The 144,179-nt window shown below is 46.1% G+C and overlaps 2 protein-coding genes and 1 pseudogene across 3 annotated transcripts; 1 reads left to right on the forward strand and 2 right to left on the reverse strand.

The window, feature by feature from the left end:
* Window positions 1-23,134: 23,134 nt before the first annotated feature.
* srcin1a (SRC kinase signaling inhibitor 1a) lies at window positions 23,135-89,075 on the reverse strand (the record flags this gene model as incomplete). Its single annotated transcript, XM_080775135.1, has 21 exons — window positions 88,722-89,075; window positions 80,942-80,968; window positions 69,385-69,580; window positions 66,095-66,390; window positions 60,307-60,837; window positions 59,462-59,802; window positions 59,121-59,222; window positions 58,010-58,137; window positions 55,166-55,195; window positions 53,864-54,021; window positions 48,528-48,703; window positions 45,274-45,404; window positions 44,758-44,905; window positions 44,218-44,545; window positions 38,879-39,137; window positions 37,701-37,843; window positions 36,625-36,792; window positions 34,769-34,909; window positions 30,543-31,541; window positions 26,314-26,429; window positions 23,135-23,204 (listed from the first exon to the last, which is right to left on the reverse strand). Exons 1-21 carry the CDS (start codon window positions 89,067-89,069, stop codon window positions 23,135-23,137), a joined length of 4,836 nt encoding a protein of 1,611 aa, XP_080631261.1. The 5' UTR covers window positions 89,070-89,075.
* Window positions 64,551-65,683, reverse strand: LOC308323620 (flap endonuclease 1-like; annotated as a pseudogene). Its single transcript has one exon. The product of its transcript is annotated as a flap endonuclease 1-like (transcript).
* Window positions 89,076-96,106: 7,031 nt separating the features above from the next.
* LOC308323408 (kelch domain-containing protein 3-like) lies at window positions 96,107-97,168 on the forward strand (the record flags this gene model as incomplete). The annotated part of the gene is made up of 1 exon (XM_080775136.1): window positions 96,107-97,168. One exon carries the CDS (start codon window positions 96,107-96,109, stop codon window positions 97,166-97,168), a length of 1,062 nt encoding a protein of 353 aa, XP_080631262.1.
* Between the last annotated feature and the right edge of the window lie 47,011 nt (window positions 97,169-144,179).

Below are 144,179 nucleotides of genomic sequence, written 5' to 3' on the forward strand. Positions count from 1 at the left end.
CTTTTAGAATTTAGATGGACATTGAAAATGTTCTTCAGGGGACTTGAACCCTGAATGTCCTGTTTACAAACCCCCGGTTTATCACCTGCGCCACACTGGCATGTAAGGTTTAACCGGGAACTCATATTTAACAAGCCTTTTAGAATTTAGATGGACATTGAAAAGGTTCTTCAGGGGACTTGAACCCTGAATGTCCTGTTTACAAACCCCCGGTTTATCACCTGCTCCACACTGGCATGTAAGGAATTACCGGGAACTCATATTTAACCATCCTTTTAGAATTTAGATGGACATTGAAAATGTTCTTCAGGGGACTTGAACCCTGAATGTCCTGTTTACAAACCCCCGGTTTATCACCTGCGCCACACTGGCATGTAAGGAATTACCGGGAACTCATATTTAACCATCCTTTTAGAATTTAGATGGACATTGAAAATGTTCTTCAGGGGACTTGAACCCTGAATGTCCTGTTTACAAACCCCCGGTTTATCACCTGCGCCACACTGGCATGTAAGGTTTAACCGGGAACTCATATTTAACAAGCCTTTTAGAATTTAGATGGACATTGAAAAGGTTCTTCAGGGGACTTGAACCCTGAATGTCCTGTTTACAAACCCCCGGTTTATCACCAGCGCCACACTGGCATGTAAGGAATTACCGGGAACTCATATTTAACAAGCCTTTTAGAATTTAGATGGACATTGAAAAGGTTCTTCAGGGGACTTGAACCCTGAATGTCCTGTTTACAAACCCCCGGTTTATCACCTGCGCCACACTGGCATGTAAGGAATTACCGGGAACTCATATTTAACCAGCCTTTTAGAATTTAGATGGACATTGAAAATGTTCTTCAGGGGACTTGAAACCTGAATGTCCTGTTTACAAACCCCCGGTTTATCACCTGCGCCACACTGGCATGTAAGGTTTAACCGGGAATTCATATTTAACAAGCCTTTTAGAATTTAGATGGACATTGAAAATGTTCTTCAGGGGACTTGAACCCTGAATGTCCTGTTTACGACTCGCCGGTCCTCTCGAACGGAACAGTTTAACGTCATGCCCAGGACGAAAAGATATAGAGAACACCAACATGACAAATAACAGCAGGAAGGCATGGGCCACAATCCACCGTCTTGGCAAAGACCACACCACCCATAATTCACAACGGTCACAGCAAACTCTATTGCATCACAACTGGTGTAGGTATTGGATGGAGCCCGCACACCACCAAATCGTGAAAAACAACATACGGTATGCCCTCCGTGACCATGGACTTTAGCCTTTCGCTTTTCTGCGATTTAACCTTTTTTCAAATCCTCAACAATGATGAAGAATCGTGCACTATAGCGTGCCACTTAATTACCTTGACCAATATCAATGACCTTGAGCAGTATAAATGACCTTCAATAAGACTAGTAAATGACCTTGACCAGTATAAATGACCTTGACCAGTATAAATGACCTTGACCAGTATAAATGATCTTCACCAGTATAAATGACCGTGACCAGTATATGACTGTGACCAGTATAAATTACCTTCATGAGACTAGTAAATTACCTTGACCAGTATAAATGACCTTCATAAGACTAGTAAATGATCTTCACCAGTATAAATGACCTTGACCAGTATGCGGTCCGTGACCATGGACATGTGTACCATACCTAGAGAACAGGACACATATGTGTACCACTACCTAGAGAACAGGACATGTGTCCACAAGGGAAATTTGTCTTGGGCTTTCACCCCAGCTACAGCCCCTGCCACACATCAAAGCAAAACATCAATGACAACAAAAAATACATTACAGAGAAAGACACATTACACAAATTGCACACATGTGAATCATCTAGCCTCACACAGTTACTGCTGTTTCAGAGCCTCGTTTAACATCTTAGTTGATGCTGGTACAAACGATTTTTTAAATCTGATGTACTTCCACTTTGGTTCTTTGTATCTTCTCCCAGAGGGCAGAAGTACAAACTCGCCATTTAAAACATGGGTAACAAGGTTGGATGGTCCTTCCACATGGTTTTTTCTACACAATATTGTATTTCTAACACTTAAAATGAGTTTAATTACTCATAAAATATGTTTTCATTCATTCATGTTTTATTTCTCAAAATTTCACTGATTGGTTACCTGAATGATTATGTCCGCTTGTTTTTTGTGTGATTTTGATATGTAGAATATAGTTTTAACATATTTTAGAAAAGTCTCCTGTGGACAGGTGCTTACACTGTAAGCAAAACATCTCCAAATTGTGCAATGTGAGTGTGATACATTTGTTAGGTCTACATACTATCAGTCCGACAAGTATTAGCCCGACATGCATATACAGTACAGAGTACAGTATGGAGGCGTGGGACGGACGGACGGGAGATGCAGGTTTTCATAGTAAATGCGACCTATGGTAGCAACAATATCTCAAACTTATATAGCGCCCTTTCTGAAGCAACAAAAATAAAAACTTTATTATCCCATACCACCAAAACCTCAAATGTCCTTTTGACCATAGTCCAATACCCTCACACAATAGTCCACATTTCACATATAAAAACCTGTATTCCAATACCTCAAAATCTCTGCCTTGTATTTAAAGATCTCCATAAAGTTGTGTGAGATCGATGGTCACATATTTCAGCAGGTCACCAATATCACCGTAACACCACCATGCTGGACTGACCGAGTGTGAATGAGCAAGTGGCCGAGATTTGGGGTATTGGAATTTAGAAGAAACATCAAGCAGAACCCGACTATGTCGGGGGAGAGAAAAATAGAGAGACAGAAAATACAGGCAATAGTAGTAGCAATAGAAATAAACGTAATAGTGTAAGATAATATATAGTATAACAATGTCAGATAATACAGTATATAGTGGAATAAGAATGTTAAGATAAAATACAGTGTAGTGGTGTAATATAACATGGTAGCAGCGCATGGTTGTGATCTGTGAGGAGGCAGAGTCCATAGTCACATAGGCTCTGAAGAGTGTTACAGCAAAACATCAAATGGAGAGACAGTGATGGTTCTAATTTTACCATTATGATGAGAATGTTTTTATTTTATATTTATAAGTGAATAATGTAAGTCTGAACCAGGACCTTAAATTAAAATATGTCCAGACCACCATAAAAATGTAATGGAAAAACCCCAAATAAAGTATCCTAATATAGGAATATAGGACTGTCAGTTTAAGACAGTAAGAAACATTTTCAAAAACCTTAGGCCTAGTTGTCAAATATAGTGCGCTGTCAATTTAAGATAGCACAATGGATAAACCTTTGAGAGAACTTTGAATGGAACCAATTAATTATTAATTACCTTTTGCAAATGAGTGAAATACCCTTTGAATAAAATCCTTTAGTCACCTTAACCATTCCTAGAAAAACCCTTTGAACACAATCCAGGCAATGGATAAAACACCTTGTTAAAAGACCTTTAAAAAGTAATTGGAAGACGAAGGAATTCAGACCACACCGAATTATAAAGTTTAGGGGAATTTATATAAATTGATTCTCAGTGAAATGATGTTACAGATCCAGGCTTGACATAGCGTTATTCCATGACTGAATCACAACATTATTCCACAGTTTTACAACTTAATATAGTAGGGACAGAGACCAGGGGGTTAATCTGGCAACATAAATAAGTGATAGGCCCAGGATGGGGACAACACAAAAGTGGACTCAGATAAAGAAGCCCTTCTTTATCTGAGTCCACTTTTTGTGGCAGTTGAAGCAGAGAGAGGTACTCACCCATCTCTTCCAAAACAAGTCAACGAGATACTGCACTTTTTCACCCTTCAGCAAAGTCTTTACAAGTCTTTTGTGAACAGTTCAAGTGGCATGACTGAGGTACTGATGCATTTCCATTGCTGACACACGGCAATTGCCAGGTCTGGGTTGCTACCAGTGGGAGTGAGTGAATTCACATCATATATCTTCTGCAGATCAGCTTCCACCAATATGGAAGGAGGTGGTGTTAGGTGGTGTTAGGATGTGTTAGAAGGAGGTGGTGTTAGAAGTTGGTGGAAGCTGATCTGCTGATCTACTTGCACCTGCCATATACAGTATACAGGGGACTTCAATTCCCAACACAAGGTTTGGGGTTACAGTCAAACATCAAATGAAGATACACAGAGCTAATGGGCCTCTAACACACTACTGTTTGACCAAAAAGAGCCCCCAAGCTTCTTTCTCGTGGGTCAGCAATGGAAATATAATTATCAGCACCTCAGTCATGCCACTTGAGCTTGTTGACTTGTTTTGGAAGAAGCCTCTGCTTCAAGAGCCACAAAAATGCACTCGGATTAAGAAGAACATGGCAATGGCAGACGTTATGATTATAGACGATTCAGTGCCAGAGAGGTTGTGGGTGTGTCGGGAAGAGTCAAGCAGATGATACCTGATGCAAAGGGATGCATACCTAAGCCACTACAAGCAATAACATTCACCCACTTGTTCCCACATAATGCCTGCTACAAGCGACTGTCCTTTTTTTCACCCTTTTTGACATGATTTCTGACATCATTTTTGCCACAATGATGTCAGATCATATGAAGTATTACTTTTAAAATAAAATGCAGCGTTGTGATGTACTATGATATGGTAGCAGTCCATGGTCGTGCTCTGTGAGGAGGCCGGGTCCACAGTCACACTCTTCATAGGCTGAGTGAAGGCTCTGTGAAGAAGCCTGGTCCACAGTCACACTCTTGATAGGCAGCTGGGGGTCCATATTACAAGTCCATGGAACTGCAGAGTGTGAGACAAAAATAAACACCAGGGAGTTGCTCCCCGGATGATGAGTTAGTGGCAGGCCTTACTGGACAGTGAGTCTGTACAATGTTTATTTATTTATTTGACAGGGAAAATGCTCATTAATCAACATGTCAGTTTTCACATCCATGTAAATGGGCCAGAGTTATCCAAAAGCTAGTTTACATCTGTAGTCCCTAAGTAGGCTCTTAAAAACGATGATAAAACTATCCATACAAAAACACATACAATAAGTGTTAAACAAACAAGTGTTAACTGATTGGAAATGATCCCACACAACCAAGGGGTTAGGAGAGGAGAAAAGGGAAAAATATTTTTTTTACATGTACTGTACTGTATATAGAGCAGAGATACTACCCAGAGCAAGCAATTTTACAGGCAAATACATTACAATATAATTATATAATTGCGAATACAATTATATATTATCTGACCACATTGATATACCATAACAAGAGGTTGTCATGGTAAAGTTGATTTGAAACAATAAAAATTAAAATAATATGTTAATATGGTTAACGATGAACGTGTCTGCTTTACTACATATTTTCTAAATTTCACATGACTTCTGCAGATCAGCTTCCACCACATAATTCAAGGAGGTGGTGTTAGGTGGTGTTAGAAGGAGGTGGTGTTAGGAGTTGGTATTAGAAGGAAATAGTAGAGGAGGTGGTGGAAGCTGATCTGCAGAAGACAAGAAAACGTGAATTCACTCACTACCGCTTTTACCTGCACGTGCTATCTACAACACTCAAATATCATTCCCAACACAAGGATTAGCCGTTACAGCTAAACATCAAATAAATAAACTTTTTCATGAAAACATTAAATGTTAGTTTCCGTCTGACATGTGAGGCATAACTTGTCGACAGGTCTTTCCAGTGTGCTTGTCTTGGCCTGCACACAAATGACCAGCTCCTTTTAACGGTTAGGTTCTTCACTTACATATGATACTTGATGACTATTCCCAGGCAGGCAGACACTCTGTTGCTGGCTCCATGAAGAGGCCTGGTCCACGGTCACACTCTTGATAGGCAGCTGGGGGTCCATATTACAAGTCCATGGAACTGCAGAGTGTGAGACAAAAATAAACACCAGGGAGTGGCTCCCCGGATGATGAGTTAGTGGCAGGCCTTACTGGACAGTGAGTCTGTACAATGTTTATTTATTTATTTGACAGGGAAAATGCTCATTAATCAACATGTCAGTTTTCACATCCATGTAAATGGGCCAGAGTTATCCAAAAGCTAGTTTACATCTGTAGTCCCTGAGTAGGCTCTTAAAAATGATGATAAAACTATCCATACAAAAACACATACAATAAGTGTTAAACAAACAAGTGTTAATAACTGATTGGAAATGATCCCACACAACCAAGGGGTTAGGAGAGGAGAAAAGGGAAAAATATTTTTTTTACATACTGTATATAGAGCAGAGATACTACCCAGAGCAAGCAATTTTACAGGCAAATACATTACAATATAATGATATAATTGTGAATACAATTATATATTATCTGACCACATTGATAAACTTTACCATGACAACCTCTTGTTATGGTATATTTGTAACAATAAAAATGAAAATAATATGTTAATATGGTTAACGATGAACGTGTCTGCTTTACTACATATTTTCTAAATTTCACATGACTTCTGCAGATCAGCTTCCACCACATAATTCAAGGAGGTGGTGTTAGGTGGTGTTAGAAGGAGGTGGTGTTAGGAGTTGGTATTAGAAGGAAATAGTAGAGGAGGTGGTGGAAGCTGATCTGCAGAAGACAAGAAAACGTGAATTCACTCACTACCGCTTTTACCTGCACGTGCTATCTACAACACTCAAATATCATTCCCAACACAAGGATTAGCCGTTACAGCTAAACATCAAATGGAGAGACACTGATCCAATAAATAAACTTTTTCATGAAAACATTAAATGTTAGTTTCCGTCTGACATGTGAGGCATAACTTGTCCACAGGTCTTTCCAGTGTGCTTGTCTTGGCCTGCACACAAATGACCAGCTCCTTTTAACGGTTAGGTTCTTCACTTACATGATACTTGACTATTTCCAGGCAGGCAGACACTCTGTTGCTGGCTCCATGAAGAGGCCTGGTCCACGGTCACACTCTTGAGGCAGCTGGGGGTCCATAGTAGAAGTCCATCGACCTGCAGAGTGGGAGACGAAAAACTCCGGGGAGTGTCTCCCCGGACGATGAGTTAGTGGCAGGCCTTACTGGACCGTGAGTCTGTACAGTGTTAATAACAGCCACACTGATGGGCAACACAACCAGCATCATACCGATCAGTCCCAAAGACACTTATATGTAGCTAAATGGACCGACAGATACTAGCCAGAGCAAGCAATTTTACAGGCAAATACATTACAATATAATGATATAATTGTGAATACAAATATTATCTGACATCTATTATAACATTGCTTAAGTTGATCACGTGCCAAAAGCGGTGGACAGAAACTGGTGGACACAAACTGGTGGACATGTGCTGTTGCCCCAACAGGGGCAGAAACAGGGCCACAAGGCCTTTTAACCACGCTATTTACACACACTACAACTCGCTTACAATTCGCAAACCTGGCAACACTGCTCCGTCTTCTCATAGGCCCTCCAGGCCCGCCCCCACACTACTTTTCAGTCTCACAATCGGCCATCTTGCTTAATATTTAGATGGGCGAGTGGACATTTAATGCAAATAAATTAATTATAGGTCCAGCAAGCAAATCATGATGGTCTGTTTGTGCTCAATAGGTCACAATTACATTCCGATTTTAGGTGTTGTGCTTTGTATGACATTTTGGCCAGTAGTAGGCTTATATCTATCTCAGCTTTGGCCTGATAGCACACATGCTAACAGTGGTGAACACAACGTTAGCAGCATTTGATGACAGGTTTGGTCACAGTCGCGATACTTTTCAGTTGTGTGGTACTTTTATATTGATTTAACTGTAACAGAAAGTTCTATCCAGACTAGACAGTCCCATCTCTCACGGAGCTGGGACTGACAGTACAGAGACGAGTCGAGGAGCAGAGCAGGCGCAGCAGCACATATCCAGCTAGCGAGCTAGAAGCCACAGGTGTTGCCACTATAACTCTATGGTAGAAACAAGCCACCTAGGTCTATACAAAATAAGACAAAAAGAAGCAACACTGGTCGTTTCTGGCCAGTGTTGCCAAATAAGCGATTAGTAAGTAATTTAATTTAATTTAATTTATAAGCGATTTTGGGATTATTTTTGTAGATTGAAAAAATATTGGGGGTCCTCTTGGCATGAAAATGTTTGAGAACCACTGCTCTAAAACAATATTAGACAAAGTTTGAGCCACAAACACATTGCTCTCTCTCTCTTTTCTCCCTTTCTATAAATTAAATAGGCCTATTCATGATTCTGCTTATAGAGAAGTAGCCTATGTTAGTTTGTTTTATGGACTTGAGAGCTACTTTCAAATCCCTTTCTCACAATCTACAACAGAACGTTATCATTGTCATTGTGCTATAATAATAACTAATAACCCATCCGATGTGGAGTCAACTCCCGCAATTTCCTTCTTCACATAGTGCGTGGCGAAGTAACTCTGGGATTGAGTGGCCGCGAAGCGGCCACGAAATTCTAGTAATTTATATACGTAACGTTTATTTGACACTTATGTAGTAAAGCAGACACGTTCATAGTTAACCATACCCTGTACATGTCTTTTTCATTTTTATACATATTTTCTAAATTTCACATGTCTTCTGCAGATCAGCTACCACCACATAATGGAAGGAGGTGGTGTTAGGAGGTGATGTTAGAAGGAGGTGGTATTAGGAGGTGGTGTTAGGAGGTGGTGGTAGAAGGAAATGGTAGAGGAGGTGGTGGAATCTGATCCGCAGAAGACGGAAATGTGAATTGACTCACTACCGCTTTTACCTGCACATGCGATCTATACAAGGGACTATCATTCCCAACAGAAGGATTAGGGTTACAGCTAAACATCAAATGGAGACATTGAGCCAATAAATAAAATGTATCATGAAAACAATAAATGCAAGTGTCAGGTCTCACAGATGAGGCATAGCTTGTCCACAGGTGTTTCCAGTGTGTGCCCACGCGCCTACTGTGGCCTCTAAACTAACCGTACACAGCAGATTAAACATCAAAATAAGATAAATACACCATACCAAAAGCAAATAAAGTACATAGCAGCAACATCTAAACCACATCAATCAATATTAATAATGGCCCAGTATGCACCCATGTCCTCAGCCCAATCATTGCACATTAGGCCATGGGACAACGGCTTCTAAAAGCTTTAGATTTTGAGATAGTTTGCCCCCAGCCAGCACACAGCAAATAAAGAAATCAAAATAAGACAAATATGCCAAACCAAATTCACATAGTAAAGTAAATATATTGTAAATATATATTTTATAAATAAAACATTAGGGCAATAATCAGTGAGGCAAGATACTAAGATAATAAAGTGACAAGTTTATAATTAGCTCCCCTAGGGAACATTTGATTATTAAGGTCAAACAAGACAACATGGAAACAGACTAAAGTGCACAAATGAACAATATGGCCAACAGTGGCATGTGCTCAGCCAAACAAAAGCCATTAGCAACATTGGCTGCAACAAAGAAGGCCTACCATGTGCTTTCTCCTTCACCCTGCATGAGAGGGTACCCCATTTCCTGCAGCAGAGGCAAAATGGCTCTCAACTAGGAGGAACAAGACTTTTGTGCTTCCTGCTGGTCATGTGACTAGGTCAGGTGCAGTAGGTGCACCCATTCACCTGGATTCCCACATACAATTTGACCATATTTGAAAATAGCCGATCTACAAGCTCGCAATGCGGCGCATTGTTTGAGCTTGTACAGCTGCTATTTTCTAAAAGGTTTTTATACATTGGAAAACTTGAAATGGGACATTCTGCACAATGAGCATAGGCGGATCTAGAGATAAAGGGCCCCTGGGCCACCGACCCCCCGAACCCCGAATGTTTTTTTGATTGTTTTTTACACCGAGCACATGACATAGAAGTAGGCTATACAGCAAGCAATTGCAAAAAATAAATAAAATATAATTGGTCCTCACTAATTAATTTTCCTGATAAAATACAATAGCATTCTATATCATACGGCATACTATAGCACGCAGTTTTTTCATCATTTTTGAGGATTTGAAAAAATTGAAAAAATGAAAAGAAACGATGGGTTTTATAGCCCATGTTTTTGAAATTTTGAAAAAAAAAGTTGTCCTCGTTTCTCATCATTTTGGACCATGGGCTATAGCCCATATCGTACGGTATACTGTAGCACGCCGTTTTTCATCATTTTTGAGGATTTGAAAAAAATGAAAAAAACGATGGGTTATAGCCCATCGTTTTTTTTTTTTTTTTGAATCCTCGTTTTTCATCATTTTGGACCATGGGCTATAGCCCATATCGTACGGCATACTATAGCACGCCGTTTTTCATCATTTTTGAGGATTTGAAAAAAAATGAAACAAGGCAATTCTCCTGAATGCTGACTTTTGGTATGAACTATGAAGAAGGAAAAAGGGGGGCATTTTCATTTCTTTCACCATAGTAAATGCATTCATGGTCCCGAGAGGTCACTTTTTTACAGACGGGCTAAAGGGCATCGGCTCGAGACCCCTTTGATGTCTACTGTATGTGTGCATGTGTCTGGGCAACATGAAGCAGCATTCAGACTCCACCACTGTACAAGAGAGCTGCACTTTATTAGACACACCATCACAGCAAATTATGTACAAAAAAGAAGGCAGGTTCAACCGCCAAGTTTTCTCACAGGGAAAAAAAAAGAAAAACACACACATCTCACAGAATATCATGGCATCCACACTGATAAATTAGTATCTCCAGTATTGGTAGGCTTTTAAATTTAATATATCATTATATTATTATTATAGATCTATTTTCTGTATTATTTCTGTTCATATATCACACTACTCTACACATGGGAGAATCACTCTGAAAAGAGTACACACCGTTACTCTGGTGTGTGTGTGTGTGTGTGTTTTCTGGTTGGGGTGCAATCAAGCATTCTGAGACTCTCATCACTCCAATCCACTTTCTTCATTATCATTATCATCATCTTCGTCATCATCATCATCATCAACATCACATCACAGAACACAGTAAGACCGAACATGCCTGTGTCACAGTTACCAAAATAATATTTAATTCTCTACAGTTGTAAACCACTGATATATCTTTTCTCTCTTTCTCTCATTTGTGAGAAAACATGTAACTTTTTTTTTTCTTCAACTGCACCGTGCGATTGCTGGAAACTATACATGCATTGTTTTTTGTATATATCTTTGTACCCATCGTATTTTATTAATAAAACATATTGTTTTGGACATAACAATTTGTCGAAGTCGCTAGGAATGACTTATTTGTCTATTTACATGGATTTGTTTTGTATTCTTTTTGATGCCAAGATTTTTGAACATCCACACATTCGTGTAAAAATCTCATATACATACTACAGAATGCATGTTTATTTTATATGTATATATATTTATAAAAAAGGGAAAATGGCAAAAGAAGATAAAGAAGCTATACGTCCTATCATTCCCTTATTTTCTTAATTCTTATGTACGGTGCTTACATACAATTCCAAATCCACTCTGTGCAACAATGGAATAGAACATTTCCATTTATACAACAATAAAGAACCTCTCTATTCACTATATGCCATGAAAGCGTTGCCACTGTCCTGTCTCACAAGCAGCCATGACACCAAGGAGGAGAATTAAAGCCGAGTAGACCAGCGTCAGAGCAACTTGGCTCATTATGAAACAGGTGGGCTTCACCAACTCACCATTCACAGTAGTAGTTACCTCAAGTATCTGTATATCTGACTTTCTCCAAGATAACCGATATCAGCGGTATAGTATAGACTCCATGCGCACAGAATAACTTTTCTACTAACTCTTCAAGTCTTCTCTTACTTCGGGGCCTTCCCTTCACTATACTTCCTTCACACTTCACGCTGATGATACTAAATTAAGGCTCTGTTCCATTTTAGTGTATACAGTAGTTCTCAAAACGTTTAATTTCAAGGACCCCGCCATAACTCTGAGAGTATAGAAATGGATTCCATTTTGTACACTCAGAGTTACACACCTGTATGGGGCCATTTGGAAGCCACTCATGGACACTTTGAGACCCACATGGTGTTTCCACTGAGCCAACAATAGCAGCACACCGACTCTTTTTGAACTGAATGGAAACAGAGCCTTAGTTAGTATCACCGCTAACACCTGTGAAGGAAGTGGGGAAGGGGCCCGGAAGTAGGAAGAGTTATTCTGTGTGCATAGAGCCTACAGTATAATGTGGCGTATAATCAAAATAAGACGATAGAACAAAAAAAAAATGTCTAGGTCCAGTCTGCTACACTGGGAGTCTTCTGGACAATCATTTCCAGGGACGAGCTCTTCATGAGACGGTCAGCAACAGAATAAAGTTTAGAGTAAATCAACTTGACAGAGTGCAAATAAATCCCTAGAAATAAAAATCAACTCAAACACATATATTACAAACCTAGCTGTCATTTGTACAAATGGTCTGTTCAAATTAATGTTAAAAAACCAACAATGCAGCTTATGAATAAATAATCTGTTGATGTGAAATGCAATACTTCCTCTTAAAGAATTAAAAAAGGACAAATATGTACAAAACGGTCACTAATATATAAAGCTGTAGAGATGATGACATTTTACATTATATAATTCAATCTAGGCCTATATATATATATATCTCACACTTTTCTTCACAATTATATTAATATACACAAACATCTCACTGCAGTTATATTTATATATGTATATATTCTGTTTCATTTCAATTCAAGTTTGCATGACGAGTTTTTCTGATTGCCAAGGGCATCCACTGTGAGCATCTTCTCTAATACCCCATTTATACTTTGTTGCGTGGCCTCACACACTGAAAATAGCTCACAACGCGTCACAGTGTGACGCACTGTGAGCTTGCAGCTCTGCACTTTTCAGTGCGCGATACTGGCATGCAACTAAAAATAAATACGTATAAATCAGCCTTCAGCCATGTTCAAAGTCACAGTCCAACAACACTAGTCTTGAAAGTCATTCCAGAGAGCACTGGCATTTTCATCTTTCCACATCTCTCACGGTAAGCAGTGTAGAATGAAAATGTCCTGCTCACCAGACACCAATAAAGCTAATTTAACGCCGGGAGCCTCGATTTGAATGTGTGTGTAAGTGAATGTCTTCCTTTGGGCTCCGCTCACTATGAAACCCAGGGCTTGAACACAGCACAGTAACAGGGCATCCTGCGCGAGGCTTCATTTACAGTGTCGGGAGCTTTCTCATATAGTGTTAGAACACACAAAGGGTGCTTAGTGGAATACTCCACATTGCTACAACCTGACACCCTGCGTCTCACATTGTGTCTCCTTGTTTCTGCACCCAAAACAACCTCTGTCAGTCTCTTTCTTTGGGCAAAAGTATTATTCGGTGAAAGCGAAGCCAGTTGTTGAACAACTCCTCCTCCTTCATATCAGCAAATTAATTGCATGGACCAAGTCTTAGGCACTCGAGAGAAACCATGGTTACGGTCCTTGCAGACAAAGACGCAGAGTTATTTCAGAGGCTAAATGCACCGCCACAATGAAACTGCAGTGCTGGCAATTATATATTGCACATATTTTTCCAGAACAGAGGCCTGTCAAACTTTGTCCTGGCCTAACCTCATCTGAGACGTTTCTGATTCACACACACCAGCTTCAAATGACACAAAGACAAATGACGGGCCGGGGTGGAAGCAAATAAATGTCTGTGTCATACAGGCTGACAAAGACTTCCTCTCATCTCTCTAGGCCTTTTATATCACAAGCAATCTCAGTGGATGCAAGTCAACGTTTGTCTCATTAAAGTGGCCTTCAAACGTACATCCGCCAACTAATCTCTACTCCTCAAGCTTTCTGCTCTCGACACCAGATATTTTACAAAAGCTATTGTTTTATAATCTCAATGCCAAAAAGGGTAGATTTTGCACGGTTGTCAGGCAGATGACTGAAAAATGCACTTAATCTGTGACTGCCCCGGCCAACCCCACCAGCCCTACAGACAGAGGCATCCTTCCCACAGGACAAAGATTGAGTGAAAGGAGAAAAAATGTTTTCCTGATGCAGGATTTAGTCTTACAGTATATGAACTCTGACATGCCTTTGACGCCAGTGTACTTAAGATAGCCTATACACCATATGTATTCACTTAAGACATCGTCATGAAAGAACCACCATAGCCAAAACATTCATAAACCCTCCATTTTTACAACATATGCAGCCTCTAAACCTTTACTATCCCTGAAATGGATAAAAGCAAGTTTAATATTAGGCATCTATTTTAAATACATCTGGGATTTGACAGTGTTCTGAATTCATCTTTGGGGGCATTTGTGGCGGGAGCGTCGACGTGGAATCCTTTGTGCTCTTTGTAGTTGTGCAGATTAAAACCTCCTTTTCAAGGAAACGGTTCCACTCTTCTAAAACATGTCATAATTGCCAAAAGTAAGCAAGGCTTTTTCCTCAGAAACGCGTCTTCTGAAACGGTACTTTTATGCAGAACTGTGCTTCTTTCTATCTAGCGGGTATAGACTGTTAAGCTCCTATATTCGCCTACAGGAACGGAATGAAAGCCTTGAATGTGCGATCAGCTGCGAGACTTGTTTATCCTTCAAAAACTAACCTAACACCACACGATGCAGCGTGTAATTATTTCACTGAAGCGAGAGACACCGCTTGTTGTGGTGCTGTGTCACGATAATTCGAAGAAGGGTATAGCGTTCTACAAGATGGCCTGGAAAATGCTAAACTATAATGCCGAGGCAGCCGTTTCCTAACTGCCTTCCTTTTGAAACCAGGCAGCGTTCAAAGAGCCAAAGCTTCCACTTCCACTCAAACTGGAGTAATCTGAAGCAGTAGAATATCATTTAGTTGTTTGGATCTTGCAGTGCCAGAAATTGGCAGAAAAACAGATTATAGTGTTGTGGTCCACATGGCAAAATATACCACTGTACTCAATATCAGTGGCGGTGCTACAGATATGCCATGGAAACGCCCCCCCGCCCCAATTTTTTTTTAAATAAAAATAAAATTAGGGACTGTGCTTTTCCAGCTTGAGTGTGTGTCATGTAGTATAATTGTGCGTGTTTGTGTGCATGTGTGTGAGTGTGAGTGTGAGTGTGCATGTGTGTGAGTGTGTTTGTGTGCATGTGTGAGTGTGAGTGTGCGTGTGTGTGTGTGTGTGTGTGTGTGTGTGTGTGTGTGTGTGTGTGTGTGTGAGAGTGTGTGTGCGTGCGTGCAAGTCTTTGGGAAGGGTTCTGATCTGTGATGGAATATGCAGGCCCACATACGCTGCTACTGTTGTTACATCCTGATTGTCAAAGTACATGTGTACAACAACTCTACATTCCTTCGTGAACCCCTAATTTACAGTGTTTAAGTAACTTGTCTGTGTAACTGCAACCTCCTTCCTGGTCCCTTCAAAGTGTGTTTTTTTATAGAGATGTGCTATTATAATATCCCTATGATGTGCTTTAATGAATAACATTTTCAAAATTGAAAACATTTTCAAATTGGGCGCACGCAGTCTCTGAGTGTGTCTGAGAACTGGCCCTAATGTTTTGAGCCAACCATATATCATGTTGTAGGATACATGATCAACATGGATGCATGGAGAATAACTAGAGCAATTAGATCCATAATAAGAAGCCTCGACTCGTTCGACGACAGACTATCAAGACAGTGGAATGTACAGTTGCAACAAAGTGAAGGTCAGGGGTCAGGGGTCAGGGCAATGGGGACATTCATGTAAACTCTTCACAGACGTGTACAAACGGGGACAAAAGTATAGCACCAATTCAGAGTTCCACGTACAGTAGATGAAGCAAGGTAAGCATGACGCGCCCTTTTTGAACACCAAACAACTCGAGAACCACATCCGCCCGCCTTGATCCGACGACACCTTTGACTTCATCGATAATCGTGTCCCTTTATTCCGAGCGACCTCGGACCATCGGCCCAGGCGATGCATATAAAGAGTGACAGTGGATATTATTGTGAACACCACACATACAGACTACTGTACTCACTTGTTGATTATTATTGCAACTCTATTTCTCTATGGTATACAGTAAGTAAGTCACAGTCTAGATAGTACATCTACTCAACTAACGATCCACCGAGTGAGGTTTTGGCAAAGGAAATACGATGTGGTGGACGGATGGGAGAGCACGTCAGACAGCACCTCATCCTGCTGAGGTTAATGGAGTTGAATGAACACTGCGTGGGGGGGAAGAGTTTGAAGGGCGGACCAGATCACTGCGTGGGGGGAAGAGTTTGAAGGGCGGACCAGATCCCTGCGTGGGGGGAGGAGTTTGAAGGGCGGCCCGTATCGCGGACCATATCGCAAGAAATAAAAAAAAGTCCAAGGAGTCCATTAGCTCTAACGCAAATGTTCTGCTTAATGGAGTGAGACCAAAAGCGGGATGGCGGTGAACGAAAATGTTCACCGCAGTGAACCCCCCCCCCCCCCCCCTCGACTCCCACATTCTACTATTGGCTTGTGGTGGTGTGTGTGCTGCCTTGTAACCCACTCTGCTCACTGTGCACCGCCAGGTGGGAGGGCCATGTCCCCACTCTGCTCACTGTGCACCGCCAGGTGGGAGGGCCATGTCCCCGCTCTGCTCACTGTGCACCGCCAGGTGGGAGGGCCATGTCCCCGCTCTGCTCACTGTGCACCGCTAGGTGGGAGGGCCATGTTCCGGGAGAGCTTGGTGGCGGTCTTTCTGCTGGCGTCCTTCTTGCCGTAGCGGTTGTGGGCCACGTGGGCGGCCGGCTTCGGACCCGCCGGGGAGGAGACTGTGAGGGAGGAGCCGAGAGGGCCTCCGGGGGAGGAGGAGGAGGAGGGAGACAGGGAGGGGGGCGTGGACAAGGGGGAGGTGGAAGAGGAGGAAGAGGCTGTAGCCACGGCCGGGCAGCAGGAGGAGGAGGAGGAGGAGGAGCTTCCGTTGGCCAGAGGCAGGGAGGAGGAGGAGGAGGAGCTTCCATTGGCCAGAGGCAGGGAGGAGGAGGAGGAGGAGCTTCCATTGGCCAGAGGCAGGGAGGTGGAGGAGGAGGAGCTTCCATTGGCCAGAGGCAGGTAGGAGGAGGAGGAGGAGGAGCTTCCGTTGGCCAGAGGCAGGGAGGAGGAGGAGGAGGAGGAGCTTCCGTTGGCCAGAGGCAGGGAGGAGGAGGAGGAGGCGGCCTGCTGCTGCTGCTCCCGGAGGAGCAGGCGGTGGTGTCGGAGGGCGGAGCAGAGGAGCAGAGCATCGGCGCTCTGCAGGCTGGACGAGGCCGACAGGCTGGCCAGCAGCACCTCCTTGGCCTTACTGGAGGAGGACGACACCAGCGCCCCCTCCTGGGGATACTTCCTCAGGCCAGGGGCGTACACGCCCACGGGGGGAAGGTGACCTCCCGGGAGACCGCCGCCGCCAGCGGCCTTTTTGATGACGGCGGCGGAGGAGGAGGGCGGGAGCGGCTCCACGCCGGCGCTGTGGTTGATGGACGCCAAGGCCTTCTGGGTAAGCATCCCAGGACAGATGGAGGATGGGCGGGTGGGGAGGGGAGGGGGGGGGGGGGAGGGGGCAGGAGAGATGAGCAGTTTTCAAGGGAATGAAGGGGAAATGATAAGAGACAGTATACAGCCTTATAGTAGGTGGTGTTTTCCCCTGCAACACCTTCACATTCAGTCAGAGCATATGTACAAACACACACACACACACACACACACACACACACACACACACACACACACAGTTTGCAGTGTGAGTCATTTGGGAGATGCGGGGGGGGTGATTTCGAGCACAAGACCCTCAGGAGGGACAGGACAAGACGAAGGGCGGACTGATTAAGCAGAAGGGCAGACAAGGTGGGCGGCAGCTCTGAAGTCAGGGGGGGGGGGGGGGGTGAGGAGGTCAGAGGTCAGGCACGGTTCAGGTCGCTCACTGCCGGAGGGTCACAGGAGACGACGACGCAGGGTGGCATCACACGGGTGGCAGGGTGGCATCACACGGGTGGCAGGGTGGCATCACACGGGTGGCAGGGTGGCATCACACGGGTGGCAGGGTGGGTGAGGAGGTGGCATCACCGCAGGAACAGGTTTATAGGAGAAACAAAGGGCGCAGGAGTGAGGGAGGGAGGGGGGGAGGGAGTGAGGGAGGGGGGTGGAATGGGAACAAGAGACAAACACAGGAGAGCGTTATTTCAGGTTAGTAATCAGCCCGAGTGGAATAGTAAGAGAGTGGCGACACTAAAGCGTTGACTCCCATTTTAACAATGGAATGCGGAAGTGCTCATTCTATCTCAATGGGACAGTTCCAATGTTTGGAACTATTAGCCCACTATTAGGCACCCGCTTTGTTGGCGAGATCAAAGCGTGTCGCCACTCTCTTACTATTCCACTCGGGTATCAGCGAGTTATTTCAGGTTAGTATCAGCGCAGTGTGAAACGCTATAGCCACAGACAGCAGCAGTGGTTCTTTATACTTAGAAGTCCGGAATTCAAAATGCACATGAAGGTACAAAAAAGCATTGGCATCAAAATGTACTTCAAGTACCAAAAGTCAAAGTAGTCATTATGCAGATTGTCCCATTTCAAGTTTTCAAATGAAATTAAACTCTTTTGAAAGTAGCCAAACTACAAGCTTCATGACACACCTTTTAGTGAACTTGTAGATCTGCTGCTTTCAAATGTCTGAAATGTGTAGTATAGGGCGGCTATAGGGCTGAGTGTTTTGTAATAATAATCAAATTATCTTAGTGGTACAAATGCTTTGTACACTCCAAGAGTGTACAAATGCTTTGTACACTCCAAGAGTGTACAAATGCTTTGTACAAAGAGGTCGCTACGCGTGATGCCAGGGTGAGCCAGCAGAGGGCACTGTTCTAGCAGTGTGAAACATCTGGATCACACAGAGATGAGGTGTGTGTGTCTCTCTGGCACCAAGAGGGAATTTGAACCCATGGACCACCATTTGACGAGATTTAGACTTGCAGACCCAAAACTAAAGAATACAGTATTTTGATATCGCTGGATACGATTGTTTGTCCGCAATTCCATGCTATATTGATGTTGAGATAACAGGAAAATGTTGATCCAAATAACAATTCTTCTAATATTCTATAATTGTGTATAGACGTCTTGTCCACTACTACTAGTAGTGGGTGTTACGCCGTTACGGGGAGCAATTAGGGGTTTAAGAGTCTTGCTGGCCTTGAATTGAAGCCTCTGGCTCCCCATTAATAGGGCTTAAGTGGTTAAAAGAAGCAATAGGAGAAAAGTTTAGCCTGTTTGTAACTTTTTTTTTTTTTTTAATGGTGTGCATTTAAGTGGGGGATAAAAGAGAGCTAAGCTCTGCACGGCAGGAGATCAAGTAGACACTGGTTGCTGCTGGGAGGTTTTAACCTGCTCCGTTGAGGTTCCAGTGCTTGTGTCTGCCAGCCAGCCGTCTCCCCAGAGAGACCTGGCTGTTCCTTCTGCTTGAGGAAGCCCTCTCAAGCCTGGCCGACACATTTAGTCTGGCGGGCTGCTGCAGGAAAAGCAGTCTCTCTTGTCATCTCCTGGACCCTAGAACTGCTATAGGCTATATAGACACAGCCTCGTGGGATGTGGTCTTCAGAACCCCCCACATCCACCCACAGCTCGCGTCCAGCCCCTTTAACTAGCTTTGCCATTACAGCCAGAAGTAATACAAGGCCACACGGGGAAATGGAAGTATGCGTTTTGCGGCGTGAAAGAGATTCACATTGTCACGCCCCTTCTTGATCTGTGCCAAAGCCAACGGAAAGAAATTGTGGCTTTGAACGGTCTGTCCTTATCCAGCACATTTTGATTTGAAGGATTCCTCATGCCTGGAATCTTAGAGCGTCTGGGAAAAACTTAGCTAGCAGCTACGATATAGGCCAGAGCTGAGAGCATTGCAGAGCATCATCACAGAAAGTTAGGAAGAACAATGTTAAAAGGAAGTTCCATTTAGTATGGGATAATGGGACTACCGGTATTTATTTTTGTTTGTTGCATTGAGTTGAAATACATCGCAATTGACATAATCACTATTGATATAGTGCGTTCACATGGGCAGATGAAAGAAACAGTCTACCATTCATTTTCAATGGAAGCCACAATGCAAATCCCACATTTGTAGCTAAGCTACAAAAGATACAAAGATACAAATTGAAGCTGAGCTGCAGGTTCAACTTCCAGATGCAAAGATACAAAACTACAACTGTAGCTCCAATGAATCAGCGAAGCGCGATTATATATTATATCTTTTACATTATTCGTTTTGACTGCTTATTTTGTCTTTTCATTTCATTTTCATTTGCATTCTTTGTTTTTTGTATGTCATGTGTATGACAAAAGAAAAACAGAGACTGATAGCCTTATAACTGCCATCATAATAGCCTCACAGCTTTTGTGCAAACACCAGTAAAGTCAAAATGTGTTCAGTAGAGACAAAAGTAGGAGAGAGGGATCTTATTGCAAATTAAAGCGTGCGACAATATAGTATGGGTCAATATTTGGGGGGAAATAACTAGAGAAAAGACAACTTTACCTTCAGCTGTGAGCCCAGTGGAGAGTTCACCCACGATAAGCATGTCTGATTTAAAGAGGTGGGAGGCAGCAAATACGGTTAGAGGGATTGGGTTATGGGCATCACAGGGGATTACCGCTAGGAGGAGGTTATAACAGCTTTTAGAGGACCACACTGGAAATCAAAGTATTTCATTTCATTATACTTTGTGTTATCCTCTGTATGATTTACTGTGTGCATTTACTTACACATAATACGTACATTTTTTTTACCAAATAAACTCAATCAATCAACAGCATTATGGGTCAGGGGGTCAGGGGTTACAACATGAGGACACCAGCCAGTTCTAATGGGAGATCCTGGGAACAGAATACGCTGTCCTGCGGATGCAGGCTTAGCAGTCGACGCTGGCTTCATGGACGCAGTGTTAGAGCTCACATGTTTTGAGACTTCTAGCTGGTCGAGGGAGGCAGCAGCAGATTCATTCTTAGAAGTGGTTATACATAAGATGTCTTTTCATGAAATATTATGATCCCCCCCCCCCCCCCCCCCCGCCCCCCGTCAATGAAGAGCTAAAAAGACACGGCGGTGTTAGTCGAGAGTAAAAGCAAGGAAAGAAAACGTCCTCAAAGGCTGTATATGCAGATGAGTCAAGCACCATTATATACATAAGCAGTGTATATTTGAGAGCAGTATGGCCAGCTGTGCTCATTAGTGGCCTAAACAACATAGTGCAGAGTATGCACTCCCTCAGTCCTCACTGACCTAAAACATCTCTGCTTATTTTCACGTTTTGTTGTTTGGCATAAATTGCAATTCGGCCTTAGCCACTTTGGCCAAATGTGCCAAAATGTGATGACCTCATCACATTTGTGATGAGGGCTGTGGTCCTTTTTAGCCGAAGGAGTGTTTTCCGTGCAAAACTAATGAAAACCCCCTAGTTTGACACGTCACACACACACAATGGTGGCCATATTGATTTTGGCCACTGTGGTGACCCCGAAGGTCGCCGGCTCGGGCGCCCTAGCTAAATCGAAATGTCCCTCCACTGTATACTGTATCTAGTGCTGAAAAACCCTGAAGACCCTTGGCTTACACCAATATGTTTTGTCCACTGGGACACACTGCCCCCTGTACTGCAACAGAGGGGGGGGGGGGGGGGGGGGGGGGGGCGACGGCCCTTAAGTCAGACCTCCCCTTAGTCTGACCTGTGCTGCGGGTTACAAATCCCCCAGAGGACCCACACCCTGGCCCCTGTACTGCAACAGAGGACCCACACACACACACACACACACACACACACACACACACACACACACACACACACACACAGCCATGAAGGCATTGGAGGCGTTGCCGGCCGGACGCCAGGCCAAGGGAGAAAAGCCAGGTTTCTAGTGAGGCTGAGGCAGCAGGCCACCTGCCCCCGACCTCCCTGCATTCTGCTAGTGAGGCCGAGGCAGCAGGCCACCTGCCCCCGACCTCCCTGCATTCTGCTAGTGAGGCTGAGGCAGCAGGCCACCTGCCCCCGACCTCCCTGCATTCTGCTAGTGAGGCCGAGGCAGCAGGCCACCTGCCCCCGACCTCCCTGCATTCTGCTAGTGAGGCTGAGGCAGCAGGCCACCTGCCCCCGACCTCCCTGCATTCTGCTAGTGAGGCTGAGGCAGCAGGCCACCTGCCCCCGACCTCCCTGCATTCTGCTAGTGAGGCTGAGGCAGCAGGCCACCTGCCCCCGACCTCCCTGCATTCTGCTAGTGAGGCTGAGGCAGCAGGCCACCTGCCCCCGACCTCCCTGCATTCTGCTAGTGAGGCTGAGGCAGCAGGCCACCTGCCCCCGACCTCCCTGCATTCTGCTAGTGAGGCTGAGGCAGCAGGCCACCTGCCCCCGACCTCCCTGCATTCTGCTAGTGAGGCTGAGGCAGCAGGCCACCTGCCCCCGACCTCCCTGCATTCTGCTAGTGAGGCTGAGGCAGCAGGCCACCTGCCCCCGACCTCCCTGCATTCTGCTAGCCAAGGTATTGCTTCCAAGATCCTCGGACTTCCTACACCCACACTTTCTGAAATGAACAATAAGGCTGTATCACACGGCTAACACTTTGAATCTCAAATGACACTGATCATCCACTGTGTCGCCTCTTTTAGCCTCACGCCATCTGGACAAAGATACAGAACCGTGCCATGGAAGGCATTTAGACAAACCCCCGCCAATACGATGGTTCTGTATACTGAGGGGACCTCATGTTTTCATGTGTTTGTATTGTCTTGGCGTCGTGTGCTATGTGTTGTTTTTGACGTGGGTGTTTGAACAGACTGTGAAGACGAATATCCTTCGGGACAATAAAGATTATTATTATAGTAATTAGCAACGTACAATCCACCTGCCCCCCCGACGTCTCTGCATTCTGCTGGCCAACGTACAAGCTGTGCTGAGTTGAGTTGAGAACAAGGAATCTTGTTTCCGCAGCGGGAGACAAGGGATTGTAACATAATCTTCCCTGGTTGGCGATGCACCAAAACACAGCATCATACCCTCTGAGTTCTCTGTGTTATTTATTTTTGGCCGGAACTAAAATATGAACCCCCAGAGGCCATGTTCATCACGGTTGGGGAATCAATGTAAACACACGGGGACATAATAGTTTACTTGACCGCCACTACTCTCACTACTTCAGCAATGCCTCTAAATCCCTCCTCCAACTATTGTTCGGTAAATGGGATCACTCCTCCATCGTGAGGCTGAAGCAAGCAGCGCCGACCACCGGCGTGAGGGTACGATCCACTGCTGGTCTGACGAGTCGGACGCCGTATTACAGAACAGAGCTTTGATCACATGGACTGGGAGGAGTGGAGTATAGAGTATAGAGGATGTTATCCAGGTGTATCCAAACCTGAAACCATGGATCAACAGCAATCCCCCCATGATGAGCTGCCCTCATCGCACCAGACACCGCCTTTGCCCCCACAGCAGGCGTCATCACCATGCACGACTTGCGGCGGACATTTTTGTCAAAATTCCATTTTGTCAAAATTCCATTTTGTCAAAATTCCATTTCGTCAAAATTCCATTTCGTCAAAATTCCATTTCGTCAAAATTCCATTTTTCCCACGGACACAATACTAAATGACTGGTCCATTTGGTTCCATTTGTTTCTTGCGAATAACACATTTGGGAACCACTAGTACTAATGTGCCGTAGTAAATCAGTGTCGCATTATTATGAAGAAAGTCTGGAGACTTGACATTCAGTAAATGGGAACATTATAATCGTGTGACGACACGGTTGACACTTGTGGAGAAATCCACCTAGCGGTCCTACTATACTGAACGACTCGGTCATTGGATCGAAAACAAATCCACAATGTCTAAGACGCTGCAAATTCAATTGACAACTGTGATTGTTTATCGTCTATGAATATTTCACATACTGTACTGTAGTGTACAGCTCTAAAATCCCTTTTCCCACGTGCCACGCATTTGCGGCGCGGCGCTGTCCAATCTGGCCTCGTGCCGGACGCCAAGAGACAATTAGCTGTGAATGACTCCTGTCCCTCGGCGGGGATTGCATTCGCTCTCGCCCTTCTTTTTTTCAGGGAAATGTGTCTGCGACATTGTCCGCGGACAAAGCCGACATGCTGTGTCCGAGTCTGAGCGAGTGTCCCGCTGAAATAATGGGATTAATTTCGCTTTCACGCAGGCCGTCGTGTCCCGCAGTGTGCCGAGTGAGAGCGAGGGAGGAGGGTTGGAGAAAGAGAGAAAAGGGGGGAGAGAGAGAGAGAGATCAGATCTTGTAGATCGGCTATTAATTGGGAGTAAAGTACAAATATCCATGATTTCCATCAGTGGCGAGAGAGGGGGCAGAGAGAGAGAGAGAGAGAGAGAGAGAGACGGGGAGAGCTGAACTGTCCTCTTCATACTGAATAATCTGTGACAGCGAATGACTCAACTGGCCACTTATTAGAGATGCTTCCCCCCTGAGCTTCCCCCACACCAGGGTGACTTAAGCCTCATTACGTCTCCTCCTCCCAACCTCTCTCCACCTCCCCCGCCCTCACTCGCCCCTCTCTCTCTCTCTCTCTCTCTATCTGCAATCCCCCGTACAGACTACAGAACAAGATTCTGCCATCCTATTCCGCAAGCGTGTATAGAGGAGGTTTTAGATTCACTTCAGTGCTCTTTGCGTTTTTAGAATTACAATGAGATTACGCTACTTTTCTTTTATTGACACAACTCCTGTCATTGCCGGGGTCGGAGGGTTCTCTGTTGACAGTGACACGCTTCAACAGTTCCATTTCCTGGACTGCCATGGGCCATGCAGCGTCCCCAAGCCCTCCCCAGACTCCACAATGTGGCACTTCTACCGTCCACCATGTTTCTACTACAAAAGTAACATCATGCGGTTCAGAAAATCCTGCCTGTTAATTTCACTCATAAGAAATGGACTGCATTTTTGTACACTCTCAGAGTTAAATGAACAACATGACATGCCTCTCAGACAATACAATGTATATCCCTCCCCTCTGTGGCAGTGGGTCTCAACGTGAACTAAATGATTGATAGTCAGGAACCGAGTGAACCTTTATGATGCTGTAACTGTGTGTGACAGTGTGTGTCATGTGTGTGTACATAAATGGAACCAAATGGACTTATATTAACGGATCCATTTGTACACTCTCACAGTCTACGAGAAGACTTCCACACACCCGGTTTCTTTCCAAGCAGGTGTGTGTGTAGGCGACAAGGCAGTACAGACAGGAGGAGAGAATTGACCCGTACCCGGCCAACAGATCTCTCAAGCTTCAAGCCTTGAAGTTTCACTTCTCCTATACAACGTATACTGTATGATAGTGCAACGATATGGTCCTCTCTCCTACACTGTACAGCATCCTAGTGTAATGCTGCTCTGAACAGGAGGATGCTCTCATTAGTGTGTGGCGGGAAGGTTTGATTTATGCCTGGTTGTATGAGGGTGTTCCACGCCTAAAGGCCAAACCGCACCAATGCAACTATGCTCACAACTCCTTGCAACATTATGCAACTACTCACAACAACTATCCTCAGTGGCAGTTGCATTAGTGTGGACAGCCTTAAAACCGTTTTGTTGCAAGGTGTTGTGAGTATAGTTGCATTGGTTTGGCCTTTAAATAAACAGCCCATCTACAGTATAAGCTCACAACGTGTGATCCGCAATCCGACACGGTGTGAGCTTGTAGATCAGCTATTTCCAGCGTGCAACACAACCCAGTATATACACGTGCATCAGGCAGAGGGTGCTGCTGCTGCAGGACCATCCCTGATCTCACAGAAATACATACTGTACACAACTAGAAAACACCCAAAATCTGTACATACTGTATGACACTGTAATCCGACTGAATGGCTCAAGTTCCGACTCACACAGCCCGAACCAGCCACGGTGAAATAGCGTACTTCCGTACTATAGTGAAAGGCACACCTCCGTCGTGGTCAAAACAGTAGTAGTGTCATATGTGTACGGATTCTGTGGGTTTTCTAGTTGTGTATGACTATGTATACGGAATTGCAATCCCATACATATTTACGATTTACGTAGTTCTGTGAGATCAGGCTGGTGGGACGGAGGGTGGATGGTTGGGGTAAAGTCGGGTGCTGGTTGGGGTAAAGTCGGGTGCTGGTTGGGGTAAAGTAGGGTGCTGGTTGGGGCTGACGGGTGCTACTGTTGGGCCCAGGTTAGGTCACAGGGATTGACAGGTTAGGTTACTGGCAGGTACAGGGATTGACAGTGATGGTGATACAAAGTACAATTGTGTTCATTTAACTCTAAGGGCGTATACAAATGGACACACACACACATTCGGGGTCCACCTTATAACCCTCAGAGTTTAACCAACACTGAGGATAATGATATTGTTGACGGTACTTTACCTGCAGCTGGCCCTCCCTTTTCCCGCTCTTTGTCTTGTCTGTGCTGTTGTTCTGCTGCAAGTGCTTGAGTCTGGAGGCAGCCGAGGAGGAGTGCTGGACCCGGTTCCCTCCCTGGAGAGAGGAGACAGGTGGAGGAGAGACAGGTGGAGGAGAGACAGGTGGAGGAGAGACAGGTGGAGGAGAGACAGGTGGAGGAGAGACAGGTGGAGGAGAGACAGGTGGAGACAGGGGGAGGAGAGACAGGGGGAGGAGAGACAGGTGGAGGAGAGACAGGTGGAGGAGAGACAGGTGGAGACAGGGGGAGGAGAGACAGGTGGAGGAGAGACAGGTGGAGGAGAGACAGGTGGAGGAGAGACAGGGGGAGGAGAGACAAGGGGAGGAGAGACAGGGGGAGGAGAGACAGGTGGAGGAGAGACAGGTGGAGGAGAGACAGGGGGAGGAGAGACAGGTGGAGGAGAGACAGGTGGAGGAGAGACAGGGGGAGGAGAGACAGGTGGAGGAGAGACAGGGGGAGGAGAGACAGGGGGAGGAGAGACAGGGGGAGGAGAGACAGGTGGAGGAGAGACAGGTGGAGGAGAGACAGGGGGAGGAGAGACAGGGGGAGGAGAGACAGGGGGAGGAGAGACAGGGGGAGGAGAGACAGGTGGAGGAGAGACAGGTGGAGGAGAGACAGGTGGAGGAGAGACAGGTGGAGGAGAGACAGGGGGAGGAGAGACAGGGGGAGGAGAGTGGAGTGGAGGAGAGACAGGTGGAGGAGAGACAGGGGGAGGAGAGACAGGTGGAGGAGAGACAGGGGGAGGAGAGACAGGGGGAGGAGAGACAGGTGGAGGAGAGACAGGTGGAGGAGAGACAGGGGGAGGAGAGACAGGGGGAGGAGAGACAGGGGGAGGAGAGACAGGGGGAGGAGAGACAGGTGGAGGAGAGACAGGTGGAGGAGAGACAGGTGGAGGAGAGACAGGTGGAGGAGAGACAGGGGGAGGAGAGACAGGGGGAGGAGAGACAGGGGGAGGAGAGACAGGTGGAGGAGAGACAGGGGGAGGAGAGACAGGGGGAGGAGAGACAGGTGGAGGAGAGACAGGTGGAGGAGAGACAGGTGGAGGAGAGACAGGTGGAGGAGAGACAGGTGGAGGAGAGACAGGTGGAGGAGAGACAGGGGGAGGAGAGACAGGGGGAGGAGAGACAGGTGGAGGAGAGACAGGGGGAGGAGAGACAGGGGGAGGAGAGACAGGGGGAGGAGAGACAGGTGGAGGAGAGACAGGGGGAGGAGAGACAGGGGGAGGAGAGACAGGTGGAGGAGAGACAGGGGGAGGAGAGACAGGTGGAGGAGAGACAGGGGGAGGAGAGACAGGTGGAGGAGAGACAGGGGGAGGAGAGACAGGTGGAGGAGAGACAGGTGGAGGAGAGACAGGTGGAGGAGAGACAGGGGGAGGAGAGACAGGTGGAGGAGAGACAGGTGGAGGAGAGACAGGGGGAGGAGAGACAGGGGGAGGAGAGACAGGTGGAGGAGAGACAGGGGGAGGAGAGACAGGGGGAGAGTACGAGAGGCAGACAGACAGAGAAACGGGAGAGAGAGGTATGAGAAAGAATTCTATTAGCAAGTCTGTTGCCCGATCGAGGCCTGTAGGAGATCAGGGATAACAGCAAGAAACTAAAGTTGACCTTATAGTAACCCAAGTTCTTTAATCAACATGAGCAGAATGGTTCGCTTATATACGGGCAGAGCGGCATCTCCCGGCGCAGTCGCACCAGGAGATGCCGCTCCCTCCCTAAGCGACCCATTCAGTGAAAGGAAGATGAAAACAACTGCGGTCACTTTTCAATCATTATGTCCTTATATGCCGACGCAGCAGGACTATAGAGGCGCAATGGCAGACAGGGAAACACGGCAGCGCAGACATGAAAGTGGCGTTGCATGTAGCGCAGCGTAGCTACACACCAGAGGCTATGCCGTATGATGCAGTGTGCTTAATGGTCTTCCCTGTTCCCTGTTATCTGCCTCAGTTGGTGGTCTCTGTATTCTAACACACACACACACACACACACACACACACACACACACAAACACATCCTCACACAGTTCATCCTCTGCATAATAGAAACCTTCGCTGAGAAGAGAACTGGTTGGAACAACATGCTGCAGTATATAGCCTGTACGCCGACTCACACATAGCCAGTGTTTACGTTGCTGCATTGACACAATGCAAACATCTGCCTGAATTCCACCCCTGATGCAAAGAAAGATATTAACCCATTAAGACCCGAGGTAGATCATTCTACAAATGCCTTCTGAATCAGTGGTTCTCACACTTTCCCCGATTCAAAAATAGCAGAAGATGCGTGGCCACTGGCCAGACTATATCACTATATATATATATATATATATATATATATATGTATCACTATATATGAAGGCAATTATTTTTGCAGCGCTAGATTCGTGTCTGGCCATGCTAGGCTAGATATAAGAGATTGTATATCTACCATTTCTTTTAATAGCCAACGCAAAAATCTAAAATGACAGAGATACTTTCCCGGGTTTAATGAGTCAATCAAAACTGTAACCTGACTTCATGTTATGTTATTGTATCATTTTGACCAACATATAGTCTGTGAGCTATTCAAAGACACCCCGGAAATAGAAAGTTTGGAATTGCAATGGAACTAATAAGAAACCGTACAGTTGGGGTGATGAAATATAGTGTGAAGACTCTGAAATCCTCTGTCACATGATGCCAGTGGGAATGGCCTAGAAGAGCAGGAAAATGCCCCGTGACAATGTGAGAGCCATGCCCTGACTGTGAGGCTACACACGTTGTGAGCGCTGTTTCCTTCTCTCTCTCTCGTCCCCATTTTCTTTTTACTGCGACCTCTCAAGTGCACTTCGGTGAAATAGTTTATTTTAAATCACATAAGAATTCAACTAATTAGCACTAATCACTCCTCCATGCACAATGTATCAATGGTGTAGTACACACACTCATACGCGCACGCGCACACACACACACACACACACACACACACACACGCAGGCACGCACGCACGCACGCACTACTTAAGTGTTTGTAATTATAAAGGCATGCTGGATATAAAGCTTTGAATGTGAAAATGTTAATAAACCAAAGTGAAGTTACCTCCGTTTCACCTTTGGCTTATATTGTTTAACCAACATTAAGCTGATAATTACTTTGAACAGTTTTCAAAGAAAAAGCGATTTTTTGAAGATCATTGCAGAAGAACACAGAACAGAATAATTATGAAAGGCAAAGAAAGTGCAGGAAAAAAGAACAGAGGGAAAACATGAACAAAGACCTTTAATGTTTCTTTTCTTCAAAGTGTAACAAAGAATGAAATTGTCCCGGTTTACAGAGCAGGGAGCATATTAGAGATGCAAAGGACAGGTCGATGGAAAGACAATTAACAAGCCTCAGCCCAGCGGGATAGACAGCAGCCCAAGTACCAATCAGAAAGAGATACATACTGATTGCTGTCATGAGGGAGTGTGTTGGCTGTCCTTCTGCACACTGTGGAGAGTCTCGTCCTCAGTTGACACCGCTGATCAGGGAGTGTCCTTACAGGGAAGGCAGCCACAGTGAGGCTAGCCCATTCTGACCTGAGATCAGATTCTACAAATGTCGTTCTTTGATTTTTCAATAGCTAAAGCATAGCATAATGCCAACACCAAAATGGGCTAGAGTTCAGGACCACGGCCAGCACCACTCCCTGGGCCTGGATCACGACCCTATTATGTCCCTATTATGTCCCTCATTTCGTGTAAGCCATGTGCTACACCGTGAGCTAGAGTTCTGGGTTTAAAACGCCAAACTATTTGATTGCCAAGCCAGCGCAGCTGCCCTCAGCCTGACAGGCAGTGCACCGGGGTGGCAACGAATCAAACTGATTCAACATGAAATTAGGGACGTGCGGTACACCTGCCATCGTGAACCAGGTGCGGGGGACTGGCGCTGAACTCTAGCCTCACTGTGGCTGCCTGCCCTATGAGGACAGTCACCTGATCAGGGGTACTGAGGTCGAGACTCCACAACACCCTCAATTTGAAATGCAATTAGAGGCCAAATCACCCTGGAACAGATCAGAAGAGAGTCGACAGAAAATAAGCTTGGGAAGTTGAAATGCTGCCGTTCAATCATCCAGTGAAGACGTTAGAGAGTGCTACTGTATACAAACAGAAAGCCCAGTGAGGGCAGCGAGGGTTAAGTAATGAACCTGGATCAGTGCAGGGTTGAACGAGGAGGGCTTTGGAGGGACTGCGGGCTTCTTCTTGCTCTCAGGTGTGCTCGCGGAGGTTTTCTCAGCGTCGAGGCGCTCCGTGGCAGACTGGCACTGCCCACTGATCTCTATCAGCGTGTTCTCCAGCTCGCGGATGGTTTCCTCCAGGCTGTCCAGACGCTTGTAGGTGCTGCTGCGGATGTCCTCGCCCCTTCTCCAGGGGCTCTGGCCCGGCGCGTCTGCGCCGTCCGCGGGACTAGTTGACCCGTCCGGTTCGAGGTCGACGTCTGCTGTGCTCCGGCGCTCCTCTGGAGCGACGTGGGTTCCGGCGTTGCGCTCGAGGTTTAAGGTCCTGTCCCCGGTCACGACCCCTCTCCTCAGAGCCTCCACCAGAGAGCCCTGCAGGCCAGGGTGCAGGCCCATAGGGCCAGGGCTGCCGTGTGAGCACACAGCCCTCAGTGCCCTGGGTCTGGGTACTGGCTTGGGCTCCAGTAGCGAACACAGCAGCCGATAGGCTTCTCTGACGGTCACTTTGTCTCTAAAGAGCACCAGGAGAGGCGTGTCGTCTCTCAGGGGGATCTCAGAGGGTTCCTCGCCCTGCGGTGGGACGGTCAGCGTCAGCAGACCATCTCCCATGAGCTCCCTGACCTCCTGGGCCTCCATGAGAGCCAACACCCGCAACTCTGGCTCTATCAGCAACAGCGCCAGCTCCTCTTGGCATTCCGTGTCCTCCTCGAAAGACTCCCGGATCCTTAACTCATGGAGAGGAGTTTTCCGAGACGGTGTAACCGGATCCCTCACAGCCTCACAGACTTGAGAGGTGGCGGGGTGACGATGGCCGCTCCGCTCGCGAGTTGGGAGTTCTGCCAGCAGGTCCTGTTGTGTTAAATCTCTCACGTGGTTCTCTGAGGAGGAACGAGGGGGCGACACGGACTCGGTCAACACGATCTGGGGGATCAGAGAGAACGAGGCGCGGGGCCGGCCCGCACTCCCGACCTGTAAAACAAGGAGGCTCTGTGAGCTGTGAAATCACTTTTAATCAGCTACGGCAATTCACAACTAGCTTTGTGAGATTAAAAAGGATATTGCATGAAGAAATGCGTATTGAGTATGAAGGACACCACTGGAAACACGCCAATATACGTTCTTGGGTTTAAATCCTTTATAGCAGACCTTGTATTGAACTGTACTTTCCTGTGCTCTTTTTTGCAAACTGTTCAATAAAGTATTCAATCAATCAATCAATCAATCAAAAGTCATTGGGCCCAATTCACTAAGCTGTTGTTTACAAGGAGTTTCCCAAACTTCCCACATTAGTAGTCTAGAAATAGAATAAAGCATTCTAATTACATACAGCAAGCTTTGGTCCCATGTAAGTCTGTATCCAAGCAGAGTTGAGAAAGAGCGACCCTCCGCGAAATTCACCAACAAAAAAAGGCTACTGAATCAGACGACTAACTTGGGAAGTTTGGAAAATTACTTCACACCCAAAATATGGGTGTAAACAGCTTAGAGAATCGGGCCAAATGTGTTTCTAGTATCATAATGTATTATTGACTTACTGTACGGTATAGCAGCAGTAACAGTGCATTAGCATTGTGTCTGATGGAGTAACAGTGCATTAGCATTGTGTCTGATGGAGTAACAGTGCATTAGCATTGTGTCTGATGGAGTAACAGTGCATTACCATTGTGTCTGATGGAGTAACAGTGCATTAGCATTGTGTCTGATGGAGTAACAGTGCATTAGCATTGTGTCTGATGGAGTAACAGTGCATTACCATTGTGTCTGAAGCCAGAGCACTGCTGGCTGTGAGGTCTGATCTGTACCGCTGCTCCTGCAGTCCAGAACTGCCCAGTATTGCACATCTTGACAGCTGAATGACACATGTGTGACGATGATGAGTTTGACCACTAATCTAAATGGCACAATGTTAAAACTCGACACACCCATCACCCATGGCATGCAACAAAATAACACACGCAAAGGCACACGGCACCACCACCACCACCACGAACTGCAACAGCCACAGCACAAAGGATAGAACTACCGTATATCTGTTCTAGAGAGTACATGAATTTGTGGACACGTCTCATCGCACATCACAATGTCCCCAGTTCTGTTCTGGAGAGCTGTGCTACATTTCATCCGTGCTCTGCGCTCTTTGTTTCCTGTTCGTATAGATAGAGCGGATAGAGAGTTCATGAGTGCCCTACTTTATGTTCAGAGCCACATACTTTGCTGGGGGACCAGACGAGGCTTGTATTCCTAATAGAGATGTATTGTACGATATTGAAATTATGACCGATATCCGATTATTTGCTGGGTCGGCCGATACCGATATATTACATTATGTTATGCATTGAACTCATTGCTGATTATTATTTTTTGTTTTGCTGGTGAGCCCTCCTTCCCACTAACGGCTAAGACGCTCTTAAAGAGAACCGGCAGACTGGCTGCTCTGCGACTACAAAGCCATTGACGGTCACTTCATTATTGCGTCGTCAAATATCTGTGAAAGGAATTCTTTGCCATTTTTATGTCCGATATGACCGATTCTCTACCGATTATATCGTGCATCTCTAAGTTAGTAAGGGATACCAAACCAAAAGTATATTCGTCTGGAACAAACGGGTCACACCCATTCCGGGTGGGTGGGTGGGTTGGTGGGTGGGTGAGTGAGTGAGAGAGTGAGTGAGTGAGTGAGTGAGTGCACACACTGCACACATGCGCGTGCGCACTTGCTGCACACACGCACGCGTGCACATATACTGCACATACACTCAAATACACTCACACAGTATGTGTGTGGCTGTCGCAACAGTGATGATAATAATAGCCTAATTAAAAAGTGACAGTGTTTCTCGATCCCGTCGACTGCACGTGCTCTATGTCTGTGGCTGGCAGTCCTATAGGTCCTATAGGACACACACGCATCCTCCTCTAAGCACCAAGTGACCAATTACGAGTCCTCCAGTGACTCCATGGCTGCGGAGAGGAGACACCCTGTTGTTGTACCTTGGCTGAGCTGGAGGGAGGTTAGCAGTGACCCAACCTCAGAGTGAGGAGGAGGAGGAGGAGGGGGGCATGTGCAGTGGGGGGAAAAAAGTACTCCTTTTGTTTTACTTTAGTGCAATACTGTAGAAATACTCTGTCTGGAATTCAAAATGTACAAAAGTGTTGGTATCAAAATGAAGAAAGTACTCAGCAGATACAAGCCCACAAAGCGTCACATTGTGAGCTTGAAGATCGGCTATTTTCAATTGGCCGGGGGGCTGAAGTTGTAAATTCATGTTTTTTTATAATCAAAATCTACAAAGTAACAGTAGTGGACTAAAAGTGCAATATTTGCCATTGAGATGTTGCGGAGAAGAAGTAAAATAAATACTCCTAAAGTTACTTAAGTGCAACAGTACTTGGGCGTGTGTGAGGAGGATGTTGGAGGCAGAGGTGTGGTCAGTGGGGGTCAGAGAGAGGGCAGCAATCAACACACACTCAAAAGATCAAGGGCCAAAAGCAAAAAAGAAGTTTGGTGCCTGCACAGACTTGCTCTCATGTGGGTTTTATTGGAACCGCATGATCTTTCACCTCCGCTGTGTGTGATCCTCCTCCTGACAGAGGCCAAATGCCAACGCATGTTTGTAGGCAATCATGCAGCGCTCCAATGAAACCTGCGTGAGAGTCATTATGCTTCGTCGTACGATGGTGAGGCTCTATGCACAGTTGCACACAAGAATAACTCTTCCCTACTACCTTCACAGGTGTTACCGATGATACAAATTAAGACTCTGTTCCATTTAGTGTACAGTGATTATCAAACCTTTTTTATTTCAGGGACCCCCGCAACTCTGAGAGTGTGCAAAAGGAACCGAAGGGACCTGTAAGGGTCCATATGGTTACGGGGCCACGGGGCATACGGGCCATTTTGGAACCCAGTCAAGTTCACTTTGAGACCCACTGGTGTAGCAGAGTGTTTCCAGTTATATTAGCCAACACACACAATAGCAGCTGGACCAGAATGGAACATTATCAGTATCATCAGTAACACCTGTCGCGGAAGTAGGAAGTAGGACAAGTTATTCTGTGTGCATAGAGCCTATTGCGGATAATGACAGCTCAGAAGATGTGTTTGTGAGATAATAGATTGGCTATTTCACGCTACATGACACCATCGTGTGACAAAGTATAATGTAAGTTTAATGCTTTTGGATCCAGCGTGTTACCTGGGAGCCTGGGGCCGCAGTGGGCCACAGGTCTAGGTGGCGGGGGGGGACGCTGGTGGGCCTGCTGCTGCTCGGGGCGCTACGAGGCAGGGAGGAGGAGGGGAGGGGCAGAGAGAGCCTGAGGTGGACTCTCTCGAACAGCTGGGAAGGGACGAAGGGGAGGATGGAGAAATGCCATGATGGGTCGGACACAGCTGGGGGTCATTGCCATTGCTGGCTTGTGGTGGACATCTTTCTCAAAATAGAACATTTGACCATGGACATAATGACAGAATGACCGGAGAATGATATCATAAATCATCTCATGAATAACTGAATTTATGTGATTGGTTGGTTAAATTTATGTCATATTTGGCGGACATAATTTTGACCAAATTTCTATTTTCTCCTTTCATTGCCAATGGCAAATAATGAGTGTGGGGACAAAAGCTGTTTCTAAAACGGTTAGTCCCAATACTTGATTCTGATTGGCTGGTTATCGTCACGTGACGGCGATTTCACCGACGGCGATAACCCACACTTTATATCATTCCCAGCTGATTCCGCATGTAGCTGTACTGGGGAAGGGGAGTGCTTGATTGCCTTACAAACCGCCCAGGCTCATATGACTGTGAATGTGTGGCTCCAGGCGGCCCAGTAAAGACATCAAGCGCTATTCTCCCGTCACATAGGCTACTTGCCGAGCAAAACAAGGAAGTGATGTGGCTCGCTCTGGTGGCGCAAAGCGTAGCTACTTTTGTGAATGTAATAGTTTTATCCGGTTAATATTGCTATATGTTTGTAACCATTTTAGAAAAGCAATAAGCCACTCGAGGCCCCAGCTTACCAGGTATTTTACAATGGCTGGGAGGGTAGCCATCGTAACCTGAGACCTCTCGTGGCTTATTGCTTAAATATAGCCCCTCGAAAAACAAAATCAAAGATTTGCCACGGACGGACAAGACCAAGGTTTTGCCAGGGACACGTTTGTCTGTGTACAGACGTGTTGATGGTCGGAACATCATTTTAGGATCGCATCATCATCGTCATCAGAATCTGCCTTCGCCGATCTGGACAGCCGTGTTTGCCGTCAAATTGCCAGCCGGGTCGTGCCAAAGTAGCCATCAGGCCCCATCTGTGTGTGTGTAATCTGTGCACCCTGGGTGACGATGTGTGTGACTGAGCTGTGTGACTGAGCTGTGTGTGTGTGTGTGTGTGTGTGTGTGTGTGTGTGCGCGACACTGTGCGTGCGTGCGATCTCTGGGTTTCTCTCAGTACCGGAGGAACAGCAACATATGGCACCTGCCGCTTCAACATGTGGTAACGAGGCCTAGCGTGTGTGTGTGTGTGTGTGTGTGTGTGTGTGTGTGTGTGTGTGTGTGTGTGTGTGTGTGTGTAGCCTGGCATTAGCCAGAATGATAGCGTATATTCACGGATAAATGGCTGTCTTATGACGAAAAGGATTTTGGGGACATACTGTAGACTTGCAATTTAGGAAGGAAAATATTTGCGTTGGGTAAATTAGGCATTTACAGGTTAGGTTTTCTATAGGGGATATATACAGTAGGGATAGAGTATAATTATGCCTGACTTATACTTTTGCACACAAGCTGTCACAGCATGGTAATACATGCTGTGACACGTGCGTGTGTGTGCAATTATTACAGTACAGTACAGTATGTGCACTATATGTCCATGTGGCAGGTTACAGAGATGCTGTGTTTAATGAGAGCTGCAGCTACAGGGTTTCCCATTCCCTATATAGAACCCCACTGGACAAACCGAATCCAAAACGAGACAGTATACTGTACATGTACAGTACATGCTGCTCGCTCGTGGGTGCTCTCCCAGTGTGACAGACAGACCCAATGCAGTACCTCCAGTTCGGCGGCCATGTTGTCCTGCTCTCTGTCTCTGTCCTCCCGCATGCAGTCTCCAGAGGTCAGGGTGGGCGGTGTGGAGGCAGGGCGGGTGGGGTTGTCGGACACCGTCCTCCTCAGCTTTATGTGTGGCTTCTGGCCTTCCGTCTCGTCAGACTCAGACTTCTACCGTGACGGTCGCACAGGATCGGGTTACAGTTACACACAGTGCAGGTGGAAAGAAACGTTCTCACAATGCAATTGCGTCGCAATGCATTATATAATGAAGGAGAAAATTCACGGCACCATCTTTAAATCATGTCATATGGCAGCCAAGTCAATGGACTTTTTGAGTGTTTGCTTAGAGCACTTTAAACTAACAGAGTACAGCCGAGTCTATGGGTTTTGTAATGTTTGTTTAGAGTACTTTAAACTAACAGAGTACAGCCAAGTCTATGGATTTAGACATGTTTGTTTACTTTAAACAAACTTTAACAGGCGCCCCTCATTTCACACAAGTGTGATTTGCATTTGTATTCAATTCATGTACCGTGGCTACTAATTCAGCATGCTAACGTTCCAAAGAATGTATAGAAGAAAGCTACACCATTAACATTGTTGAGCTACACAGGGCCCGTCTCCAAGGCACATATAGAGAGAAATGCATCTGTTCTCATAGTGACCAAGTGAGGATTGATAGATAGCGATGAGGTTGTTCAATTAAATGATCCTTCTAGGAATGTCTGACCCACAGAATTTAATTGTGTTAGGTGCAGATAAAAGTGAAACGCATTAAAACTTTAATATAAATTGCACACACTGTACACTGTCCATAATGTTCATTGCGAATGCAGTGAGCACTTACTATGAGACCTAGCAGATCATGTCTGTCTGTGTGTCTGTCTGTCTGTCCCGCTTTTGTGCCCATATATGGAGCTGAGTGATTACGTCACCATGACTCAGCCATAACCATATAAGGAGTCCCCAAAGCAGCTATACGTCCAAAACCCAAATATGTACAGAGACTGTACACACACTATGCTAAATTGAACTCTAAACCGTGTCTGTTTTTCTGTGACTATCCGGGCCGTCACCTTTATGCTCTTGCCGGGGATGAGGGTCTCTCCGCTGCGGGTGGTCAGGCCCGCCGGGGAGGATGGGAAGCTGCGGCGTGGCGGCGGGGGAGGGGGCGACTTGGACGGCTTCTCCGTGCGATACCGAGGCACCGTCAGCTCATCTGGGAGGGAATGGACACACGACCAGGCACTATTTCAGACACGCATACATACAGTACACTCATCTGGGAGGGAATGGACACACGACCAGTCACTATTTCAGACACGCATACATACAGTACAGGATACAGAGGCACCGTCAGCTCATCTGGGAGGGAATGGACACACGACCAGGCACTATTTCAGACACGCATACATACAGTACACTCATCTGGGAGGGAACGGACACACGACCAGGCACTATTTCAGACACGCATACATACAGTACACTCATCTGGGAGGGAATGGACACACGACCAGTCACTATTTCAGACACGCATACATACAGTACAGGGGTTTCTGGGGCGTGGCTGAATCCGCCATTCCTTCATGGGGTGAAAACAACACAGCTCACCCTGGAGCCTGGACCTCATTCACACGGCAGCTATCTTGCCATTAAAGACAGTTGGGTGCTACCCTTGGCAACCCTGCCAACTGATTATCTGCCAATAATCATATCCTTTGAGACACACATCAGAGTTTTTGCGGGGGTCAAACAAAAACATATCACGTGACGTTGATCCCCTTCCCCTATTGGCTCATACATGACATACAGTATGTGTAGTCAGAAGAATAGTACAGTCATGGTGTTCCGGTACCTGCGTACTAAATGTTTTTACAAAGAGGAGCGGGTGGTCCATTCTATTGATGATGGATAGTTGAGAGTTAACTCACATGCAGGGGATTCTTATCCGGGCGTATTCATGCGGGTCCAGGGATGTTAAAAGCCCTTTTGGTGTTAGCATTATGTTATGCTTTAGCTATTGAAAAATAGCAGATCTACAAGCTCATAGCACGCCACCGAGTGGCGCGCTACGAGCTTGTAGGTCTGCTATTTTTGAAAAATCGACAGAACGACTGACATAGAAACATGTCAGGAATGTAGAAGACACTTTTAGAATCTGATCTCAGGTCAAAATGGGTTAATGTGAACACAGTAAATCCCAGACTGTGACTATAGGTAATGAGAACACGGTCTCCCCCCCGCGGGAACTCACCAGAACCACGCCTGCATCCGCCCCCCTCCTTCCCACCAGTGAGCTTGTGCTGGGGCTTGTTGGAGCGGTGCTCGGGGGGTGTCTGGGTGGTGGGCGTCTGCTGGCTCTGGGAGGACGGTTTGATCTGCCTGGCAGCAAAGTCCAGGTCCGGGATGGACTTCATTAGTTCCGCCTGGGTCTCCTCCAGCAGCCGGTTGATGTCCTGGGCGCTGTACTGGGTCAGGCTGGCCCTCTTCTCCTCCCAGTCCCGCTCCGCTGCCTACACAGAGTGGAGAGATGGAAGAAATGGAGCTGCTATGAGGAGTAATATGTGGACGACGTGTGAATTATCCTGCGCTATTTGTTGTTAGACGGATATAGTCAGTGATAGTGTCGATGATGTTATGATAGCCTATATGTGGGGTGGAAAGAGTACTCACATGTTTTACTTAAGTAAAAGTATCAATACTGCAATGTAGAAAACTGAAGAATATGTTGTTATTGTCTGATAAGATTTTGTTCACAAGTCCATGCTGTGTTGGTAACATAGAAGAGAATAACAGGCAAACCAAAATCAAAATCAATTATTTTACATTCTCTAATTGTGTGGAAATTAAGTAGCCTAATCTAGGTGTTTAACAATCATTTAACTATTGAGAACGTAAAATTGAACGACCCGTTTCAAAACCCAGAAGAGACGCCTGTTCTAGGTGCTTTGACGCCCCTTCACGCTCTATGCTGTCTGGATGTACCCTGAGTGACATGATTGCTCTGTGATTGGCTAGTCCGTTGCTATAGGCCAAATTGTTTGTGTGACTCCGCCCCCACAATGATGGCCCAATCCAGTGACTCTAGTCTGTACTGTAACTACAAACTTCATCGTTGAGAGACGAGATTTGGGCTGGCATGGCTCCAGCCTAAACATGATAGTAGCTATGCATGGTACAGGTACAGCAATGTGCTATATTGGTCAGCCTGATAAAAGCATACCACGTCCAGTTATTTGTGTAGATAACTAAAAAGCATCGCATGGATGACCCTGAGACGTATCCTCAGTGATGTATCCTGAGGTCAACAGGGTTTCGGGTCTCTCAACATCATACCCCTCACTCAGGCGACCCAGCCGGGAGTGATCAAGTCCCGACTTACGTCCCAGTAGCTACACTCAATCAGTCCCACTAGGGCAAAACCAGGGGCACACAATATGTTGGAACTACTCCAGAACTACTCTGCCAGGGCTGGGAGGCACACTTCTGGCGCATGGAGGGACTAGGCTCTGTGGTTTGTCTCCTGTGCGGGCCCCTCCTACGTCTCACCAGGTCCACTCCTGCTCTCACCAGGCTCAGGACCTGTGCGTTGCACCAGAGTCCCAGCACCAGATAGTTCATTCAGGAGTGGTGGGCAATGGTTCCGCAGGGACATGGTGCATGGTGAAAATATAGAAAGCTCTAACTGATATCTGCCGAGTTCAGGCTGCAAGGCTAATAGCACTCATGAGTCATCTCAGGACACAGCGGGGCCCTACAACGTGTGCCGGTAGCTTCCTCAATTCTCGTCTTGAAGGGTAATAGAAAAAGCATTAGCTAAAAAACACGAACCATTCTGCAAATGTATCAAATTTAGCAACCATTCCTTGTCGCCCCCACAGCCTCTCCCCAAAAATGGGGCCAGATAATAACCTACTTTAACACAATAAATCTAGCTTTATTAAACGTCGGGTCTTTCGCAGGAAAAACACTTTCCTTTTCTGTTATTGAGGCAGCAGTCGTATACAATGTACTGATTAATACAAATGTGTCCTCTTTTCAGCTCTAACAAAACTAACAAAACTAATCTAAGGAAAATTATGTACGCCGTCGCCTCATAGTCCCACAGCAATGGAAGGTTTTTTCAGGTGAGTTCTTGGAGGAAAATGAGTTCTTGGAGGAAAATCACATCACAATACTTTAGTTTAAAGCCTTTAGATGTGTCAACAGTTTCCCCCTTTTCATGGGATGACTCATTTTGGGCGGGAACCCCTTTTGGTGTTTTAAATAAGCATTATGTTATACTTTAGCTATTGAAAAATAGGTCTGCTATTTTTTTTTAATCGTAAAAATGCGGCACAAATCTTTGAATATATATTCTTTCAGAGCGAACGTTTTTTTTTATTTTGACGTCAGGTCTAAATGGGTTAACCACAATGAACCTTAGCAACCTGGCATGTCAGTTGTCACGAGTGAAAAATATATAAAAATGGCAGAACCTCCAGCTCAAAACACACCGCAACTCTACACATTTTGAGGTTGTAGATCGACTATTTCAAAGGAGTGGCCCAAGCAGGCTATAGACTCCTGGGGGACCCCCGGCAATGAAGCATAGGTTTTATTCCATGTAACCACAGTGTACAGGTCTCCATGCCCTCTTCATTTGTGTTACAATATCCTGCATAAAATGTAAAATACAAAGAAAAAGAAAAAGTATCGCCCTTCAGCGTGATAGAAATATTCAAGTGCATATACAGTATAATGTCCCAGGCTAAATTAGCTTCATATTATATTATCATAATAGGTCAGAGGTCGCTATAGAACAGTGCCGTATCCAGGGAATAATCAGCAGGGGGGCATTCATATTTCCAAGGGGGGCACTTGATTTTTCAAGTTCACATCCATATATAGCAATTAAGCTCTCACATTGGGCTATACAATAAAACAACACAAAAGGCTTGGAGAAGGGCTACAAGTATAGGTTCCAATTATACACCAAAACAAATAATATAGCCTAATTATTGTAGCCAACAGAACAAACAAACAAACATAGCCTATATACTGTCATGTGGAAACACGATCGCATCGCACCAACAACACAATGAACACAATGAGCATCTCCACGGCGGGAGGAAAGTAGAAAAAAAAGACTATAGCCTATGCACCAACCATTAATCACCAACAAATAGTTGAGCATTTAGGCTTATAGTGTCTTTTATATGTCGCCATCTCCACGGTAGGGGAATATGAGTAAAAGTTTATGCACCAACCAAAAACAACAAGTCTATATAGTGTATTTATGTCGGGAGGCAAAGGGGGGGGATCTGCGCGTCTGCAGATTGCGCGTTTGCCATTATGAAGGCTACTTGGGTATTTGTCCCGTTTTACCTGATTCGGTGACGGTGTGCCAGAACCAAGAACCTCTGGTGGAGAAGCATGCGGTGGTGGTGGAGGTCCGAAAGTTGAGCTGCTGCTGTGGAAGTTGCTACAGCACTGCAGCAGCCCTCTGCCTCACTGGAATAATGCTATCCGACACTCGCGAACCCCCAGTAATGTGATCCGACGACCGAATTTCGTTGTGCATTTAGTAGTGCTCGGTGCTTTAACGACTCCCCGCAATATTAACAACAACAGGCGACATGGTGTTGGTTTCAGTATCGTCATCAGTCTGCCTTTCTGAAGGTGCTGGTGGGTTTATAGAGTTTGGTGTTTTGGCTTTGAGCCAGTTCCTAATATCCATGATTCAATTTTACCGGTTTGGGTTTGTTTTCACTGTGACTGAATGACGTAGCTTTTGGTGCGCTGCATCAAAACGAATCCGACTAGGTGCACCGACTAGGTGCCAGTGTACTTTTTATTATTGCATTTCTATTACTATGAATTAATTAGAAAATGTAAATTTATTATAAACACAAAGAACATGAAAATAACACATTATATATATTTTAAACCTGTAAAACATTAAAAATAATGGTGGGGTAGGGTTCTGGACTGGGGGGGCACAAAGTCTATCTGGGGGGGCAGTGCCCCCTAGTGCCCCCCCGTAGAAACGGCACTGCTATAGAATCAAGTCAAGATGTAAGTCTGAGTTTCACACTAGAGAGGAAAGCTCGTTTCCAAAATGTGGCGGAAACCTCCTCAATCTGAGAATCAATTGTCCAGCACATTTCAGCCCTGGTGGTTTGAACCTCCATGCATAGCGAGTTGATGGCCTCCAGGATGGCGGCATCGGCAGCGACCATCTGTTAGCTACAGCTTCAGTCCAGGGTCCAGGGAAGCAGGGCCGGTCTCTTTTAGATTTCTATTTGAGCCTAGCTTTCGAGGTTCTGCATCTACCATGCATTCTGGTGCTGAACATTTGTCAAAAAATAGCAGATCTATACAAGCTTACAACACATTGTGTTGCGAGCTTGTAGATGATCGGTGAAGAGATATGGTGTGGAGGAAAAAAATAGAGGATCTACTGCAGTACAGAGCCCTGAGGGGACTCCAGGCAACTAATTATGGTTTAAAGTGGTGAAACAATACAAAACAATACAGTATAGTGCAGTGTACCAATTCATCTTTCAGGTCAGGAAAAAAACTTCGATCAATATCAAGTACAAACTTGATATGATTTGAATTTAAACTTGATTAGAGCAAGTAAAGTGAATCTGGAATGAAAAGGGGATGGCGCTGCCTATTCCTTTTACTGTATCTCATGGAAAAGTTGCCTCTTTTGAATGTGTGCATCTTCAGTAGAATTCCTCCTCTTGAGTCACATTCCTAAATATCGATGCCATATTTTCACTTTGATGAAATGTGGTCTATAATCTGTATTGACTTCGACTATGTAGCAATTTTGTTGGTGGTTTTAACATCCATTGTTGAAATCCTTGAGGACAAAGGATGTAAAATTTACATCCAATGTTGGATGTACATTTTATTATATTATATTTTTGTTTTCTATGGATTGACTCAGCATGTGACCATGTCACCACACACACACACACACACACACACACACACACACACACACACACACACACACACACACACACACACAAACAACACGCGCGCATACACAACACAGTCTGCTCTGGCACACTCTGGACTGAAAACACCAGTGAAATATGTATTCAGGCTTTGTCTTCCACAATCTTGGGTCCCTGCCAATAACCTTATAAGATGAAGAAATGCCAACCTGCTGAGAAAAGCATGTCAAAAGCTGATGTCAAAAACGTGTCAAAAGCTATAAAATAGGTATATAAAAATATAATATATAAAAAAAGGCTGTTTTGAGAACAGGCCTTTCCTCAGTCTAGTTGCTAATCCTCGGTCTAGTTGCTACTGTAAATTGTTTAGTTGTTTTTGTTTGTCATGTTTTTCTCAGAACCTAATTTGGGCGCTGATCAGAGGGTACTAACACAGAGTTCTTGGATCCCAGAACGTAGAACATGTGCATTAAATTGTTTTCCAAAAGAATTGCTCTCTGAGGCGCTTTATATTCTGCGGTCCTTAATAAGGACTCACAGTGTACAGCATTCCGTCACTAGCGTACAGACAAAGCAGGTGCTGTGGGGAAAAAACAAATAGATGGACGATAGACAGACAGACAGAGACGGCGTTTCCTACCAGTCGCACTTCCACCGACGAGGCCTTTTCCGAGGCAGCGCGGCGCTCCAGCTCCACCAGAGCGTTCCCTTTGTGGGGAACGGGAGGGTGATGTGACGACGTGCCGTGGAGGGGAGAGGAGAGGTTCCCGTGGCCGCCCAGGGCGGCGTGATGGGGGCTCCAGTTGGACAGGTTGCCGCTCACGCCCCCCAGGTCATGGATGCTGAGCGGGGGGCTGGTGGGCATTATGTCGAAGTCCGAGCCTTTCCGGAGGTCCTCGCCGTGCTTATTGGCCATCAAGGGACCGGAGAAATCCTCCGGCGTCTTCCAAACGCCCTCGTTGGCTTGTCTGACAATGACACGTTGAGATTTGAGTCATCATTACTGGCTGGCTGCTATGTCGACTTTGTTTAAAAGGGAACACGTTACGAGTGTAAATTTAAATCAGAAAATAAATAATGTAAATAAATAATGTATACATGTTTACACTTTCAGGCACACGTTTTTGCACAGAGTGGGTGATACAGTATGCGGTACAGTACAGTACAGTACAGTACATACTTGCGCATCGTGGCCAGGCTGTCAGTGATGGTCTTGCAGCGTTTCAACAGAGCATCCAGCCTGTGGGGTTCCTCTTTCAGGAACTTCACCGCTTCCACCTCCACCCTGAGCACCACCCGCATCTTACTCTGCAGGCCAGGGAACTGATCTGGAAGGTTGGAGGAGGAGAAAATAACCGTGTTCATAACGTGACATTTCAAAGTATATTTTGAACTATGATAATTGGGATTTGATTTTAACTGGGCATGATTCTGAAGTGTGGAGAGATTTTCACAGTTTTGAGACAGCGTGGGACTGTGTAAGACTTTGAAAATGTTTGGCAGACAACGTGCATGCTAGAATTGACTGACAGATAATCAGTCCCTTGTGAGTTGTTACAAGTAGCTCTGCCAAAAGCTATCGTGCGTGCGTGCGTGCACTGCGCAGAAACATGCAGAACGGAGCGTGCGTGTGTGTGTGTGTGTGTGTGTGTGTGTGTGTGTGTGTGTGTGCATGTTGTATAAGCTGGTGACTCACTTTTGAGCTCCGTAAGTGTCTCTCCCAGCTTCCTCAGCACCGTGGCCTTCTCTTCCAGCTCCTGCACAGACGCCAGCTTGTGGCTGACAGAAGACTCCTTCTGAATCTCCTCCACGGACTTCTCCAGGTCACTGAGACGGAACAGACAGATGGATGGATGTTCACCAGGGATCGAAGGGAGTCGTGTGTTCAGAGCTGTGTTCAGGCGTGAATATTTCCCTGTTGTGTTTTTTGTTTCACATTAACAATGTGTCACGATTCCGATGCATTGTGAGCTTGTAGATCTGCATATTTGTTTTTACCACAAATAATAGTATTACGGTAATCTCCTCACACCAGAACACAGGGATTTCGGTTGGAAATGGGTGATGGGTTCTTTAATGTGTGTGTGTGTGTGTGTGTGTGTGTGTGTGTGTGTGTGTGTGTGTGTGTGTGTGTGTAACAAATCTCTCCAGTGAGGCAATTTGGGAAAAATGTTTGGACATAATTCATGTGCACCACACACACACACACACACACACACACACACACACACACACACACAGCAAGACCATAAATCTGTCCTCAATCGTGACCTCAATTAATTATAGAAGAATTATAATAAATAATGAAAATAAAAAACTTGCTCCTCGCAATGGCAATTAACAGACATTGATTCACAGAGGTGATTAAGCAAAGTAGATCAATTATCACACAATAAAAATGCCACTCACACACACGGCATGCATGGCCATGCAGCAAAACAACCAGTAGCATTTTCATTTTCATTTTTAGAAAACCTGCACAAATTATCTAATGATTAAATCTCAGAGTATATCTCTGTGCTTTTGCAGTCACTTCGTTAATTGTTGGACCAAATCAGTCCTAGGATCTTAATGAGCATCCTGCTCTTTCCCAGGGATAATTACACTGACGTATACTGTTAACCCATTCTGACCTGAGATCAGATTCTAAAAATGTCTTCTACATCCTGACAGTTTTCTGAAAAAGCTATGTTTCTATGTCAGTCGTTCTGTTATGAAAAGAGTAATGTTCCGTCTTTTGATTAATATCCGTCCTGGGCGTTGGCCATCATTTTTTAATAGGACGGAGACCTCTGTTTTGGCCGACCAGAGTGTTATCTCATTGCAATGTCATGCAAAGATGTTGAAAATAGCTGATCTACAAGCTCTACAATACAAAAAATCTACGATGCGTCGCAATTGTGAGATTGTAAATCTGCTATATATTTTTTTAAATCCTGAAAACGGGTGCAAATCGTTGAATATATATTCTTTTACATCGAACGTTTTTAACTCATATCTGTGCTTCTGGGCTGGACAACATATTTTCAGATGGTTGTCGGCGGCCAAATACATATAATTTTGGGGCTCCTTGACAAGAAACACACGCTAGGTTTTTCAGAAAACTAGGATTAGGATTTGGATTAGTGGTTTTCAACCAGTGGTCCGGGGACCACCAGTGGGGCAGTGGGGGTTCCAGGTGGTCCCCAGCTAAATAATGGAGAGTTGGTAACCAAATGGACCCTTATAGAGCTTTAACTCTTGAGAGCGTAAAATGAAACGGTTTCCATTATTGTTAAACATCTACATGACTTCATTTACAAGAAGTCTACACAATATGGAGAATGTAGAATTGTTATGGGGATATTTTGGTTAATAAGATGTCTTATATCTGTGGGGATTTCCTTGATTTAAATGACTATGTAAAAATGGAGATATGTTTTGCCAAAGGGACTTTTGTTGCGGCAGATTTTATTTGTCAAGCTTGGGGAAAGAAGACAGAGTACTCTGTATAAATCTGAGTGGTAAATAATATTTACCGCATTTCAAGCATTTCCAGAATGTTTACATTACATAATTCATTATATTATAATGAATTATGTAATGTAAACATTCTGGAAATGCGTGAATTATGTAATGTAAACATGCTGTAAATGCAATTGTGAAATGGTGTCTTATAAACCCATGAGGGTTGGGCACATTGTGTGCAGGACACGGAAACAATCAATCAATCAATCAATCAATCATTGCTATTTCCGGTGTCCCTGAAGAGGGAACCAGACTGAATAATAGACAAAAAGATTCATTTACTTCTTTAATTTCTCACCGCCGTATTCTACTTCTATGGAGAAACCATCAACCTCCCTCAAACATATCCTGGTTACGGGACCTAATGTCATTTCTGAAACTAGAAAATAATTTTCTACTTTGCTGTCCACGGCTCTGTTGAAAACTTTTATAAACACTAGGCAGCCTCTCGTCTCTCACTTTGATTCACTTCAAGCTATCTCATTGGATTAGATAAGTGTATAACTCACCCAAGGGTGCAGACTTTGTTCCATCATTGTCACAATTCACAAGGAGCATATGCCACCTGAGGCTGAGTCAACATGCTGTTTTCACCCTCCCCTGTGTGTCTCTCTCTCTCTTTCCCTCTTTTTTCTCTCCAATCTTTTCTTCTTTTTAGTGGTGCAACCACTTAATTAAGTAGCTTTGTGTGTGTGTGTGTGTGTGTGTGTGTGTGTGTGTGTGTGTGTGTGTGTGTGTGTGTGTGTGTGTGTGTGTGTGTGTGTGTGTGTGTGCGCCTGGCTGGCTGCCTGCCTGCCTGGCTGGCTGTGTCTGAGCACGGAAATAGCATTTGGCTGGTGTTCAAAAGTGTCACTGTTGTGGCTGGGTTTAACGAGAGGGGTATATGTGATATTGAGGATGACTGATTTAAGCAGTCACACCTGGCCTGAGTCAAACTAGAAGTGAATTCAGAGCTGGGTGTGGCTGCGCACCTGTTGTGCATAAATCAGCCATCTCCACAAACACACAAGAGAGAGCCTCTGTCCGGACAGTGGAGAGCTATCTGCTTTCCTGTGTAAACTAATATTGTGATGCTTTTAAATTGTTATTCCCTCGACATGGAGGAATAACTTGGGAGTACTTGGGAGCAGGGGGGAAACTGGTGGGTGAGAAAAATCCACAAGCAAGCACTGCCACTGACCACCATGAAATGCACCTACTGGTAATTATATGTATGCACCATGTACTGTACATGTATATCATGTACATTATGCAATGTGTCACTGCAAAGATGTGGAATAAAAATGTAATAAAAAAAAATGAATTGTAAAATATTCTTTAGTTTTGGGTCCGAGAAGCTTGATCTCTGGTGGCCCATGTGGTTCACATGCGGAATAAACAATGGGCCTTGAGATGAAAAGGGTTGAAAAGCACTGATTGAGAAGACGTGACGTTTCCACATACTGTAGCTGTTGGATGAGCAGCTCCTCTTCGTTCAGGTACTTGAGTCTCTCCTCCTCCACCAGGAGGCGCTGTCTCTGCAGTGGGTCCTCCTGCTTCCGCAGGGCGTCGCTCACGCGCACGCTCAGCTCCGTCTCCGTGCGCTGCAGTAGCGTCCGCACAGACTCCTGGTTCTGGAGCTGCATGCGTGAACAACACGCACACACATGCACACACACACCCACACACGCGCACACGCACACACACACACACACACGCACGCACACACACCAGATTATGTCCTGCTGTATAATCAAATCTTTCAAAAAAAAAAATTAAGTCTGTATGTCTGTCGTGTGTCTGTCATGTGTCTCGGGCCCCGCCTGTTTGACGTCAAACTTCGGTTAGCCTGGCCCTGGAAACCAGACTAAATAAATAAATGCCCTGGGCAGATTGGGTCTGGCACTCACCCCAGAGTTGTGGGTGACCAATCAGAGCCCACTATTCAAAGTGAGACTTTTTTTTGCTGTGACGTTGGAATCTGTTTGTATAACCACGCCTTGGAAATAAATCTTCCACAACGAAGTTCCAGACTAACATCTACGCAGTGATATAATAGTCTGGCCACGCCATAGTAGGCTAATCCAGGGGTATAAATAAGTGCCGTGGCAATTAAAAAGGACCAACCGTTTCCGAGAACCGAAAGAGCACATATGTCTGTCCGCAGGAGGAAGCGCCACATCTCTGTTCATTGTTGGTGAGAAGAAGTGGCTGCTGCAGGCTTCCCTGATTGGCTTATAAACCGACTGCCAGAGCTTCGATCGCGTCACATATGATATAAGTGGCAGCGTGTGCAATAAAATGGAACATAAAGTACGAGATCTGTGGCCCACGGGTGAAGGAAGCCGCGGCGAATGAAAGTGGCGGTGAGCAGCAAAACACTGACAACAAACGCGGGCACCACGAGTAAGATAACAGATAACAGCAGTATTGCACGGGGGTGGGGTTTGTATTCCCCACTTTGATTGATTCATTGAATGCATTTGGTGATAAAAAAGGAGAGAGTACATTATCAGTGCACTTCCATGACATACAGTATAACACATATACATAATATCACAGAGGTTAAAAAGAAAACACAATAAAGCTCTATATGGCTACATGGCTTTCCATTGTGGACATGCATTAATTCCTGGCTCGCATGACCCGGAGAAGGCCGGGGCCTGAAGGGCAATGGCCTAGAAGTATACTGTAATGTTCATACGTACTATACAGTGGATTGTTATACAAGAGGTTACGCTGCAAAATCACGGGTGGTAATTGAACTCCCAGAGTGTACAAATGGAACCAAATGGAGGTTCCTTTGTAACATGAGCACTCAGGATTGTATTATATTTCCTTTAGAATATCCAGTTAAAGGATAAGCCCTCTGAGATGCATCGTATTCCTCGAGCACGACACGCAGACAATAACAATAAAGAGAACATTCCAACAGACATACATCAACAAGGGCATACTGTACAGACATACTGTACATAGGGGGTATATAATATACACATAATAAACACATAGGTGCTCTCCCACCATCTCAAACCACACTGCCTCTGTTACTCAATATTCATCTACAATAAAACACCAAAAGAAAAAGAAATAAAATGCAACAATAAAAGTATTAAAGCAAACATTGTACCAACATTAAAACACTCAGAAACAGATAGGTTTCAGGTCAACAAGCAAAGAATTCTTGAAAAAGAAAAAGAAAAGAAAAAGTAATTGATGTACATTGTACAGTAAATGAAACGGGCTGAAAAAGTTGTTCCAGTCAGTCTGACGAAAGTCTATTAAAAGACGACGTTCAGAGTTAACGCCGCTGTGTCCTGTAGCGTAGAGTAGACCTTATATAGTGTACAGTACGCTGTGTTGAGAAATGCATTGCGTGGCACTATTCCATGTGGGTGTCTGTTCGTCTCGGGTGAATGCCTCGCGGAACGCCATGAAACGAACGCCCTTCCTCATGGCAGCATGCACTCTGGCGTACGACGCAGAGGTGGAAAAAAACCGCAGGCCCAGAACCTTTGAAAAGCCACGCCAGTGATTTACACCGGCTGTGCTAAACATGCACTGCAGTGCATGCATATACACTAGTACTGTATGTCCCTGCATATTCTGCATTAGAAGCTTCTACTTTCTGTACCACTGTACTGTACTGTACTGTACTGCGTCGCATGTCCTTCCGCATGTCCTGCGCGTGAGGGGAACGCACGTCGGTCCGTCCTTGGCTACTTACATGAATTTGAATTATGGTTCTGTGTGTTTTTGCCTTGATACCAATCACTCCGTCCTTGAAAGCAATGTGGTGTGCTGCAGCATGAGTACTGTGCTCTGTCTGAGCTGCTGCAGGGAACCCAGAGCGCAAGCATGTGAAACGGTGTGTGTATGCAAGGTTTCCGCCTCAAAGCGACAATATCCACTTACTCAACGATACATATACAATGTATTATACATACGTATCTATCTATGACAAGAGAACGACAGTAAACATGAACCAAATACATTTTGCATGCCATGCAGATTTGCTCCAATGAAAGCATCTGCTTAGCAGGAAAAAAAAACAATCATTGATTGACCTCATGTTACGGGAAATGAAGCAGAACATTGATACCAGTAAATGTTGAAAATGACCAAGATTTGCTCCATTAAAAGGCCATTAGCAGTGATGCTAGGGCACCAGTCCAAACATGTGGTAAAGTTGTCTAATTCTATTTAATTTATCCACCTGTAACTCTGAAAGTGTAGCTACAAATGGACCCAAATGGACCATTACGCATGTCCATTCGGTTATATTTGTACACTCTCAGAGTTTAATTAATTGTGCGTGCGTGCGTGCGTGCGTGCGTGAGCATGTGTGTTTCCTCAGCATTATGCTCCATCTCTCCTGTTTACACTTCTCTGCTAGACTCTGTCTGCATAATTCATAAAGCACGTGCATAATTCATCCTGTTTGTCGAGACCATTGGCAACAGGGTGGGGTAAAGGTCAGGGGTCATGTTAGGCCACACATCCAGGTGTACGTCAGCTGGTAATTAGCATGGATTAGTTCTAGTACGGTTTAGTTATCTCTACATTACAGTCTAGTTCCAGCATGGTTTAAACCTTCTTTCCACAACCGTTTTAAGGCCAAATGAGGGTTCCCAGTTCCAGCCCGGCCTCCCCCAGAGTGTCCAAGTGTCCTTGAGCAACCCCTAATCGCTCCCGATGAGCAGGCTGGTGCCTTGCGTGGTTTCCTCCGCCATCGTTGAGTGGTGAATTCAATGCACAATCATTGTAAAGAGCCTTGGTTAAAGGTGCTATATATAAAGGATCATTTTCTATTTTCCATTTTCCAAATGAAGCCACACGGCGCTGCCTCCATAACTCTGAGAGTGTACAAATGGAACCTGTACTGCATGTGTAGTCGTGTACACTCTCTGAGCTACAGCTACATTTGGAAACCCCCTCAAAAGAGCCTGGAGGGTCCCTGGACGCCACTTTGAGAGCCACCGGTTTAAAGCCTTCTTTTTCTACCGCAGCGCGCTAAACCGCAGCGTGCTGTGCCGCAGCATGCCATGCCGTGCCATGCTCAAGTGTTCCAGCATGGTTTGGTTCCAGGCAGCACAGTTTTAAGCCTTCTTTCCACAACAGTTCTGAGGCCAAACCACGCTATCCATGCTCATGGGTTCCAGCGTGGTTTTTAGTTCCAGCATGGTGTAGTAGCTCTCCATTTCAGTGCTGGGCCTGCGTAAGGACCCTGCGGACTACTTGGGAATTCTCAATTACCGGTACTATAGAAGAAGGGTTTTCAATTCCCCAAATTGACTTTCATTAGGCCATCATGGACCCTTGTTTGAAACGATTATTTGATATGGAAATTATGTTTTATTTAAAATGTAAATAAATTGTGTATGTCATGAGTGTATTATTGAAATATTCACAGGTGAGGTGATATTGAAAGAGTTTCAACACACAAAGTAGAGTCTGGTACTGATATGAATCTGTCAAATTATTATTACTACGTATATCTTAACAAATAAAAAAGAAATAATCTCCATGAATTCAAGGCTTCATGGGATGTGCAATTGAAAGAAAATAAGTATTGTTTGGGGTGAACTGCTGGTAATTTCAAACAAATGCTCAATTTTGCCATTTTGTATCTCCTCAATGACACACCTGGGACGCCACTTTGACAATGACCGCTGTAGAACATGGTGTGGCGCTTTAGAGGAGCAGTTCAGCTGATCCAATAGTTAAACCTTAGGTCTACTGCCCACTGCATGCTCCAGGGGTGCCGCTGAAGGGACTAGGTCTGAACAGAGTGTGAATAAATAGGGTTGTTTTGCACTGTTATTTATATCCTTCTCTCTGCCCTCTCTCCTTGACGGCCAGTGGAAGCGTTTAACTCAACAGGAAAGGGAGCACAACAGCAGACGACCCCATCTCTTTTATAGTTTCATCTTTTTTTACCTCTCCTGCATGTATTTCTATGGTCTTTAGCGCCTCTCCTCCACCGCATGGCATCTGCCTGACCCTTTAAACGTGAGCTGAACCCAGTGTTTTTATCATTCTTACAGTACGTTTCATCATAGGTCCTCGAAGGATTCAATGGCCTCAATGTGTCAGACTGTACAACAACAGCAAACCTGTGTCTTTATGACTGTATACTGTAGCGTTGTGGGAGTCAGATTAGTTGCTAACAGACAGACCGCCCGCTTCGAATGTTATCAACCGATAATCACCAATATAGGTTACTTATTACTCGAATACAAACGAGCCAGCAGGCTCGCCTGGAGCCGACTGTATGTACAGTATTCTCCGCTGCGACCCCCCTTCTTTAGCGAAAACATCCTGAAACTGACTTACACGGCCGGTTAAGACTGATATGAGGTTAGGGGACTTACCATACGTGGCAGTTTAGACTGAGGTTAAGGTTTTGGTTAGAGTTAGGGTTAGATTTAGGGTTAGTAATAGTCGGACAGCATGACCCACACAACGTCGGACGCCACCGCGTTTCCTGATCGCAGCCAGTCGGCTCCAGGCAAGCCTGCTGGCTTGATTGCATTCGACTGATAAGTAACATACAGGTGTTTATCGCTTGATTTTCATACGAACCTGCTAGACAGACAAACACACACACAGTCACACACAGTCACACACAGTCACACACACACACACACACAGTCACACACACACACACACACACACACACACACACACACACACACACACACACACACACACACACACACACACACACACACACACACAGGGGCCGTGGCAGAGATAACCATTAGAACAGTGAAGTGGCAGCAGCAGGCATATCTCACCTGCATGTTGCGCAGCTGGCCGAGCTGCTTGCGCAGGTCCGTGGCGTTGTGCTGCAGGTCGTGCAGGTGCAGCTGCATCTGCAGCCGGCCGACGCTGTCGCCTGCGTTGGAGGACGGAGGAGGAGGCATCAGGGCCAGCGGCGCCGACGGCGTGAGAGCTGACCATCACAGAACAGGACACAGAGCGGCGGGGTCACGGGGAGGTCACGGAGACATTACATTGCTGATACCGTGAGCTGTGATGACACGCTGATGTCACACGCACGCACGCACGCACGCACAACACATACTTACTGTATAAACACATACACAAGGGCACTGATGGCACTTGCAAGCAGCGCACAGCAGCACTTATGTGTGAACACACCGCACACAGGCACGCGCGCACACAGGCACGCGCGCACACACACACACACGCGCCACAAATTAATGTAAAATGCCATATTCACAAACCTCTTCCTCCAGCTCCGTTGGGAATGCACTAGAGGAGGTGTGTCCTCATAGTGATCCACAGAGACTTGCAATCAGTCTCCATTCAGTGTGTGCGTGTGTGTGTGCGTGTGCGTGTGCGTGTGCGTGTGTGTGTGTGTGTGTGTGTGTGTGTGCATGTGCGAGACATACAGTACACACAGGGGGATAACCATGCTCTTATCTACTGTACCTCAGGGCTTTGTGATTATGGCCATTTACCTTCTTATCTAACCTCCCACATGCACACTGCAACACACACACACACACACGCACACACAAAACGGCCAGGAGTGAGTGCAGCCGGGGCATCTCTGACAAAAAAACATCCCTCTGAATTTCACAAACGCATTGCCAGACTGAAATCCAGAAGGAGGGACAGTCAACACACACACACACACACACACACACACACACACACACACACACACACACACACACACACACACACACACACACACACACACACACACACACACACACACACACACACACACACACACACACACACACACACACACACACACACACACACACACACACACAGAAAAGTGACAGGAACAGATCAAGGCCTGTTCTGTCTTGAGGAATCGATCAGGGAGAGGAGAGGAGGCACACGGGAGGACAGACACCACTATAGCCAGCCAGCCAGCCAGCCCAGCCCAGGCAGAGAGAGAGAGAGAGAGAGAGAGAGAGTGAGAGAGAGAGAGAGCGACACCACCACACACCCACACTCACAGACCACAGAGCCATGGAGACGAGAGAGACAGAGAGAGAGGGATTGGTATAAAGGAGAAATGAAGGTTGGTGTGTGAGGTAGGAGAGAGCAACTACCTTTCCCTTTTTTCTGCTTCAGCCGTCCAGCTGAAAATATAGAAAGAGTGAGCCTGGTTACAAGACGGTTGGTGAGGGAGAGAGGGAGATGTATAGATCAGGGAATCTCTATAGAGTTCAAATGTACGGGTTTGTGTATTTTTTTATTTGTGTTACTGTATAATCCCCGTAGTCGGATCTTAGATCGCCTCATATATAAGAACTGTGTTTGAAAAATAAGCAAATCATCCCAGCGGTTTCACTCATATGGGATATTATGAAGAATCAACTGACTGCGTTAGAAAACGCTAATGTCACTGCTGCCGTATTACTGTAGTTACGTTTTCGTAAATGATACAGAGACACGACAATATCGCAGAGACAGTTTGTTTATTTTTGGACCACAATTATTTTTTAAGACCCCGTGTTATTCTCCATAGAGACATTATTTCCCGCAAACCAGGGGATGAGTGAGTGCCGTCAGGACTTCGGCACTCTATAGAGCTCGTCATTTTAGTGTTCAAAATCCGAGCAAGTTTTCACTCAGTGCGGTTAGCGTATGAATGACGGCGACTAGTGCAGTATATTAACGAGTCCTGCTCCAAAGCACAGGAACGAGAAAGTTAACAGCTGTTAATTGATTCACAGTGATTAACTGTGGAGCGTTTCCTGAGACGTACCATTCCTCCAAATATTGCACGTTCATAGTGACACGGAACACAAACGACCGCAGTCGGTAACTACAGTGGTCGACAAGGACGCTGACGTGGAAGTAGACCGAGTCTCCACTGGAGGTTCGCTGTATTGATTTGGCATTATTTCAGTCTGCAAGACGCTTCAATGGCAGTTACAGCGCTGTGCTGTCAATGTAACGCTCTGGCGATAGTAAAGGTCGTCTCCGTAGAGTATTAAATGCCAAAGTGTATTTTTTTCGTTTGGGATTTTTCTCCCTTAATGGTATATGGGGAGAAGGCGAAACAGGAATGGGGATGAAAGGAAATAGATTGTGACCGAAAAAGCCCAGAGAGGGAGAGAGATGAGGAAGTCAATGTATCGGACAGAGACTAGAGACTATTCTGACCTGATCCTGCAATAAGCGGTTCACGACATACTGAATTAAATCTATATGCACCAAGACTCCTCCATGAATCCCAATTGTACCCTTCATTTTCCCAGCTAGATTTAACCCCTTTAAAAGGGAAAGTTCACCTCCCACTCACCCCATGAATACGAGGAGAATTTTCACTGTGAGTGTTGTTTTGGAGTTTACTTAAAATCATCAAGTAGGCCTATTTTCTTAGTTTTTCGATGCTTGATTCACCATACTGTAGGAATGTCGTACAAACGAACATTCTGGAGTGAGTAGAAATAAAGCCTACGTCCACTATGTTTCAGGAACAGCAGATCTACAAGGTGACAACACATTTGCTTGTAGACCGGCTATAGTTTCAAAATGACTCAGAAATGTGTTAAGTGGTTAAGGGCCTAATGTTGCAGGGCCATGCATATAAAGAAGTAAAATGAGAGAGTTCCTGAAGGGTCCTGAGATAGGAAGCCAGCTCTGTTAGCATTCAGCTAACAGAGAGGTCATGATCGCGGGGGGGGGGGGGGGGGTACAGTACGTTTGTTAGACATGCTAACAGACCGACAGGCATTAGTCCGACAACACCACGTTGTCGGTCCAGACATGCGTGGCCGGTTACAACTAACCTGTGGGCGGAATAAAACTAACCCGCGGCTCCAGACATGCTCTGTGTTAAAACTAACCCGTGGCTCCAGACATGCTCAGCAGGTTAAAACTACCCCGTGGCTCCAGACATGCTCGGCAGGTTAAAACTAACCCGTGGCTCCAGACATGCTCGGCAGGTTAAAACGAACCCGTGGCTCCAGACATGCTCGGCAGGTTAAAACTAACCCGTGGCTCCAGACATGCTCGGCAGGTTAAAACGAACCCGTGGCTCCAGACATGCGTGGCAGGTTAAAACTAACCCGTGGCTCCAGACATGCGTGGCAGGTTAAAACTAACCCGTGGCTCCAGACATGCTCGGCAGGTTAAAACTAACCCGTGGCTCCAGACATGCTCGGCAGGTTAAAACTAACCCGTGGCTCCAGACATGCTCGGCAGGTTAAAACTAACCCGTGGCTCCAGACATGCTCGGCAGGTTAAAACTACCCCGTGGCTCCAGACATGCGTGGCAGGCTCCAGACATGCTCGGCAGGTTAAAACTAACCCGTGGCTCCAGACATGCTCGGCAGGTTAAAACTAACCCGTGGCTCCAGACATGCTCGGCAGGTTAAAACTACCCCGTGGCTCCAGACATGCGTGGCAGGTTAAAACTAACCCGTGGCTCCAGACATGCGTGGCAGGTTAAAACTAACCCGTGGCTCCAGACATGCGTGGCAGGTTAAAACTAACCCGTGGCTCCAGACATGCGTGGCAGGTTAACTCACTCGGCGCCGAGATCGCTCAAAGGATCGTGAAAATTCAGCTGGCTTATGCTGTCTATGGGAACGCAGTGTTAATATTTAGGATTCTTCTTTTTGGATCAAAACATTCGCGGGACCCGTTACATAGCGACTTACTGACTGTCGGTTTCCAAGTGAAACGGTTTCAAAATAAAGGTGTTCCCAATAAAAAATAAATGGTAAAAGAGTTCGTGGCAGGTTAAAACTAACCCGTGGCTTCCTGTGAGGTTAAGGTTTAGGGTTTTGGTTTGGGGTATAGGGTGTCGGACTCATGACTGGTGGTAGGACTGTTAGTAGTATGTCGGACCAAACGCATGCACCCCTGAGATAGAAAGCCAGTCTGTTAGCATTCAGCTACAGTAACAGCTCACACACTGCTCACAGACGTATTGTACTCACTTCCAGTGGCGGAGCCGTCGCTGTTGGATTCGGTCTTCTCGCTGGAAGAGAAAGGTAATGGGCGTGAGAACTCCGGCCCTTGGTCCGGAGGGCAGCCCGCCATCATGCAGAGACGCAGCAGGCCGCATCTGAGGATCAACGGCCACACAGGGCAGGGCAATTACAGTGCTAATGCTAATAGCGCTGCTATACTGCTGCTGGACAACAGGGACTCCCAAATGGACCCCCGTTTGAAGAGATAAATGCCAGGGACCCCCATGAGAGACTCTAGCAGTGATTCTCGACCCGTTTTAATTTCAAGGACCCACCAGTTTGACATTTAATGGCATTTCTATCTCCGAGACCCCAACAGTTTATTTAACTCTGAGATTTGTGAGCATGTATAGCTCAGCTATTTACACTATTAATTAACCCATTTTGACCTGAGATCAGATTCTAAAAATGTCTTCTACATCCTGACAGTTTTCTGAAAAAGCTATGTTTCTATGTCAGTCGTTCTTCAAAAATAGCAGACCTACAAGCTCGTAGCGCGCCGCCGAGTGGTGCGCTACGAGCTTGTAGATCTGCTATTTTTCAATAGCTAAAGCATAACATAATGCAAAAAAAAAAAAGGGGTTCCCACCCCAAAATAGGTTAAATAAGTGTCGTATTCATAATGTCTTTTTGGGTCCTGGGGAGACACCAAAATGTACAGTATGTTCTGGGTCTCGAGCTGAACACGTTTGGGAATCCCTGATGTACACTGTAGGCTACAGTCGCTGACCTGTACAATGCCCTGCTCTCCATGGGATCTGATGATAGTCTGTGACTGTGTTGACATGGACGCTATGTAAATGATGATGACGATGATGACGATTATGTCCCGTTTAGATCAATATGGGCTGAACAGCTGTCTCGCAGGTCTCACTGGATCAACGTGCTGTGCCCTATACAGATGTTCTGTGTGGCTGTACTTACACCATGCTTACACAAAACAAATGCACTATTTCACTGCACGGAGCTGGTAATGGTTCTGAGAATAGCTTGTTATCCTGCTTGTTGCTGTCCATGTGCCTCAGCGTGCAGCCTGGTGGGATAATGGGGGGGGGGGGGCTATAATAGAATGTCTTACGTGCTGTCGCTGTCCGGTGCTCTGGTCAGAACACTCTGAACCAGGCCAGTCAGACTGGCGATCTGTTTCTCCATGGCTTCCATGCGCTCCAGACGTTGGTCCCTAAACAGTGCATATACTGTGTGTCATAATCCCGTCACGTGATGTCATGATTACCAGGCAGAACAGAAATGTCAAATGTTCCTATGTCGAAAGCCAAAAACCACAATTCAATCGTTAATCGCAATATTTGTGCGACGATTCATCGTCAACTTAAAAATGGTAATTGTGACAGCCCTACATAATGTTAACCTGTAGTTATCAGACAAAGCACTGCGTTCAGTCCTCACTCCGATACTGACCTACTGCTGTCCGGGTCCAGGGGGCCGAAGCCGGCTCCTCCGGGCCCGGCCGTGAGGCACAGCGGGTCCGAGCCGGAGCTGGGCCTCGACTTGGGGCTCTCCACGAACACGGAGGAGGAGGCAGAGTCCTTGCGGAAGGCCTGCCTGACGGGGGAGTCCCTGACCCGGCTGGGGGAGCCCGAGTACGAGTCCCTGTGGCTGTCCCTCAGGCCCATGTCGGGGATCTTCTGCGGGGACGAGGGGGGCATCCGGTGGAAGCCCATGCTGCCCAGCGTGGCCGAGGAGTACGAGTCGGAGTACAGCGACGCGCCCGGCTTGTAGATGGGGTCGTCCAGGTCGCCCTGTACAGGTAGCGGTGGGCCATGTGGAAGAATATTATATATCACCATGTTTTTGTCAAGCAGTATATCACCATACACGATATTATCACCATATTCGTTTTTTTCATGCCGTTTCTATGGTTCTTTTTCAAGTTACTTAACAGTACAACAACCTACAAGGTAAAAGAAAATGGAGTGACAGACCATTTAGACCAAAATACGTATTCTTCTTGGCGAACGAAACAGTATAAATAAGGGTATAGAATTCACTGCAAATCATAGAATGAGCATTCACTGTCTGTATCACAATATATACGATATCTGGAAAAGGCATATCGTGGAGAAATTGTCTCCACCCTATAGACAAATTCACAGAGGGTTTCCTGGGTGCGGCCATTACTGAGGTGTACCATTAAGCGCAGCAGCACTGATTAGCTACACCTGAGCCTACGGAGCACCTGCTCCATGGATTACACCTCAGTAATGGCCGCGCCCAGGGCACCCCCTCTGTGAATTCGGCTATACCTGGAGGGCGGCGGCCGAGTAGGTGCTGAGGGAGCGGACGGAGCCGCGGCGGTAGAGCCCGCTGGACACGGGGAAGCTGAAGGGGTCTCCGATGGCGGCCAGCGACTGCGTGGAGGCGATGCTGAGGCGGCCCTCGTGCACCAGGCTGTAGGGGTCGGCGTACAGCCCGTCGCTCTTCATCAGCACCATGCTGTTCTTCCCGGAGACCTCCTCGTCGGGCTTGACGTCCCGCCGCTCCAGGATGGCGCTGGGCGAGGGGGACAGGCCGGAGTTCATGGGGGGTCCGCCGTGATGGCCGCCACCGCCGCCGGCGTTGGGGTGATGATGCGGGTGCTGCTGCTGCTGCGAGGAGTGGGAGGACCCCCCCGAGCCCGGCCCGCCCGCAAAGGACGGCGGGCGGCCCCCGCTGTAGGAGAGGCGCGAGCGCGACGGGGAGCCCGAGGGGGAGCCCGAGGCAGAGGAGGAGTGAGGCAGGGTGTTGAGGCGGCGGGTGGGGGAGGAGTCGCGGGACGTGGTGTACACCATCTCCCTCTGGAATGACAAGTGGGGAGGGGAGGAGTGGGGGGGTTATACACTGGAACACTGGAGATGCATTTATGGAGCAACGTCTTCGCGAGTCAAGCTGAGGTTGACCTACGATTGTATGTATCTGCCAATGCTGCATGTCAAAAAGACCAGTCATTTGCCCCATTATTGAAACAAACAGACAAACAAACAAAGCTGCTGGGCAGCAGTTAAAGGTCAGAAACAGAATGTGTTCAGCGATGTTGATCAAATTCAACATACGGTAGACTATTTCTGTGCCACGGCAAAAGTTAAAGGCGAGATCTGGAAGAGTGTTCGCTGCCTCTGAGCTGGTATCCAGGACACTGTCCTGTCTAGATGCGGCCATTTCTTCTCCTTAGAAGAATGCCAGGCATTAGTACGGATCGTTAAGCAGGATGATGCCAGTATGCACTGCTCGGCAAGCGGGGCCAAATGAAGCGAATTGAATAGTTAAAACTACCCTCCAATATCCTCACTTGAACCAGAGGGTCTCTATTCTAGGGGGAACATTCGCCATGCGGCATTATTGTGAGCTTGTAGCTTGTATTTTCGGCGAAGACATTGGTGTAGAGGAGGGGAGGGGGGGGGGGGGGGGCAGTGGACCAAGTACAGAGCCACATTCGTTTAATAAGTAGATGGGGTTTACGTGGTTAACCTAATATTTTTTCCTCTTTCACTTTTCTTCTTCTCTGGTATATAGACTGTCGCAGTCCCGCCCCCTCGAGAGACCCGGAAAATAAATCCCCGTTCATTTTCCTCATAGACTTTTCAGAAAGTATTTATTTAAAGACGTTTAAGCCGCGGACAAAGCCAACTCTTGTCGTGACAAATCATGACAATAAACAATTAAACACAATGTTTTGGACAAAACAAAGAAGTAGAAAGTAGAAAGAAAACGGCAGGTTACAACACTTTTTTAGTTGTTTTTCTTCTTAGTAATTCTTTGTTTGGTCCAAACTATTGTGTTTGTTGTCATGATTTGTCACGACTCGAGTTGGCTTCGTACGACGCTTAAAAGGTCTTTAAATAAATACGTTTTGCAAAGCCTATGGAGAAAATGAATGGAGAATCATTTCCTGGGCCACTCGTCGTTCTGAAAGGGGGCGGGACTGCGGCGCTCTATAGTCTAGTCTTGCTGTATTGTGTTACCTCTCCCTTTGTTTTCTCCCAGTCTACTCCAATCTACTATTGCAATTATGTTAATCTATGCAGCTCTTGTCTCGAGGCAACATTTTCTATCTCCCAAACTTCTCTTGTTCTTTAAAGCATCTCAGTGTTTCCTTCTACTTTCCATTAGTTTTTCAGCATCCCAGTTATAGCTCTATAGTACAGCACTGTTTGATGCATTCTGTACCGCACACTGGTGTACGACAAGGGGATTCGCAACATTAGGTCCTCACACTCACACAGAAACGCATACAGTGTACACACATAAAAACCTTTCACATTAAAAAGCAGATACAGTATAAGCCATACATCACACTGCAGGACCAGTTCATGTCAATATTATGTTCGTTTTTTTTTCTTTCAATAATATTTTCATTGATTTTTACCTTTTATGACAAAGACAAAACAGAAAAAAGACACAGACGGCTCAGCTCAGACACGTTGTGGAACAAAGGACACACTTATACACATAATATACCCATTACTGTACATCTAAGCTGCATAAAATGAGTTAAGTGCAGCTTGCATTTGGTCCGTCCAGCAGAGCCAGCTGGCACGGAGAGAGGAGAACAGACATTCTGTGCCTTTCCTTCATTCAGTCTGTAAAACAGCTACAGTAACTTCAAGGACGTTTGTCAAAGTATTGATTTGGTCGTACTTAAGGGTTTCCCCTCTATTACATCCTGTTATTAGCTGAATGAACAGACATTGCTGTACATACAGTGCACGCACGCACGCACGCACGCACGCACGCACGCACGCACGCACGCACGCACGCACGCACGCACAGTCTGCTCTTCTACAGTTTATGTACTGGTTTATGTACTGTATGCTTTAATGGCTGATGGATTCTCTGCGTTGTGTGAATAATGCAGATGGTAAATTGAAAAAGAAAAAGATAACTTGTCTCCGGTCTTTTCAACTACAACAGATAGCTGCTCAAGGTGTTCTTCTTGTGCTGGGATGGATGACAGAGGAGTGTTGTTCTCTGCTGTCACGTCAACAGATTGGCCCACTTGGAGATAAGAACGATGCATTTCCAGAAGGAATTACTAACCCACATACATAAGCTGCTGCCCCAACTGTTATTGCAGGTTATTGCTGGGGAAAGTAAAAAGGAAACACCCTGGACTATTACCCCGTCTAAGAAACCCACTGTATCCATTTATTTAATACAATAAATATGTAAATGTGCTATACTAGGCCACAGGTTCCCAAATACTGGGTCGGGACCAATTTGTGGGTCGCGGACACATTTGTATGGGTCCCTTTATTTTTTTTGTCGTCCGACATTTTGTTTTTAATTATCAAATAATCTAAACATTTTCAAACTTTTTTCCCAGTAATTTCATGAAGAAATCAGAGAAAAATCGAAGAAATTCCATGAATTAGAAAATAATGAAAAGAGCCAATCTACAAGCTCACAAGTCAGTGCGAAGCAACGCATTGTGAGCTTGTACAGTAGATCTGCTAATTTCACTAGTTTGGGTCCTGGGAAAATGACTTTTTGGGGCCCATGCACCGTTTTAGCCTATGAAGATCAGATTTGAATGAGATCTGCAAGGATTTCAGTACTTGGCCAAATTTCAACCTAAACCCATTGTTCCGTTGCGAGATCAATAATAGTGTGACAAATAATACCCATGTTTTCTGTGGACTTCTCTGCAAATCGCTGATGTTGCGAAATGGCATATGGAGGAATACAGAAGATATAGGGTGTTGTTTTCTACAACCTCTTTTCCTTGGATGAAGAAATGGAGACAAACATTTTACATAAAACATTTTGTTAATTCAATGGAATTAATAAGACAAACAAACTTGCTGTTTGCCTCATAGTGCGCCACCGAGTGGCGCGCTACGAGCTTGTATAGGCCTGCACATCCCTCACATCTATCTCTCTCTCCCTTCCCCTTTTCTCACTCTCTCTCTCTCTCTCTCTCTCTCTGGGCACATATACGTGTCAGCAGGACAGAACCCTGGGATAGGCACTTTCTTTCCGCACGCCGCTTCAACTTGTAGCGTCGGCAAAGCGTTTACGTTTTTTGCCGACGCGACGCTACAAGTTAAAGCCGCACGCGAGCATAAAATGCCATCCACCAGCTGTTCAAAAACCTGTACGAGACACCTGCTCTAGGTGTTTTTTTACACGAAGATGTGCCATGCACCCTCTGCCACTTTTATTGGCACCATGAGGTAAATGGTGCATTTATATAGCGGCGCTTTACATAGATTGTGCATTACATTCATTCACCCATTCACACACATTCATACACCGATGGCGGCGGAAACCATGCAAGGCACCAACCAGCATATCAGGAGGTTCAGTGTCTTGCTCAAGGACACTTCGACACCAACTCTGGGGGAGCCCGGGTTCGAACATGGCAACCTTGCGGTTGCCATCTGGCCACTCTAACCCCTGAGCCATCGCCGCCCGTGACACAAACATTATGCAAAGTTCAGCCAATCAACATAAAGACACATCTGTGCATTTGTATAATAAAGGAATCCTTCTAGACTTTCTCTTCTCTCATCTATCTGCCCTTCTTGAATTTTCCTGGCGTGGCTCCACTCTTTTGCTTCCTCTTCGCGGAGCCCTTTGTCTGGAGCTCCTGGCGTTTGGAGGACAGCGATCCAGTGACAGTGAAGAAGGAGTCCAGGCGACCCTGTGTGCTGCCCCGCCTGCTTTTCAAAATCTTCCTGAAGCCGTTTCAAATCCTGTCCTCGTCGAACTGCTTCTCTCCACACATGAACTGCACCAGCCCGTCCTCGTCAGGCTCGTCCCACGTGAGCTCCAACGTGGTGCAGTCCACCACGTCGGGCTTCAGGAACAGTTCCCTGGCCTCCTTGTACAGCCAGTCCTCTGGAGCAGGGTGCTTCTCGGAGTCCACGTTGTCCAGGATCTCCTCAATGGAGCCGTGCCGTTTGATCAGATCCATGGCTCTTTTTGGACCGATCCCCTTGATGGTCCCACAGTAGTCGCACCCCAGCAGGATACACAGGTCTATGAACTGCTCGTTGGTCAGACACATTTCTTGTAGAAGTCGATAGAGCCGGAACTCCTGGACGGGTAGCTTCTTCGCTTCGCTGGCGGTGAGGTGTCTGAGCAGGACGCCCGTGCCGAACGTCAGCCCGTCCATGTCCTCCGTCGCCGTGGCGAAGGCCCTCCCCGCTTTGACCAGGGCGGCGCAGCTGGCCTCGGCCTCGCAGGGAGCCTGGACGTAGGGGACCCCATCAGGGTTAGGAGCTTCTGGCACTCGTCGTTGTGTTGCTTGGTGACTCTGACCAGTCGCTTGGTGAACCTGTCGACGTTCTCCCGCTCCCCTGCCCGAGCGAGCAGCCGCCTGGCTTCGGCCCTCCTCTCCGCTCTCTTCTCCAGCTCGCCGGACTTGAGCTGCGGAGGCTCGCCGTCGAACACGTACACGGGTTTGATTCCGTGCTCCAGCATGTGGGTCGTCCGGTAGAACATTCCCATCAGGTGGCTCGTCGTCTCTCCGTGGTCGTTCTGCAGAAGGTTGCCGTCCTGACGGACAGAGACCAGGAACTGGTAGATGCACACGGAGGCATCGATGGCGACCTTCCTCCCGAAGTAGCTCTTGATATCGTTCTCCCTGATGGCGCCGGGCGACCGGTCAGCGATCAGTTTGGCGAGGCCGTGTATTCCCATGATGAAGATGTGAAGGGAAACGCATCAGGTCTCAAAGTGTGTATAGATGTTAAGAAGAGCGCACTCACTTTTGAGGGGCGCTAGCCCCTCCTATATTCTGCTATTGTGTAGATTTTTACCCTAACGTAAACATTGAATGCCATTGATAATGACTGGAGAATTTACGTCATACTGTGTCTGAGCAAATCGACATGTTACGTCATGATTGTACGTACGGTGATAAGAGCGCCCCTCACTTCACACAGGTGTGACTTTTTATCCTCAATACGTACATTTCTCAGCCAAGCAAATCATCGCATACACACAAACACACAAAGCAGGGCATAGGAGGGGCTAGAGCCACAGTCTTTGCCACGGACACATTATTTTGTCCCGTGTACTACGGACACATGGATGACCCTCCTGACTCACCCTCAGGTCCCCGTTGGCCAGGTGTGCGGCGGCGGGGTATGAGGCGTAGATGGGCTCCTTGCGGTAGATCTTGATGATGCTGCGGTCCTGGATGTCCCGGACGTCCTCCAGCTCGTAGAAGACGTTGCGCGCCTCGTCCTTGATGAGGATGGCCGTGTTGGGCGACTTGAGCATGCCCGCCGTCAGCTTCTGGGGGAACATGTGCACGATGAGCGCGTGCAACGTGTCCAGGCTGCTCAGCTCGTGGGTGATGTGGACGCGCCGTGTCTCGTCCCCGAACTGCAGGAACAGCACGCCTGGAAGAGAAAAATCACACCCGTGTGAACTGAGCGGTGCAGGCTGTGTGTGTGTGTGTACTGTGTACTGTACTCTGTACTGTACTTTACTGTGCTATTGTTACAGTTATAGTGGTCAGTGTGAAGCTCAACAGCTGTACTGTATAGCCTGTTAGGCTGCTCAACAGTGCCACTTTAGGTCACCCAGCGGTATTGCAGCTGTCCGTACTCAAACGGACATACTGTACAGACACACATACTGTAGCTGTTCATTGGAGAGGTTATAGGCACCGCTCAAAAATAAGACAGGGTGTGATAATGGCGTGACGTGCATGTGGATACCGGACTTCGTATGGCCAGTCTATGATATCAGTCGTCTGACTTATCTATGACGTTTGACTCCAAATTTGGCCAATGTTATGTTTCAGCTTCAGTTTCAGTTTCAGTTTCAGTTTCATGTTATGTTTCAGCCCGAACTGACTTCCATTATTGTTATATTATAAAAATTAAAAGTTAAATATTAAGCAGCGATGTCATGTGGCAGCCAAGTCTATGGACTTTTAATTTAAACATATGACAGAGAGAAATCACACTTGTGTGAAGTGAGTGGCGCCCACTGTGCCTGCCACATGACGTCGCTGCTTAAAGCCAGCGTTAAAAAGTCCATAGACTTGGCTGCCACATGACGTCTCTGTCTGTCTGTCTGTCTGTCTGTCTGTCTGTCTGTCGATCCAGAGGGTGTCAGACCCAGATGATGGAGAAGAAATGATGACAGGAAAGAACAAAGAAAAGGAGCTGATGACAGTCAGGCAGAAATGAGTGCAATACGGCGTGGGGGAGAGAGAGGTGGAGAAAGCTGAAGACCAATACAAGGGGAATAGGCCTCTACACACAATAAGATCTATCCAAATGCACCCTAATACAGGTCCATTTTGTTCATAATAACAGTAGCAGTGAACCTGCCGTTACAGTGACAGAGACAAGTGAGACTGACAGGCAGTGGTGGTGGAGTACATTTACTTAAGTTTTGAGGTTTTTTTATTCTGAAATACTGTAATATTAGAGTATTTCAAATTGTCAGTACTTTACTTCTACTCCACTGCAATTATTTGTAAACTTTAGTTACTACTAGATACTTTGTAGATTTTGATTATTATTACAAAACATACATTAACCACTTCAGCCCTATATACATTTCGATGATTTCGGCCATTTGAAAATAGCCCATATACAAGCTCACAATGCGTCGCATCACATGTATTTTCAAATGATCTTTATACACTTGAAAACTTTAAATGGGCCATTCTGCATAACACAGTTAGTACTTTTACTTTTGGTACTTTAAGTACAGTTCGAAGCCAAATCTTCTTGAAATGTTGAATTCCAGACTTTTACTTGTAACAGAGCATTTCTATATTGCATTTGATACTTTTACTTAAGTACACAGACTTGTGCAAAAAGCACCCTTACGGGTCCATTTTGTTTATTTTTGCACACTCTCTGAGTGAAAGTGAACACTAGTGAACCTGCAGTTCCCACCAGAGTGGAGTGAGAGTGACAGGTCCACTGTGTTCTAGCGCCTCACAATGACTCCTCATCAGTCACTGTCAGGACAGTTTTACGGCAGCCTCTTTATCCCCGCCGTGCTTGGCATAACCTTATGCCTCTGTGTTTATGAGTCTGAGCCAGGCTGCACACTAATCCTATATACTCACCGCCATGGCCTTTACAATACTAAACCCGTCTTCTTTTTTTTTTTTTTTTACCCCAACAGTCCCGTAATAACCTGTCGTCGCCAAAATCGATAATATGCTAATAGATAGACATACTGTAAAGCTTCAGTATGTCAACAGTAACCTAACTTATACATCGTATTGCTGTAATAGTCCCACAGTGAATGTGAGCTGACTCTAAAGCTGTATTTTGCGTGTCTTATTACTTAACTTAAGACCTGGAGGCGTGGTCAATGCTCTTTGGCCACTCAGAATAGCCAAATGGCATTGATCACGCCTCCAGGTCTTAAGTTAAGTAATAAGACCTGGTACTTAAGACATGCAAAATACAGCCCTATGAGGTGTAGTACTGTAAACTATTAACTGCACTAGGTGATAGTAGATGGTGTAATCTTGCTATATTGTATACATTTTCAATTGAAACGTGAAATGTATTACTGCTGAATCGTCTGTGTTTGCATATAGTTCAAAACTATTATGGAATGAACTTCAAATTGCAATCAGAACTCCAGACTCACTCCCAATCTTACAGTAGTCTGAGAACCCACCTCTTCAGACTCTATCTTAGACAGTAGCACTTGCACTAGCCTTGACGACCTTACAGCCAGGCGTATGCAAAGGCTAAACTTATGTAGACATAGCACTCTATAGTGTATACTTTATTTATATTTGTTTATTGTACATATTCTATACTGTTGGACGGATGTTAGGTCCTTAGCTTGCTTTTGATTCATGATGACTATTGTCATTATAAGCCATTATTATAAGCCATTTGTCTTATTAGCCAGGGATCCTATTAATGTGCGGAGGCATAACATCACAAATCATTAGCCTTATGACTGCAAGCAGTTATTTTCAACATAAAGAAGCACTGGCTGTGCAGTGGGAGCAATTAGACGCTCAAGCTGTTGAAGTGAGAATATTGTATTGTTATCCCGTCCCAATTCACTCTATACCTCTGAAAGCACAGCATATATGTCCACACATTACTGAAGATAATTAGTGCAGCTGTCAACATGTATTGCCATATATATATATATATATATATATATATATATATATATATTGAATCATAAGATGGAGGCAGATGACTCGCTGTGGCAACCCCTGAAGGAGCCGAAAGGAGATGGATGGATAGGATGGACAGAGGCAGGATAGATGGATAGATGTGACCACACCATTCACACGAGGGCCATTTTGTGGTCACTTCACACACTCCGGGGGATACTATGAAGTGAAGGTATATGAAATAAAATGGCGTCCCGTCTGTGACGACCCTTACCTGGCGAGCGTAGCTTGTTCTGGCTGGCGGAGCGCGAGAGCGGCAGGCTCTGGCGGAAGCGGTTCATGCGGTTGAATCCCAGCGGCATGTCGGCCTCTGACATGGTCTCCAGGGACTCGGCCGAGGCGAAGGAGAGCTTGGCGGCCTGGTCAGCCAGCCCAGACTGAGTGGACTGAGAGTGCCGCGGGCTGCGGCTCTGTGGGAGGACGGACACACACGCACACGCGCACGCACACACGCACACACACAGACACACACACACACACACACACACACACACACACACACAAACACACACACACACACTGGTCAGTTAGCCCAGACTGAGTGGACTGAGAGTGCCGCGGCTCTGTGTGTGGAGGAGGCACAGAGGCACACACACACGCACACACACACACACACACCAAGTCAAAGTGTTAGTACTCTGTAGAGGAGGCAGAGGCACGCACGCACACACACACACACACACACACTCACACACAGCAAGTTTAACGTCCATGTCGCAATGGTTTAGCTACCACTAATTCACTGACAAATCCAGGCGTTGTGGTGTCTGACATGGAGTCTAACTGCAGCACGACAACATTCACCCACAGGTATATAAGGGCTGTGTGGTTGACACAAAACCTCAGGACGTCACGCATAAGAGGAAACACCTCGACTTAACAAAACACACTCCCGTGTCTATGTCGGTTTTGCCATAATGAGCGCATGTCGGGTTTTTGGGTTGACTCGACGGTGCTGTATATTGTCGAGGAGGACGCGGGGGCTCATGCGGTCTCCCCAAGGCAGCGCAGACGTCGTTGAGCCGGTGTGTGTGTGTGTGTGTGTGTGTGTGTGTGTGTGTGTGTGTGTGTGTGTGTGTGTGTGTGTGTGTGTGTGTGTGTGTGTGTGTGGCCTACGTGAGGTCCTCGGAGACGTTGTGTACACACTGAGGAAACTTGGAGGTTATCGGCTCCCCGTTCCCCACCTCCGCCGCGCATATCCCTTCTCGCTCGGAGACCGCCGTACTAATGAGCTCCCACAATGCCACCTGTTGATGTGTGGCAGTGGTTGAAAAAATATGTACTCCATTGTTTTACTTAAGGAAAGGTATCAATACTGAAATGTAGAACTACTCCGTTACAAGTAACAGTCCGGAAGTATTGCCATCAAAATGTACTTAAAGTACCAAGTTATCAAATGTATAGAAGTCTTTTGAAAATAGCCGACGCAATGCAACGCATTGTGAGCTTGTAGATCGGCTATTTTCAAATGGTCTAAATGTATATGGGGCTGAAGTGGTTAATGTATATGTTGTAATCAAAATCTACAAAGTACAGTAACATAACTAGTAACTACCTGTCAGTGGGGAGTGTATACTGGGGGGTCAAATTATGACAGGCAATTCCTGCTGTCAAAATATGTTAAAGAACACTTTGTTTGAAATAGACACTCATGCTTTCCAAGGTGTGATTTGGGGTCCTAAGGATGAATACAAAATGAATACTGTATCAACGTCTTAAAACCAAAATGTTGAATTGTGGGTTTGAGCTCAGGGGGGGTAACTATACCTGTCAGTGGGGAGTGTTGGCTGGGAGGAGGAGTAGGACTAAGGCCTTATACGTCCTCTCTGGGGGGTACTACACTCCTCACCTGTCAGTGGGGAGTGTAGTTACCCCCCCTTTTGATTTACATCAAAAGGGCATGTGAGCTCAAACCCGCAATTCGACATTTTGGTTTTAAGATATTAATCTTGTATTCATCCTTAGGACCCCAAATCACACCTTGGAAAGCATGAGTGTCTATTTCAAACAAAGCGCTTTTTGACTGGGGGGTCATATTTTGACAGCAGGAATTGCCTGTCATAATTTGACCCCCCCAGTATTAGGATGATTCATTCCTCAGCCAACACTCCCCACTGACAGGGTCAAAAACTTGTAGTGGAGTAAAAGTACAACATTTTCCTGATGTAGTGGAGCAGAAGTAAAAAGTATTGAAAAATTGAAATACTCCAGTAAAGTAATAGTACCTCAAAATTGTACTTACTGTAAAGTACAGTAGCCTACAGTACAGTAAACGTATACTTAGTTACTTTCCACCACTGGTAATGAGCTCCCACAATGCCAACGGTTGATGTTTGGATGCTGCGTGCGTGGCTCCAGACACATCCGCTAGCTAGCTATCATCACAAACCCAGTGGAACACACAGGGGATCTTTTTATTATTATTATTATTATTATTATTATGTTGCTGTCGGGCAGAAGCCTCCTATATGTCCAGATTCTACATTCCCACAACATTTCCACAAAACTTTGAGAGCCTTTTACTCAGACTCTTGGTTAAGGGGTTTGACTACATTCAAACGAGCATAATCTTATTCAAATATTATTTTCTGATTTCAATGAATGACACATCATTTGAAAGCTTATACATTCTGTACTTTCATAATCTGCAAAAAGCTGCTTCTTTTCCCCCACAAATGAATGCCCTGCTTGATGATCATACTATCGACATCAGCATCACACAAAAGCATGAAAAGTAGCATTTTGAGCTTGTCAATCTGCCGTCTACGGCGCTGCTCCCGTGCCTGCATGGTTATGTTCAGGTTAGGGTCAGAGAATGGTCGTCCATGTCTGACTTTTGCTATTTTAGAATTTGAATCCTGAAAAGTATTGGACATAAAATGAGGTTTCCACCCGACGGAGACACTTTATTTATTTGTATTCTTGTTTTTCATTTTCCCCTCTTGGTCTGACTGACTTAATGGGATTTTCAGCATGGCACTATAGCTGTATAGCGATTCCAATTAATCTAGTTATACTGTCGCGACGCCGGCTGTGAGGGGAGCACACAGAGAGGGCGAATGTCGAGCATTCCCGATCGCGAGGGCTCATTCGCTGTTCATTAAAACGTGTTAAACGAAACGGACGAAAACACATGCAAATTCAATCACATTCAATGACATCAACTATTCTACTCGGGAATGTCTTTTTTTGTCTAGGCAATACATACAGTAATTCAGTTGCGTGCGTGCGCACGCACGCACGCACGCACGCACACACGCACGCACGCACATTCTGTATCTCTTACACTGGACCACCAGAATTTTAAACAGTCCTCAAGGACCACCCCACTCCACCTCCACAAAACAATATGTACAGTATATTGCTGATAGATCCACTGTTTTCAGTTAAGCAATTATCAGTCATTATTGCATTTGATGGACTTCCAAAATATTAGGTAAAGATATTTTTGATACATGTAACAAAATGTACTATATGTAAATATATATATATATACACACACACACACACACACACACACACACGCATGAGTGGTCCATGGACCACTGGTTGAGAAGAATCAGTGACTGCAAAATTGCAGTTGGTGCTGTCCATGGACAGACAACGTCTGAGCATGCAGGGTGGTGGTGATACTGACGGACGGTCCCACCCGCTCTCTCTGATGGGGTCATTCATCTAAGCAGTGTCCACACCACACCATACAGCCACTATAGTTCCAGACAATCATCTAAGCAGTGTCCAGTGCAGTCCACACCACACCATACAGCCACTATAGTTCCAGACAATCATCTAAGCAGTGTCCACACCACACCATACAGCCACTATAGTTCCAGACAATCATCTAAGCAGTGTCCACACCACACCATACAGCCACTATAGTTCCAGACAATCATCTAAGCAGTGTCCAGTGCAGTCCACACCACACCATACAGCCACTATAGTTCCAGACAATCATCTAAGCAGTGACCACACCACACCATACAGCCACTATAGTTCCAGACAATCATCTAAGCAGTGACCACACCACACCATACAGCCACTATAGTTCCAGACAATCATCTAAGCAGTGACCACACCACACCATACAGCCACTATAGTTCCAGACAATCATCTAAGCAGTGTCCAGTGTCCACACCACACCATACAGCCACTAGTTCCAGACAATCATCTAAGCAGTGTCCAGTGCCCACACCACACCATACAGCCACTATAGTTCCAGACAATCATCCAAGCAGTGTCCAGTGTCCACACCACACCATACAGCCACTATAGTTCCAGACAATCATCCAAGCAGTGTCCAGTGCAGTCCACACCACACCATACAGCCACTATAGTTCCAGACAATCATCTAAGCAGTGCCCACACCACACCATACAGCCACTAGTTCCAGACAATCATCTAAGCAGTGTCCACACCACACCATACAGCCACTATAGTTCCAGACAATCATCTAAGCAGTGTCCAGTGTCCACACCACACCATACAGCCACTAGTTCCAGACAATCATCTAAGCAGTGTCCAGTGCCCACACCACACCATACAGCCACTAGTTCCAGACTTGGAGACAAGCGCAGCAGCGCGCCACATGGCAGCGACACCCTGCAGAGTATTACATCCTTGCCGAGACATGCAGCCAAGAGATTAGCGTGAAATTACACTGAGAATATTCGTTTAAAAAAAAAAGAGAAAGAAGCTAAGCCCACGGTTAGACTGTTGCTTCTTTCATAGATAGGAGCAACAGTTTTCCTGCATATAAGATGAGTAAGGCTGTCTCAAATAAAATACTAGTCATGTCTATACAAAGTGCAACAGCGGTTTCTGTAGCTGTCCTTTGAACTGCAGCTTTGTGAAGTTGAAAGCAATTTTGCTTCTGTGCTTCAGAAATACCAGTTTCCTGCCACTGCTAAAATAGAGAACACAGCTGTGATATCTTTGAGGCAAGGGAACTGCATAATGCACCCGCACCGAGCTACTGCCACTTCCCACAATGCCTGTGGAGCCTCCTGCAAGGCTGCGCTATAACATTCAGCATTCAAGAAGCACATATAGTTCCATTGAAAGGAGTCAAAGGACACCCATTTGAATCCACGCGACAATCCGTTTTTGAGGGAAATTTGGCCACGTCCGTCAATAGCCGCCGTCGATATGATACCGTTACCGTATATGAGGAAGGTGCAGAATGTCTATCTACAGCTGTGGAGCTGCTCAAGTGTAAAATAGTGCTGGTGGTATAGTTTCCAGGATCATAATGTGTGCATTGTAAATCTCCCTCTACAGACATTTACTGTTTACTGTATCAACTCATGTGGTTAATCTATTTGTACAGTACATACATTTAAATGAACATGCCCTAGGCTATGCATGACTATATCCTCAATGTGTTGATATTTAACACGGTAAAGGATAGTGCATAATGGGACAATGTGTCACCCAGGACTGTGGCATTAGTGCTAAACGTGACAATACAATACATGCACACGCCTGTTGGGAAGAAACTGGCTGCAGTATTCCCCTTCCAGGGGCCATTCAATTCAACAGCACATGTTCGCTCGACGTCACTGAGATCGCAACGTGAACTCTACACTACCGTTGTGTTATTAGAGAGCACAGAGCAGAGGAGAGGATCATCTAGACCAGAACAAAACCATCTTTTGCACGGAACATGACTAAAAGGAAAAAGGAGAACATGGATGCCTCAAACACACCTGAGGCTATTAGGTGTATATAGGCTTATTAAAACCCAAGCAGCCTCCTCCCTCCTCATGTCCTTTTCTTCTTATTTCTTCTCACACGTACATGTGCTCGCACACACACACACACACACACACACACACACACACACACACACACACACACACACACACACACACACACACACACACACACACACACACACACACACACACACACACACACACACACACACACACACACACACACACACACACACACACACACACACACACACACACACACACACACACACACACACAAAGGGTATAGCTCACACACAACACACAGAGGGTAGCTCAGTAATAAGGCCAGGGGGATACAGTAGTTGTTGCTAAAGTGATCCAGCACTCCAGTAATAGGGTTGTACATTATAATGGCTATGGTATAAGAACCAGAGAGAGTTTAATCAAAGAACTAAAGACCTGTAGCAGAGGGTTATACCTGTTATCCCATTCCCCACCCACGCACCCAGCCAGACACTCACCACCCACCCATGCACCCACCCAGCCACTCACCACCCACCCATGCACCCATCCACTCACCACCCACCCATGCACCCAGCCAGCCACTCAATTCAATTCAATTCAAAGGGCTTTATTGGCATGAGAAAACATACGTTTACATTTCCAAAGCCACTCAGCACCCACCCATGCACCTGCATCCAGCCACTCACCACCCACCCATGCACCTGCAGCCAGCTGCCACCACCCACCCATGCACCCACCACAACTGCCTTCTAATTACGCTGCTGATAAGCGTCTCGCTAGTTGTCTGGGCCCCACTGAGGGAGCAGACAGATTTGTGTGAAAAGAGAATGAGTGTTTCTCCCCTGAGTGTTATTTCTCCAATCTCCAGCAACGTAGGTTGTAACAGATCTTTTTCGCACATCCTCCATTCCTTTTCTTTTCACCTTCAGCCTTCACCTTCAGCCTTTCAAACCGCCCGGAAATCAACAGGTCCTCCCGAGTCCCCACTCGTGACTCCATGTGGCAGCCAAGGCTTTGGACTTGTAATGCCTTGCTTTAAGCGTCATGACGTCATGTGGCAGCCACAGTATGGACGCCCCTCACTTTACACCAAAGCTTTGTGTGTTTGTGTGTATACCAACCACGGTTTGGCTGATTTGATTGGCTGAGCACGGATTGTGATGTAAGATGACGTACGATGATAAGAGCGCCCCTCACTTCACACGAGTGTGATCGTTTTGTAATAAAGAACCTGTTCTGAGCCTGTCTGTCAACAGCGCAGACACACAAGCATGTCCTGTTAGAAAACTGTCGGGGGTTGGAGGACGTTTCTCTCACATCCCTTTGTCTTCAACTTTCCTTTGGCTTTCATCATACTTGCTCTCCATCCTTGTAAGTTTCCACATCAACGCCTGTCTGACCCTGTCTGTCTGTAGCCCCTCCCGAGATCTCCCCTTATGTCTCTGGAAGCCGCCAATCCGTGGAAAAAGATTACTCAGAGAAAATTGCTGTGGATTTTTTCACCGATGCCATCGGAGAGAGAGAGAGGGAGAGAGAAAATGGCATGTTCCTCTAGGGGAGGGGGAGATGTCGTAATCCTCTTTGCCCATGAAAAGGAGGGAGGTGGAAAACGACAGTCGAAAGCCTCACCGAGGCTGCAACTGTCAATCATTTTGTTTTCTCAGCCATTCTCACCCTTTGATTCAACTGGACGTATATAGTTGTGTCTGTCAATATTGGTTAATGTATTCATTAACATAATTTAGTATAGCCTAATACCTGCTTAATGCTCAAACCTATAGCATCCCTCAAACCAGTTCTTAAACTCCAATAGCTGGAGCCATAAACCATAACCATAAGCATGGTGAAATAACACGGATTGGCAATTCCATACTTCTGTACATACACTATACTAGAAAACCCCCAAATAATAATGTTGTGGGGAGTGCATTTGCACCAACTGAGATAATGGGGTGAAAGCCACTCCGTCGTCGCAGTCAAAACAGTAGTAGTTTTGTATGTACAGAATTGTATTATTTCACTGTGTTTGGGTGAGATCCACCTGAGTGGCGAGTTGGTCACTATATTCAACTCCACCTGTTTAAGCATCCTTGACCCTGTTACCTCCCCTTAAAATCCAGATCCTAAACCTTAAACCTAAACCCAAATCTCAGCCCTGGACAAAATGACACTATAGTTATAGTGCCACAAGGCAGCAAGGGGCGGAGCATGAATGGGAAAAAAAGGATACGCTTAAATTATTAAAGTTTAACATATCCTGAGAGACTGTCTGACTAAATAGCAAGATGCTGTCAGAGCAAATGAAAAAAATCATGTCTGTTATAATCCCAGGACGATGGGGATTATTGACACTATATAAATAAATGCATTACCAACCTGTGAAAACCTCTCTGTTTGTTGATATATTAGACCTTCTGTCCCCCCTGTGTCTATACTGCTCTTAGCCTCTTATGTTCATTGAGCGTATATGTGATCCTTTCCTTTTTTACTGGAGATAGTTTCCCAGAGGACATCCACAACCCGCTGTCTTAACTCTGTTCTTTCACACCTCCTTAAAGAGGCACTAGACAGATTTGGCACCAGCCTTCTGTCAATTATCAACAGCTGTCTCGGTACAGGACCGGGTGATGTTCCATTTTATGAAAGAAAAAGAAAATGCCGACGTTCAGCCTGTCGCCAAAAGGTCCACACTTAACTCCACAGTTTTTTAGATAGATTTCTAAATGATCTTTCCTTTAAAAAATGTTGTCTTTGACCTACTACTATACTACTAGGTTATCGTTTTTCATGATAACCTAGTAGTAGTATTTCATGAAAATTGATCAAGTGCTCCTGGATGGGTTCAGAGCACGTCATAGCACATACTATGTAGTGTTAAAGGTTACAAATAACTTGAAACTGTTGTTTCTAGGCATGTAACGGAGTTCACGATACGATTTTTCACGATATTAAAAAATATATATATCTTAAAGAAAAATTACTGTTTATTTTATTTTATATCATTTATCTTCCCCCAAAAGAAGATAAGAAGTAGCATTACTTTTGACAGTGCAGAAACTTGCCTTCCTTGATGAGTATCAACGACCATCATCACCTGGGCACAGTCACAGACACACACAGCTCCCCTCTACAGTGCTCTACTACTGAAAGTGACTATCATTTCTCTACAAAAGCACTTGAATATGATGGAATATGACTAAAGCTCACATTTCACATCACACACTAGCCCCCCGATTTTTTGAAAATCGATATCGATATATCGATATACGATATATCGTTACATGCCTACAGTAGTTGTTTCTGGTGGCTGTGACTCAAACTCAGAGTTGTCATTCAGGGAACAGCCAATGTGCCGCCAAGATCGAAACCTTTCAGTTCGGATTGCCTGTTGTCCCAATCTATTTTCCGCCCTGGGTTCTATTAGCCCTGAATGGACAAGAGGGCCTCCTGTGTCCCCGTTCCACCACTAGGCCACTTAGATGCTCTGACCAGATGCTTTTAACTGTCCCGGGAGCCAGTTGAAGCCTTTGCTGTTGCTGTGGAATATAGCCTAACACTTCCCTGTTAGGAGGACTGTCCCTTCTTTAGACACTTTTAAATCGAGACTAAAAACATACTTTTTCTGCCTTTGAATGTTTTATAAATTGTTTTTTTCTTTACATCATGCAAACGTTTCTGTTTGCAGTTCAACTCTGGTCGGTTTTAAATAATGCTTTATATACTGTAAATAAAAATTGACTTGACTATCGTCCTCTCTTGCGTTATCTACCAGCTGTGATGCTGGCACTTCCTGGATCACATTAAGATTAAGGAAGCGCGTAAAAAGGCATCATGAAGTGCCACTTTGTTTTTCAACAGAGGAGGCTATCTTCACAGAGGAAGGTGCACTGAAAGCAAAGCGCCTCCCCGGCCGCTATAAACCTGTTGCCACTCAACAAGACCAGTTGATTGATGGTGTTTTTGTTTCGGCACTGTGCTATCACACCACCAGCACAAACACCCACCTCCACTGCTGCCACACTAATCTTTGCTGCAAAGCCACAGACTAGAGTAATGTATGGCAAAGTGATTGATAGATGGCTAACATGCTGTGTGCTATTAGGGAAATGCACACAGATACAACAGTATTCCCCACAGTATGATCATTCATGTGTCATAGTAAGGGTTTGGGTGTCCTTCCAGACCATCACACACCCCGGCCCTCAACAGAGTCTCTATGACGTACAGTAACAACCTAACTGTCTCCTAACACACTCTATGACACACAGTACAACATACTACCTCTCTCTCAACAGGCCCTATAACATACAATAACCTACGCCACAGTCTGGCACATGTTGAGGAGTGGCAGTGCACGCATTGACTTCACAGCAAAATACGGTATATGCAGTGTATGGACCAATACTAATTATTGCGACTGCACGTCGCATTTACTATGAAACCGTACATTTTTGTCCGTCAGTGTCCGTCATCGCTCAAAATCCCCATACATGGCAAAGCCCTATGGTGCCCAGATCTCGTCACATCACGTGACATCAGAGTTCCCCGATGTCATTATAGTAAATGCGACCTGCTGTCGCAAATTAAGCCCATATATGGAGATCCCTCAATGTTGGCCAGCAACTCTACATCTGACCTCAAAGCTCAAACCCTTAGATCTCCATGGATATATATGTCAGAAGAACCTGTTCTGAAATTCCATAATATGTTGATCCTTCCCCATGCTTCCTTCCTCTTCGATGTCTCCCTGTCCATTTAAACACTAGCCTGCCCCAAAGTTATTAATGCAGCCGCACCCTGCAGCCGGAGAAAACTGTCATCAAATGCAGCCCAACGTAATTACATAAACAAGAGATCAACAAAAGAACAATAAAAGGATATTAAACAAGATTAAAAACAAGATCATCATCATCAAGGGGAAATTAAAAGATCGGAATTAAAACAATACAAAAATAGCAAGAACAAAACATCACTACATCACTGTAGACGTATTTCAGACTCGCTCGGATCTCACACCTGTCCATGCAACCTATCATGGATTCCCAGTTGTTCAGCATGGATTCAAGTTGCCATGGTAATAATGTCAAAGTGTTCATTCAGCATGTCTGAGAGTTCTTAACGTCTATAGACGAATCCAGGAGCGGTTTCAGTGTTTTATGAACACAATTGCTGCTGTATTTTATACCTCGTACTAAGCATTTAAAGGATGAGGTATGATGAAGTACAGCAGCATTGTGTTCATAAAACAGAAAGATTGGGTATTGGGTAACTGACGTTATGCATCTTTCAGGACCTTTCACTGCTTTGTCTCAACCATTACTCAATGGCTCTGGTCTCAGCCACCGCGGTGGATATTTTGACAACATTTTTAATGTTGCCACTACTGTTGGAGCAGCCATAAACTACACAGGTTCATCCCGATGTTCTGGGCATCTTTGTAATTAGTTAGTTAGTGTTTAGTAAAAAGCAGGTAAAAGAGTAACGTTTGAGGCAGACTAACATCAGTTATACTCTGACGTTCACTATAGTAGAAGAGGTGCGCCTGGTGAGGGTTTAAACCCCACAGCTACGTCGAGTCCGCCTACAGGAAATACGTAAGCTACGACCATGAGACCCGCTCCTGGATTCGTCTATACTGTCATTAGCCCGGATAATGCTTCGGCAAGGTCACACTATAGTGCTAGCTGACTGGAGGTATCATAAAGCCAGAGAATCATTTCCTGCAGATTAAAAAGGAGCTCTGGCGCACACACACGCACGCATGCACACATGTCGCACACACGCACAAACACACACACACACACACACACACAGTGTACAGAGGCACCAATGTCAATGGTGCAGTATACAGTAGGCACATCGCAGTGGGACCATGGGAATTACTGTGTAGGCTAATAGTGCTTCACACAGTCTGAAGTGATAGAAAGAGACACGCATCGCAGAGCTCTCTCTCTCTCTCTCACACACACACACACACACACACACACACACACACACACAATGACTGTGAGGACGATAACACACAGAGACAGGTGGACTTATATGACTGACCTTAAAGCTCCAGTAGTTGGGCTGTTGCTGCAGCATCATTCGTTGGGAGGGAGAGGGAGAGGGAGAGAGAGAGAGAGAAGGACAAACAGAGAGACATCGGGTTAGAATAGAAACAGTTACCTTGCCAATCAAGCATTGTAAAACATCAGTGGCGGCCTCATGGGCGAGGCAGAGGGAGATGGATGGGATGGAAGAGCAAAGAACTGGAATAAGCCCCCGGCCCGCCCGCCGGCCCCTGACACAAAATCAAATGCTTCTCCATGTATGACGCTGCCGCACCGTTCCATGGTCCATTCCCACAGTCCTCCACATAACAGCATAACTATATGAGAACAGCCTCTGCATTATACTGTAAGAAACAATACCTGTGAATAGTATTGGTGGGTAGAGTCTATGCAATCTAAGAAATGATCCACTTAAACCCGATATACTTCATTGACTGGTGGTCAATGGACCCTGGCCTGCAGCCCGCAGTGCCCTGTGCGAGACTATTTCAATAGACTAGGTACAGCTGTTGCTTTCGTGGAAACTGTATTCATACGGTCACCGGTTTCAACGCAACGAACCCCCGCTAGTGTTTTTTGGTTGTCCAAAAACAGTTTCTTAACCACTCGGTGGGAGGAGACTCGAAAATGGCAGATTCAGTGGCGATGGTGTTGGCGGTATAGCCACGTGTGCGTGCGGTGGTGGTGGTGCGCTGAACGCACGTGCGTTCATTCACTGGGCGTGTGAAAGGCAAAAAGTGTCGTTCATCGGTGTTGTTTTTTTTGCGCGGGGCCTTCGATTTCGTGGCCATCCCTGGCATGGGGTTTGATCCGTCACTGGCAGTACGTGGTCCCCACAGGTGCTCTATACTAAATATCTGATCTACAAGCTCTCAACGTATCACAACGTGAAGCGCTGTGAGCTTCAATAGATAATTAATTTTTTAGAATGTCCAAAAATGCCCATAGTAGGGACGCTATAGGGTTGCTGTGGGGAACGGTGCCCATTGGTGATTCTGAACGGTGCCCATTGGTGATTCTGAACGGTGCGTGGTTCATGGTGGTTCAATAAAGCTGCAGTCAGTCATCGGTGTTGTTTATTGGCAGACAGAAGAGGACATTGGCGCGAGAAGGCATTTTGTTGTGCAGGGCGTAGAGGGTTGCAGCGTGCCTGAAACACCATTGAACTGACTGTCAGCTTTGACCTATGGCGAGAGGGATTGGAAAAGAGTGGAATTGAATTAAACGTCACACTGTTATTTGGAGTTTGGCCTCCCTCCCAGACTTCTCTGCAGCAGGTGCTCCCCCCCCTCCCTCCCTCCCCAAAGCCCCAACCCCCCCCCCCCCCACACACACACACACACACACACACACATCTCCTTTTCCTGTATCTGTATCCACCCCCCCCAGATTCACCTGCCTCTATCCATCTTCCATTTCATATTCAGCACCTCTACTCCTCATTTTCTCAAAAGACACGTCGTATCTCCAGCTCTCGCACAACTCTTTCCATTCATTTGGGACCTTCTTCCTCCGCTAACATATGAAACGGTGTTCACATGCACGCCGAGGCCGCGGGAAAGAATATGCCCGATATTAAAACATAATTACCCCAATGTTAAAGAACCGGGGCCGAGCCGAGCGAGCGACCGACGGCCCGAGAAATACCTCAAAGTGACATGGGAATTAAAAGGATGAGGGCAGTTCATGAATTTTAATTCCAATCCAAACTCTTATTCCAGATCTCATTCTTATCTTCGGGGGGCAATTTTCTGTCCATTCACCATCCCGTCTATACAGTGGCCATATTATTACCCACTGCAATGAGAGAGAAAAAAAAGACCTGACAGGCACGTTTTGATTTATGATCGTTGTGAGTTTTTCATTATCCGCTTTCCTTTTTAATATCACCTCAACGTGAGCCGAGATTTATTTCCATAAACACGGAGAGCAAACAGATCATTACTTGTGCAATGTAATTTCACCGTGTATTTAATTTTCCCCTCATTGTGGCTCAGATGCCACCGTTTTTCCCTCCATTGATTTCCTCACCATATAACTTGTTCTGATTTATTATGAGCGGACACAGACAGATCCTTCATCTCATTGAAGTAATCAGAAGGTGATGATTTCTCACCAGGAACGCACTAGACTGAGCTACAGCTATACACACACACCCCTCCACTTCTACACTGCAAATACAGCACTGATAAAATAGATGTTATGGCCCAATAGGGAGACTGGGAGTCGAATATTTTGTCCTTCGATGCTATTTCCATTGAGGCATGGAGGCTCGTATGTGTTTAATGTTGGGGCTTAACCCATTTTGACCTGAGATCAGATTCTAAAAACGTCTTCTACATCCTGACAGTTTTCTGAAAAAGCTATGTTTCCATGTCAGTCGTTCTTCGATTTTTCAAAAATAGCAGACCTACAAGCTCGTAACGCGCGCCACGAGAGCTTGAGTGTTCTTCCAGCGAGTCTAATGATCACTATCTCTAAGTCACTCTATTGTATTTATCTGCTTGGCATGTGTGGTGTATTCTAGTGTACTGTACTGTACTGTACTGTACTGAACCAACTCACTCTTCTGAAGCAAGCGACCGAAGAGCTCTTTGTCGGTCAGACCAGGCGCTGTGACGCCATGTGAAAGTCGGCAGTGGTGGAAAGTAACTGAATACATTTACTTACAGTATTTTACTTGTAATTTTACTTCTACTCCACTACCATCTCAGAGGCAAATATTGTACTTTTACTACACTACAATTATTGCTTGCAGATCTGCTATACTTTCAAAAGGTTATTATACATTTGAAAACACAAATGCACAATTAGTAGGCCTACTTTTACTTTTGGTACTTTAAGTACATTTTGAAGCCAAGACTTTTGTACTGTATTTTTTTTTTTATACTTTAACTTTGAGCACTTTTTCCACCACTGAAAGTAGGTCCCTTCCAGGGTTAAGGGATAGGGCCTTCATGTGTAGCTGATCATGTGTCAGTCATTCATCCAATGAGCTCTCTGGGATAGGGCCTTCATGTGTAGCTGATCATGTGTCAGTCATTCATCCAGTCTCGCTGCATGGGGCCCTACAGCAGTATATCCTGCTACAGCAGACAGCCGTAGATATAACCCAACACTGACAGTGGCTCAGCCGCTCAGGGCTTCCATTGCCATCGTCGCAAATAATTGCAGTTCACTTGTTCAGAGAGACACAATGGTAATAATTTTGTTTTCGACAAAGCACAATTATTCTGTGGGCTGGTTTTAATGATGCAGAGGTAATTTGTGGCCTCTCTGTGTGTGTGTGTGTGTGTGTGTGTGTGTGTGTGTGTGTGTGTGTGTGTGTGTGTGTGTGTGTGTGTGTGTGTGTGTGTGTGCGCGCGCGCGTGCGTGTGCGTGCATGCGTGCGTGCGTGTGTGTGTTTCCTGTTGCTTAAACACTACTTATTCAACAGATCAAATTTGATAAACACTGTTTCCTTCAACAATTTGAGTTGTTTCAACACCACAAGGAGTTGCAATTAAACTAATTGGACTTTGAGTTGCAAATGAAGCCCTGGGTGTGACTTCAAAGTGTTTCTGGAGAACATTAACACTGACAGTGTAGTGATGATGATGCATGCGTTTATCTGTTTGCATGCATAATTAACTAGGGATGTCACGATCACGTTTTTTTGCTCCTGATCCGATTACAATCAATTGATTTCTCCCAATACCGATTTCTTTATAGAACAACCCTGATTATAACCTCCTAATCTTAAATCAATTATAAACCATATAAAACAAAAGACTTCCTTGGATACATCTCAGGACTATCCACTGAACCTTGATCCTCATGATAATAATCCTATAGATGAAGTGTCAGAGCACATAGCTTGATTTATAGTAGCTAATCTCTCGAGACAGACTGTTGCTAACGTCAAACGAATTCAAAGGAAATTATTTTCCTTTGTTTTGCCAATGGAGGACCCAGATTGGATTTATAGAAACCTATGGATTCTTGCTGATCATAGTTCCGCTCTCTACGCTATAGCAGCGCTTACACACCGGTATTCCGAAGCCCCCTATTCCCATGCATCGCCATTCCGCCGCATTACTATCCATGTCCCTATAACTCTATCCCTAACCAATAATCGCACATGGAAGCCACGTAGTCGGAATGGGGGTGCATACGTTTGTTAGACATACTAAGTTAGTTCGACAACACCGTCGCTCCTGACATGTGCGGCAGGTTAAACTAACGCGCGGCAGGTTAAAACTAACACGTGGATCCCGACATGTGTGGCATATCACAACAACAAAAAAAGGAACCCGTGGCTTCCTGTGAGGTGAGGTTTAGGGTAGGGTGTTGGACTCATGACTGTAGGACTGTTAGTTAGGACTGTTAGTTAGTACTGTTAGTTAGTACTGTTACTGTTAGTTAGTACTGTTAGTTAGTACTGTTAGTATGCACCCGCCGGAATGGCGGTGCATCTGTCCCCGCTAGGAGCTAAATGTATACATGGTACGAACCTCTATATCTATTCTAAACCAGCACCTTGTCATGTTGTAGCAAAGTCTCCTGTTGAATTACATTATGCAGCTACATGTACATGTGTAGTGTAGCATGTAGCCATGTGTGTGTTTCAGTCTTCATGATTGGAGTTGGGGGCGGGGGGGGGGGGGGGGGTTAAAACACATCCCTAACTGCATGCGTTAGTTGTGACGAACGCATTGCAATGTAGGCGCATTGATTACATCTGCCCATAATATGCATGCGCGAATGGCATGCACACGTACGCACGCACGCACGCACGCACGCACACACGCATGGCGGTGGCCGCAGGGCTCTGGCAGTCAGAAGGACGGAGCCTCACAGACACTGGAGCAGCGCTGCATTACCTGACCTGCATGCAGAGCAGCTTTTACTCTCCTCTCCTCCCTCCCTCCTCCTCCTCCTCCGCCCCTCTGCATGCCTGCCTGCCTCTCATCCTCTCCGTACACCCCTACCCCCCTCACCGTTAGCGTATGCTATCCCCTGATCCATCTTCCAGTCTATAACACCTCTAACATTACGCCTCTATTCTCCTTCACACGTACTGTATACAACCACCCAAAAACAACAATGCACACACAGGCGAACATGACACCCGCAGACCCGCTGTCCAGTCAGTATAGCATTGTTGTTCACAGAGCCTGCTTGTATGTACACCCGGCATAGCTTCCACTACGTCACCACAACAACCACAGCCACAACAAACACGCAACGCGTGGAATACAATCCGATGCCTGTCGGCACAGTCTTTGTGCGCACGCACGCATAATACACGCACACGCACGCACACACACGCACACACGCACATGCACACAATAGCCCCCAATGCCATGCAGCCTCGGCTCACCTGCAGTGCACCTGTGCCTACATGTCCACTACTCCAGTCATCCCATGCAGGCTGTCACTCAGTCAGTCAGGTGCAGTGAATGCTCCTCGTAGTGTTTTGTTCAGACCCTCTCTCTCTCTCTCTCTCCGATTGTCTCCCTCTCTCCCTCCCTCTCTCTCTCCCTCTCTCCCTCTCTCTCTCCCTCTCTCCCCCTCCCTCTCTCTCCCTCTCTCTCTCTCTCTCTCCGGTAGCACATGCGGTGGCGACTCTTTTATTTAATTCATTACGACACACAGCAGCCGATTAACTCCTTCGCAGCTGTGTGTCTGCTTGCTGCTGGTGGCTAATTTACTGGCTGCTCTTGCTCCGCCTCCCCCCCTCCTCCTCCTCCTCCTCCCCCGTCCACGCTATAGCCCAGAGCGATAGCGGTGAATCTGCCGCCTCCTCTCCTCTCTGCTCTCTCCAGCGTGATGAAAATGCCCAGTCACTTTACGGTCCGTATACGCCGTGCTCCCTTCCTTCCGTATCTTGTTCGTTGTCTTTCTCTCTCTCTCTCTCTCTCTCTCTTGTTGTGTGATTGTCTACCTTCTCCACTGCCTGACCTTTGCAACGCGATATCGCCGGCTTGCCTTATATGGGAGAGGTTGCTATGGCAACTATGGACTCCACCTGTCTCTTACTCACCCTCCCCCCTTTCCCCTCTCTCTCTCTCTTTCTTGCTCTCTCTCGCTCTCTCTCTCTCTCTCTCTCTCTCTCTCTCTCTCTCTCTCCCCTTTCACCTCTCCTCTATCAGCGCCAATGCTTTTCTATTGTATGATTACACCAGATTTATGGCTTTCCATGCACAGCATTTACAGCTGCAGAAAAACCACCAGGAGAGAGAGAGGAGAGAGAGAGAGGTGGAATATGGAGGTGAAAAGCATGGAAGGTATAGGGAAATTGTGAAAAAGCTGATGAGGTATAAACTATAGAATGAGAGAAACAGAGAAAGAGAGGCGATGATGAAAAGACTAAATGAAAATCATTCGGTCTTGGAAGTGTTCCCAGGTGCTGGAATGCACGTGAGTCTGCAGTGCATGCACGTGCACGCGTGTGTGAGTGTGAGTGTGTGTGTGTGTGTGTGTGTGTGTGTGTGTGTTTGTGCTTTCTTCACGCCTCAGTGCGGACAGCTTTCCCTCGCTATCTGGAGGTCTGCAGACAGTGACGACACTGCACTGCCACTGCGTTTGCAGGGGAGACATGGAGAGACACACGGAGGGGTGTGACAGACAGACAGCAATGAAGACTTCCTACTGTATGGCAGACAAAACCCACTGATGGACATTGATCTTTCACACACCCTCTGACTCGGTCGACGGAACTCGCCGCAGCGCCACGCTCACTGTGTTGCTTTCCAACGCAGACCAGCCCCCGATAAATAGCAGGGATATATCCGCTAATTGACCACACAGTATAGACTCCACCCCAAACCATGCAGTTGAAATAAGAAGGATATTTATAATTTTCTCCTACAGGTGTATACTCTGGCATACAATGAATAGCGGAAATAGCCAACAGTACAGTATGATGATGTGTCGTGAGCTTGTAGATCTGATTTTTATTTTGAATGTTTTTTTTACAATTTTTGGGAGATGTTGGGGAGATGTTACGATATGAACGAAATAGTGATGTGAGGGTTTAAGTAACCTCGTGTCACCACTTTCCAGCTTGGAGGAAAGCCTGGTCTGTGTTCCTGGCCTGTGTGATCCGGTCCAGGCGTGGTTTAGACACAAACCACGCCTGGTTCCGGTAAGGTGGTTTCCGACACTTTGTTTTGGTCTTTGTTTGTTTTTAGTCTCGCCAGTCACTACGAATTGGAAGAAAAGATGGATATACTGTACCAAACTATTCCAAGAAGTACTTGGAGAAACGCCGCATCAGGCTTATTATTGGTATAGGCCCTAAAATGACGATGCCCTTGATCGCAAGGGAATTATGTTGGGTAATTCTGGTTCCGGAAGATGGTTCCGGCCTGATGACTACAAACCAGTGACTATAGGTAGGTATAGGAAGGTGGTTCCGGCCTGATGACTACAAACCAGTGACTAATAGTCACTGGTTTGTAGTCATCAGGCCGGAACCACCTTCATATACCCGGCCTGATGACTACAAACCAGTGACTATAGGTAGGTATATGAAGGTGGTTCCGGCCTGATGACTACAAACCAGTGACCAGTGACAACATGACGTAAGTTCTTCCCGCTCTCGATCGAATCATAAACAAAAAAACGGTATGCCTCCCAGGCTATAGACTAGAATAGCTCTATGGTTTAAGTGTTTAATAACAATGGTAATGTTTGAATGCCCCCGCCTCCCCGACATTTACATACCGTATATGTGGCCGAACAACAAACGAACCCCCAACAACGCGCCGTGTGAGCCACCATAACCGTACCTGCTCTCGCGCGGCCCGCTCGCGCTCGGAGGCTGAGCTCCCCCGCATGCTGCCGGCGTGCGACGGGGACGGGGAGGGCGGGTTGTGGTGCGGGCTGCCGCCGCCGCCGTGGTGCTGCTGCTGCTGCTGCTGCTGGTGGTACTTGGTCTTCAGGTGGTCCATGAAGGCGTCCCGCTTGCGCTCCATGTCGGCCTTGTGCAGGTTGGTGAGCGCCTCCAGGCTCTGCGCGGCGATGACCGTGTGCCGGTGCTCCGACGTGTGCACCAGGCCCACGTTGGAGAAGCGCCGCGTGCCGTTGCCCAGCGTGCGGTACTCCCGCGGGTACTCCAGGTCGTCCGTGGACATCATGTGACCGCCGCCGCCGCCGCCGCCACCACCGCGCGCATCTTGGTCTGCATAGTGGAGGAGGAGAGGAGAGGAGGAGAGGAGAGGAGAGGGAGGAAGGAAAGGTAGGGAGGAAGAGGAGAAAGAGAGAGAGGATGAGGGGGGGATGAGGGGAAGTATAGGAGGCAGGGAGGGAGGGAGCAGGGGGAGGGAGGCGTGTGAGGAGTGAATCACCACGCGCACAGCACGCATGCGGGCACAGGTGTGTATACGTTCAGTGTTGGAGAGACACACACACACACGCACACACGCACGCACATGTACACACACACACACACACACACGCACACACACACACAAACACACACACACACACACACGCGCACACACATGCACACGCGCACACACACACACACACACACACAAGGCACCCACGCATGGATGAAAACGAATTGAGTGCAGGAAATAGAGTGGAAAGGAAATAAGAAGAAGACGGGGAAGGGACAAGAACGAGCGAGAGAGCGAGAGAGCGAGCGAGAGAGAGAGAGAGAGAGAGAGAGAGGAATGGAATGTTAGACTGTTTTGCCACCAGGACAGAAGACAAAATAAAAATAAATCAGCTCCCTGCAGAATTATTGATCTCAAGTTCGGAGGCGAATGAAAAGAAGAAAAGAAAAGGAGAAAAGTAAAACTCTGCTGCGATGGATCAAGGGGGTGAGAATCAAACAGAATTTTTTCACAGTGGGATTGTTCCATTTCTATAGGCCTAATGTCTGTTCATCATCTGAAGTGGGAGGTGGAAAGGCAAGTGAGGCACACGCAAAAAAGAATAAATGCCTATAGCTCTGCCGATTCCTCCCGTTCTGTTGTTTTCTGTTTGATCTCAACATCCATCGTTGCTTCCCTTATAGCGTTTGCATAATTCTCGCCGTCTCGGGTCAGGAGGTTAGAGAGGTGCTGCCGAGCGGTCTTAAAAGTCGCCACATTCCATTCGAGACCGAAAGACCTGTCGGCATTATCAGCCCCTCCCTCTCCAGCTGACAGACACAGACAACACAATTAAGCCAACAGAAGTGGTGAGTGAGGGGGGGTGGGGGGTGGACATTGAGTCGGCTGTGTGGTTTAAACCAGAGTTTTCATGTCAAGGACCCCCAAATAGAAGGATGAGCTCAGTTGGGTGCTCTCCCCAGGTTGGCAGAGGGAGAGGACTACAGCTTTAGGGAATTGGCACCATGCAGGTGACAAATGGGTTACAAAGATTTACAAGAATTTAAGGAAGAAAGAAAAAAGAGAGAAATAAAAAAGGACCCCCAAATAGCCATATATAGCCTCTGGCTTTAAAATGTCTGATGTCCGCCATCAAAAAATAGCACAAATACCGATCCGCAAGCTCACAAATGTGTTGCATCTCAACACGTTTGTGAACTTTGTATACATTGTCCAAATGGGCCCCCTCTAGCAGCCCTGCAGCCCTGACTGTGAACAGCTGTGGTTTAAACCGGTGATGGGTGACATTAAGATGGATGGGAGTGAAGCATGACAACAACAGGTGAGGAGCTTTCCCCGTTGAGTTACCTTGCTTGGGAAAGCAGGGCCCGGCGTTGGCTAAAAGAGAAACATGGCCGTGGTTAAAATGTGTGTTTTAATTCATGTGCACATGTAGGCGTGCATGTGGCGTCCAACGCACCAGTCGGTCCCACCGCCGGCAGAATGACGTACGATATTGCTGAGCGATAACGCATCCCGTGAAACCAATGCTGCATTTGCAATGCATTAAACATGCATCATTAATAAGGGCAGACGTGTACAGTATATATATATGCGGTATAATGGATGCTTAAATAGTGAATCACGATATACATGTACATTACTCCCGGCGTGGGAAATGTTTCAATGAATGTATTCATTACATTCTTAATATGGTTTATTGGTATAATACGCATAACGCTCCACGACATTTGATTTGAATATTATTCAGGACACATTTTAGTGGTACTTCTATTTGGAATGGATAGAAGGCAAATAGAGGAATTATTCAACTCGGCTCAGATTAAATCAAGTGTGCGTTGGGGGGGAGAGGGGGAAAAAAAACAGACTAAACTAAAAAGCTTCAAAAAGTGCTGCATAGAGTCAGGCTTAATAGGGCAGAATGAAGTGCACCATCTGCACATTAAATGTTCATCTCGGCGTCATTAGCACCAGCTGAGAGTGGGTGAATAACGGAGCGGGGCTCCGCGCGGTTAGTAAGAGCAACAAAAGGATTGTTAATGAACGCAGAGAGGAAGAGAAGAGGGGCGTAGAGAGAGAGAGAGGAACACAGAGATATGTCCAATAACCCCAACCTCACAGTGGACAGATGTCACCATGTGTACTCACACGTTTTACGTCTCAATACGTATCACGTATCAATACGCCAATGTAGAAATACTCCATTACAACTTACGTAAGTATAAAAGTTCAAATTCAAATCATGATCAAACCAGCTGACAGACACAATAAGGCCAACATGTAGGCTAACAGAAGTAAAAGTCCAGAATTCAAAAAAGGTACAAAAGTATTGGCATCAAAATGTACTTAAAGTTTTGGGATGCATTTTGCATCACAAAACGCAGTTTATAGTTAAGGGACGCAATAAAACAACGACATCTGCATCCACGGGATGCACTACTGTACTACTGTACTGTTTTTTATTCTAGTGTATTTTGCTAGCTTTAGTTATAATACTCATTTCTTCTCCTGTTTTGTACATGAATATAACCACACCAAATGGGAGTTAAATGCTGCAATTTGTAAAAATGGCAAAATATGACTGCTAACGTTGTTGAAGTGGGACTCATAAAATGTCCCTGGGACTCATCTAAAAGACCACCCCTGCATCCCGGGACTCATTACATTGAAAACCTATTTACATCACTGTGCAGGATGTGTAGATCTGCAATTTTCAAATGGCCGAAATAGAGCTGATTCAGCTCAAGGGGTCATTAGTGTGTTTTGGAAGTAACTAGTCTCTCTCTCTCTCTCTCTCTCTCTCTCTAATTCACTCTCTGACAGTGATCACATAGAGAAGTGACTCTAAACACAATGATCTCTCATCAGGTAACAGCATTAGCATTGAGCGCTCTGCTCTGCCGGACACTTTCATTTGGCGCCCTCTGCACCGCCAACCAGATCTGTGGCTTATACTTCATTATAGACCAAAGATCGTTGAGCATCAGGTAACAAGAGCCTGACTGAGTCACTGTCGCTGTCAATCAGCCGCGCCCACAACAACAATTAGTTAACTAAATGAACCCCATGGCATCCCTGTTCCCAGTGGCTCGAAATAGGCGAACATTCGGAAAACGCTCATCTCATTCAGTAGTCATTCAGTAGTGAAAACAGACACTTGGAAAAAGGATATACCCTGCAAATAATGGGTTAAAACCAGCAATTACTTTGTGCTGACCTATACGCTGCAATCCTACAGGGATTAATTATGGCCTCCCATAATGTGCAGGATTACAGAAGAAAACAAAGTTATACTGAAGGACGCCGCATAGCTGCTTTTTAAAGCCCTGGGCGAGCGAGACCCAGTCCCAGCACGGAGGGCAGGACGGAACCAGCCTGATGGCAGAAAAGTACAAGGATAATCATTAGTTTGAGTTTCATCCTGGCTGGGAATATAATATACATCCAAATCCCGGACCAATCGCATGTATGGGAGGCCTTAGAGATGAGGAGATATAACTATGTTGTGTTTTTGGTCCTATACCTCCGGTAGGGGTATATGCCAATGTCTTGGGGCCATTAATTGTCACAGTACTAGCGGTGACAACAACGATCACAACAGAGATAAACAGTGTTGCCAATTCCCCAGTAACGAAAGTCGCTATAGGGGCGGTGAACCCCCCCCCCCCGTGCACAGAATAGTAAATTACTACCGCCCCCTGAGGCAATGTCAACACTGAGCAATATTTCCCACCACGGGGCGAAGCCGGGCAGTGCTGCTGTCCTCCCGGAATAGAGGCAAAGAAGGGGGCGTTGTTGGCCCTCCACTGGTGAGAAACGTCCGGGAGGAAAAGGCGGGTCGCGTACATACGGGACTAAAGGTGGAAACACTGAATAGAATAGAATGTCTCTGAATAGAATGTCGCCGTTGGGTTTGGAGCAGAAGGCCTTTGGGGAATCGAACCCTTGTTTGTCATTGGTTTGGATTGGAGGACAGACTATATAGGAACTCACTACACAGCAGTTATAACGTTGTTTCAGACCTTCCTCGTTCACGCCACAAAGAGTTTCCAGCAGCGGAGAGAGAGAGCTGTGTAGGTGGGACAATAAGAATAGGAAATGGGAGCATGCTGTTCATCTTTGCTTGTCATTCACAGACAACATTATTTCCACATATAAGCCGGCAGACAATACAACTGGCAGGGAGCCAGTTTGGGGCTGCCTGCACAATTTAAAAGGACTTACAAGAAGCCATGATGGGAACGGGATGGATTCCTCAATCCTCATGATGATTTACCATGAGAAAGAAACAGCTGTAAGTCTATTTATTTACAGTGCACAGGGAGGGAGGGGGCCATCGGGGTTGGTGGCGTGCTTTAAACCAGTGTTTCCTTAACTTTTCCATGCCGAGGAAAGGACTCGGGCTGTGAAATGGCCTCAACCAATCTATAAAAAGATCTACAAGCTACACGTGTGTGCGTGCGTGCGTGCATGTAGTGTGTGGAAATCCAACGTCCACCGACACATCAAGATCAGTTTATTTTCCTGCGACTGTGGAGTCCGTTTTTTTTTTATGGAGCTATGAATGCTGCATGCCCTATAGACAAATCCACAGAGGGCTGCAGCCCCGGGCAAAATCATAGCTGCGGTATCATCGTTAAGCGTGTCAAGTGCATTGATTGCCTACAGCTGGCCTACAGGGCACCGCTCCATGGATTCGTCTATAGAAGTCCCTGGGAGTAGAGGCTCAGACGAGTTGGGTGCTACAGCAGAATGCTAAACGCGTGGTGGTGTACGGAACATCAACACAGGACACAGGCAACACGTGTCTGTGCGGGGAGCTGTACCAAGTGTATCAGAGAAGATAGTCAATCATGAGAACGAGACTAGTAGCCGATCACTGCCATCGACGCCATCGATCGATGGAGTGGACGTCCCACACCTGTACTGTATAGTGTACGACTGTACGTGATGTGATAAAGAAAGACGCTGGCGTGGAAAGCACAAACAAGCTGGCCAGATGTATGGAGAATCGACCCCAGTGGAGGTCTCGTCTGAGGTCGTCGTAGAGAGAGACCTGTGAGCTTGTAGATCTGTCGTTTTCGCACTATACGGTTCACGTGGTTAAATACAAGAGGACCAGAATGACAACATGAATGAACCTGCAGCAGAATAAGCGATAAGATCCATGAGCTGAGAAGCCTCTACTGCACCACCTAGTGGACATGCATCAAGTGCATTAACCTCATCCTGAGGAAATAAAGGGACCTGCTGTAGTAGTAGGCAGAGCTGAGATGAGACGTGTCAAACACAGCAGGCAGAGAAACACATAAAACTGAATGAAAAATCACACTCGTGTGGATCCCAGCGTGGCCTGATGAAATAACACAGCTGTTATGATCGACGGGTCCTTGTCTGCACTGAACCTTTATGGTGCGTGTCTGACTCCTCACGGGGAAAAAGACCAAAGACCCATTCGCTGTAATGTTTATAGACGAATCCACGGAGGCGTGCCCTGGGCACGGCACTGAGGTGTACCCATTAAGCACAGCTTTACCGCCGCAGCACTGATCGCCTACACCTGGCCTACAGGGCGCACTGCTCCATGGATTTGTCGACTATAACATGAGGCACCTTTAACTGCTGTCCCACCCACTACAACTGCTATAGCAGCACACAGCTATAGCCTATCCTGCACCGCCACGGATAAGTGTCCTTTTTACAGCTTGCCCTGGAAACAGCACCTTTTCCACAACACATTCTATTTGAAGCTTGTTAGTGTCAACATCTCGTCGGCCATCTTCCCCACTGACCGTCTCTGAATCCCCAAGAGACAGTGGGGGATGCTTTATAGCATGCCACTTGGACACTGATCAGCCTCGGTCGGGTCGCCTGGAGGAGGCCTGGGGGAGGTCTGTTGCAAGACCCAGAAACAACCAATGAGTCCAGATTATAAGACTGATAATGTGTCCAAGTAGATGTTTTATTAATACGCTCATGAGCATGTCATCGCTGTCGGTGTGGAAAGCAGCAGCAGCAAAAAAATACCAGATCTACAAACTCACAACGCGTCGTGATGAGACCTGTTGTGTTGTCAGATCAGTTATATAATGTATGCTACTGTTACACAACACTGTTGTATACACCAAAGTAGGGCAGCCAGTAATTGACAAAAAGAACAATATCAAACATCTAACATCAAAAGTTAAATCACAGAGACACAAGGTTTCTGCCCGGCAGCAATGGACATTATGGAATGCACTGTAGTAGTTTTGTCTTCAATGTTCAAACACGGAAAGCTGGGCATAGGAAGCCCTAAAAATCACACTCCTGGGAAGTGAAGGTCGTCTACTGTATTTATATCGGCCACATGCATGACGTCTGAAGTCGCCCTAAAACAAAGATCAAAGTCCATAGACTTGGCTGCCAGATGACGTAATATTCAAAAGCCATGCAAAAATGTAATCTCTATTAAAACATTTCTGCTTGTAAATAGCCAGGAGAGGTGATACAGTGTTTCTCAGCTGCTTTGACACATTATTCCAAAACATGGTCAACATTCATCGGAATATCCTTCCACACATGAGATTCTATACTGTGCAACAAAACCCCTCAAGAAAATATACGTTACTTTGGCCAATTTGCCATATTAGATCTGATTCACTGCTAAATGCCTAAATTGTAAATTGATTCCCTGATTAGCCAACCCATCCCATCGGCATCACGGATTAGGCCAAGCTTCGCCTGAGGTTTGTGTCACAACGCCATTATAAGTGTCGGCGCACACAACAGTCATGACATTCCTTTACAAAACGTGAATTTCCCCAGAGCTACTTTGGTTTTAAGTATGAGAGATGTTGCACTGGACAGTGTATCTGAAAGAAGGGCCGAAGGTGTTCCACGACGCTGCTGTGTCGGTCGGCCACAAGGTCTACTCGTTCGGAGGGTACGACGCGTCCGACACCAAGCTGAGCCAGCTCGGCGTGAAGATCTTCAACACCGTGTCACTGCTCTGGACCAACCTGCCCCCGGTGACGGACGGGCGAGAAGAGCGCCCCCCGGAGGTTCCCAACATGTGCTGGGGCCACACGGCCGTGCTGATAGAAGACGCCGTCTACGTCTGGGGAGGATTTAAGTACTCCGTCGTGGTCTACGCGTTCGACGTCAACACCAACAGATGGTTCAGGCCCGGGGTCTCTCGGGCCGTCTCCGAGGCGAGGTGCAACCACTCGGCCTGCGCCCTGGGGAAGGTCATGTATGTCCACGGAGGATACACCCAGCTGACCGGACGCACTAACGACATCTACAAGTTGGACACCACCACGATGGTCTGGTCTTTAATTGACACCGGCGGCACACTGCCACCCGTTTCATTATGTCACTCTGCCACCATCATCGGGACAAAGATGTTTGTGTTCGGGGGGAGAGGGGCCATGGGCCACTACAACAACATCAGAGTGTTTGACACAGAGACCAACGCCTGGCTGAGGACCCCCCCTGCGCAGCTCCTCCCAGAGGGACGTGGGTGGCATTCAGCCTTCGCCTACAACGACGAGCTGTACATATTCGGCGGGGACAACTTGGACCAGACCTTCAGTGACCTGTGGAAGTTCAACCCGGACGCCTTCTCCTGGAAGAACGTTGCGCCCAGGGGGAAAGGTCCGTGTGTGATGACCGGGATGTGCTGCTGCGCGGTGGGAGACTACATCATTCTCTTTGGAGGATACAGATACACATACGACGACCTGTACATCCTGGACTTAAGTCCCAGTCTGAAGACACTATGCAAGCTAACGGTCATTCAGTATGGTCTGGAGCACTCTGGACTCACACAGGACATCAGGTGGGAACTGGTAGCCATGACGACCAACAACAATCACGACAACCAAAAATCACTACCAGCGAGACCACGGTAAAGAACAGGTTCCAGGCAACGGGAAATGACCGAACAACGAGGAGATCGTGCCCCGGGCTGGACATTCAGATGTGAAAGAGAGCTGCAGAGCGCAGGAATGTGCACAGTGAAGGAGTTCAACAGGACGAACTTAGAACTGAAGCTTCTATGTCCAGTTGATAAGGAATACATAATAGAACCAAAGAGGCTTTCGGTATTAAAGGAACAGTTTGTAAAGGAAATGAGAAGAACTCGGGAGTGAGTGAGGAAAATAACTGCAAAGGTGGAGACCGTTGTGTTTTTTTTATTATCACATTTTTTTCTGCTCTGTGATGTTTGAGGCAATATTTAAAGAGAACAATATTGCCAATTGCCAACAATATTGTTACTTTTTAAAGGCATTTCAATATTGTGCCTTTCTATCAATTCAATACATTTTCAACTTTGACCATTTTTGTAAAAACAAAAACACACACACTATTTTCAATAGTTTGTCGACACATTACATCAAGTTAAAATCACACGGAGCACATTATATTTGCCTATAGTCTGACTCTAAAGACAAACAGCAGAAACAGCTTTTCACTGTGACAGTGCATGTCAATGTGAAGCTGTTTCATGCTGAGCCATGCCGACATCAAACGCTCGGTATACACATGGTCACAAACTGCCCAGACAAGCTCAGGTAAACATAATGGTGTGGTCCTCTATACTGCAACATTTTCCTGTATACAAATCTTTTGAAATATATAGCAGATCTACAAGCTCACAATGTGTGGAACCTCATGTGTTCTTCATAGATGGTTGGATTGTGTTCCTCACTGAGATGCCTTTTGTAGATCGGCTATTTTCAAATGGCTGAAATGTATATAGGGCTAATATGGTTAATGTATGTTTTGTAATGATGATCAAAGTAACTCTAAAGTTTTCAAATAAATGTAGTGGAGTAAAAGTACAATATTTGGATCCCAGATGTAGTGGACTAGCTTGCAGTAAAAGTATTGGAAATTGGAAATACTCAAGTAAAGTACAAATACCTAAATATTTTACTTAAGTAAATGTGCAAATGTGTACAAATATAACCAGGAGGCAGTAGTGGGAAAAGTAGTCACATGTTTTAGGGGCGCTAGCCCTGGCTCCTATGCCCAGCTTTCATTATGCATTATGTCCAATTTCAAGTTTCCAAATGTATAAAAAATCTTTTGAAAATAGCAGATCTATAAGCTCACAATGCGTCGCATCGCGACACATTGTGAGCTTGTAGATCTGCTATTTTCCAAGGGCCGAAATGTATATACGGCTGTAGTAGTTAATGTATGATTTGTGATAATAATCAAAATCTACAAAGCAACTAAAGTTTTCAAATAATTGCAGTGGAGTAGAAGTACAATATTTGTTTCTGTAGTGGAGTAGAAGTAAAAGTACTGAATATTGGAACTATACAAAAAAAAAACCCCTCAAAATTGAAAATACAGTACATTGCCTGGAGGGAATATTGTAGTAGTGTACACCAGCGTTCATAAAAGACTGGAGGTCACTCACAGCAGCAGCCAGACAGTTTCCATAAACACTGACAGCTACGTATCCACATCTCCAGGCATGTGTGTGGGGGGGGGGGGGGGGGTCTGCTAGGTTAACAAGCTGAACTCAACATTATGTATGATGTGGCTGTCAACTCTCTCAGTTGTACAAAACGATACAAAGGGCTTCTTCCCCGCAGCATAATTACCAATCTTCCAACGGGGAACCATTAAATGGCTGACTAGCGACCCACTGACTGCATGCACGCACCTGGAAGTTAAGCGCCGCGGGTGCGCGGAGACATTCTATTCAAGCATGCTGTTATTACACAGGATCCATCCACAGTAAAGAATCCTCACCCAGTGTTAATGTATCCGTTTGACTTTGTATCTCCGACAACAATGTGCGGAAATGTATGAACGAACGCTGAATATTTCAGTGGATGTCTCTATATCTCACAAACGTTTATTTCGCTTTCTCTCTCTCTCTCTCTCTCTCTCTCTCTCTCTCTCTCTCTCTCTCTTTCAGCTCACTCATCTCTCCCTGTACTAAAACTCTTTCAAAGATGACTAAGAGACACAATACAGTATAGTGTGAAACCTAGGAGCCAGGCAAACACTCTTGTTCAAACGCTACTTGTTCCCTCAATTAAGGCCACCTGTAAGTTTCGTGTTGGTTCTGCAGTGGAGAGTTAAAAGGAATAACCTAAATTGCTCGCCTCAAAACACGGTCGCCTCGGGCGTAGAGCCGGCATAACATGCTCTGGCCTGGTACACGTATTCCTAAACGTTAACCTCAGTAAAACGGTGCCAAAACCTAACCCTATTCCTAAAGTTTTTGTTGCCACCTTGGCGTGTTACCTGGCGGCGGTATAAGGCGGAAAATAATGAGGGCCGAGCGTTCCGGTTACCGTTTTAAAAGGGGTGAAATCAATGGCTGTGGGGGCGAGCAAAGAGGACAGGGGGATCTGTGTGAGTTGGAGAGCCAGAGCACGGGCCCTAACGCGCTACGCCCTTGTGCTGCCTGCTGGACATGGTGATGAATAGGCTGAGAGCACCAGGGAGGGCAGAGGGTGGCCTCACTCACCCAGGGTCGACGACAAGGCCTCTGCTTTCATTAATGCTTTGAAACGCCATCCACACTCCTCTGTTCATCTCGTTATCTAATCCATCCCCTCCATCTTCCCAACTACGCTGATCGACCTGCAGGTACCAGGGAGTTCTGCTGATCGAACCAGCTGGTACCAGGGAGTTCTGACAGGTACCAGGGAGTTCTGACAGGTACCAGGGAGTTCTGACAGGTACCAGGGAGTTCTGCTGATCGAACCAGGTACCAGGGAGTTCTGACAGGTACCAGGGAGTTCTGACAGGTACCAGGGAGTTCTGACAGGTACCAGGGAGTTCTGCGGAGGCAAGCCCACTTTGACTTTTGACAGTGTTGCGGATCTGTCAAAGTGCCCGATAATGCTCAGCGGCCCGCATGCAGTCACACACAATTAGTGTGAGCTTCCCCAATTCCCCCCACAGCGCCTTCTCCAGAGAGCCTCTTGTAAAACGGGTTCAGTCAACTGGAGGATGGAAGATGCTGCGTAAGTGTGGGTGTGTGAAAGATTGCAAAAGTGAAGCTACTTTACATATATATATATATATATATATATATATAGAGAGAGAGCTAAGTAAAAGCGTCAAATATATTATTTATGCCCCAAAATCTATAAATCTCACAGCCGGCGGTTCCACGCGCCACACAAGGTGACCTTATTTTCACTTGAGCATGCCTGTCCCTCAAATTGTCTGTGCACGCCACTGAGAGAGGGGGGGGGGGGGGGGGGGTGCAGTGAACATGATGCATTGTCTTGTTTCACGTCAGCTTCTCTGTCTAACAACACGCACGACAGTACAGGTGGTGAAAGAGCCACTTAATTACAGCCTGTTGCATATCCAGGTCAATTAGCTGACTATACAACACTGCCACTGGGTCTGAAGACACAGCACTCTCTCTCTCCACTTCAGCCACATCTCATTACATCAGTGCTGCTGGGCATTAGTACCCCACAAAGGAGAGCCACGCCTCTCTCCAGCCACGTCTCATTGGGCGCAGCTGGCACGCGTCTAGAGGCAACAAGAAAGCACCCAGATCAGGCCGTCTGTCTCTTCCTGGTTTTTTAAACAGCCGGTGATGAAAATGACGCTCGCTTGCTCGCGGCTTCAACTTGTAGCGTCCGCAAAACGTTTCAGTTTTTTCGCGCCGACGCTGCAAGTTGATGCCACGCACAAGTGGTCGTTTTCATCCACCAGCTGTTTAAAAACCTGGAAGAGACGTCTGGTCGTTTTGTGCCTGCACACATTTACATCAGTGCTGCTGGGCAGAGGAGAGCCGTCCACGCCGCCCGTCTCCAATGAGATGCTTGGCCAACGACGTGAATGCGACGACGTGAACGACGTGTTATGCTTTAGCTATTGAAAAATAGCAGATCTACAAGCTCATAGCGCGCCACAGAGTGGCGCGCTATGAGCTTGTAGGTCTTGTAGGTAGCTTGTAGGTCGTTCTTCGATTTAAATCGAAGAACGACTGACATACCGTAGAAACATAGCTTTTTCAGAAAACTGTCAGGATGTAGAAGACAATTTTCGAATCTGATCTCAGGTCAAAAATGGGTTAATGATGTCGATGTCACGTGATGTCACGTGACATATACAGTATGGTGGTCACGTGGGTGAGTCCCACTTGAGTAAATGCACTTAGTTTCTTTACACCACAGGTAAGGAGAGGGGGTTCAGTGTGACAGCGAGGGAGGTGTATTATCCCCCTGCATGCCCAGTGTATATCTATCTGGCTGTGCGCCGTGCCCGCAAACCAGAAATAGCAGCTCTATATACATGCTCGTAGATAGATGGGCTATTTTGGGTGCACAACAACCACCCATGAGGCTCCACTAACCCTTTCAGAAGAACCTCTCCTATCTCTTCCACCAGGGAGGCTCTGAACACTGCAGGGGACGTGGCTGATCCAATCATGCGAGTCCCCCCGTGGCGACGGATCGACACACAGATGGAAAACGCCGTGACGGAAAGAAACGGTAAGGTTCACGCACGCACGGCGAGGCATGAGTGTACTATAGGGTAGGGCACTACATCAGCTTAAACCCAATTAACCCACATTTCTATCACAGTTTAGCCACTTTGTGAGTTGATTTTTGGAAAGCGTTACATAAATTGCAGAGCGGGAGGTGCCAAAGCTAATGTGCCATGACGAAAACATGACCGCCGTGCCAAGAGAAAATAGAAATCAGGCTAAAAAACCAAAAACCGGCTGCCACCAAATTGGCATTCACCGCTGCGTTGCCCACCCTGCACAGCTCAGACCTTTGAGTGAAATGCCTGACGCATGCATGCATGATTTAACAGTCCGGTGGCATTATGCACTGTGAGTATTAACGACAGGGAAGGTGCACCAGAACGAAGAGTCATCATAAACAAACGTAGGGAAAAGGATGCTGCTGCTGACAGGACATTTCTAACGCTCTGCTCGGCTCCCTGTCCGCCACCTATATATCCACTCAGTCCCCATGAGACCAACACAACACATACAGTACAACACAGTAAAAGATACTCAATCCTAGTCCAAGAGGTCCATTTTACACTCTCTCTCTCTGAGATAAATGAACACAGAGGATATTACTGTAGAGCTATAGAGCAGGGGTGTCCAAACTTTTTTCAAAGGGGGCCATATTAGAAAATATTAAAACACCCAAGGGCCAACCTTACTATATCTCCTGACATAATGTAGCGTCGGACTAGTCTATAACAAAGTCACATAATGTAGCGTCGGACTAGTCTATAACAAAGTCACATATACACATCGCATTTAAATTATTCTATTGAACTCATCATATCATCGTCAATATTTCAAATCAATGGTCTTTTATCGGGTGTGTGCTATGAACAAAAAGTGTCTCTCAGCCTTTTTTCAGCCATATGTCACATTACCAAATGTAACCAGAGGAGCAACGTAAAAATAATAATACAAGGAAGAAGGAACAAGGAACACTTGAAAATTATATTCTGGGAAATGCCCAGGTTAAAAACCTTGAATGCCTCCCCCTAGCCAGCCGGGGCGCCTGATGGAGGGGAAAGGAACTGGTTCCTTCCACGCACTACGTCCAACCAGGGAAACTCCCCCCTGTCAGGTGTAAAGGAGCAACTTGGACACTCAGGCATGAAGGAAGCATGAGTTCAAGTCTGTTGCTCTCCCCTTGTCCCCCATATATGGGGACTAGGTTGGTGGAGGCTGTGTAGAGCCAAGGATCACATTAAATAATTGACACACGGGTGAAAAATGGGTTACAAAATCACGGGATGAAAAAAAAAAAAGAATACTGTACTGTTGGGCGGGGCCGTTCATAATACAATTGAGGTATGAAGCTGCGGGCCGCATTACATTTATCCCAGGGCCGCATTTGGCCCGCGGGCCACACTTTGGACACCCCTGCTATAGAGGAAAGGGGACGGGGAGAGGCGGACTGGCAACAGCTGAACAAAAGATTAATGGAATATAATATCTCCATAGGTCCACCTGGGAGAAATGCATTAGTTATTATTGTTCATTGTTTCTGTTCATTCATTACCACACTGGATGCTCTCTCTCTCTCTCTCTCTCTCTCTCTCATATATATACTCAGCATGGGGCAGGATCAGGCTAGTGGCAGGTGGGTAATCATGCAGTCTATACCGGGCCTGATAGATGCTAGGCTAACATTGATCTATCGATTTCTCCCCTTTAGAACCCTCCGCTCCCATGGAGAAACTCCGTTAACACTGAGTATTTTACCTACAGTACCCCCCCCCCCCCACACACACACACGCAGATGTAAAGGAGAATGTCTAGGAGCCCCTCTAGCAGCCCCTAGAGGCCGTGTTGCTCCTTACACGCTGCTGGAGATTGGCCGAAGGATGGCAGTATAGATTTCATCCTGGAAATGAGATTATGAGAGATCTTGTGTGAAAATGTGATATATTTGCCCAGAGGGTATATACTGTAGCACAGTGGTAACCAACCTTTTCAAGCCCAAGAGCCCATTTTATTCCCAATTGTAAGCCAAGATCTACCACTAAAACGTGTTAGAAAAAACACTTGTTTTTTTTGCTATTTCTGACAGGCTCAATGCATGTGCACACATCCACACAAAGACTAAAGCTTAAATTACTTACTAATCCAATAATCTCCATTTAAATATCTGAAGTTAATGCAAACACATCCTGCATTTTATCGGACAGCAGTTCAATGACAGTAGGCTCAGTAAAGAGGAAAGGGTTTGATACAAAAGCAGCTACTTGACTCATGCGTTGTACTTCAACAAGTTTTCATATTTATCATATTTTTTGCTCTATGTGTGCATGTGTACAGAATTCAAACTGTAGCATTGATTATTGTCACGGACAGAAGTCATTCTTTCCCTTTGCATATGCCCTGGAGTGCACTCGCCTATTAGTTTGCATTGCAGACTGGTATATTCAGTATATTTTTCTCATTTATATTTTTGTTGTTGCTACGCACAGTGCGCAGCAGTTGAGGAGAACGCAACTATGCATTCCTTTAAGCAACACAACTTCTGCAGCTGCATCCATATGTTTAGAATTTGCATCAATGATCAAATCCCAATAATAAAAAATATTATAACAACGAACAACGAAAACTGAAGGAGCAGCGGCGCTATCTATCTATCTGTGTCTGCAGCCTGTCACGAGCCCCGTAATGAACGCACGTTGTTCCGTATTTTAATGTCGGGTCGGAGAATAAATACAGTATGAATGACGGCGGGATTTATTTGACAACTCTGTCCTGCTTTCTTCACGAGAAGAGAAGAGCGCTCACAGCTGCTAATATGGTAGCAGCCCTGTGGCTGACCTGTCAGTTCTCTTTAGGCTTGTGTAGTGTAGTATGTGAACCTGGGTCTGGGAAGCTCAGAGCTGCAGCCATTGGCTCATGATACGAGCACACGACCAATGGGACAGGTCATTCAGTGTTGCTAAGATACCACCCCTCCCACCACACACGCACACACACCCTTGGACGATGGGGTCTATTCTCAAACTCAGCCACAGCGCTCTGCTCAAAATTAATTTGCATGTGACGAGCGGCACTGACATTATTCCAATGGGTCTAACACTTCGCGATCGACTGGAAACGTTCCCGCGATCGACAGGTAGATCGCGAACCCCTGGTTGGTTACCCCTGCTGTAGCACTAGAGGAAATGTCAAGTATAGTCAACCTTCCAGGGGGGGGAAATGAATAGCTCGGCAAGTGGCAAATTCTATATGGCAATCCAGAGTCAGCAGTTTGCCAGATCTCTGTGTTTGGGAGAAAATGTGTGTGGCAAAAAATATAAAGTGAAACATGTGGCCAAATGGTGGCGCCAGAGCAAAGACCACCAGTAGGGGCCATCCTCAGGGGTTCAAGAGGAGGCGCAGACACTCCCACGTGCATGCACGATTGCACGTGCACGGGGCAAGTGATAAAGATGTTAAAAGAAAGAAAGTGTGCTGTGTGTATTCAAGCGTATCTCTGTGGATGCAGCGGAGCAGTACGACGACACACTGCCGAGACACGGCCGAGAACGCAGAAAAAACTAAAAAAACTAAAACTAAAGCTTTGCTGAATTACAGCGTCACCACCTGGGACACCCACTGGGTCATCCTCCACGCAGTGTCACGCTGCTGTGTCATTCCCCTTATGGGTTATGATGACCCTTACAGGTCCATTTGGTTTCATTTTACGCTCTCAAAGCGTTAAACTATTGTTATTGTAAAGCATCTGCATTACTTAATTTACTACAAGAAGTCTATACACAATTAGATAATATAGTAGAATGTTTGTTGTTTTGTTCAACGCCTCTCCTAATGGTACCACCACATCTCCTGGTACCACCTCATCTCCTGGTACCACCTCTCCTAATGGTACCACCACATCTCCTGGTACCACCTCATCTCCTGGTACCACCTCTCCTAATGGTACCACCACATCTCATGGTACCACCTCATCTCCTGGTACCACCTCTCCTAATGGTACCACCTCTCCTAATGGTACCACCACATCTCCTGGTACCACCTCATCTCCTGGTACCACCACATCTCCTGGTACCACCTCATCTCCTGGTACCATCTCTCCTAATGGTACCACCACATGTCCTGGTACCACCTCATCTCCTCCTGGTACCACCTCTCCTAATGGTACCACCACATGTCCTGGTACCACCTCATCTCCTCCTGGTACCACCTCTCCTAATGGTACCACCACATCTTCTGGTACCACCTCATCTCCTGGTACCACCTCTCCTAATGGTACCACCACATCTCCTGGTACCACCTCATCTCCTGGTACCACCTCTCCTAATGGTACCACCACATCTCCTGGTACCACCTCATCTCCTCCTGGTACCACCTCTCCTAATGGTACCACCACATCTCCTGGTACCACCTCATCTCCTGGTACCACCTCTCCTAATGGTACCACCACATCTCCTGGTACCACCTCATCTCCTGGTACCATCCCTCCTAATGGTACCACCACATCAATACAGCAATGACAAATTGACATGTCGACAAAATCTTTGGTCGGATCGAGAAGCAAGATCTCATCAAAATTGGTGGTCCGTGGCTCAAAAGCTGAATAAATAATGGACCTTGATATGAAAAGGGTTGAAAACCCACTGAATCTGGTTCCTGTTCTTCATGGCCCCCCAAGCAGCTACTGTATGTTTGGTCTACTCTGGACTGTAAGGGGGCATAATGTGATTTGCATGCAGGCACCACTCTGCTCTGCGGCAGTGGTTTCCACCCATGATGCGATTCAAATGAGTTACCCTCGCATCACAGGGTGCGACTATTCCAGCCATCGCTTTCTAGGCCGCTGGCTTGTTTTCATGGATGGCAACCAACTGAATTCTGGCTTGTTTTCAAATGGATGGCAACGAACTGAATTATTGACATGAAGCATTAATGTGACAAAAACATTGTGTGAACATGTCTTGTTTGCACTTTGTATTGTTTGTAAACAATAGACAGACGCATACACTAAGACGTATGATTTCCCTTCAGGATCCTTTGTGTGTATACGCTATTGTATACACGGCATAGGAGATGTACTGAAATAATAGAAACCCTCCCGGACAGGGACTTTAATGCTTGCAAGTCCCTTCTCAAGCATAACATTTTTAATGAATTATGACCAAACCGACACCTGACAAGCAGCTGTTAATTATAATGAATTAATTACGGCGGCTGAGCAAAAGATGTTCATTTGGTTGTAAAGAAAAAAAAGAAAGAACGTGAGAATGAATGCATGGGGGAGGAAAATTCGGAGACGTGGGGAGAGACAAATTAAATCTAAACTAATCCGACTACCCGGAGGGGTGTGGACACGACGCTTAATCAAAACAAACAGGCCAGCAGCAGCGGTCGAGGAAGGAGGTAGATAAACACCGGCCCGGTTACAGCCTGGCAGCTGTAAACCCTTCCTTCTGATGAGAGATTAAGATGAACGTCAATGCTTATCTAACGGCTTGCTCTAATTCACAGTGTCACACCGAGTGTCTCTGCCACTAACCTGGGTTTAGCGATGACCGCTCTATTAAAAACCCATTAAGACTCGAGACCAGGTTCTACAAATCTCCTAAATCACTTTTCTGGAAAAGACCTGTTATTTCTGTATCAGTGGTTCTCAAACTATTTCATGTCAAGGACCCACAGAATTATCTGTATTTAGGTTGCGGACCCCCATCTGAAAATATGTTGTGACAGGGACCTGCCAGGGACATGATCTACAAGCTCATATTAGCGTGGCACTTGGTGCCTCGCTATGAGCTTGTAGATCTGCTATACAACAGCTAAAGTTTGGGTGGGTATAAATGTATTAGAAATATTGGGTTAATAGAAGAAAATATTTACAGTGCATCTATCTTATCTTTAGAATGCACAGAATCCCTGTGTCTGTCTTTCCGTCAATAACCCGATTGACTTCCTACTTAGCGGGTGTACTGCGGAGGGAGTGCAGGGACCCGAGGGAGAGCAGGGTCGAGCGGATGATCGGTCCTCGAGGACCCTGCGAGCCATCGTACCATAGATCTCTTGACCCGTTCTGAATGGACACGTGTTCTGATCTATAAATACAGTACATTATTATGTACTGTAGACCTAACTGTTATTGCGACTGTAGGTTAAAGTCACAATACCAACTTTGATGAGGCAGTATTGCTTTGTTTTTAAAATATAAGGTTTTCTTCATTTTCCTGATAAATTTATATTTTTAATTTCCTGAAAAAATATATATATTTGGAGTTAGGTGGTTTCTTCCTGACAGCAGAGCTATATAACAAAGTAGAATTAAAGGGTGCAAAGAGTACAAATTCAGATACATGATTTGATGAGCACTTCAACCCTACGTACTCATATTAAGAGCGTATGCATATTCATGAGATGAGCCAGGGCACAGCCACAGGAGGAGGTGGGGGGCCATAAATCTTACAATAGTGAGTGAGTGAGTGAGTGAGACAGTGAGTGAGTGAGTGAGACAGTGAGTGAGTGAGTGAGTGAGTGAGTGAGTGCACATGGAACCAATGGACCAGTAAGTGTCCATTTGGTTACAGACATGAAAGAGTCCATGTGAAACCCCCTCACGGAACCCCGGGCAGAGAGTCCCTGGCTGGAACCCACATTGAGAACCGCTGTTTTTAGTGTTTTAGTGTGTAGATGTTTGTGTCCGCAGATGTGTGAGTTAGATTCAAGTGTATATTTATTTAAAAGCACATGAATGTCTCTAAATACACAACACCTGCCGGCCGCACACGGACACTCCGTCCATGTGTGTGTCAAATTATCTACAGTATCTATGGAGGAAAGAAGTTCTTCCTCGTGTCCGGCCATCCTCCTCTCTATGTCACGTCTTTCCAGTGGTTGACGCAGGCGAGTGCAGCGGCATTTGGCTAAGAAAGAAGTGGAAAGAAGTGAGAGACCCTTTTTTTGTGTTTGTTCCAGGAATCTTTTCCAAGTTCTAAATCTATCAAAACACTCCCCGGAGCATGGCCATGACCTACTAAAAGAAGACAATGTGGCTGGACCATGGCTGTATAAAGCCTCATGACTTACTTTGTAATCTAACGAACAAATAACTCAAGTAGGTATCTTGTTAATGTAGGTCAGGTGTTGATCCATTTCTCATAATCTGTAACTGTAACATTATATAATTCAACACACAGGCCAAGGAGATTATTCTACTGGTGTGTCAATAGTTTGGAGACTTCATTATCGTCCATTAGTTCCCCTCTATTTTGTCCCCATCTCATCCTGTTATCCACTGCGTTTTGATTGAATATGACAAGCGACATGGGTTGCTATCCTGACTTCACAGAGCGTCCGCTCATCTTTTAGAATACCTTGCGGTCCTCACCCAGCCCAGCCCTCATCGTGGGTACAAACATCCTTGGATGCTTGATTACGGGACTTGTTAATACCTTTTGGGTTTGCCCCACTTTGGCATGGCAACTAAAGTTATGCTCGGTCCAACGCAACAAGCAGTAATGACTGTGCTAGTTAACAAATGTACAATTTAGGCATTTAGCAGACGCTCTTAATCCAGAGTGGCCACACAACGCCTGTGGTTTCCGAGGCTACACAGCACCTGATCACAGACCAATTAGGCTGTAAACCAAGCACTTTAGGATAAAATATACGGAGAATGTAGGAACTATTGTTCTGCGATTGGCTAGTTCATTTTTCGGCCAAAAAAACAGGAGCAGATAAATTACAAAAGCTGGTCTCTCTCTCTCTTTCTTTCTCTCTCTCTCTCTCTCTCTCTCTCTCTCTCTCTCTCTCTCTCAGAGATGTTCAGATACACATGGTTGGTGACAGGTTGAGCACACAGCTATCTAACTAACTATCACAGCAACATGACAACAGCAGACGGACAACCATGAGCTCTGCCTTCATTGTGGTTCCAGGTCAAACAAATGGATACAAGCCTCCGAGTTCAGGAGCTGACCAGACTGCCAGACAGACACGTAAGCAGCTGACCCAGTTTGGGCCCGTCGCCTTAACCCATTACAACCAGGAAGGCATCTGTGTCATTTCAGATGTTTTAGTTCGATAATTTTAGTTAGCCGTGTTACAGACAGTTACAGTACAGCACATTGTTTGGATATTAGAAAATAGCAGATTTACAAGATCATAGCGCGTCACTTCGTGCCACGCTATATGAGCTTGTACATCTGTTGATTTTTGAAAAATCTTTGATATGCGTCATTAAAGAGAACAATTTGTATTAAATCATTTGCTACTGGTGGTCCCTGGAGGCGAGCAAACTATTTTGAGATGGGGGTCTGTGGCCAGATGGGGTCCTTGACGTGAGACCCACTGATATACTGTAGCAACATACGTTTTTCATAAAGCTGTTAGCATTTGTAAGACATTTTAGAATCATATTTAGAGACATAGTGAGGAGAACCAGGCCGCCCGCCGCTGTTCATGTGAAATGAAGCCGCCTGTAGCTTCGTGTAAGCGAGCTGGCACAGTCAGGTTCTATTGCAAAGCCGCTCAAACAGGGTTCCAAAATGATCGTATACGCTAATTGAAAATGGCATGAGCCTTTTTTTAATTAAGCACTTAGCAGCAGCAAAAATGCCATTAATGCAGTTAATAATATAATCATTGCCTGACTGTGCGTTGGATGCTGAAGACCCCGATTCGTGCTGCTAAAATTGAGGTTTCCTAATGATGCGTAATGTGCTAAATCTCATCTTCGCCGTTACTTTATATATAAAGGGATTGCACTCCAACGAACGGCACCACGTGCGTTATTTCACTATACTTACTGGGTAAGATTACGATTACAAATAACCTGGCTGTGATGCATCCTTTGCTACCACCCCCCCACACACACACACACACACACACACACACACACACACACACACACACACACACACACACACACACACACACACACACACACACACACACAGACAGACAGACACGCTGCCAAGCATCTGCAGAATTAGCACCATCACACAGCAGCCCATACAGCTAAGCAAACAGTCTCAAAGAATAAGTGCTCTCTACCACTACTGGAACAAATCAGCTGTCAGGAAAAGCCAGACACTTAACCAGGGGATAATCCATTAAAAAGGCTGCATTATAAAGCCGTCGCCGCCTTTCGCCATCGATTTATACCCACTGAATCGGATGATTAACTGAGGACAAGTTGTCCGGTGGAGAGAGAGAGATGTACAGTACATGGGGAGAGAGAGAGATGACAGGACACATTGGGGCCGGAGAAGACCCAACAGAGAGGCTTTCAATCAACTTCGGAGCGAGCGAGCGGCGGCCAGGTATAGGGATGGAAAAAGTACTCGCTTTTTTTTTACTCGCGTAAAAGTATATCAATACTGCAATGTAGAACTACTTCGTTACAGTATATTTATATAAATAAGTATACAAGTATAAATTGTGAGTGTGCAGATCGGGTCGTTTCAAATGGCCGAAATGTATAGGGCTATAGAGTTAAAAAATCTAAATCTACAAAGTAACTAGTAACTAAAGTTTTCATATAAATGAAGTGTAAAAGTACAATATTTGCCAACCAGATTCGTCTGGCTACTCGTCTGGCTATGGCTTTTGGTGTTAGCATTATGTTATGCTTTAGCTATTGAAAAATAGCATATCTACCACCAAGTGGCGCTACGAGCTTGTAGGTCTGCTATTTTTGAAAAATCGAAGAACGAAACATAGCTTTTTCAGAAAACTGTCAGGATGTAGAAGACATTTTTTTAATCTGATCTCAGGTCAAAATGGGTTAACACTGAGAGGGACGAGACTAATATCCATCAGTATCGCTACGCAAGGCCACTACACATCATCCCCATGAGAGACGAAGGTAAGAAGAAGAAAGAGAGACGCGGAAATAATTCCGAGAACGAAGGAAACTCTGAAGAGGGCGACTGAAGAGGCCAGAGTCAAGAGAGGATGAATTAGAGAGGAGAGACGCAGTGTAGATCCACCCTGATGGTAACAAAACACTGAAGAATGTTTTCTCCTTTTCACAATCATAAACACTGAGTAATAATGTTAGCTCGCGGTGCCTTGTCAACCGCTTATAAAACAATAGGACTCCTATATCGCAGGACGTCCAACAACACACTACATTACATGACCATATAGCACTACACTGCCACTATAGAGCAATGTACGTTACAGAGCAGGCACTGAGACAGTAGACTTGACTAGGGAGCAGCGAGTGGTCAAGGCGTGTACTGTACCTACAGGTACGTATACCATATTAAAGGCTCTGATGCCTGACCACAAGTCCCCGGTTTGACCCCCTGCAGGCCAGACAGATCAGTTTCCAAATGCCACTCCCCTACTCTCTCCTTGTTTCCTGACTCACTCCACACTCCTCTACTATCAATATAGCTATCAAAAAAGCTGAAACCAATACTTGACACATTAGATTCACACTTTAAAAAGTGCGAGTCTAATGTCCAGTGCAGTGCGCCGTCTGCTTCAAACAACTTTATTGACGTCCTTTTGCCACCTGCTTCCTGCATGGAAGGTGGAACAGCAGCCAGTCTTGCCGTTTTTTCTTTCACATGAATTTAAACCAGATAGTTTCATTTTAATCTTGTGATATTAACAATTTAAATTTGCATTTAGCAGACGCTCTTTATGTAGAGCGATGTACAGTAAGCAAGGTGCAACACAAGGTAATATGCATCACATGCATATTAGAAATAGTCATCTAGGATCAGTATACTAGTGAAGTAAACGAAGAAGAACCTATATTAAAATCTCACGTTGGGATCTGGTCGATCAGCAATAATAACCATTCAGACGTTATGTGTTGGTGGTTTGGTGGTTATGGAGTGCTGATGACAGACTGGTGACCGCCACTGCAGACAGACCAGTCACCATGGCAACAGGTCAACTGTTGAACAATGCCATCTGCATCTCCAAATGAAAAACACACACATAATATATACTGAATAAACAACTGCTGACACACGCAGGCACGGCACGCACGCACGCATGCACACATGCACGCACGCACGCACGCACGCACGCACGCATGCACGCATGCACGCACGTACGCACGCACGCATGCACACTTTCCCACGTTTGTCCAGTGTGGCGGCGGTGAGACACAGCTTGTGACAGATGTGAACAATGTGGGAGAGATCAGAGACTGCCATGTGTGTGTGTATGAACGTGCACGGCCCTGTGTTGTGATGCAGAGTGTATGAACGTGCACTGGCCCTGTACATGTGTTGTGATGTGTGTGTGAACGTGCACGGGCCCTGTGTTGTGATGCAGTGTGTATGTACGTGCACAGGCCCTGTGTTGTGATGCAGTGTGCATGTACGTGCACAGGCCCTGTGTTGTGATTTGTGTATGAACGTGCACAGAAAAACACTGTACATGTGTTGTGATGTGTGTGTGAACGTGCACGGGCTCTGTGTTGTGATGCAGTGTGTATGTATGTGCACGGGCCCTGTACATGTGATGTGTGTGTGAATGTACGTGCACGGGCCCTGTGTTGTGATGCAGTGTGTATGAACGTGCACAGGCCCTGTACATGTTTTGTGATGTGTGTGTGAACGTGCACCTGTGTTGTGATGCAGTGTGTATCTACGTGCACGGGCCCTGTGTTGTGATGCAGTGTGTATGTACGTTCCTGCGTGACGCTGCAGCGTGCGTGCGGTCACAAGCAGATGGAGACGGGGTCAGGTTGCATAGAGCAACAGAAGCACATCTGCTGTTGAATTAGTAAATGGTGCATTTAAATGGCAAATGGTTCATTTATATAACGCGTTTATCCAAGGCGCTTTACATAGATGTGCTTGTGCATTATTATACACACGTTCACCCACTCACCATGAAAGGCACCAGCCTGCTCATTGGGAGGAATTATAGGGTTCGGCGTCTGGCTCAAGGACACTTCGAAACTAACTCTGGGGGAGCCCGGGATGGCCCTGAGCCCCCCATTATCTTCAACAAGATATAGGGGGTCCTCAGAGTTACTATACAGGCCAGTCCGTCAAACCTTCGCGTGATGGGGAATATTAGCCGAAAACAGCAGATCTACAAGCTCACCGTGTGCTCATTCATGACTCGAACACTGGCGGCGCGTTCTGGAATAAATTATATGACGTAAATAGGACCAAATTAGGAAGAGCCCATCACTATTCCAACCCCGGAAGAAGAAGGGGTGAAAAGGGAGTATATGCGCCGGGTAAGCACATCCATGCAAGTGGATGGGAGTAGCAGGTATACCCTCACAGCTGTGCTGAACAGTGCACTGCTGTCCCTGGTGGAGAGTGGCTGTAATTGGCTCCATCAGTCCCCGGAGGGCACCACCCAATGGGCTGCAGCAGACCAGGATAAAAGCCTGCCTGCCAAACAAACAGCCCCATGCACCCCCTGACTCATCATACACCCCCACCCCCACCCCCCGCGGTCCCTCAATTCCTCTCAGTGACACACTTTTCACCAAGAGCAAAGACAAAATGATTTGGCCACAGGAGGAGAGGAATAGTATAGGAGTTCAAGGAGGCTAGACAAATTGAAAGTGAAAAATTGCTACGGGCAAAAGTTTGTACTGTAGCAATCTACTACTTTCATGCTGCATATAAACAAGAATGACACTCGAGTCATAACTGCCAGGTGCAGCAAAGAGTTGCTGCTAGGCCGAAGCAGCCAATCATGAATAAGTGTCTAGTACGGTTGTCAAATGTAATGCCATTGCAAATGCAGCCTAATAGTTCTTAATGTAAAAAATATTGTACCGGAACTACGTTTTACATTCCAAACTTTTCAGCTAAAGGCTTTGAACAGGAATATTCTCTCCAAAATAATAGTTTATCGGCAGTCCTTGACACATTTTCTCTCCTATGAAAATCTGTGTTAATTTATCCATTTATAAAGAGATGAAACGTTCTCTCTCTCTCTGAGATAAATGAATGTGTGCGTACATGAAATATATGCTAAGCCAGTCGTTCCCAAAAGAAAAACAAAGTAGTTAAAATAGCAGATCTACAATATCACAACGCGACACTTCGCAACGTATAATGAAGTTGTAGGTTGGCTATTTTCACTCCTACTCAAACATTTGTTTTCTAATTTATGGAATTTCTTAGGTTTTTATTTTATTTCTTCCTGAAATTACTGAAAAATGTATTGAATTTTGTTTTAAATTCATGAAACGTTGAAATGTTCTCAAATAATATACTAATTAAAAAACAAAAAATAACGGACCCATACAAATGTTTCCACGACCCACAAATGCGTCCCGACCCACTGTTTGGGGACCAGTGCTGTAGATCAAACTGCCCGACCCACTGCCTGACATCGAGGAACGGCTCCCTGGCACCTTCTAACCATCCATCATGGGCGTGTGTGTGTTTGTGTGTGTGTGTGTGTGTGTGTGTGTGTGTGTGTGTGTGTTGTTGGGGGGTGGGTGTAATTGACAAGGTGGTCATTATGTCCTTGTACATTAGTTGAGACGCTAATGGATGCAGTAATGTAAGCAACAGCATATAGCGCGCGTGTGTGCATGTGTGTGCGCTCGTGTGTGTGTGCGTGCGTGCGTTTGGATGCAGCTCGTTCCCCTCATCGATCAGAGTCATTGATCTTGGCACACAGGCATAGTAACGAGTATACGTAACGAGTATACACGCATCAGCCTTGACTGCTTGGCTGCCTGTTCCGTTTCTTAACTACTATATGAGCGTGTTGAACAAATGTAAACAAACGGTCCTCCATTTGGACCCGTGTTCCCACTCCCAGAGATGAATGAACGGAGAAAAAAAGAAAAGGAAAGGAAAAGCTATGAAACAACATTAAAATAATAGCAGTAATGCAATATAAGTGAGGACATGAATAACAACAAAGAATTTAAAAAGATCAACTGAAAGCAAGAGTGTGTAGAAGTAGGTCTTGAGCTGTGCTTTAAAAATGTCTACAGACAGAGGCTGCCTGTCGAAGGTATAGCGGGAGTTCGTTCCACGCCGTCGCGGCCCGTAGAAGCAGAAAGCTGCTTCACCGTGTTTTTTACGCTGCCGTTTTTTAACACAGAGACATATACAGTATGCAGAGAAGACACAGAGACACATATGCAGAGAAGACACAGAGAAGACACAGAGGCATATATGCAGAGGAGGGTTTCTCTCCATGGCACATGGGTGCTCTCCATATATGCAGAGAAGGAAGGGAACAGCAGGCGCCTGCCTGGCACAGTGACGGGTGACGATGATGAGTCTGACATTAACAAGCTGTCAGGACCCACACATCACTGCATCTACCTCACAAACAACAACAACAACAACAACAACAACAACACATGGATCCTTATGGGTCCACTGTTACACTCTCAGAGTTAAACTGACACTCAGGATTTTGCTGTGTACTGTGTGTGTGTGTGTGTGTGTGTGTGTGTGTGTGTGTGTATATACACACCGCTAGTGCCTCAAGCTATCTGCCCACTCCCGGATGGCTGAAAATGTGCTGGTAAAAATGCCCACTGCACAGAGCCTTACAGGCAGCTGCAAAGAACACTGCGACCAAACACATCAAAGTTTCCCCCTGTGGAATAAGTCCGTATCGAGCAGCCGAAATGTATTTGGGGACAATCTGATTGCTTATACGTTATCACGTTTCTGTGTTTGCGGCGCCACTGATGCCAGTAAATCATACTGAGGGAATGCTTTTTTTTCTCCTTTTCGCTATACAGTATTGGCTCTCTCCTCTATCTCTCTCTCCTCTCTCAGACACATACTGTACATACATACACGCGCACACATACTGCATGGTAAAGCCAGACCTCACTTGAAAAGGCTTAGCCTTTTTAGACAATTATGTATGCTTTGGGTTATTATACTTTTATTGTAATTTGTGGATTCAAATACAGAATTAAAATGTGTGTGGGAGGCGGGATGAATAGCACTGTGGCAGAATGGAGAAGGCTGTGGATGCAGAATATGAGGAGATACAGAGAGAGAGAGAGAGAGAGAGAGAGAGATTGCAAAAGATACTGTAGCCTATACTGCGAGTGATTGACAAGCTTTTAAGCTACGACCGGAAATGCCCCAGAAGCAGCCGGTGAAGCATAGAGACCTGAATCTTCTTCAGAACTCGGGAGGAAGGAAGCGAAAAAGAAAGTTGCAGTGGAGTATATATAAGAAGGCAGTTTAACCCATTCTGACCGGGCACCCATTTTGGTGTTAGCATCATGTTATGCTTTACCTATTGAAAAATAGCAGATCTACAAGCTCATATCGCGCCACCGAGTGGCGCGATACGAGCTTGTAGGTCTGCTATTTTTTGAAAAATTCGAAGAACGACTGACATTTTTAGAATCTGATCTCAGGTCAGAATGGGTTCATCAGACCAGTGTGTCCCCGGTGGAAACCTCGTATGAATCTGATCTCAGGTCAGAATGGGTTAACTGATAAGACTTTCAGTAAATTAAGGTCAGTGCATGGCATGCGGTGTTGCGAACAGCAGCCAGCGAGGTGGAGCAAGTGAGTTCCCGGTGGGGGCTGGAGGATAGATAGGGAGGAGCCGACGGCCGGGGAAACAAGGCACAGGGTGACAATTATATGGCGTTGGTTGTTTTTGGCAGAGGAGCTTGCCTGTCAGTCCGCGTGACCGTCTTCAGGGATTTCTAGCGGGTAGATTAATGTTCTCCCGTCACATCCAGGACTACTAACTGTCAAACAGGGGGGACCGCTCCCAGGACTATTTATAACCGAGACGCCCACTCCGCAAAAAAACACTAATGAGTCTCCTTGTGACAAATGCATTTGGAGGAACACCCCCACAACGGTCCCCCCGTTTCCCTCGCACTGCTCTCTTTGTCGTCTCGCTCTCTATGCCATCATATGCTATGTGGGCCTTGCTGTGTGGCCGATCCTCTCCTGACTCCTCGGTTGCGTTTTTATTTAATTCCTCCTACACGGCATCGGGGCTGACCCATCCAGCCTCGTCATGGCCTACTTCTCTGCGCTCCTCCTGCTCTCTTTTCACCTGATTTCTCAGCACTCGACTTGCGCTCAATTTGTCTCAGCTCTGGCCCAACCTCTTTCTGCCAACCTTATAATCCTTGTATCCTCGTTCTTGCTCTGTATGTTAGTATCTACCCCACTGATTTATCTCTCGTCTGTCTTCACATATCTTTTTTTTTCTTTCTCTCTCTGTAGTTGTCTGTCTTGTTACTTTCTCGCTTTTTGCGCTCTCCATGTGAGTTTGAGTGAGTCAGTGCTGCGCTGGTTGGATTAGCTGATGATGGCTGGCTGCTCTGTCGAGTGCTTTGGGGGTTCAGACGAGCTCTCAGGATTGTCAGGATTACAGTCTCATGTCTTTGGACGGCTAGCCGGAAGAAGGGAAAGAAGGACAGGGGCAGAAAATAGCAGCATGGTAGAGTTCCCGGTCCCTTTCCTTCCGTTTGGAATTACGGTGCATGAAATGTACCCGGCGGCCTTTAAAGCCACAATGTGTAAGATTCATGTCCTTCCTGGTACTGACTCCTGTACCCAGACAGAATGTCTTAAATGTCTCAATAGGAGAGCAGGGAGACCACCTCTGAGATGCTCCACAGATACACTTACCAGTGGTTGAAAGTAACTAATTACACTTAAGTACTGTACTTAATTACAATTTTGAGGTACGGTATTTCCAGTTTTCAGTACTTTTACTTTCACTCCACTACATCTCAGAGGCAAATATTGTACTTTTACCCCACTACAATTGGAAACTATAGTTACTTTGTACATTATTATTGCAAAACATACATTAACCACTTTAGCCCTACTGTATATACATTTTGAACATTTGAAAATAGCTCACAATGCGTCACGATGCGAGACATTGTGAGCTTGTAGAGCTTGCTGTTTTCAAAAGATGTGTATACATTTTGTGAAATGGGACATTGTGGCACAATGAGTACTTTCTATTTTCTACTTTTTGGTACTTTTAGTCAAGTACATTTTGAATTCCGGAATTTTACAATTACACAGTATTGATACTTTTACTTAAGTAAAGAACGTGAGTATACTTTTCCGACCACTGCTAGTTAGTGTATATCAAATTATAATGCTCTTCCATACAGATTGGTTAAAATAATGTTTTTATTCTTTCAAATAAATTCCAGATTAAACAGACCCCATGGAGGTCGACTTGACTTTCAATTTGCCATGCTTCATGTAAAGGCAAGTATTAATTAGTGGATGTGGAACTGTAGAAACACGTCTCCCCCTGTCGGGGCCGTACGTGTGTCTGCAGTACGTGTGTCTGTCTATTTACCCAGAGACGGTGTCTCTCCCGTGGGTGTGATATATGGGCAGCGTGGCTCCCTGACGGCTCACATGGAGCCAACGCAGCCAAACGGCTGTCCCAGAGGAGCTCTGTGAAATGTCAGTTTAACTATTGGGAAAATGCTTATTTGGTGTCGGTGATAATATAGTCAGGAACTGGGAAATGTGCCTCTCAGAGCCAACGTAGCATTGCTATGCCAGTCAATGGGGATCCGTGCACAAAAATCAATCTGCACTAAAGCTACAGAAAGCTAATTAAAACCCGAAAGGACAGTTTGAACTTCTTGCTGATTTTTCAGGGAAACAAATGTAACGGGGTTGACAGTTCACGAGCGCCTAAGGATACACATGGCACCTTCTCCTCCACACTGACAAACTGACTATGACAGCCCAAACAGTAGCCTGGGCTCCAGCCTGATTCGCTGCTGTTCTGTGGATTTGCATTGTCACTTCGCTACTCAGTCTGGCCAGCAGGCGGCAGTCTCGTCTTTCCTAATGTCACCTGTTACGACATGGCTACGTTGTTACGCCACTCTATCCACGCTTCTCACTGTTGAAAAGAATATCGCCAGTTCGAGACTCGAGAGTAAAACCTATAGGCGGCAACAGCAGTAGCTGCGCGGTGTGCAATGATACAACGTCAAACTGGTGTTTTTATACCCAACCACAGAACCAATCAGAAGCCACTGGGCCAGTTCACCCTTGTACATGTCCCACCTATAGGAGATATAGTATCCTTTCCAGACTGAGTAGCGAGTGACAAAACAGATTCACGGAACGCAGCGATTGGTACTGGAACCCAGGCTACCCAAACAGAGCAGTATTTGGCACGTTGTTTGGCTTTCCTCTTTGTCACGCCAGCTAGGCCACTCTTGGTCAGTTTGGTCAATCTGGTTCACACTCTAGTTCAACACTGGGTGGCATGCATTTTTGCACTACATCAGACACTAGGACATGCATGTGTTCGCGGCACGCAATGTACAAATGTGTTATATGTGCAACGGATTCTACATTTTGTTCAGAATCATGGTGTATACAGAGTGGAGACACACACGCACACGCGCACGCACACACACACACACACACACACACACACACACACACACACACACACACACACACACACACACACACACACACACACACACACACACACACACACACACACACACACACACACACACACACACACACACACACACACACACACACACACACACACACACACACACACACAGCTACTGCCTCAAGCTATCTGCCCATTCCCGGATGGCTTGTTCTGGATGTGAAGTTGTAGTAGTGGAAGTTGTAGCCGGGGCCCCCCAGGATATACCCAAGAATCTTACAGGGTCAGAGACACATCTCATTCAGGAGACACATCTCATTCAGGACTTCTAGCCACTGCAAATAGGTTAACCCAAAATGTAAACCACTCACTCTGTGCGCGCATCATCACCTCCTCTTGTCAAATGACTGCCTATATGACAATTTCTCTCTCACAGGGAACTGTGCTAAATACTGATATATGTACTTAAACATCATACCAGCTGGTCACTCTCTGTGATGTAAAGATTCTGATACTCAGCACATGGATCCAGATGCGGGTTCATGAACTCATTTGAATTGGCATCGGTTTGTCTGCAAATCTTGCTTTTGCAGACATGAAAGCCAAAGTGGGCCGACCGATGTAATGACGTTTTCAATGTCATTACATCGTCCGCAGTTAAAGAAACGAATCATGTTCGGAATACACTATGAATGGAGTGATCTAGCTTTGTCTGCAGTTTTACTGATATATATTGTACTGTACAAACAGGTCAAGGTGTCTGTGTATGAAGACTAAACTGTCTCATCACAGAGCATTTCACTTTGAGGGTGAAATGCTTGTGAACACCCTCCCCGTTCTTTGATCAGATGGAAGACTTTGGAAGCCCCGCTGGGCAGAGAGGGAACACGTCATGACCTGCCGTGTCAAATGAAATAAAAATGAGGTTTGGAGTACAACAGAAACACAGTGGCCCCCGTATAGAGCGGCTGATGAGAACCGTGAGGTTCCCGGTTCGATCCCGGGCTCCCCCAGAGTAAGTGTCCTTGAGCAAGACGCTGAACCCCTAATTGATCCCGACGTGCAGGTTGGTGCCTTGCATGGTTTCCTCTGCCATCAGTGTATGAATGTGTGTGTGATTGGGTGAATGTAAAGCGCCTTGGATAAAAGTGCTATATAAATGCACCATTTACCCCCCCCCCCCCCCTACTCACCGCAACCCCCTAACGCAAACATACTGTACTGCAGTGGTTCCCAAACAGCGGGCCGGGACCCATTTGCGGGTCGCGGGATCCATTTTCATCGGTCGCGAGTAAACATCCCATAATGTTTCGTTTCATACACGTTCTTAAGGAAAAAGAAAAAAAGTTGAATTGGATCGAAAACAAACCCAGTGTTGTTTCCAAATAATTTGACATTTAAAATACATTTAAAAAAATACATTAAATAATGTTTAAGAAGTTGTGAAAATAGATGATCTAGTTAGTTACTTTATTGACACAAATGTATAAAACATTGGGTCCAAACAATAATGAAAAACCCATGAATCTACAAAAGCGCTCTACAACCAAAGGTTTTTTTCCTTTTGGGCCTCGAGCTAAAAAGTTTGGGAACCACTGCCAAGAAAGATCTCACAAAGAGTCTCTCTCTTCCTCCGACCACAGACAATCGGGGGGTGTTTTATGTTCAAGCACAGACATCAACTGTGTGTGCATCATGCCTGTTCACCTCCCATCTCAACTGTGTGTGCATCATGCCTGTTCACCTCCCATCTCAGCTCTGTGTGTGCATCATGCCTGTTCACCTCCCATCTCAGCTCTCCTCAATCCATTTCAACAGAGACAACAGACCGACCGCGGGGATGCTTTGAAGAGCTGGAAGGGGAAAGTCAGTGAGGCGGATAATCAGCACCTTTTGTTTCCCCCCCAGAACCTCTCGGTGGATGGTCCCGGTGGGGGGTGTGTGTGGGTGTGTGTGTGTGTGTGTGGGGTGCAGTGCTAAAAAAGAGTCAATGAACCCTATTACCCTCAGCTATGAAACCTTCATGCACGTGCACTCTCTCACGTTAACAAGCTCGCGCACGCACGCGCACACGCACACACACACACGCACACACACACACACACACACACACACACACACACACACACACACACACACACACACGTTTGCTCGCTCTCGCTGCTTCAGTTTGCTCGCTGCTCTCTGCTTGAGATGGAACTGTATATAGGCACGATGAATAAATAATATCTCAAACTCTGAGCTTTTTGCCTGACTAATTAACGGGAGAACGGGATTCTTTAAGTCGTAACGACGGCAGAGAGAGAGGAGAGCGAGGCCAAGTGTTGCGTCGAGGGTCACTGCACACGCTTTGCACACGCTGACAGCACCACACACGTGCACACACACACCACTAGATACATGCACACACCACTAGATACATGCACACATACAATACACGGTATATGGAAATGCACACGCATCTCATTTGCGATTCAGTGCACCGCGGGAGCAGAGTGAAAGGCAAGGGAAGGACAGGGGAGAGGCGCCGGCCTCCGTTGACACAAAACACCCTGGGCTAATAATGGGACCCTCAGCCTAGTTGAGTGCTGCATACAGACATGTACACACATGAGCGTTGTGTGTCTGTCTGTCACAGACATGCGCACAGCTCTGTCAGGGTTGTCAAAGTTCTGTCAGGGAACTCATTGGTCCACCTCAGCTCCACGTTCTGATCCACTCATCCAATAACACACTGATTTCATTCTCAGACCGGTTATTTAGACTGGAAGTTTGCACCGCTCATCCCCGCTTGCTTTTTGCTGCTGCTCACACCTCCGCCACCCCAATTAACTATACCACCTGTTGTTTGTGGATCTGATGTTTATGTACGGGGGATTTGGGAGTGCCTATATATGTGGTTGGGAGATGCACTTTATCAGAGTACCTAAAAGCAGATCCAATTCATCGGCCAAACCATAATAAATATACAGGTGTTGCTCATTTTATATTCAATAAAAATATTCTATCCATTCATGAGTTGTCCTGACTCCTGACTGAACTGTCCACAGACCTGAGCAAGGAGCCATTAGTTATTATCGTGGAGAAATGTGTAAGCGGCATTTTCCCCGATGGCGCGTTGGTCCGACTCGGACAATTAACCCTGTCCCTGACCCTATAAACGCCCTGCACATTGTCGGACTAATACGCCGTCAGAATTACGAGCGGATCCCGGAAGAAATGCACGGCCAGTGAAACTCACAGTGAGTCCCCCTGACGTCCTGGCAGCGACCATGAGGTCCAGATGGCAGTCTAGGAGTCATAGGTATAGCTTTATGAGCTTTCCTCGGCAGGTGTACATGGCCGTCATCATGCCACACAGAACGCACACACGCACACGCACACACACACACACACACACACACACGAAAGGTATAAACGCGCAAATATATATACACCTACATGATGCACGTACATGCACACAAACACACACACAAACCGCACACAAACACACACATAAACAGAGGCCATCGAAGTGGTGTAATTATGAGCAATAAGTGCTCTGGCTGGGCCAGCTGCCGATGGCTAATGGCTTCCAACTCCATCTCCCCGTGGTCACACGTACAGACAGAGCAGTGGTGGAAGAAGCACTCAAATGTTTTACTCATAAGTAAAAGTATTAATTCTGCAGTATGTAGAAATACTCTGTTACAATAAAAGTCCGGAATTCAAAATGTACTTGAGTAAAAGCACAAAAGTATCGGCATAGAAATGCAAAAAAGTACCAAAAGTATGAAGTACTCATCATGCGTAATGTCCCAGTTCAAGTTTTCAAATATATAATAATCTTTTGAAAATAGCAGATCTATACAGGCTCACAGAGACAGAGACACCACAGCAGCAGCACAGAGACAGCGCATGCAGAGACAAACGAGGGAGCGTGAACGCCACCCCGGGAGGGAACATGGAAGAAAAGGGAGTGGCAGAGAGACAGCGACAGAGCGATGTTGTTATCCGGCATGGCGTCTCCTTGGCAACGGCGGCAGATATGCCGCTATATACGCCATGCCTGGGTGTGTGGCGAGTACAGAAGAAAGACAGCATGAGAATAACATCAGCGATTCAGCGCACGGTTGTTTCAGACGAGTAAAAAACAACCACATGAGTCTATGCTGTATAGGCTATACCTTTGAAGACCTGCGGCCGACTGAACAAATGCCTTCCAAATCCTAACTGTATTTTGAAAAACGTATATTGCTATACGTTTCAGTGGTGCGGGGTTAGCAAAAGGGCCTTTCTGTGTGGAGTTTGCATGTTCCCCCAGTGTCCCATATAGGGTATAGGTATACCCTCATAAAAAACATACAGCAATCCTGGTCTCTATACTGCCTGCCCCTGCAGGCCATCCGGGTCGCATGACGGAGGGGAAAGGAACTGGTTGGAATAAGATGTTCTTTCTATACGCGCTACATCTTACTGCGGGGAAACTCCCCCCTGTCAGCGGCCTGGTCACTCCTCAATGCATAGCAGCCAGGAATCAGGATTACCGTTTAGGCAATTGGCACTGCGGGTGAAAAAAATCGTTGGATAAAATAAGAAAATAAGAGAGGGTGGTGCTTTTATGTGTGGTGGAAACAAATTAAAACTAATTACGTCGCTTTATCGCCACATAATGATTCACACTCTTGTGCGCTGTACTCAAACAGTTCATATAATAGCTGAAATAAATGCTCCCGGTGTGGCAGGATCATGATATACTCTGCACTCTGAGAGTATGCAAATGGAACCAAATGGACCCGTGGCGCTGCATGGTTTACAGTGCAGGCAGCAGCTCTATGAGGACCAGGAGATGCCATGCATGCTACAGCAGAGCTACGTGACTATCATGACAATAACACACGCACGCACATACAGTACACACACAAACACACACACTATCCCTGAACGCTGCATGCAGGTTAGTAAGCCAAAGACACCTCCACACTCAAGCAAAGCGGGAAGGACGGCGAAAGAAGCAGGCTAGGGGACAGACACACAGAGAGACGGGAGGCTAGGGGACAGACACACAGAGAGACGGGAGGCAAGGGGACAGACACACACAGAGACGGGAGGGAAGGACACACACACACACACACACACACACAGAGAGAGAGAGAAAGGGGGATGGACGGGGAGCCAAGAGGACACACATACACACACACACACACACACACACACACACACAGAGAGAGAAGGGATGATGATGAAGAGGGAAAGGATAAGGTGGCAGGAGGCTTAATTGTGAGGGGTTGCGGGATTAGGGGTTGGAGTTTGGAGGGGCACGTTACTCTAAAGCACTGGTTCCCAAACACTGCATGGTCGGGACACATTTCATGTCGGTCCCTATATTTTTCTTAGTTTTCTTTTATTATTATTATTTCGAAACAAAAAAAATAATCAAATTCAACCATTTCCCCCCCCAGTAATTTCATGAAGAAATAAAAAGAGAAATGCGATTTCCACTAATAGTCTGCAGGGTCACGGGAGAGTGGAGACAGCATCAAATTTCTCTTTTGGGTCACAGGCTAAAAAGTTTGGGAACGAGTGCAGCCTAAACTCTAAAGTGTGCCCACCGGAGCCCTCCCCAGCATGCTCCAACACCCCCCTCTTCTCTCTCTCTGTTATCGTCTAGCCCTCCCCCCCACGCTCCCCCCACGCTTCCCCCTCTCCCCCCGTGCACGTGCTCACTCACAGACTAGACGTCCTCCGATGGACGGCGGCCGTATACCGTGCAGAGAGAGACCCAACACTGGACGTAGTGTGGTGGTGAGACCCAACCGTAGACCGTAAGAATGAACCCAACACAGGACATACAAGGACGGATAAAGGAGAGCAAGAGAGAGAGAGAGAGGAGGAGTATGGAACGTGTGAGTGTGTGTGTGTGTGTGTGTGTGTGTGTGTGTGTGTGTGTGTGTGTGTGTGTGTGTGTGTGTGTGTGTGGTTCACACACAGTGGGTGAGCGTTGGCTGCCAGGCCCCAATGTTACCACCCCCTCTCTCTCTCTGTCTGGTTGTGTGTTCCAGGCTGTCCGTCTCTCTCTCTCTCCCTCTCTCTCTCTCTCTCTCTCTCTAAAGGTGACACAAACATGGCTCCCTGACGTGCATGGCCCTGAACCAGCTCGGTTGCGCACACATGTCACTCTACGCAAATAGCCGATCTATAAGCTGACAGCGCATTGCACTGCGGCGAGCTGTGAGCTTGTAAATCTGCGCTATACTTCCGGTGCGTGACGACACCCGCAAGCAACCACGGTTCCATTTCGTACCCCTCCCAGAGTTACGGTTCCATTTGTACCCCTCCCAGAGTTACGGTTCCATTTGTACCCCTCCCAGAGTTACGGTTCCATTTGTACCCCTCCCAGAGTTACGGTGGTCCTCGGAATTACAAGGTTTGAGAAGCACCGCTATGGTAATTAATTTGCATAGCAGACGTGAAGTCCACATAACCAGCTCTGACAGTGTGATAAAAAACATTTTCTACACATAATAATACTGTGTGATGTGTGTGTGTGTGTGTGTGTGTGTGTGTGTGTGTGTGTGTGTGTGCGTGCGTGCGCTGTCAGGCAGCCAGAGCAGAGGATTACTGATGCTCCACATGGCACGTCCCACTATACATCCATATCTCCTCTCCTGTCACCCCGGCAACACCTCACCTCCGCTCCCTGCCTGCTATTCCCATCCTCCACTCCTCTCATCCTCCCCTCCATCCCTCCATCCATCCATCCACTCCTCCTCCCCTCCCTCCCTCCATCTCTCCATTCAATCCCATCCTCCATTTGCCTCCATGCACCTCTTCCTCCCTCGCCTTAGTCTCTCTCTCTCTCTCTCTCTCTCTCTCTCTCTCTCTGTGTTTATGTGCAGCCCGAGAGAGTCTTTTGATTTAATCCTGCCTATCTCTGAAATCTACACCACCATGAGCTAACTGTGAGTCTCAGGCAGCCCACAGGACCAGAGAAGATAGGCCCATCTCTCCATCTCTACCCTGGCTAATACAAAGAGCACAGGACCAGAGAAGATAGGCCCATCTCTCCATCTCTACCCTGGCTAATACAAAGAGCACAGGACCAGAGAAGATATAGGCCCATCTCTCCATCTCTATCCCTAATACAAAGAGCACAGGACCAGAGAAGATATAGGCCCATCTCTCCATCTCTATCCCTAATACAAAGAGCACAGGACCAGAGAAGATAGGCCCATCTCTCCATCTCTATCCCTAATACAAAGAGCACAGGACCAGAGAAGATATAGGCCCATCTCTCCATCTCTATCCCTAATACAAAGAGCACAGGACCAGAGAAGATATAGGCCCATCTCTCCATCTCTATCCCTAATACAAAGAGCACAGGACCAGAGAAGATATAGGCCCATCTCTCCATCTCTATCCCTAATACAAAGAGCACAGGACCAGAGAAGATAGGCCCATCTCTCCATCTCTACCCTGGCTAATACAAAGAGCACAGGACCAGAGAAGATAGGCCCATCTCTCCCTCTCTATCCTGGCTAATACAAAGAGCACAGGACCAGAGAAGATATAGGCCCATCTCTCCATCTCTATCCCTAATACAAAGAGCACAGGACCAGAGAAGATAGGCCCATCTCTCCATCTCTATCCCTAATACAAAGAGCACAGGACCAGAGAAGATAGGCCCATCTCTCCATCTCTATCCCTAATACAAAGAGCACAGGACCAGAGAAGATAGGCCCATCTCTCCATCTCTATCCCTAATACAAAGAGCACAGGACCAGAGAAGATAGGCCCATCTCTCCATCTCTATCCCTAATACAAAGAGCACAGGACCAGAGAAGATAGGCCCATCTCTCCATCTCTATGCTGGCTAATACAAAGAGCACAGGACCAGAGAAGATAGGCCCATCTCTCCATCTCTACCCTGGCTAATACAAAGAGCACAGGACCAATGCAGTGCAGATATCTCTCCATCTCTATATCCTCTGTAATAAAATCACACCTGTGTGAAGTGAGGGCCGCTCTTATCATCATACATCGTCTCATTCTGGCCACATCACAATCGGCGTCCTCACCTTCGTCATCAATGTTTGTGTTTGTTTACACATGGTCATTCATTGTGTGTGTGTGTGTGTGTGTGTGTGTGTGTGTGTGTGTGTGTGTGCACACAAAACCCTCAAAGCTGAACTTTGTATAGGAGGGGCTAGCGGCCCTTAAAAAGAGCAGATTCAACACACAGGCATGCTGTGTGTGTATACCTCATATTCCCATAAAGCCTCATATTAAAGCGAGCCAATCATCAGTCAGAATATGGGTGGGCCAGGGTGGGGGTGAGGGATACAGTGCTGAGCCTTGTTGCATGTGTGTGTGTGTGTGTGTGTGTGTGTGTGTGTGTGTGTGTGTGTGTGTGTGTGTGTGTGTGTGCGCGTGCGTGATCTGGCCGGACGCGCTGCTCTGCTTCCTGATTCTGTGAGATAATGTGGATGTTTAATTAACAGAGCACATGCAGCCTGGTTCAGAGTCTGTGAGGAGCCTCTTGGATGACACTCAGGTGTTGGCAGCCAGGACAGGCCAGCCAGCAGCAGGACCCCATGTGACACACTGCATACACCGAGACGCCAACATGTTGGGACAGCTTCTCTCCGTGTGAGTGTGAGTGTGTGTGCACATGTGTTTGTAAATGGTAAATGCATCTATATAGCGCCTTTATCCAAATCGCTTTACATATAGATTGTGCATACATTTACACATTCACACAGACACACACATTCATACACCAATGGCGGAGGAAACCATGCAAGGCAACCGGCGGAGCAATTAGGCGTTCAAGGACAGTTTTGACACTAACTCTGGGGGAGCCCGGGATCGAACCGGGAACCTCATGGTTCCCGTCGAGCAGCTCTACGGGCCACTCTACCCCTGAGCCACTGCCGGCCTATTTTTTGTTTCACAATAACACTGCGAGAACCTGAGTGTTAACCCATGACAACCGGGAAAGTGTCATTTTAGATTTTCGCGTTGGCTATTCAAAAATAGCAGATACACAAGCTCACAGTACGTCACTTCGTGCCATGCTGTGAGCTTGTAAAACAGATATATATATTTTTACAATCTTGAACGTGTGACAACTGCTGATAGAAGGCATTTGTAGAATGGGGGTGTAAAGATGGACCCAGGGTGTTTCAGACTGCAGTGCAGTAGAGGTCAGAGCATTGTACAGACCATGTGCATGTTGCCTCCTGCTGGAAGACGAGAGGTTAACAACCAACCCCCATGGGGATATCTAGACAACTGCTGATCACCTGGCTTTCCACCCCGTTGAGAATTATCTGACAAAAAACGGATACACAAACCCCACTATTTCATGAAATATTGATCCTGTATACTTACAGTGTGAAAGACTGGCGAGTATGCTGTGAACTGCAGAGCCATTTTACACCTGGCGTGATGCATCGCACAGTAAAAGATATAGAACTGAAATGGATAGTTCCAGTGCTTGATTATGATAGGCTGAGTCGTGTTTGAGGCCATTGTAAAACGCTCTATAAACACACACACACACACACACACACACACACACACACACACACATTATGTATCAGTATTACTGCACCAATGGCGTGTTTTACGACATTCAGTAGTATCAGTAACAGTAAGTTATTTTGAGGGCTTTTTCTGAGCTTTTACTTTACGGCAGATACAATGCAGAGGAGACCTGGAGAGAGAGAGAGAGAGAGAGAGAGAGAGAGAGAGCATGCACGGGAGTGACATGCAGAAGATTGTCCGGCCAACCGGGAATCAAACTGGGGACTCGCTGTCAGGCAAATGTTTACAAACCACTGGAATACAGACAACATATTATGACAGAAGTCATGTTTACTTTCTCCAAAGTGAGCGATTTCAGTGTGTGTGTGTGTGTGTGTGTGGGGGGATTGCTTTTTGCAATCTGGATACAAAATGCGCTAATGCGGGAGCTCCATGGGGAATACACTCGCTTCCATGCCATTAAGATAAGCCCCTCATGTACATGAAACATACAGTATACCATGCACGCCTGTATATTATATCACGTGATCATTGTCAAGTTCAACGTCTCCTTGGCCCTCATTAACCTTCTCTCTCACATCACACCCTTCCTATACGGTAACGTCAGATATAGGCTGGCTCATTACCGCTGATATTCTAACACGTTGGGAAATTAGACTTTAAAGGCCAATTAAATAGCCAATTAGTGGATTCATCAGACACACAGGTGGTGCAGGTGTTCCTCGTCGTGTCGATTCAATCCATTCAACTTCTGCTCTTGAACAGGAACGTCACCGCTGCGGCTTAAAGCGCTACGCAATTTGACGCCGGTCGAAAATTCCCGCCATTCTCTTTCAAGGGCGTCTCGAGTTCTCTCCGACAGTATTCCGCAGAGCGGTTCAGAGAAAGCTGCTTACTGAAGCCATAAAGCCCTTTTCTTAAGAAGAACTTCTCACAAGTTGCCATCGTGGCGAGCGGCGTTAACAGGTCACAGTTCAAACCTCCAGCCATTGATTTATCTGACTGTGGAATTAAAACCGACCTGGAGAGCATTGGGTACAGGGGGGGGGGGGGGGGGAAACAATGGAAGGACAAATCCCAGATGTATTGGAAGGACAATGCATTTTATACGCACAGCACTCTTTCTCTCTAGTTGAGATTCTCGTCATCATAGCAGCAGTTTGATGTAGTGGTGCTCCCCTGGATGTGATGGCTGCCGGAGTGCGGGCTGCAATGTCGAGGTCCAGAGCGCCACAAATTGAGCCATTTTCGTTCAAAGAAATTCAAAGAAATGTCTTTGCAGTTTTCTGAAAATCCTCTGTGTCTATGTCAGTGGTGCTCACACGTTTTCAAAATAAAAATATATAAAAATAATCTGTATTTGGCCGTCGACCTCTGTCTGAAAATATGTTGTTTCAGGGACCTCCAGAAGCAAAGATCTGAGTTTTTTTTTTTTATCGCTGTGAAAGAATAATATCTTCACAGATTTGCACACGCTTCAATGATTAAAAAACAACAGCAGATTCAGGCACTCGGTGCCGCTCTATGATTCAACAGCTAGAGTTTAAAATAACGGTTAAACATAAAGGTGACAGAAATGTGTCCCATGGGTCTTGACGGGTTAACAGCTGAAAACAGCGAGTGACAGAGTGGCTGGGCGACGGCCCCACCACGGGGGCCACACAGTGCAGCGCTTCACCGGCCGATACGCCGCTCGATATACGTCACGCTATCCTGTCCGTCCGAGCTCCCACCAGCCAGCATGCAGCCTATGGTGTTCCACTCTCTCCCCTCCCGACCCCTCGGAGTCATGCAGGGCCTACATTATGGCGCTCTCTGGTGCTGCATGCTGATTTTATACCACCAATAAACAGCGGTGGAAAACAGTATACTCGCTTTCTTTACTTAAGTAAAAGTATAGCAAATACTGCAATGTAGAAAATACTCTGTTGCAAGACAGTCAATGGCCCCGGGATTCAAAATGTACTTGAGTAAATGTACAACAGTAACCGGTGGTTATAGTGTGTTTTGTAATAATAATCAAAATCTTCAAAGTAACTATAGTAAATAAAGTTTTCAGATAATTAGTAGTGGAGTAAAAGTACAATATTTCCCTCTGAGATGTAGTGCTCTCTCTCTCTATAGCGCTGCATGCTAATTCATGCTCTGTGCTTATACGACCAACAACGGAGGAACGCGCGCTCTCTGCCAGTCATTAAATGGCGTCTCGGAGCGCCCCCCAGAACAGCGTGAATGCTCTGGTGATCGCCGGAAGCTCATATGCGTACTAATTCAGCCATATATCGTGACACTCTGAGCATGCACATGAATTAATTAATAACATTTTTCTGGAAAAACTCACGTTGCTACATACATATATATAATAATATAGTTTTTCAGAATTAGTTTATTTATCAATTAATTATATACATTCGTATATAGAATCGGCCTCTGCAGATTATTACTGGCTTATAAAAAGGCCCTGCAGTGGACGATGCGTCCATGCAGCTGAATAATTCTCCGTTCCTCGTCGGTTCTATTGCCCTCGTGGTCTCACCAGAGGGACACACGTGTCTCTGCATACGTTATAGAGAAAGAGATTGACCGGCGCCATAAAGGGAGTATAAAAGACCTTATGATGGCTCTATCTGTGGTCTGATCGTATGTTACCCGCTGCAGGCAGCGGGCGTGTCGGGGGGTTTGAGCCACCGCTACCCCTCCCCCTCCTCGTCATGTCGACGACCTCACGGGAGAGGGGGGCGGGGCTGCACGGGGAGGATTGATGGATGGCGGCACTCGAGTGGACAGCTTCAAAAACCGCTGACAAGATACGGCGTGGCATCATTAATGCATGCTGCCGTCTGCGTATGTATCTCTGCGTGTACCGGAGAGCTGTGGGTGTGCAGGGCCATACTGTACGTGCAGCTGTGGTGTAAAAAATAATGTTATTCACGTGTAGAAGAATAAGTGAGATTTTCATATGGATTGTATGTAGCTGGGCTTTTGTACTGTCTGTGTGTGTGTGTGTGTGTGTGTGTGTGTGCGTGCGTGCTTAGTGCACTAGGGTGGGTTCAATTAATCGATGTGGCAATAATCGCATCGCGTTCCTTGCCGATAATCATATCGTATCGATACGGCAGGAAATTCTGTGTGTGACGTGGCTTTAAAAGGAATCTGCTGTCGATACTTAAAGGCTTTGCTTTTGCTACAGAATAATAAAGAAGATCTCTCTTGTAGTAAATACATGGTCATTAGTTGGAATCAATGTATAATCGATCAATATATCAATATATATCGTATCGTGGCCTCTGTATCGTGATATACAAATCTATTGTGAGGTTGCAAGCAATACCCACCACTATAGTGCGCGCACGCACACACACACACACACACACACACACACACACACACACACACACACACACACACACACACGGTGGAACAACTATAGTTCCACACACGGACGTGCATGGTGGAGACACACACCTTTATTCTCTTTCTCAATTAAATACTAATCATGGAGCGTTGCGAGGAGAGCGAATTGGCACGGCGGCGCTCAGCCTTTATTGTCCCAGATCCAGCCTCTGGATAGATGCGCCCATGATGACATGACCATAGACGGAGCTTTGGCTGTTTACAAACGGCATTATCCTATTATTCTCTTTTCAGGCAAATCTCCCGCAGCAGATGCTGTTTGTTTGCCTCCGTTAGAGCGCTCTGGAAAATGCTAATTAGCAGGAGCCACCATGACACACTGTTTTCTCTGCTCTGGCTTTGGTGTTATGCCTGATTTATATTATACGTGCGGCTGTAACTTGTGCCGCGCGCTGAAAATAGCCATTCTACAACAAGCTTCACAATTAGTCACAGTTTGTAGATTGGCTATTTTTGTGTGCGACAACCGGCACGTCATTAAAGGTAAGTGATTTTCTTTGGTTAAAGTAAGCGTTAAAAGCTCTATGTTGTGAGACTCATTGCTATGTGTTTGTTCAGTAACAGGAGTCGTCATGTCTCTCCAGCTTTGTATTAGAAAATGCATTTGCAGGTCGGGATACCATTTTATCCAATCAGGATAGAGAACTCAGTCAGGATCAGATTAAACAAGTGGAATTAAAAACACACAGAAATATGAGCAGACAAAATGGTGATAACAATCTAATATAGGTATGGTTTTGCCCACTCAATTCATAATTAACATTCCAATTCTGGAGCTCTGGCTCATAGACTATAAGAACCAAAAATAACTGAACTGAACAGCCTTAGTGTATAGTATAACATACTGTAGGCCTATAATACTATACAACAATGTGCCACCACTGAAAAAGAAAAACACACAGAAAAGCCATGAACGGAAGAGCCGAGGGGGAATCTCCCAACTGTGAGAGCTGACTGAATAGTAATACACAGAGTTATAGTGGTTCACTTGTGGCCTAACATTGTAGCATCTTTAACAAGCTCCCAGCCCCGACATGGTAGTGCTGCTGTCTGCCCGTCACTCCACTCTGGCCTCGGCAATCATACCGTCAAGAGACGGGCCTGGCAGACATATCACATGCAATATTCATCTCTGGCACAAATTCCTCACAGTTGGAGCAACACGTGCACGCGGAGAGACACACACACACACACACACACACACACACACACACACACACAGGCACGCATGCTGACATTCACTTCCCCGAAGTAAAAAAGCTAAGAAAGAGGAAACGTTGCAAGAGCTTTTAAAAGTCTCACTCGTCACGGCATCATCACACAGTGGGGGCTGCCTGGTTGGAACCGCTGTGCATGTTGTAGTACTTTGGTCATTTGTCATGAGGCGCAGCGGCCGGGCCGGGGCTCTGTGGCGCTTCGGACAACATAAAACTGAGTTATGGCACGGGCGATAAAAGTGTATTACTGCGGTATAGGGACACCGCACGCAAGACATGGCCCCCTGAGGGAGAGCGCTGGAAGACTGGGAGAAGCACATGTACATTAGAACAGTGCAGGTTCCCAAACTTTTTAGCTCAAGACACAAAAGATTTTAAAAAAATTGGAAAATCTGTAGAAAGAAATCAATAGCAAAGATTTGGAAAAGCGGCATTCACCCGCGACTCGCCGAAATGGATCCGCGACGACACACAAATGGGTCCGACTCGCACCCAAACGGTGCAGAGCAGACGGACGTCGGAGAGGAACAGCGACACAGCGGAGGACGGCTGAAGGAGAGATGTCCGTGAATGAATGGGATGCAAGAAACTAAAGGATTAAAGTGCTGACGTAGAGGACTCCTTGGGTTTAACACACTAAAGGAACCGTACCCAGGGGAAATAACAAGTGTGGGTGTGTGGGTGTGTGTGTGTGTGTGTGTGTGTGTGTGTGTGATTGTCTCGGTGTCAGCAAGGACGAGTGTGTCGAGGATCAAACGTGGTTTGAAGTCCAGCGGGCTTAGGGGTTAGTTTTTGCAGTGGGTATCAGCTCAGTGGGACGCGGGGCGGACACGCATGCTCACATCCCGACAGCCACATTTTGGATGCTGCCGTTATACCCAATTTTGGTTTCAGTAATATTGTCCACATTAAAAAAAAAGATTTTCGGTAAAAAGCTGATTTACAGATACTGTACAACATGCGCATTGCGATGCGCTGTGTCCAAAGCTTGTATAGATCAGATATCTATACTATTTTGTCACACGAAGCACCGTAGTGCTTAATCATATAATGTAGTGTTTTTTTTTTTACTTTTTATCGTTATTTTTTCTTTTTAAAGCATCAACTGCAATTACACCATGGAGCGTCACAAGCGTGTGTATGAACGGAAGCCTTCTGATAACTGGACTGGAGTTCTGATAACTGGACTGGAGTTCTGATAACTGGACTGGAGTTCTGATAACTGGACTGGAGTTCTGCTAACTGTTCTCGGTGGACTCTCATCCCACATCACAGAGATGACCTAAACAAGGCCCCGACTACCCATTACCGTCTACCCTCCATTTTGGACACTTGGAAAGCCAAACCCAATCCTTATCGGTTCTGTTCCAAACGCTCTCTCTCAAGGTCTTATCAGCGTTGGCCCCCGGTAAGTATATAAAGAGGTGCCTCGGCATTGGGCCACGGCGAGGCATAATGAGACATATTATTCTTCCTCAACCTCTTCACGGAGAGACAGCGCTGTCAAAACATGCCCTTATTTCCACTGGCCTATCCGCTTCTCGTGGTGTTCCAGAGGGCCCGCTAAATGCCAAGTGTCAAAGCACAGGAGCTGCCGCCGCGGGTTCACGAGGTCACAGTTCCTTTCTTCTGGCCTGTCATTGTAACGTGCGTGTCTGTGTGTGTGTGTGTGTGTGTGTGTGTGTGGGTGTGTGTGTGTGTGTGTGTGTGTGTGTGTGTGCACAAGCCCGCACTTGAGCCTGCATGCACATGTCTGTCTGTGTCTGTGTGTGTGTGTGTGTGTGTGTGTGTGTGTGTGTGTGTGTGTGTGTGTGTGTGTGTGTGTGTGTGTGTGTGTGTGTGTGTGTGTGTGTGTGTTGCGTCGTGTCGTGTCGTGTCGCGTCGAGTGTCTCTCTAACTATTTAAAGCCAGCTGCACAAAGGTCGACGGTTTGGAGTGAAGCGGTGTTAATTAGGTGAAATGTTTTACCGAGGCAGCAGACTCCATTAGACGGCCCTCACCCCATCACCGCTGCACGTATACGGGGGAGGAGGAGGAGAGCGCTGCGACCACGACCCCCACTAAACACGGGAGATCATGTGGTCTTTTCTTATAGCTCCAGGGTCAGGCATGGCGGCGCCACTCGCTTCACTCTCTCGTCCCCTTCAGACACCTGGATCTGTGCGCCGGGCAATTAAGCCCTTTTGGGCGGAAAACCCATGTTGGTGTTTTAAGCATTACGTTATGCTTTAGCTGTTGAAAAATAGCAGATCTACAGGCTCATATCGCGCCACCGAGTGGCGCGCTATACGAGCTTGTAGGTCTGCTATTTTTGAAAAGTCGTGAAAATGTGTCGCAAATCTTTGAATATATATTTCAGAGCGAACATTTTTAACTAAAATATTGGCTTCTGGGGGGGAGGGGGGTCCCTGGAACTACATATTTTGAGATGGGGGTCCGTGGCCCAATAGAGATAATTCTGGGGGTCCTTGACACGAAAAAGGTTGAGCACCACTGACATAGAAACATGAGTTTTTCAGAAGAATGTTAGGATTTTGAAGCCTTTTTTTTATCGACCTCAGTCCAAAATGGGTTAAAAGTGAGCTAAGTAGGCCCTATATGAAATAATGGGCTCCGTTTGCTCTGCCATCATCCAACCTGGCGCCCCGCTGCTGAAATAAAACCCCACGAGTCACTACAAACAGGAGCTTCCCTACACAACACCGTACCTCAGGCGGAGCAGTATGGAGGAGGATGTTATATACTATTAGTTTGTCTACTTAGAAGTTTGCTGCTCTCAATTCTTGTGCAAGAATAACACAAAGGATGCAGACTAATGTCAAGTAAAGATTATTTGTATGTATAGCAAATTTCATACACGGTGCATGTATGAATATATCGTAGCATGGCTCCGATATGGATCTTTGATTTCATGTGGCCATGCCCGTGTTGTCTATTAGTGTATCAATATTACGTCAGTAAGTCCATGACATATATAACTATGACGTATATGACTCATGAGTCTGTGCAGGGTTTCAGCCCATGACATTAAAGCTCGCCGTTATAATGGCGAACGCATGAAACGCTAAAGGCGACAACAGAGCGAAGACGGGAGACGAGGAGACAGAGCGAAAGGCAACGCTGCGGATGCTTCCGGTGGGTGCTGGGAGGGAGGGGGGTAGGTGGAGCTGTGCAGGGAGGGGGAGGGGGGTCTAGAGAGATAAATGGTAAATGGTGCATTTATATATTGCTGTTGTCCAAAGCGCTTTATATATTTTGCTATACATTCACCCGTTCACACACCGATGGCACCAATCTGCACATCGTGAGCAATTAGGGGTTCAGAGTCTTGCTCAAGGACACTTCGACGCTAACTCTGGGGGGAGCCCGGGATCGAACTGGGAACCTCACGTTCCCATCCGGCCCCTGAGCCACTGCCTCCCCCATGAACACACAGCGAGGTGAGGGACTGTGGTGGAGAGAGGGCGGAGTGGCGGAGGCCGTTGGCTAGATGCCTCGCTCCACAGATAAAAGGAGAGAGAGAGAGCAGGAGACGGGCGTTCTCCAGGGAAATGACCAGAGGGAGGACGAAGAAGGGGTCAAAGGGTCAAATGGAGGTCACATCCTAAGCCCCCCCCGTAGCCAGGAAGCGAGAATATACGCTGTAAGCTCTCCATGGTTGCATTATACCTATTATATGGCACTGTAATGACCAAATCATTTATTTGCTGATAGAGCATAATTGCACGTCAAGAGGGTTTGACTATACTGTTAGCTGAGCTAATAAATCTCGGATGATTTAATGCGTGTGCATGCACGTGCACACACACGCAAAAGCACGCACACGCGCACACACACACACACACGCACACACACTACCTTGCACGTATATATTATATACGTGCCAATATACCCACTAAGCTTAAACTTAAATTTATTGCACACAGAGAAGCAGTGCATTGTCCCGTCTGTCTGCAGAAGCAACAACTCCTCCTCCCTATCTCTGCCGGAACATGCCGGCTAAACCCGCCAAGATGTTAATGCAATCATTGTACGGTAGCTCTAGTACACAAATCACAATAATTAACGGGTCAGAGAGGACACGGTAACCATTAATTTCTCATCTGTATACATTTGTAGGCGCTAATGTGCTCGGTGGGTAGAGAGTTGTTCTTCAAAGGATAGCGCTGGATGAAGCTTTATGTTTTACTTGTTATTTATGTGCTCTTGTATAGGACATGAATGCTGCATTAGCTTAATAGCCCGCGCTATCTCGCACACGGTCACACGCTGTAAATATAAATAGCTGTGTACATATAAATAGTACATGCAGTGCTCTTTGCATTTCTGTTTACACCTGGCATTAAATGTAGTATATCATATGATTAAATATTCCAACAACAAAAATAACTTGTTTTTCACAGAATCAAAGGTTTTATGGTCATGATTCACCAGGATCCTGGATGGCTTGATTCATTTTTTGTAAATCTCTATGGGAAACATTAACTGGAGATTTTTCAGTGGAACCAGAAAACCACACCCACTGATATGCCTATAGAATGAATATTATCAAATGGATGTCTCTTCCGCCGGAAAAATGCAGATCACTGCGAAGGATGCCAGAAGGATGCCAGAAGGATGCCAGAAGGATGCCAGAATAATGCCAGATGTAGACATTCTGCATAAACAGTATACTTTCTACTTTTGGTAATTTAAAGTACATTTTGAAGCCAGTACTTTTCTATACCCTTTACTCAAGTAAATGGTGAATTCCAGACTTTTACTTGTATCAGAGTATTCCTATACTGCAGTATTGATCCTAAAAGGTTTTTTTTAAATAGCAAAAAATGGCATATTAGTTTAGGGATAAGGGTGGCGCAAGATGGAGTCTCATGTCTTTGAGTGTTTGTGTTCGTGTGTGTGTGTGTGTGTGTGTGTGTGTGTGTGTGTGTGAGTGTGTGTGTGTGTGTGAGTGTGTCTGTGTGTGTGTGTGTGTGTGTGTGTGTGTGTGTGTGTGTGTGTGTGTGTGTGTGTGTGTGTGTGTGAGTGTGTCTGTGTGTGTGTGTGTGTGTGTGTGTGTGTCTGTGTGTGTGTGTGTGTGTGTGTGTGTGTGTGTGTGTGTGCACACGTGTGTGTGGCGTATCTGTGTATGCACATGCATGAGCGTCTGTGTTTGGGGAGAGCAGTATGTTGCTGGTTGGAGGCTGTTCTGTTGTGGAGGAAGCCAGGAGTGTGGGCGGATGGAGGGAGTCTGTCCACGCGTCTGTGTCTGTGCTGCTGGGCTGCACGCACGGCCATCTGGGAGAGACTCCTGCCCAGTCTTTCACTGGAGAGGAACACTGCTCTCAATTAAAAACCCGAATTAAAAGTTGTTTTTCTCCCCCTTGTATTTCCACTACACACCGCCACAGTCCAAAATGTGTTAATCGAAAACAACCCTCTCTCTCCTTTCCGTCTCCCCATGCAGGCAACAGTCGCCTCTTCGTTTTTTTTCAAATCCGCGGCCGCCACACTGCCCCCTGATGGCTGAACAGTGTCAGTGTAATGCTCTGCTACACGTTTCCAGTGAGAACAGTTACGGTGCTGCACATACAGTCGAGTGCCCCTGACTTTGTCCCTTTATCTTTTCCTGTTCTGCACGTGCAAACATCTCCAGATAAGATGACATACACATTAGGGGTGCACTCAAACTATAATAAATTGAATGATTCATAATCTCACACACACACACACACACACACACACACACACACACACACACACACACACACACACACACACACACACACACACACACACACACACACACACACACACACACACACACACACACACACACACACACACACACACACACACACACACACACACACACACACACACACACACACACACACACTTCCTCTGTGCACGTATTCTACAGTAAGTAACCATTACTAAACTTCTCAGTGCATGTAAAGCCTAGACAATCCCATTTAAACAAGTGAATCAGTGTTGGGCTTAATACAGATAAAAAACCTCCACAACAGCATCAAGGAGTCTGCCACAACGCCCCATCTCTCTATCACACCATGCCAAATACCTCTGGGCTGCTGAACACAGAATGCAATGCAGCTGTGGTTTTTTTTCCCTCTCTTGAACAGCAAACAAGCAGCTGGTTGTCCATTGTCGAACAGGTGGGAACAGACCATATCATGCAGTACGGTACATATACCTAAAGGGTTTAATTTGTAGATGGAACATAAGATACTTTTGGTCTGTTTTCCATGTGTTTACAAACAACATGAACAAACCGTACAGACCCAGACATTCTTATAAAAAAGGTATATGCTCTTTTGCTGTATATTCTGGCCCAGAATACAGCAAAAGAGCATGTACTTTTTATAATGTTGTAATACAGTATAGTAGCCTATACGTACGGAGTAAATTAATGTACCTGAAGCATAAAGCATGTCTTTTGGTGGTGGTGGAGCTATAACCACTTGTTATTTATAGGGCATTTAACCAAAGCTGTGTTCACTTCCATCAACTGTTGCGCTCCTAACTGTCTACACAGCAAGGGTATAAGGGCCGGGGAGGGTAGAAAGACACTGCACTGGCCTTGGTGTTTTATGCATGACTCAAATGATGCATGACTTACAGCCCTACTACTAACCCAATGAAGCAAGTATACCAACGTAGTAGAGCAAGGTAGATAGATTGATATGAAGATAGATGGAGAGATAGGATGGATACAGACACAGACAGACAGACAGACAGACAGACAGACAGACAGACAGACAGACAGACAGACAGACAGACAGTATCTGTATAATGGACCAAATATGCTTATTAGCCGGAGATACAGTAGATATTAGATATCATCTATGTATAAATGCACCAAGTCTCTGTACGTACATACGTATACGTACATGATCACCCCTATATCTCCATATATGGAGCTGGCCTCCATATATGGGCATGCCTGACACAGAACTCCATATAGGAATGAAGGGACACAGAGAGACCGAGATGGACCTCCAACTTCCATCGTTAACGACTCAGTGCTCTACAGCCGGGCACCGGTCTAGTATAACCGTAAGTGTATAATGCACCAAATGTGCTTATAATTATTAGCCGGATTTAGCCAGAACGCTTGCTGAATATAATTATAAAATAATAATGGTTTCCATACAAAACAAAAACATTGCTGTGTATTATAGTGAGTCCATGTCAGTGACTGCCAGTGGTCATGGTGAGTGTCCTCCGATACCATACACAGTATTACACATGGGAGTCACACTGTCGGAGCAGGTATGTGGACTTTTTAACGTTTCTAACGTTTTAATGTGTACAAATGGAACCGTAAGAGGGTCCATTTGGTTACACTTTCTGCTCACATCACACACCCGACAAAAGACCTTAGATATTAAATATTGATGATGATGATATTTAAATAGAATAGTTTAAATGCGATGCATTATGTAAGCGACTTTGTAATAGTCTGCAGGTACATTATGTCAGGAGATGTAGTTGGCCCTTGGGTGTTTTCATATTTTATAGTATTGCCCCCCTTCGGAAAAAAACACCCCTGCCCTATATAGGAATGGTTACGAGGGAATCGTTAAAATCCTAAAGGTTCCCATTAATCCCAAATCCCAACCCTATATCCATGACCACCGCCAGCTGTGTTCGTTGACTCAGAAAGCTTTACCCCTCTGCTCCACCTGAACGCCCCATACACAGTACACACCCCTCTCCTCTTGACCTTGACTCAGAAACCTTTACCCCTCTGCTCCACCTGAATGCCCCATATACAGTACTACACCCATCTCCTCTTGACCTTGACTCAGAAACCTTTACCCCTCTGCTCCACCTGAATGCCCCATACACAGTACACACCCCTCTCCAGATGACCTTGACTCAGAAACCTTTACCCCTCTGCTCCACCTGAATGCCCCATATACAGTACACACCCCTCTCCTCTTGACCTTGACTCAGAAACCTTAACCCCTCTGCTCCACCTGAATGCCCCATATACAGTACACACGCCTCTCCTCTTGACCTTGACTCAGAAAGCTTTAATGGACTCCAATCAACTGCTATCATCCATCCTGATTCTATAGTGACCTCTGGATGAGAGTGACTAGAGTGACTATCTCCGTCTCAGCTGTCCAGGTGAACCAGCCCTTTGGCTCAGTGCCTGAGCTGTGTTCTATAATAGGCTCATTAACCTGACTGATTGACCCTGTTGCACATGCCAGATGTGTGCACGTGAATAGGACGTCCACCGAAGCAAGGGAGTAGAAAACGAGTGCGTGCGCGTGTGTGCGTGCGTCTTTAAAATCAACTCCTCCCTTCAAGGTCAGGGAAAAGAAGTCTTAAAAGTAGATAAATTTACCCAAATATTATCCTTGGTAATGTATTTATTTGCTGAAGAATATTATCCAATATATCTGAGTGGCAAATTATGTGAACCTCTGTGGAATTAGAAGTCAATTTGAAAGTGAAAATAGAGTCTGTTGTTTTCAATCACACCAATGATAAAAGGCTACAGGCAAAACAAAACACAGCAGGTGTACCTACAAAGGGAGAACAGAATATTAGGGCTCACCATGCCGCTTATTAAAATAATAATATATTTCAATGTCATATTGCTCAGCTGCTCACAAAGGACAAATTAACATCAATAAAGATGGTGGGTGGGACAACCAGTATCTAGGGGTTCCAACACAAAATAAATAACTCCACGTCAAGATCAAACAAATTGTGTGAATTTGCAGAGGTGTCTCGTGGAGTATTTGTGACAGAGGAAATGAGAGAAGAACATAAGGGCAGACATTAAAAACAAGCTCAGAAATCAGGCGGAAAGGAAATAAATAATGCAACTATAAATGGGCCTGTGTGTGTGTGTGTGTGTGTGTGTGTGTGTGTGTGTGTGTGTGTGTGCGTGCGTGCGTGTGTGTGTGTGTGTAACGGGAGAAAGTATGAAGACACCAACAAAAGGCAATGAATCCGCGGAGAGAGAAAAAACCTTGAGGTGTTTTGAGCGTGACCTCTGCCAGCTGCCGACTGTCTAGAAATATAGTGTGCGTCATCCTGGCGTCGCAACGGTGACAACCTGCGACATTATGTCAGTAACGAGAGACTAGACCTTTTTTTTTTTACGAAACCCATAAAGTCCCATCAGGCCTACCAGAAGAGTGAACGATCATCGCCTTAACGGAGTCGCTGTACCACCCGGCCCGGTGCCGTGACAAGAGATTGCCAGTGTGCGTGCATGCGTGTGTGTGTGTGTGTGTGTGTGTGTGTGTGTGTGCGTGCCTGTCTCTTGGGAGATGATGGCCGGGTGTGAATGTGTGAATGGGGGGGGGGGGGGGGGAAGGAGGATACACCGCGAAATGCTCAGTGTCCATTAAACTCTGACGGTGTTAGTAAAGATGGACCCAAATCCACCCGGGTTTCCTTTTTTTGGTTACACGGCTAGAGTTCAATTATCACCGAGGATTTGACGGTGTAGGACACCCGTGGGACAGCCGTCTAATCCTGTCATCCAGTCACAGGGAGAATGGGGAAAAGCACTCTGTCCTGTTCCTCTCACTCACATTCCCATCCCTTTCATGTCTCTCTATCTCTCCCGCTCCCTCTCCCTCTCTCTCCCTCTCCCTCTCTCTCTCTCTCTCTCTCTCTCTCTCTAGCACTTCCAGGCTCTCTGTCTGTTCTTTGTGTGCCTTTGAGTGGTGATAATGGCAGGCTGTCCGTCACGCAAAGTCTGACCCAGATTCACCCCTAGCAGGACTAGAATGGAAAGGGAAGGGAGAGAGAGAGAGAGAGAGAGAGAGAGAGAGGGAGAGAGACAGAGAGAGAGCACTTCTCTCAGCCTGGTCCTGAACCTCCCAATCCCACATGAGACTCCGAGCTGGCTGGCAGAGGAGGGAATGAAAGGTAAAACGCAGCAGGGAAGGAAGTCGGCCT

Source organism: Protomyctophum bolini (assembly GCF_963924005.1).
Source record: "Protomyctophum bolini genome assembly, chromosome: 11".
Classification (NCBI taxonomy): domain Eukaryota; kingdom Metazoa; phylum Chordata; class Actinopteri; order Myctophiformes; family Myctophidae; genus Protomyctophum; species Protomyctophum bolini.